Below are 144,179 nucleotides of genomic sequence, written 5' to 3' on the forward strand. Positions count from 1 at the left end.
CAAACCTTGTATAAACCCAAAAGCTTTGATCATCTCATCAAAGCATATATTCCAACTCCGAGATGCTTGCACCAGTCCATAGAAGGATCGCTGGAGCTTGCATACTTGTTAGCTTTCTTAGGATTGACTAAACCTTCTGGTTGTTTCACATACAACCTTTCCTCAAGGAAACCGTCGAGGAAACACTGTTTTGACATCCTATGTGCAATATTTCATAAATAATGCAGCAACTGCTAACATAGTTCCAACAGACTTTTAGCATCGCTACGAGTGACAAAGTCTCATCATAGTAAACTCTTTCAACTTGTTGGAAACTTCTTTGCAACAAGTCGAGCTTTGTAAATAGTGACTTTCACCATCATCATATGTCTTACTTTAAAAGATCCATCTGTACTTAAAAGTCTTACGACCATCAAGTAGTTCTTCCAAAGTCTACACTTTGTTTTCATACATGGATCCTCTCTCGGATTTCATGAACTCCAGCCATTTGTCGGAATCCGGGCCCACCATCGCTTCTCCATAGCTCGTAGGTTCATCGTTGTTTCAACAACATGACCTCCAAGACAGGGTTACTGTACCACTCTATAGCAGTACACGACCTTGTCGACCTACGAGGTTTGTAGTAACTTTATCCGAAGCTTAATGATCACTATCATCAGTTTCCACTTAAATTGGCGTAGGCGCCACAGGAACAACATCATGCGCCCTGCTACACACTGGTTGAAGTGACGGTTCAATAACCTCATCAAGTTCCACCACCCTCCCACTCAATTATTTCGAGAGAAACTTTTCCTCGAGAAAGGACCCGTTTCTAGAAACAAACACTTTGCTTCTGGATCTGAGATAGGAGGTATACCCAACTATTTTGGTTGTCCTATGAAGATGCATTTATCCGCTTTGGGTTCGAGCTTATCATGCTGAAACTTTTCCACATAAGCATCTCAGCCCCAAACTTTTAAGAAACGACAGCTTAGGTTTCTCCAAACCATAGTTCATATGGTGTCATCTCAACGGAACTATGTGGTGCACTATTCAAAGTGAATGTGGTTGTCTCTAATGCATAGCCCATAAACGATAGTGGTAATTCGATAAGAGACATCATAGTATGCACCATATCAAATAGGGCGTGACTATGATGTTCGGACACACCATCACACTATGGTGTTCTGGGTGGCATGAGATGTGAAACAATTTTCACATTTGTCTTAATTGTGTAGCAAACTCGCAACTCAAATATTCATCTCTATGATCACATCGTAGACATGTTACCCTCTTGTCACGGCGATCTTCAACTTCACTCTCAAACTACTTGAACCTTTCAATAATTCAGACGTGTGTTTCATCAAGCAAATACACTAGTATCTAATCAAATCATCTGTGAAGTAAGAATATAATGATATCCACTGCGTGTCTCAGCACTCATTAGACTGCATACATCCAAATGTATTACTTCCAATAAGTTACGTTCTAGTTCCATCTCACTGGAAAACGAGGCCTTCAGACATCTTGCACATGTGGTGTGATTTGCATGTCTCAAGTGAGTCCAAATGATCCATCTGCATGGAGTTTCTTCATGCGTTTATACCAATAGGTATGGTTTGCATGTCTCAAACGTTTCAAAAATGCATGAGTACAAAGATCCATCATCATGGAGCTTCTTCATGCATTTTTTACCAACATGACTCAAGCGGCAGTGCCACAAGTAAGTGGTACTATCATTAATACTTTGTATCTTTTGGCATCAATATTAATGAATGTGTGTAGTACTACGATCGAGATTCAATAAACCATTGAAGGTATTTATTCAAGCAAATAGAATAACCATTTATCTCTTTAAATGAATAATCGTATTGCCATAAACACGATCTAATCATGTTCATGCTCAACGCAAACACCAAATAACAATTATTTAGGTTTAACACTAAACTCGATGGTAGAGGGAGCGTGCGATGTTTGAATCAACCTTAGAATTACTTCCAACACACATCAACACCTCACCCTTGCTAGTATCCATTTAATCTGTAGCTATAATTTCGAGTCACTAACACTTAGCAACTGAACCGGTATCTAATAACCTGGTGCTACTAGGAGTACTAGTAAGGAACACATCAATATCAGGTATATCCAATATACTTTTGTTGACCTTTCCAACCTTCTCATCTACCAAGTATCTAGGGTAGTTCCGCCTGAGTGACCGTTCCCCTCATAACAGAAGCACTTAGTCTCAGGTTTTGGGTTCAACCTTGGGTTTCTTCACTATAGCAGCAACTGGTTTGCCGTTTCATGAAGTATCCCTACTTGCCCTTGCCCTTCTAGAAACTAGTGGTTTTACTAATCATCAACAATTGATGCTCCTATTTGATTTGTACTTTCGCGATGTCAAACATCGTGAATAGCTTAAGGATCATCATATCTATCCTTGATATGTTATAGTTCATCACGAAGCTCTTGTAGCTTGGTGGCAGCGACTTTGGAGAACCATCACTATCTCATCTGGAAGATTAACTCCCGCTCAATTCAAGCGATTGTAGCACTCAGACAATCTGAGCACATGCTCAACAATTGAGCTTTTCTTCCTTACTTTGTAGACAAAGAATCTTGTCGGAGGTCTTATACCTCTCAACAAGGGCACGAGCATGAAATCCCAATTTCATCTCTTGGAACATCTCATATGTTCCGTGACATTCAAAATGTCTTTGGCGCCTCAATTCTAAGCCGTTTACGCACCGAACTATCACATAGTCATCAAAAACGTGTATGTCAGATGTTCGCAACATCCACACATGACGCTCGAGGTTCAGCACACCGAGCGGTGCATTAAGGACATAAGCCTTCTGCGCAGCAATGAGGACAATCCTCAGTTTACGGACCCAGTCTGCATAATTGCTACTATCATCTTTCAACTAAATTTTCTCTAGGAACATATAAAAATTAGTACAGCTACATCGCAAGCTACAACATTATTTTCAAAGACCTTTTGAGTATGTTCATGATAATTGAGTTTAGCTAATCATATTACTAATAACTCCCACTCAACTAGACATCCCTCTAGTCATTCAAGTGGCGCATGATCCAAATCCACTAACTCAAGTTGGATCATCACGTGAGTTGAGTATAGTTTCAGTGGTGAACATCTCCATGTTGATCATATCAACTATATGATTCATGCTCGACCTTTTAGTCTCTTGTGTTCCGAGGCCATGTGTGTACATGCTATGCTCGTCAAGTTTAACCCGAGTGTTCGGCGTGTGCAACTGTTTTGCACCCGTTGTATGTGAACGTTGAGTCTATCACACCCGATCGTCACGTGGTGTCTCGAAACTATGAACTGTTGCAACGGTGCACAGTCGGGGAGAACACAATTTTATCTTGAAATTTTAGGGAGGGATCACCTTATAATGCTACCATTGTTCTAAGAAAAATAAGGTGCATAAAAGGATTAACGTCACATGCAAATCATAAGTGACATGATATGGCCATGATCTTGTGCTTGTTGATCTCCATCACCAAAGCACTGGCATGATCTTCATCGTCACCGGCGCCACACCATGATCTCCATCATCATGATCTCCATCATTGTGCCTCCATCGAGGTTGTCGTGCTATCTATGCTATTACTACTAAAGCTACTACCTAGCAATATAGTATACGCATTTGCAAGCACAAACATTAGTTTAAAGACAACCCTATGGCTCCTGCCGGCTATCGTAGCATCAACGTGCAAGTCGATATTTAACAATTACAACATGATCATCTCATACATCCAATATATCATATCATGTCTTTGCCCATATCACATCACATGCACAGCCTGCAAAAACAAGTTAGACGTCCCCTAATTTGTTGTTGCATGTTTTACGTGGCTGCTATGGGTATCTAGTATGATCCCATCTTACTTACGCAAAGCCACAACGGTGATATGCAAATTGCTATTTAACCTTCTCCAAGGACCGCCTCGGTAAAATCCGATTCAACTAAAGTTGAAGAAACATACACCCGTCAGTCATCTTTATGCAACAAGTTGCATGTTAGTCGATGAAACCGGTATCTCGTAAGCGTACGAGTAAAGTTGGCCCGGGCCCCTTCGATTCAACAATACCGCCGAATCAAGAAAAGACTAAGGAGGGAAGAAAATTGAACATCAATGCCCATAAACTCTTTTGTGTTCTACTCGAGATATCATGTACGCATGAACCTAGCTCATGATGCCACTTTTGGAGAACGTTGCATGGAAAACAAAAAAAAAACCTACGCACACGAGGACCTATCATGGTGATGATCATCTACGAGAGGGAGATCAGATCCACATACCCTTGTAAATCGCTAAGCGGAAGCATTAATAAACGCGGTTGATATAGTGGTACGTCTTCACGATCTGTCCCACGAACCATCTCGCGATCCGTCCCACGTTCCGTCCCAATCAAGTGCCGAACGGACGGCACCTCCGCGTTCCGCACACGTACAACTCGATGACGATCTCTGCCTTCTTGATCCAGCAAGAGAGATGGGGAAGTAGATGAGTTCTCCGGCAGCGTGACGGTGCTCCGGTGGTGGTGGTGATCTATTCCTGCAGGGCTCCGCCTGAGCTCCGCAGATTTTGAGGAAGAACTACGAAGTAGAGGTTTAGGGTTGCACGTGGCAAAGTTGTGTCTCAAAAACCCTAAAACCTATAGTATATATAGGAGGAACCAAGGGGTGGTGGCTTTCCTCCTACTCCAAGTAGGAGGGCTTCGGCCGAGCTAGGAGGGAAGGAAACCTCCTCCAATTCGGTTTGTAAGGAGGAGTCCCTTCCTTCCTTCCCACCTCCTTTTTTTTCCTGTTTCCTTTGTTTTTTTCCTTGGCCGAAATAGACCTATTGGGCTGGCCTCACCAGCCCACTAAGGGCTTGTGTGCCACCCATGGGCCTATTAGGTTCTCTCCTGGGTGGGTGACCCCTCCCGGTAAAACCCCGGAACCCATTCGTCAGTCCCGGTACTTTACCGAAAATGCCCAAAATATTTCCGGAAGCCAAATGCAACAATCCTATATATCAATCTTCGTCTCCGGACTATTCCGGAACTCCTCCTGACATCCGGTATCTCATCCGGGACTCCGATCAAAACTTCGGTCACCGGCATCTATAACTCACCTATACATAAATGTCACCGAACCTTAAGTGTGCAGACCCTGCGGGTTCGAGAACTATGCAGACATGACATGAGACACTCCCCGGTAAATAACCAATAGTGGGACCTGGATGTGCATATTGGCTCCTACATATTCCATGAAGATCTCTATCGGTTGAACCTCAATGTCAAAGATTCACTTAATCCCGTATGATTTTCCCTTTGTCCTTCGGTATGTTACTTGCCCGAGATTTGATCGTCGGTATCTCTATACCTAGTTCAATCTCGTTACCGGCAAGTCTTACTCGTTCCGTAATACAAGATCTCGTGTCTAACTCCTTAGTCACATTGCTTGCAAGGCTTATTGTGATGTTGTATTACCGAGTGGGCCCCGAGATACCTATCCGTCACACGGAGTGACAAATCCCAGTCTTGATCCATGCCAACCCAACAGACACCTTTGGAGATACCTGTAGAGCACCTTTATAGTCACCCAGTTCTGATCCATGCCAACCCAACAGACACCTTTGGAGATACCTGTAGAGCACCTTTGTAACACACAAGGTATTCCTCCGATGTCCGGGAGTTGCATTATCTCATGGTCATAGGAACAAATACAATGTGTGGGGACCCCGACTGGTAAGTCGAGATCGCCGTGCCCAGTGATCCCAAGGATCAATGCTCACTGAACACAGATACTGAATAATAGAGTCTTACATCCATACATACCGTTTGATACAATAAATGACCTCTTCGATCGAGTCTTACATACATAGGGCCTTAAAGGCCAAAGCACCAAACTAGACCAATAGCGGAGTTATTGGTTGAAAGCGTGAACCCATGCCATCAGCCTTAACCTACAGGCATTCTGACTGGGAAGCATCCTAGCTCGCAAGAACGTAACCGAGTTAATATTCACCGTATCCTGTCTTTCACACCTGGTCAATGAAATAACCAGTGGCAAGCCAATGAGTACTTTGAATGTACTCGCAAACAGTCCATGATACGAACAATGAAAGTAAAGGATAACAGTATCATGCATCTTTAGTGTAACTCAACTGGGTGGAATGATCATGTATATGCATCAAGCTAAAGAATTACTTTTGAAGAACAGGTTACAGATATCAACATATCTGCTAAGGGTTGAACCATTCGGGTTCCCCCTATATGCCAAGTCATCGGACTTGTCATAACCTCCATGTATCAACTGAGGGTTAAACCATCCGGGTTTACCCTATATGCCAAGTCATCGGACTTGTCATAATATCAATGTATTAATGAGGGCTAAACCATCCGGGTTTACCCTATATGCCAAGTCATCGGACTAGTCATAATCTCAATGTATTAATGAGGGCTAAACCATCCGGGTTTACCCTATATGCCAAGTCACCGAACTTGGTCATATTATTGTGATTATCATAATTATAACAACACCATTTTAACACCACACACACACACTTGGTTTATGCGGAAACTCAGGACGTAGTTTAAGCAGCACGACCCAACTGTCCTTGACCGTGGACATGGCTATTCGAATAGTTTACACTCTGCAGAGGTAGTACACTGGACCCACGAGAAACGGAATACTTCCGTGTCATCCACGACTCGCGGTATATCACATATACCCGAGGTAAGTATCCGATCATCATCTTTCCCCTGACGATACTAGACAAAGAGATCCACTCGATTGGTACCCAGCCCACATGTTGTACGTCTTACGAGCATCGACTCTGGACTGTAACAACCATGCAGGGACCAACGGTGTGCGTGGAACTCATAATAATGGCATAGTCGTCCTACCTGGCACGACCCCATCACGAGAGTGACACCAATCACTCCCGCCACTAGTAATGTGGATCTTTGCTAGCACCGACCAGAGTAATCAACAAAGCCCCGTCCCATAAAGGGGTATCGTGGTCATACTGGGTAAGGTTGGGACGGTCGACACATCATAAATCTAATCCATTTCCGAAACCATACTCACACCAAAGTCACCGGTGCATCACTTCACCCAAAGTGATCACCAACTCATTATCACCCGCGGGCATTAGTGGCACCCGACGGGGTTTTCATAAACTCTTTATTTAACTCCACATCATGCTCATGATAAAATGCTCTATTATTACTTGTCAACATGATAATATCATGACCCTCACGGGGTCAAGCTCAATGCAGTGATTCTACTCTACTAGTCAACATGAAAGTAGCATGATCCTCATAGATGGTAAGATCAATCTCATCAAGTTTGTGCTCCGAGGAGCTATGTGAATAACACTACTATAAATGCAAGTGCTTCGAAGAAGCCTTCGGTACCATCACATCAATGATGAACCGGCATCGTGATCACATGCAACGGAAAAATACTTGCTAGTATAGCATGCATCATTTTATTTACTTAAGTCATGGCAAAAGGGCATGCTTTCCTTGCTCATGCAAGTACTCGGGGTCTTCGAGGTCTTCCGCTCCGTCCCCGAGTACTCCATCTACCGTCAACTACATCGGAAATAACCATAGTAAGCCACACATCCAGCAGAATAAAAGTGCTCTATAAATAGAAGTTATATTTTTCTTGGACCTCTCTGGTCATAAGAAAAATACCTGAAGCTTGATATAGGATATTTTGGTCATCAATGATTTTTGAATGGATGGAAAGAGCAATAGATGGCCATTGAAAAGGCAACATAAATCTTTCTGTTAAAAATGAGTGGAGGCACCCATTTAACAGAGAATGATTTTAGAAATATTTAGGAAGCGGTTTCACTGGATTTGGAGTTGAAATGATTATCCTAGAGATTTTACAGTGAGGAATAAATATCAAAGAGAGCTATTTATTTATTGCAATATAAAGAAGTCACACAAAAATGTTGACCATGGCTCTAAAAATGGAGAGGGATTTTAGAAGTCTCTGGAAGTTGGAATCACTCCATTTGGAGTTGAAATGAACCCTATAGGATTTTACTAAGGTGGGCTAAATATATTCAAATCTGCATTTGAATAATAATACCACAAAAAGTTTTCTTGTAAAAATGTGCAAGGCACATATTCATATAGAGCTTGATTTTAGGAACCTGCAGAAATTTGAATCATGTAATTTGGAGTTAGTATGAATTTGATATGGGATTTATAAGTTTAAGTGAAAGGGAAAAGGAGATAAAGAGCCCCCTTATCGGGCTAACTAGCGCACAGGGCGCTGGGCAGGCAATGGGCCGGCCCAGTGGCTCGACCACCAGCGAGGGAGGCCACGCAGGAGGCACCTTTCCTGGGGTGCGCCTTCGGCACTTGAAGGCACCCACAGCCAGTGCCATGTCCACTTAGCCGCACGGGCCCGATTGGAGAGAGGCTGACGAGGGGGCCCTATACGTCAGCTTCGTCTCCCTCCTCCAACTCGCGCAGAGGAGAGGCAGGAGATTGAGGGCTCGCCGGCACGTGCTCCTCTGGCCATCCCTGGCGAGGCCCGGCGCACTGGCGGGTTCGGGTGGCCGCGCCACGCCCGACCGGTGCCCACGCGCTAGCAGGGAGGTGCTGCAGCGACGCCGGCAGGGTGGCCACGAGGGGGCCAACGACTTCCCCTGTCCCCGGCAGCAGCAGCGAGGAGGAGGGCTCGGAGGGTCTCGAGGGAGGAGGTGCGGTGTCCTGGGGTACCTCTGGGTAGCTAGATGGGAAGGGGGAGCCGAGGGAGCTCAAGCTCATGCTCGGCCGAAGCTTGCCATGGCGGCCGTGGGAGGAGAGGAGGAAGCCAGGGAGGTCAAAGGGGAGGCTCCAAGGGTGGCTAGGAGGGAGGAAGGACTCGGGGGAAAAGGATTTGAGGCTCTGGTGCACGGGGGGAAGCCATATGGAGAGGGGAAAGAGGGGAGAGCTCAGGAGCTCTCTGGAGCTCTCAGAACACGGAGTAGACAGCGTGCTAGAGGGGTTTTGGAAGCTTGCTGGTGGAGGGGAATGGCTTGAACGGTCAAAAGGGGATGCTCTGGTGTTCCGAGACATGGTGCCAAGGAGGGGACCGAGCTACAGAAGGAGAAGAGGGTGCAGAGCACCATTACTGCATGCTAGAGTGGTGGTCACCACGGTCACCTGTGTCCTGGGGCACCCCTTGGCCAGGCCAAGGTGTCAATCGTGCAAGGCATGCTTTCCACGATGCACTTGAGGAGTTTGGAGCCAAGTGCAGAAGATTTGAATGGAGTTTGACTGCTGTGAACTTTTCAGCAGGAAACTAGGGGCTGCTACAAATGGTTTTCACAGGCAGAGAGGGGAGGTGAAACCATGTCCTGGAGCACCTGGTATGGAAGGACTACACGTGTGCAAAAATTGAGACCAAGAAAAGAAGTGTAGCTAGCACTTGCTGTACAAAGCCACATTTCAGCCAAAAATGAACTTGAAGAGGTGCTGCTCATTTTTCCTACATGAGCATGCCATCAATTGATTTGAAATGATGCATTGAGACACTAGAGAGGCTCTGGAAAGAATTGGGGGTGATAGCTTAAGCAGAAGAATGGGAAAAGAGGTAAAACAGTGCTGCCAAGGGTGAAAATGAGACAAAATTACAAAGGGTCCTTCCCCAATAATTGACCAGTGGCCATCGGAAAGTTACTGGAGGTGAAATGTAACTAGGTGAGGCTGTGGTAGAAAGTTGAGCTCAAGGAATAAAGTAGAAGGGGCAATAGAAGCCAAATTAGTGAGTGCACACAAGGTGTTTGATCTGTGGTTAGGCTAACAGATGGATTCCAATGGCTGTGAAACTTAAGAGGATCAAATAATAGATGAAAATAGGCTTGCACACCAAATTTGGGATTTGCTGGATAAGTTTTCCAATGTAGACTTGGAAAACCCTAGAAAGGGGCAGAAATGGGTTTCTTCTTAGAACCCTATTCAAATAAATTCCCACAAATCCAATATTTGGTGTAGGGGCATTATTTGAGCATTTAGGCATGCACAAAAAGTTTGAGGTCAATTGGACAAACTTTATATAAAGTTTGTCAAAGTCAGAAATCAACAGAGAGGGTTTTGAGGGTTTTAGAACAAGTTCCTCTATTCTCCTTGATGTACCACTTGGTGTGGATGCCTCATTGGAGTACTGGAACATGTCCACCTAATTTGAGCACAATTGGAGACACTTCACAATGTAGAGTTGGTCAAATTTGATTCTGGACAGATAGGGTTTTAGAGGGATTAGGGGAGTCAAATCAACTTGGATGGAAATGAAACTTGGCAAGATCATCAAGAATATCATAGATGACATGCTACAATTTTACTGGAATTTTCTGAGAATATTTCTTATAGAAATATTCCAAACGCTTGAAATAGGGATGAATGGTTTTGAAGGGATTTGCCCAATATTTTGAACATGACCATGTGTTGAAACTCATAAATATGGAATAAATATATCCACTGAGTTTCCCTAAATTTTCTTAAATATTTTGAAAGCAATAAAAATAACTTTCCTTCATAGGAGACCATTTCTCGCCTCACAGAAAGGCTTTTAAATAAAATAAGAAAATAACCTTTAAAATAATAATAAGATGGTTTTTGCAAGTCATTTTGATAATAGGTTTTGAATAAAACAATTGGTGCAAAAGAAACTCCCTAATTTGAGGACTTGTAGTGCAAACCTCATCTCAGGAGTTTGAAAGTTTAATTCAAAGAAAAGCTTTTTGGTGAAAATAATATTTGGTAAAAACAGATATTTGTTCAAAACACATGGCATGATCATTAGGCAGGAGATCATGGAGTAAGGAGGTGATTAGGAGAGTGGCAAGAATTAATGGGGATCAATCACATGCAAAACAATCAGGCAAACAATAGTCACTCCAAGCATCACAAGCATTCACAAAAATTTAATTGGTCCTAAATTTTGAAATAAGTTAGTCACTGAGGAAACCCAAAAATTGGGGTGTGACACATTGACATGCAGAAAACAGTACCAATAAACTGACACCATCATATGCTACGTTCATAGTTTGGGTTTTGTCCATTCATCATTTTCCTAATGATGTGATCCCGTCATCAAGTGACAACACTTGTCTATGGCTAGGAAACCTAGACCATCTTTGATCAACGAGCTAGTCAACTAGAGGCTCACTAGGGACAATGTGTTGTCTATGTATCCACACATGTACTTGAGTTTCCAATCAATACAATTCTAGAATGGATAATAAAAAATTATCATGAACAAGGAAATATAATAATAACCAATTTATTATTGCCTCTAGGGCATATTTCCAATAGTGTTGTGAAGACGATTGTTACCAGTAACGCCGGAGTTAGAGCTGTTGTTACTAGTAACTTTTGTAGTTATTAGAATTAACTCGCCCTTGTAATGGCGCTCAGACAGTCGTGGCACACTCTATATAAGCTGCACCCGAGCTCCTTGACACGGGTTGAGCATTTTGTAATTTCACACCCCCCATTTGCAAACACTAGCATTCGGGCTCGAGACGTAGGGTTGTTACCACTCTCGAGTGGGTCCCAAACTCATACATCCAAGTGTATCCACTATGCCGTAGCTAGACTTTACCCCTCATTCGTACCCGTGGTACTATTGTCAGGATCATTGCCACGACAATGTCAGCGTGGGCTATGTCACCGACTTGGGCCTTCGTCGTCCCCACCCACCTTGCATTGTGGCTCCCCTAAATCCGCGCTCATTGGGCGTCATTCGCCCGCTCTCTTCTCCGCATTCTGGGAGGACGGGCAAGGCCTCCTGTACTTCCACCCACCCTGGCAAGCTTCCTCCCCGACCTAATGTGTCGTCTCCCCTTCGTCGTCTTTTCCTCCTTGCATTGGCAGAGGAGGTGGCAACCGTGTGCGCGCGTTCGCGAATTTGGTGGCATACCACTGTGATCTCCCCCCGGCATGATAGAGAGAGTTGATCAGTCAACTCGACTCAATGTAGATTTATACGGCAAGACAGTGACCTTATAATCACCTCAACACATATACAATGACCGTAATGAGCGTATTCCAAAGTTCAGTGACCGTAGTGTGCTTTCGACTCAAATACAATGACCGCCATTGTATTTATCTCCAAAAGATATAAGTGAAGGTCAATAAGTAGTTAACCAATTAAGTAGCTTCGTGAGGACTCTCTATTAATAAATGTTTTCATATCTGATATTTATTTTGAAAAAATAAAGAAAAAAAAACACACTCCAAGAATAGCACATATCATGTGAACACTTAAAAACTTATGCTCAACATACGCTAACAGATAGTTGTTGACCAAGAGAGGTGGGATGCGTAGCATCCCCAAGGTTACATGCTTGTGACTTCTTGTAATATTGACTTGGTTTGCCTTGGGCATCCCTAAGGTCGAGCTTTCATATCTCATTCAATCCTCTCATATCCCGGTATCACCTAAGTCTCAAAATTTTCATGCACACAAAACTTGAAAAGAACTCGTGAGATAAGTTAGTACACCTAAGAATAAACCAACATTTCATGTACTACCAATACAAGTTACATAATAATTTCCAAACATTAGGTACTTCATACTATCATTTCCACAATTTATATATACCAATATAATCCATAAAACCTCTAGGATAAGCAGATAACAAAAGAATGACACCAATCTGTCCAAACAGAACAGTCTATAGAATTAATTTAAAAATTGTACTTCTCGAACTCCAAATTTTTTTAGAATTTAGTACAAGATAAATATTTTTTATGGAAGTGCAGTGTAAAATTTTCAAAAACTTTCATCGTTTTAGTAAAATCTCATAATTTAAATACTATAGCAAAAGTTTATATTTTTGTACAACACACATCACACATGCAATTCTAGCATTCTAAAGGCAATTCTTTGAATTTTTATTGAAAAACAAGATTATAAATAACATCAAGAAAATACTAATGAAATAAAATGACTCTCCAAGCAAAACACATATGATGTGACGAATAAGAATATACCTCTAAGTAATATATACCAACAGTGTTGATGACGAAAGACGGGGTGCCTTCCGGGGCAACCCCAAGCTTGTAAGCTTGAGACTTCCTTCTATATTATCTTTAGGGTGCCTTGGGAATCCCCAATTTTAGGTTCTTTTTGTTCCTTATTCTCCTCATATAGGTATCTCACCCAAAACTTGAAAACTTCAATCACACAAAACTTACCGGAACTTCGTGGGATGGGTTAGTGTAATAAACATAGATAATTCACTTAGGTACTGCCAAGACAAGATTGATAATGGTTATCGCATAATATCTACTGTATTATGTCATTTCCAAAATTTATATCACCGAATATAAGCTATGAAAACATTAAAATAAGCAAACTACGGATACAAAACAAAATCTGTCAAAAATAGAACAGTCTATAAATATCTAAACTTAAACCGTACTTACCTATATATGAAAATTCTGAAACGATAGGAAAAAACGGAAAATTTGCATGTAAAAACTATGAAAAATTCAGAATTTTGTGACTCTCCACTAAAATCAGAGAAATTCTACACTTGATGTTAAAGTTTTTGTTTTTGCACAAAATCAAACAAACGAGTATCCACACTGTCCCAAAGGCTTTACTTGGCACATTATTGAAACAAAAGACACAAAACATGAATACTAATAGCTTAATCAGGTGAACACGCAAACACAAAAATTATAAGTGTTGGGTTATCTCCCAACAATCCCTTTTCTTTAATGCATTTTAGCTACGCATGATGATTTCAATGATGCTCACATAAAAATAGTAAATGAAACATGCAAGAGAGCATCATGAATCATATGGAAAACACATTTAAGTCTAACACTACTGGAATCAAAGATTTTGCCATCAACCACTTCTTTGCCATCTGCTGGCTGATGGCAAAGAGTCTCTTTGTTGTCAACTTCCAGAAAACTGGCATCAAAGATATGGCTGATGGCAACGGGCCTTTTTACCATTAGTCAAACATTTGTCGTTTGTCAGCGGATGGCAAAGAAGGGCAAGGCAGACAACAAAGGGCCCAGACCCCACCCTCCCACTTTGTCGTCTACCAGCTGATGGAAAAGAGGGAGTAGGAAGACGACAAATATACAGCCTAACGGTCGCCGCACCCCCGCCCCCACCCCCTCTTTGCCGACTGGAGGCCGACGGCAAAGGCCACCTACCCGAACGGCCGCCGTTAGGCCCCTCTCTCCCTCTCCTCTCTCCCTTATCTCCCTAACGGCTAGCTATCCCACCCACCCACCCCACCCCACTCTGTGTCTCCCTCCCTCGCCCTCACTCACAGCCCGTGCTGCTAGCCACCAGAGCTCCCCTGAGCGGGCCACCCCTCGCCTCCTCCATCTCCCAGCGCCAGCCCCACACCGGCCACCCCTCCCCGCGCCGGCCACCCCCGCTCCTGTCGGTGCCGGCCACCCCCTCCTCACAGGTCTCCCTGTGCCAGCCACCCCTACTCCTCCCCGCGTCGAACAACCCTTCCCTCAGCCGACGCCCCTCCCCATAGCCGGCAACCCAACCTGCAGCCGGTGCCCCTCCCCGCAGCCAGCTCCCCTCCCTGCAGCCGACGCCCCTCCCAGCAGTCGACGCCGTTGCCAGCCCCGACGCCCAACCGGCCCGCACCCCCACCACCCCGGCCCCCACCACACCGGTCGCCCGTTGCCCGTGCAAGGTGATTTTTTTCTTTGTTTTGCTAATTAACAGATTTAGTGTTATATATAGTTTAGTTGGTAGGTTAGTTAATTAGTAGATTTAGTGGTAGTTTAGTTGATTGATTTAGTTTATTAGTAGATTTAGTGCTAGGTTTACTTAATTAGTGCGAGGTTATTTGTTTTTTGTTGTTGTTTTTTATTAATTAGTGGTAAATTCCGTTTTGTTAACGAGTGGTAGATTCTTTTTTAGTTAATTAGTGGTAGATTTTGTTTTTGTTATTTTTTTATTGTTTAGTGTTATATAGGTTTAGTGATATGTTTAGTGCTAGGTTTAGTTACTTAGTCATAATTGAAATAAGTAGAAAAACATGAAGAATAAAAGAAGAATAAGTAGATAAGGGAAGAAGAAGAAGAAGAAGAAGAAGAAGAAGAAGAAGACGAAGAAGAAGAAGAAGAAGAAGAAGAAGAAGAAGAAGAAGAAGAAGAATAAAAAGAAGAAGAAGAAGAAGAAGAAGAAGAAGAAGAAGAAGAATAAGAAGAAGAAGAAGAATAAGAAGAAGAAGAAGAAGAAGAAGAAGAAGAAGAAGAGGGGGAGGAGGAGGGGTGAAGAAGAAGAAGAAGAAGAAGAAGAGGAGGAGGAGGAGGAGAGAGGAGAACAAGAAAGAAGAGGAAAAAGGAAAATAAGGAAGAAGGAAGAAGAAGAAGAAGAAGAAGAAGAAGAAGAAGAGGAGGAGGATGAAAAAGGAAAAGAAGGAAGAATAAGAAGAAGAAGAAGAAGAAAAAGAAGAAGAAGAAGAAGAAGAAGACGAAGAACAAGAACAAGAAGAAGAAGAAGAAGAAGAAGAAGAAGAAAAGGAAGAAAAGGAAGAAGAGGAAGAAAAAGAAAAGGAAGAAGTGGAAAAAGAATAGGAGGAAGAGGAAAATGGCACCCTGACACGATGACCCGACACCCCGACACGATGCCCCGACACCTCGACACAACATCCCGATACCCCGGCACAAAACTTCACGCAGTTGTTAATACACCGCCCCCGACGCCACTAACCCGCAACCCCCGATACCTCCTCAGCCTCCTGTTGACCGAAAAGGTGCTCTTTGGCCTTCTAGAGGTCGTCGGTCGCGGACCTCATCAGGAGAATGCTCGGAGAGGAGAGGAGAGGCACAGGGGAGAGGTCTCCGGAACCGGAAGAGATGGCATGCTAACCCTACGACCGTGCGTTGCCATACCTGAGGGCGCCGGGGACGAGCGAGTTAGGGGGTTCCTCGATGTCGATGGAACTCTAGATGACATCTATATAGGTTAGGGTGCCTCAACATTGATGGAACCCTGAATGGCATATATTTTGGGTAGGGGTGCCTCCGCATGGACGAAACGAGTAGTGCGAGTTGTTTTTTTACAACTTGGCGGTGGCATCCTGTTGTAAATATTTAGTTAGGTTGACATAAAAAATGCTACCTTACTCATCGTTGCATTTAAATGTGCAGTTATTTTTGTCGCTGCGAGGGTCTGGTGTTCGACGAGCTCCGCCCCTGCGTTCGACTAGGCAAGATGAGTGATCGTGTGTGGATGTACACCGGTCACCCTTAGTCAGAAAGAGATGACCCAAGAATGGTTTCTAAAAACCAAGGACTTTGCGAAATCCGCATTTGCAAATGGCCTCGAAACAAAATGGTGCCCCTGTCCTGGGTGCGACAACTATTAAAAGAGGACATAGGCTGAAACGATTAATGACCTGCAGAGGAGGGGTTTTAAGCCTAATTATACGGAGTGGACATTTCATGGTGCGTCTATACAATGCACCAGAGCTGAGGTGGTTCGTCGTCGCACCAACGAGAATGGTACCGGGATCGAAGACATGGTGCAATAGTTTGATGATGCTCAGGATTCGGACGATGAAATGAAGGAACCTGCAAAGGCCTTCCATGGAATGTTGGAGTCTTCAAAACGTCCTCTCCATGAGCACACTAAGCTTTGTCAGCTAGATGCCATTGCATATGTAATGGCTCTGAAGGCTCAGTTCAACTTGGGAAGAGAATGCTGCGATGCGATGATGACACTATTTTGATGCTTTCTACCCAAAGGCTATGTCATGCCTGCAAACCTGTACCAGTCGGACAAAATACTTCGTGTACTTAAGATGCCCTATGAGAAGATACATACCTGTGAGAAAGGATGTGCCTTATTTAGGAAGGAGTATGCGGACTTGGACTATTGTCCCATCTGCAAGTCTTCCAGGTATGTTGTGGTAGACAACGGTATGGGTGAGAAGATCAACACCGAAATCCCAGTTAATGTTCTTTAGTATATGCCAATCATACCAAGGCTGCAACGTGTTTTCATGGTCGAAGAGACAGGCAGATAGATGACATGGAACAAATTGGGCAAAAGAACTGAACTAGATGCGGATGGGAATAAGATGACGGTACACACATCGGATGGGGAAGCGTGGAAGATTTTGATGGATTACATGAGGATAAAGCGACAGATCCAAAGCATCCTCGAGTCTGCGTCACCACAGATGGGTTCAATCCCTTCGGTATGACAGCATCCCAATACAGTTTGTCACATCCCTGACACTTTAAGCAAGTTAGCTTTGTGCTCATGTTTTCTTTGCATTGCATCTAGGAAATTTCAACAAGAATAAAGTAAGTGGTGAAGGAAAACTCAAAACCCTAGTCACTTCTTTAAATAAAGGAAATCTCAAACTAGTTAAAATCAATGAACACAAAATGGCCTCAAGAAAAGTTCAAACTTTTTGATAAATCATGAAAGTATATAAGCAATGAAGAAAACTTTTTTCTTGACACTTTAAGCATTTTAAATAAATGCAAAAAGCTACTGGTTTCAAGTTTTAAATTTGAAATCAGAAACTTTAAACTTTCAAAAATGTTGAAAACTTTAGGAATGATTGGAAATATTCCAACAAATATTCTAAGGTGCTCAACATAGTTTTTACAAACTATTTGGGAGCTGAAATAAATAGCAAATCAATTTCAGTATTTAAAACAAAAACAAAACAGAAAGAAAATGAGAAAACCTTACCTCACGCTGACGTGGCCCGACCCATCTTCTTCTGTCGTCTTCCTCCCCCGCCAGAGGACAGCAGGAGGTGGCCGCCGCATACTCCGGCGCGGCCACGCACCTGTGCGCCTGCCTGGCTGCCGCTTCGCTCTGGCAAGCACGGGGATAAGCTCCCCGAGCTCGTAGCTATCCATTCCCCAGCTCATTCCTCCCCCTCTCCTCTCGGTTCCCTCGATCCCCTCTGCCGCCATTGACAGGAGCTCGAGCTCGAGCTCCCCGTGCCCCTAGCCATAGGATCCTCATTCTGAGTGTGCCGTTAGCTCCGCCTCGTCGATCTGGTCCTCCCTGCAGAAGCCGAAGCCTTCCTGAGCCCTGCAACGCCCACTTCACCGTCGTCTTCAACCTTAGGCCGCCGGCGAGCTGTGCTCGATTCGTCGCCCTCGGTGCTTCCCAGGGCCGTCTAAGCCCTTCTCTGCACTCCTCGTGAGCTTGCGCATCTTTTCCCTAAGCTCTCCCCGTCGATCCCCTCCTCTAGGCTTAGTTCCATCGGAGCCCGACGAGGACCGCCGCTGCAGCTCGTCGCCGGTAGCCCTCCGGTGAAGGGTTGGTCCGTCTGAAGCCACCAGCAGCCTCAGGACATCACGTAGATGCTTTAGGTGCCCAGCCCCGCGCGTTTTGACCCTGTATTCGATGGCTTCGACGATGTCCGAACTTGGTCGCCGCCAAGCTCATCGCCGGCGTTGATTCCGGCCACCCCAGCCCCTGGGGCTTGTTCCATCGTGCGCGCCGTCGAGTGGCCGTTCTCCCCGTGGTCTCTGCCGTGAGTTTGGCCGTCGGAGGCGAGTTTCCGACGCCCTCCACCGTACTGGTGGTCGCCGGAAGCTCCCCGCCGGCGAGGACGACCTCGCCGCCGGTGGATCTCAGCTGGCCTGAGCCACTGACGTGTGGGGCCAGCCTTTGGGAGATTAAGAATAATAAAAATAAAATCAAATAAGTTTATAAGACACTGACATGTGGGTCCAGTAAGATTAATCAGCAAATTAAGTTTAATTTTAATCTAAAACTGACCAGAGACACTGACCAGTGGGTCCCACTGGTCAGGTTTGACTTTCAACGGCTAGTTGGACCTGCTGATGTCATGCTGATGCAGTAAAGGGATTTTCCAGTATAAAAATAATTCCAGAAATGTTTAAAACTTCAAAAATTCATAGAAATTAATCTGTAACTCCAATGAAAATAATTTATATATGAAAAAGTATCAGAAAAATTCAAGGAATCTGAATATGTCATTTTCAAACATGTTTGAAAATGTTACAGAACCCAAACATGTAGATTAATGAATAAGTCAATTCTTATAAATACTTTATAAATGGAATATGGAAAATATTTGATATTCACTATGATTGACATGATCAAATACTGTCCTAATTACAAACCAGCAATTTAACATGTCATCCCATGCCTGTTAACATCAAGTTGATCTGAGCATCAGGTTGAATCAATTAAAATGGTATCCGAGAATACCTCGTTTGGAGTGATATTTGAATGTGATTCAAATCAACTTCAAACCTAATACATGTTAGTTATAATAGTATATCACCTTGCATTCTCATGCCATGCTCATGCATCATCTTGATTGCACATGCTTGATATTGATTGTTGTCATTCCTTCCGGTAGGCTCCGCTCCCCCGGATTCCACCGAATATCCGTCTGACGGATATTGTCACTCCTCTGAGCAACAAGGCAAGCAACCATTTTGATCATCCCGATAAATCCCATGTTCTTGCTCCTGCACTTACTTATTGCATTAGGATCAAATGCTTCAACTGCTTTTGCCACGTTAGTTGAACCCACTTCCTTTGCATGACCTATCCTTGTCACAGTAAATAGCCGAACCTTGCAACCTAGCATACCTGGTAGTTTCTTGAGCCATGATGTGCCTTATCCTGCTATCCATGCTATGCTTAGAGTTGTGTATGGTCTGTCATCTGGGAGATGAACAGAATTGTGAGAATGTGTTCGGTAAGCAAAGGTTGTGTGTCGAACCTGATTTGGTAAAGGTACCGGTGAAAGGCTGTGTAGGAGTACATGGTGGGTTGTTTCATTGGAACCGTCCTTAGGAACTGAGTTCCGTGTATGTAATCCAAAACTAGATACTACCACACGTTGGGATACTTAATTGACTCTCTCGACTTATTAATCGCTTAGTGCTCGGTCCAGGAGTTGCAAGTAGTTTCTGGTGTTTATAGTCATGCTGGAGGCCGTGCATAGCGCTGACCTGAGAGGTGGGCTGTGATGCGGTAGGCAGTGGCACGGTGTACCAAGTGGCACCCGAATGGTGGGCTTGGGAACCCTGCGCACATCATTTGGGGCCGTGGCGGAAACCTCGGCCGGACTTCCGTGCGGGTTACCCTCAGATAGGCGACAAACCTGGACTAGGTACCAGTGTGGTTAATGGTCGTGGCCGACTCCCTCGTTGGGCTTCCGCTTGAAGGTTGCCGACGTGCATGACGTGCACATGGCGATAAGTGGCGAGAGAGTGTGTGACGAAGTACCCCCCTGCAGGGTTATGATCTATTCGAATAGTCGCGTCCGCGGGTATGGATTACTTGGAGACATATGTTGTTCATAGATAACTTCAATGGCTACTCATAAAATTGTCAAGATAAGCGTGAGTGTCGTGGACGGCACTTCCGTATGGAGACGGAATGATTCCACGATGGTGTATTGTTGTGGTGTTAGTGGACTCTTGTGCGAGAAATCAAGTTGTCAAAATTATTTAAAAATGCAAGTTGTCTAGCCACGAGTCAAATGATGGCTTTCCGCATGAAACCCCACAATACCTTATTGATACGTTGCATGAGTAGTTAGTTATCCTAAAGTATTGCTGAGTACCTTCGTACTCATGTTTGTTTAATAAATGTTGCAGAGGTTGCTAATGACCCTAATGGAGGGTTCTTCATAGACATCGACCCTTAATGTGTAATATTATGTGTGTGGCTCTTCCGAGCCTCTTAAATAAAGTTTGTATGTTTATGGTTATGTTGTGATGCCATCGATGTATCTATACATATCGGTATGCCATGCGTACGTGTGTCATACTTGATATGTATGGGGTTCGATTACCTAGTCGTGAACTTTAGTAGCACTCCTTACAAGGAAATGCCCCTTTGTGATCCAACGAGCCTTGGTAGTTCGCTACTGCTCCGGACACATTGGTTGACCGGCATGTGTCCTTCTTAGCTGTTGTGTCTGTCCCCTTTGGGGAAATGTCACGCGATGTAATGGAGTCCTTGTAGCTTACTACGACTCGTCTACACTCGCTGATGACCGACACCTGCTTTGTTGGGTCATGTATGCCTGTCCTTGTGCGGTACTGCCTCTTTGGTTTATGACTAGACTTGTCGATCCGGGTTCTTTGACATCGGAATGCTAGCGACACTATTGCATACGTGAGTCAAAAGACGCAAATGGTCCCGGCTAAGGTAATGCTGCAGCCGTGGAGTTAACCGTGCGTGAGACCGCAAAGGGATGCGATGCGTTACAGGCTGGATTCCTATGGCTTAGGATCTGGGTCCCGACTGCGTTGGTATCAGAGCCTGACTGACTGTAGGATTACTAAGCCAAACTGGTCGAAGTTGAGTCTAGAATTGCTTTAGTTATATATAAGGGAATTGTTTGTGGAAGGGAACGTAAGAGTCTTGTTCTCTCCTCAAGTTATTCTATTCTGATCATCCTCGTCTTTTCTGCGGGAATTAAGGACTAGGTTACTCATCTTCTTCTAGGCTCGTGTTTCTGATCGGTAGATTATAGGACTACGAGTCAAGAGTTATTTGGGTCTCTTTCGTTCCTAGGAAAAAGGAAGTAAGTTTGATGATCAGAGAATTGAACTTGATAGTTGAGTGGTTATGCTATTCCATTTCTAGGTTGTCTCAAAATTTGTTTTTGAGCATTTACAGCCGTTATGCTGCCCAATTTTGCATTCGGAGCTCTAATGCTTTTGCATTACTCTCTATTTACAGATGCCTGGCCGTCCTTCTCGTCAGGTGGTACGTCTGACCAGGTGCATTGATGTACCGGGTCATACGGCCATGCTCGTCAGGGTGATGTCGGTGTGCGGTTACCGCTGGTACCCCGAGTACACAGTGGAGGAACAGTACCGAGACTTCAACCAGAGCCAGTATATCTGCACTATTAGGGTATTTCCAGACTACCCTGGAGCCGAGGAGCCAATCCATTGGTCCTATGGATTGGGAGTCACTGTTGACATGGCAGTACAAGATGCTGCCTATTCAATGCTGACCATTATGAGAGCGAGACATGCACTGCTGCAGAATTCAGAGTTCTGCTATGTTCCGGTCTCTCAGCCTGGTGAAGAGGGATACCTCAGTGGAGTCTATTTTGATTCTTCTATGGAGGATCCACTACTGCAGTCCACTATTGAGATGCTAGAGAACAGAGACAGGGATGCTTGTGCTCTCCGCATGGAGCTTTATGCTACCCGTGCCCGTCTGTGGATGGCTTTGACGCAGCTGGCACCGGTAGTCCACACAGGGTACGGAGATATGGAGATGCTGAACCCTGTTAGGACCCATCTTCCGGCCCATGTTGCCTAGCCAGCTATATTAGGAGTCACCCCTCTTCGGGGACCCCTCTTACCACCAGTCAGGGGACCAAGGCCACATCCGTGTCCTTATGGATCTCAGGCTAGAGTGTTTCCTGATCCGCAGGTTGAGCTTCCAGGTCATGGAGGTAATATCTATGAGATGTTCTATGCGGATGCCTGAGCTGTGAGCGGAAGGATAGTATGGTAGTAGCCGTACGTTCACAGTCCTGCGTGACTTGTGAAGTATGCCTGTGATGTGAAATGAATTCCGGAGGCCTAGATAAATAATGTATAGGAAGCTTGTAAGCATGTGATGAGTAGTTTCATAATTTCAGTAGTTTGCTCTTCGGTTAAGGTTGTACTGAACTATGTAAGGGTGTGTATGAACCATGGTGTATATATAGCAGTTGCTTGTTACCATGTTGTTCGGATATTCAATTCCGCATTCCGTGTGTTCAGTACATTCTTAATCCGTAGCTAGTATTGATATGATATTGGTCTAAGCTGTGAGTTTGTTTGTGAGGATGGTGTTCACCAGGTTGAACCGTGCCCCTGGTCATGAGCAAGGCGAGGGTAGTCAAGCGTCGCAGGAAGACCTGCCTCACCTGCCCTCTCTGGCGGAAGTTATGCTTGAGGCAGAGAGAAACAAAAGGGAGACCAACCGACTGTTAGAGCGTATTGAGCAGAATACGGCTCGTCAGCCTAGGAATGCTGCAGTGTCCCTCAACGACTTTGTGAAGCTGAATCCTCCAATGTTTCATCATTCCTTCGGTCCCCTCGACGCTGATGACTGGCAGTGCAGCATCGCACGCAAGATTCGCTCTGCGAATGTTTCTGAGGCCGACAAGGTGACCTTTGCGGCATATTTCCTGGAAGGACCCGCCAATCTGTGGTGGGAGAACTTTGAAGCTATGCGTCCTGCTGAACCAGTAGCCACATGGGCAGACTTCAGTGCAGCCTTTCGTCTGCACCATATTCCAGAGGGCCTGATGGACAGAAAGAGAGAGGAGTTATGTGCCTTCACTCAGGGCAAGTTGACCATGGATGCCTATAGCCGCGAGTTCGGTAACCTCGCCCGCTATGCAACACAGGAGGTGTCTACTGACGCCAAGAAGCAAGCAAGATTCCGTAAGGGTCTGAGCCCTAAGCTTCGTCGTGATCTGCGCCTCCATGAGTGTGCAAGTTTTCAAGCCCTGGTCAACAAGGCAATCAGTGCCGAGACTGGTCATACTGACTTTGAAGCCACAAGGAAGCACTCCCATGACTTTGGCTCGTCTTCTGGTTCCGCGTTTCCCAAACGCAGGCTGTGGGTTCCGAACAGTTCTCTGCCGCCAAGATACACTCCGAGGCCATCCTACATGGCGCCTCAGACGAATCAGACCAACCCTCCAGCAAAAACTTATGGTGGTCCAGCTAGCAATGCTGCACCACGTGCCAACCAAGTGATATGCTACAAGTGTGGAGAACCAGGGCACTATTCTCGTGAGTGTCCTCAAAATGTGGGTGCCAAGCAACCCGGAAAGTCCGTCGGGCAAGGCAAGTCAGGCAAAGCTTACTATGTGAAGCCAACTCCTGCACGTGGCCGTGTGAACTATGTGTCAGCAGAAGAAGCTGCAGAGGATCCCGACGTCATGCTGGGTACGCTTCTTGTTAACCATCACCCAACGTTTGTTCTCTTTGACACTGGGTCTTCTCATTCCTTCATTTCAGAAAGTTATGCACAGTTGCATAACATGTCTTCTTGTGATATGCCAATTCCATTGGTTGTCCAAACTCCTGGTAGTAAATGGCAAACCTCTAGGATAACCTATGACAATGAAATTCTAGTAGACAGGCTAGTTTTTCTAGCCTCATTGATAGCATTGAAATCTTCGGATATTAATATCATCTTGGGCATGGACTGGATGTCAGCTCACTATGCCAAGATTGATACTCATTCTAGAAATGTCCAGCTTACCCATCCCTCGGGTGAGATAGTAAATGTCTCTACTCGAGTTGCCAAATGCCAACTCTATTCCTTAAATGCCAACCCTCTTCCGGAACTTGAAGACATTCTGGTAGTCCGTGACTTCCCGGATGTTTTTCCAAAGGAACTGCCAGGTATTCCACCTGACAGAGATGTAGAGTTTGTGATAGATCTTGTTCCGGGAACTGTCCCTATAGCCAGAAGACCATATAAGATGGCACCCCTAGAGCTAGCCGAACTTAAGAAGCAACTAGATGAGGCCTTGAATAAAGGTTTCATTCGTCCTAGCTCTTCTCCTTGGGCTTGCCCCGTCCTCTTCGTCAAGAAGAAAGACAGAACGGATCGGATGGTTGTAGATACCGACCAGTTAATCTGGTCACCATAAAGAACAAGTATCCGCTCCCCAGGATCAACGACCTGTACAACCAGCTCGCTGGGTCGTCAGGCTTCTCCAAAATGGATTTGAGGTTGGGATACCATCAAATCAAGATCAAGAATGGGGACATTCCAAAAACGCCTTTTGTTACTCGTTATGGCCAATACGAGTACACAATCATGTCCTTCGGGTTAACCAATGCCCCAGCCACCTTCTCTCGTGTGATGAATTCAATCTTCATGGAGTATTTCGATAAATTCGTCGTGGTATACCTCGATGATATTCTCATCTACTCGAAGAACGAACGAGAACATGCCGAGCATCTAAGGCTGGTATTGATGAAACTTCGAGAGCACCGCCTTTATGCCAAGTTTTCAAAATGTGAATTTTGGTTACCAGAAGTGACCTATCTAGGTCACGTAATCTCTAGTAAGGGTATTGCTCTCAATCCCGAGAGAGTTCAAGCTGTCCTTGATTGGACTCAACCTGAATCGGTTAAGGAAGTTAGGAGTTTTCTTGGTCTAGCGAGCTATTGTCACCGCTTTGTCGAGAATTTCTCCAAGGTTGCAAAGCCTCTAACTGAACTCCTCAAGAAGGATAAAAAGTTCGAGTGGACACCACAGTGTGAGCATAGTTTTCAGGAACTGAAAAGACGACTGACTTCCGCACCTATGTTGCTACCACCAGATTTTTCTAAGGACTTTGTTATCTATTACGACGCCTCGCGACAAGGATTAGGTTGCATTCTCATGCAAGATCGTCATGTGATCGCATACGCATCTCGACAGTTGTGTCCACATGAGGATAATTATCCCACACATGACCTTGAGCTTGCAGCTGTGGTGCATGCACTAAAAACCTGGCGACATTACCTTCTGGGTAATCGTTGCGAAATATTCACTGATCACCAAAGTCTGAAATATATCTTCACCCAGCCGGATTTGAATCTCAGGCAAAGATGATGGGTTGAGTTGATCTCAGATTACGACTTAGGGATAACTTACACCCCGGGGAAGGCCAATGTTATGGCCGATGCACTAAGTCGTAAATCTTATTGTAACAATTTGATGCTACAACAAGGTCAACCACATCTCTATGAGGAATTTCGGAAGATGAATCTTCATATTGTTCCTCAAGGATTCCTTTCTACCCTGGTGGCGAAGCCTACTATTAAGGATCAAATCATAGCCGTGCAGGCTTATGATAAGGGTATATCCTGGATCAAGGAGAATGTTGCTAGCGGTAACGCTAGGGATTTCTCCATCAATGAGAAAGGTGTTGTGTTCTTTCAGAACCGTTTAGTGGTTCCTAAGAGCAAACGTCTGCGGCAATTGATCCTTAAGGAGGCTCATGATTCTCCTCTCACCATTCATCCCGGTAGTACTACGATGTATCAGGACCTACGCCAGAGGTTCTGGTGGACTAGGATGAAGAGAGAAATTGCTGAGTTCGTTGCTAACTGCGACGTTTGTCGTCGAGTTAAGGCAGAACATCAAAGGCCTGCTGGCACCCTTCAACCTCTAGCTATTCCAGACTGTAAATGGGATAAAGTTAGTATGGATTTCATTACCGGATTTCCCAAGACCAAGAAAGGAAATAATGCTATCTTTGTGGTCATTGACCGTCTTTCCAAAGTGGCTCATTTTCTTCCCGTTCGTGAGAGTATCATAGCTAGCCAGCTAGCAGAGTTATATGTCTCTCGAATAGTGTCTCTTCATTGTGTTCCCTTGGAGATTAACTCGGACCGTGGGAGTATCTTTACTTCTCGCTTCTGGGAAAGTTCTCAGAATGCCATGGGGACTCACTTATCTTTTAGCACTGCTTTCCATCCCCAATCAAGTGGTCAAGTAGAAAGAGTGAATCAAATCCTAGAAGATATGCTCCGAGCTTGTGTTATATCGTTCGGTATGAATTGGGAGAAGTGCCTTCCATTCGCCGAATTCGGTTATAACAATAGTTATCAATCAAGCTTGGGCAAAGCTCCTTTTGAAGTTCTCTATGGACGAAGATGTCGAACACCTCTTAATTGGTCAGAAACCGGAGAGAGGCAACTCTTTGGCCCGGATATGATCCAGGATGCAGAAGAGCAGGTTCGCATTATTCGTGAAAAGTTGAAAACAGCCCAGTCTCGTCAAAAGAGCCAATATGATCGTCATCATAAGGCTGTGACCTTTGAAGTTGACGAGAAGGCTTACCTTCGGGTTACACCTTTGAAGGGTACCCACCGATTCGGTATCAAGGACAAGTTGGCTCCTCGTTACATTGGTCCTTTTCGCATTCTTGCCAAACGAGGAGAAGTTGCATACCAGTTGGAACTTCCTCCGCATCTTTCCAAGGTTCATGATGTCTTCCACGTCTCGCAACTCAGGCGTTGCTTTTCGGATCCTATCCGTGAAGTGGACCACGAAACGCTTGATCTCCAAGATAACCTTTCATACCGAGAATACCCCGTGCGTATTCTTGATCAAGCTGAGCGTCCCACTCGACGTCGAAACCTCAAGTTTCTCAAAGTTCAATGGTCAAATCATTCTAAAAAGGAGGCAACTTGGGAAAGAGAGGACCATCTCCGACTTGAGTATCCTGCGTTATTCCCGACGACTTCCAAATCTCGGGACGAGATTCTTTTGAGTGGGGGTGATTTGTCACATCCCTGACACTTTAAGCAAGTTAGCTTTGTGCTCATGTTTTCTTTGCATTGCATCTAGGAAATTTCAACAAGAATAAAGTAAGTGGTGAAGGAAAACTCAAAACCCTAGCCACTTCTTTAAATAAAGGAAATCTCAAACTAGTTAAAATCAATGAACCCAAAATGGCCTCAAGAAAAGTTCAAACTTTCTGATAAATCATGAAAGTATATAAGCAATGAAGAAAACCTTTTTCTTAACACTTTAAGCATTTTAAATAAATGCAAAAAGCTACTGGTTTCAAGTTTTAAATTTGAAATCAGAAACTTTAAACTTTCAAAAATGTTGAAAACTTTAGGAATGATCGGAAATATTCCAACAAATATTCTAAGGTGCTCAACATAGTTTTTACAAACTATTTGGGAGCTGAAATAAATAGAAAATCAATTTCAGTATTTAAAACAGAAACAAAACAGAAAGAAAATGAGAAAACCTTACCTGACGCTCACCTGGCCCGGCCCATCTTCTTCTGTCGTCTTCCTCCCCCGCTAGTGGACAACAGGAGGTGGCCGCCGCGTACTCCGGCGCGGCCACGCACCTGTGCGCCTGCCTGGCCGCCGCTTCGCGCTGGCAAGCACGGGGATAAGCTCCCTAAGCTCGTAGCTATCCATTCCCCAGCTCATTCCTCCCCCTCTCCTCTCGGTTCCCTCGATCCCCTCTGCCGCCATTGACAGGAGCTCGAGCTCGAGCTGCCTGTGCCCCTAGCCATAGGATCCTCATTCTGAGTGTGCCGTTAGCTCCGCCTCGTCGATCTGGTCCTCCTTGCAGAAGCCGAAGCCTTCCTGAGCCCTGCAACGCCCTCGGCACCGTCGTCTTCAACCTTCGGCCGCCGGCGAGCTGTGCTCGATTCGTCGCCCTCGGTGCTTCCCCGAGCCGTCTAAGCCCTTCTCTGCACTCCTCGTGAGCTTGCGCATCTTTTCCCTAAGCTCTCCCCGTCGATCCCCTCCTCTAGGCTTAGTTCCATCGGAGCCCGACGAGGACCGCCGCTGCAGCTCGTCGCCGGTAGCCCTCCGGTGAAGGGTTGGTCCGTCTGAAGCCACCAGCAGCCTCAGGACATCACGTAGATGCTTTAGGTGCCCAGCCCCGCGCGTTTTGACCCTGTATTCGATGGCTTCGACGATGTCCGAACTTGGTCGCCGCCAAGCTCATCGCCGGCGTTGATTCCGGCCACCCCAGCCCCTGGGGCTTGTTCCATCGTGCGCGCCGTCGAGTGGCCGTTCTCCCCGTGGTCTCTGCCGTGAGTTTGGCCGTCGGAGGCGAGTTTCCGACGCCCTCCACCGTACTGGTGGTCGCCGGAAGCTCCCCGCCGGCGAGGACGACCTCGCCGCCGGTGGATCTCAGCTGGCCTGAGCCACTGACGTGTGGGGCCAGCCTTTGGGAGATTAAGAATAATAAAAATAAAATCAAATAAGTTTATAAGACACTGACATGTGGGTCCAGTAAGATTAATCAGCAAATTAAGTTTAATTTTAATCTAAAACTGACCAGAGACACTGACCAGTGGGTCCCACTGGTCAGGTTTGACTTTCAACGGCTAGTTGGACCTGCTGATGTCATGCTGATGCAGTAAAGGGATTTTCCAGTATAAAAATAATTCCAAAAATGTTTAAAACTTCAAAAATTCATAGAAATTAATCTGTAACTCCAATGAAAATAATTTATATATGAAAAAGTATCAGAAAAATTCAAGGAATCTGAATATGTCATTTTCAAACATGTTTGAAAATGTTGCAGAACCCAAACATGTAGATTAATGAATAACTCAATTCTTATAAATACTTTATAAATGGAATATGGAAAATATTTGATTTTCACTATGATTGACATGATCAAATACTGTCCTAATTACAAACCAGCAATTTAACATGTCATCCCATGCGTGTTAACATCAAGTTGATCTGAGCACCAGGTCGAATCAATTAAAATGGTATCCGAGAATACCTCGTTTGAAGTGATATTTGAATGTGATTCAAATCAACTTCAAACCTAATACATGTTAGTTATAATAGTATATCACCTTGCATTCTCATGCCATGCTCATGCATCATCTTGATTGCATATGCTTGATATTGATTGTTGTCATTCCTTCCGGTAGGCTCCGCTCCCCCGGATTCCACCGAATATCCGTCTGACGGATATTGTCACTCCTCTGAGCAACAAGGCAAGCAACCATTTTGATCATCCCGATAAATCCCATGTTCTTGCTCCTGCACTTACTTATTGCATTAGGATCAAATGCTTCAACTGCTTTTGCCACGTTAGTTGAACCCACTTCCTTTGCATGACCTATCCTTGTCACAGTAAATAGCCGAACCTTGCAACCTAGCATACCTGGTAGTTTCTTGAGCCATGATGTGCCTTATCCTGCTATCCATGCTATGCTTAGAGTTGTGTATGGTCTGTCATCTGGGAGATGAACAGAATTGTGAGAATGTGTTCGGTAAGCAAAGGTTGTGTGTCGAACCTGATTTGGTAAAGGTACCGGTGAAAGGCTGTGTAGGAGTACATGGTGGGTTGTTTCATTGGAACCGTCCTAAGGAACTGAGTTCCGTGTATGTAATCCAAGACTAGATACTACCACACGTTGGGATACTTAATTGACTCTCTCGACTTATTAATCGCTTAGTGCTCGGTCCAGGAGTTGCAAGTAGTTTCTGGTGTTTATAGTCATGCTGGAGGCCGTGCATAGCGCTGACCTGAGAGGTGGGCTGTGATGCGGTAGGCAGTGGCACGGTGTACCAAGTGGCACCCGAATGGTGGGCTTGGGAACCCTGCACACATCGTTTGGGGCCGTGGCAGAAACCTCGGCCGGACTTCCGTGCGGGTTACCCTCAGATAGGGGACAAACCTGGACTAGGTACCAGTGTGGTTAACGGTCGTGGCCGACTCCCTCGCTGGGCTTCCGCTTGAAGGTTGCCGACGTGCATGACGTGCACATGGCGATAAGTGGCGAGAGAGTGTGTGACGAAGTACCCCCCTGCAGGGTTATGATCTATTCGAATAGTCGCGTCCGCGGGTATGGATTACTTGGAGACATATGTTGTTCATAGATAACTTCAATGGCTACTCATAAAATTGTCAAGATAAGCGTGAGTGTCGTGGACGGCATTTCCGTATGGAGACGGAATGATTCCACGATGGTGTATTGTTGTGGTGTTAGTGGACTCTCGTGCGAGAAATCAAGTTGTCAAAATTATTTAAAAATGCAAGTTGTCTAGCCACGAGTCAAATGCTGGCTTTCCGCATGAAACCCCACAATACCTTATTGATATGTTGCATGAGTAGTTAGTTATCCTAAAGTCTTGCTGAGTACCTTCGTACTCATGTTTGTTTAATAAATGTTGCAGAGGTTCCTAATGACCCTAATGGAGGGTTCTTCGTAGACATCGACGACAACAAGTAGCTGGTGTCCCAGCTAAGATCTGGCCCTACGTTGGGTCTGTAGTATAGTCAGGCCATGTGACTTCTAGTTGCACCTGTCTGTACTCAGACAGTTTTAAACTCTTCCACTGGCTTGTAACTGAATGACTGCTATTATGGATCGTGAGACCCTTAATGTGTAATATTATGTGTGTGGCTCTTCCGAGCCTCTTAAATAAAGTTTGTATGTTTATGGTAGGTTGTGATGCCATCGATGTATCTATACATATCGGTATGCCATGCGTACGTGTGTCGTACTTGATATGTATGGGGTTCGATTACCTAGTCGTGAACTTTAGTAGCACTCCTTACAAGGAAATGCCCCTTTGTGATCCAACGAGCCTTGGTAGTTCGCTACTGCTCCGGACACATTGGTTGACCGGCATGTGTCCTTCTTAGTTGCTGTGTCTGTCCCCTTTGGGGAAATGTCACGCGATGTAATGGAGTCCTTGTAGCTTACTACGACTCATCTACACTCGCTGATGACCGACACCTGCTTTGTTGGGTCATGTATGCCTGTCCTTGTGCGGTACTGCCTCTTTGGTTTATGACTAGACTTGTCGATCCGGGTTCTTTGACATCGGAATGCTAGCGACACTATTGCATACGTGAGTCAAAAGACGCAAACGGTCCCGGCTAAGGTAAGGCTGCAGCCGTGGAGTTAACCATGCGTGAGACCGCAAAGGGATGCATTGAGTGGAATGACAGATACAGGCCAACTATCCGGGGAAGAATATGAATGTGTACATGCATCCGCTTAAGGATGAATTGCAAAAAGCTTGAGATAATGGGGTCAAATCATACGATGCCGCTAGAAAATAAAACTTCGAAATGCATGTGTTGTACATGTACTCGATGCATGACTTGTCGGCGTATGTGCTATTCTATCGATGGTGTGTGCATGGAAGGTTCATGTGCCCCTCATGCAAGGCAGCTCTTTATTTTCATTGGTTGCAAGCGGGTCAGAAGTATTCTTGCTTTGACTTCCATAGACAGTTCCTGGATCCTCACCATCAGTTCAGAAAAGACAAGAAGAAGTTTACCAAAGGTAAAGTTGTCAAAACCTTGGCACCACCTGTGTTGACAGGCCCACATATCCTCGATCAGTTAAACGCCCTTGATGCTGATCCACAGCGTCGACGGTATTTCATAGGGTATAATTCAGAATACGCGTGGACTCACAAGACATGCTTGTGGGATCTGCCTGACTTCAAAGACCTCCTTCTTCCACACAACATCGGCATGATGTTGTTGGAAATATGCCCTAGAGGCAATAATAAATTATTATATTTCCTTGTTCATGATAATTGTCTATTATTCATGCTATAATTGTATTAAGCGGAAACAGTAATGCATGTGTGAATACATAGACCATAACATGTCCCTAGTGAGCCTCTAGTTGGCTAGCTCGTTGATCAATAGACAGACATGGTTTCCTGATCAAGGACATCGGATGTCATTGATAACGGGATCACATCATTATGAGAATGGTGATGGACAAGACCCAATCCTAAGGTGCGCACAAGATCGTGTAGTTCGTCTGCTGGAGCATTTATAATCTCAAGTATCATTTCCTTAGACCATGAGATTGTGCAACTCCTGGATACCGTAGGAGTGCTTTGGGTGTATCAAACTTCACAATGTAACTGGGTGATTATAAAGGTGCACTACAGGTATCTCAGAAAGTGTTTGTTGGGTTGGAATGAATCGAGACTAGGATTTGTCGCTCCATGTGACGGAGAGGTCTCCTTGGGCCCACTCGATAATGCATCATCATAATGATATCAATGTGACTAAGGGGTTAGCCACGGGATGACGTGTTACGGAACGAGTAAAGGGTCATGCCGGTAACAAGTTTGCACAACGTATAGGGATACCGACGATCGAATCTCGGGCAAGTGTCATACCCGTAGACAAAGGGAATTGCATACGGGATTAAGTGAATTCTCGACATCGTGGTTCATCCGATGAGATCATCGTGGGAACATGTGGGAGCCAACATGGATATCCAGATCCCGCTATTGGTTATTGGCCAGAGAGATGTCTCGGTCATGTCTGCATGTTCCCAAACCTGTAGGGTCTACACACTTAAGGTTCGATGACGCTAGAGTTGTTATGGGAATTGTATATGTGGTTAAAAAAGATTGTTAGGAGTCCCGAATGAGATCCCAGACGTCACAAGGAGTTCTGCAATGGTCCAGAGGTAAATATTTAAATATGGGAAATCCGGTTTCGGTCACCCGAAAATTTTCGGGGTTTATCGGTAATGTACCGGGACCACCGAAAGGGTACCGGGGGTCCACCTGTCCCGGAGGGCTGCATGGGCTCAAAGGGGAAGGGAACCAGCCCCTGGTGGGCTGGTGCGAGCAAGGGAGGAGGCCCAAGGAGCAAGGGGCCAAACCCTAGGGCATGGGGGGCTACCTTGGGTGGCAAGCCACCCCAAGGGCGCCACCCCCTCCTCCTCCTCCTCTAGGGCTGCCGCCACACCACATAGGGAAACCCTAGGTTGGCCGGCCCCCTCTCCCTCCCTCCTATAAATAGAGAGGGTTTCAGTAGGGTTGCAAACACCTTGAACATCACCTCTTGGCGCAGCCCTACCTCTCCATATTCTCCTCCTCCGCGGTGCTTGGCGAAACCGTGCCAGATAACCACAAACTCCATCGCCAACATGCCGTTGTGCTGCCGGATTTCTCCCTCAACTTCTCTTACCTCCTTACTGTATCAAGAAGGAGGAGACATCCCCGGGCTGTAGGTGTGTTGAACGCGGAGACACTGAACGTTCGGTGTTTGGATCGGATCGCCGCGAGTACGACTCTATCAACCGGTCTCATAGTAAAGCTTCCGCTTTTCCATCTTCAACAGTATGAAGATGCTCTTCCTCACTCGTTGCTGGTTTCTCCTAGATGATCTTGGTGTGACGTAGGAATTTTTTTGAATTATTACTACGATCCCCAACAGTGGTATCAGTGTCAGGTTCTATGCGTAGATTCTATGCACGAGTAGAACACAAAAGTTGTGGGCGATGATTTTTTCAATTGCTTGCCGTTACTAGTCCAATCTTTTTTCGGCGGTATTGTGGGATGAAGCGGCTCGGACTGACTTTACACGTACGCTTACGTGAGACTAGTTCGACCTCCTGACATGCACTAGTTGCATAAGGTGGCTAGCGGGTGTCTGTATCTCCCACTTTAGTCAAATTGGACTCGATGAAAAGGGTCCTTGTGAAGGGTAAATAGCATTTTCATATCAACGTTGTGGCTCTCAGGTAGGTAAGAAGCATTCTTGCTAGAAACCTAAATCAGCCACGTAAAACTTGCAACAACAATTAGAGGACGTCTAACTTCTTTTTGCAGGGCATGCTATGTGATGTGATATGGACAAAAGGATGTGATGTTATGTATGAGATTGATCATGTTCTTGTAATAGGATTCACGACTTGCATGTTGATGAGTATGAAAACCGGCAGGAGCCATAGGAGTTGTCTTAATTTATTGTATGAGATGCAATGCCATGTGGTTACTTTACTTTATTGCTAACCGTTAGCCATAGTAGTAGAAGTAATAGTTGGCGAGATGACTTCACGAAGACACAATGATGGATATCATGGTGTCATGCCGATGACAATGATGATCATGTCGTGCCCCAAAGATGGAGATCAAAGGAGCAAGATGATATTGGCCATATCATGTCACTATATGATTTGCATGTGATGTTTATCATGTTTTCATATCTTATTTTCTTAGAATGACGGTAGTAAATAAGATGATCCCTCACTGAAAATTTCAAGAAAAGTGTTCCCCCTAAGTGTGCACAGTTGCGAAGGATCGTTGTTTTGAAGCACCATGTGATGATTGGGTGTGATAGATTCTAACGTTCGCATACAACAGGTGTAAGCCAGATTCACACATGTGAAACACTTAGGTTAACTTCACGAGCCTAGCATGTACAGACATGGCCTCGAAACACGAGAGGCCGAAAGGTCGAACATCAGTCGTATAGTAGATACGATCAACATGGAGATGTTAACCATTGATGACTAGTCCATTTCACGTGATGAGAGGGCACGGCCTAGTCGATCTCGATCATGTATCACTTAGATGACTAGAGGGATGTCTATCTGAGTGGGAGTTCATTAAATAATTTGATTAGATGAACTTATATATCATGAACATAGTCAAAAGGTATTTGCAAATTATGTTGTAGCTTGCGGTATGGCTCAACTGTTTCTGATATGCTCCTAGAGAAAACTTAGTTGAAAGGTAATGGTAGCAATTATGCGGACTGGGTCCGTTAACTAAGGATTGTCCTCATTGCTGCGCAGAAGGCTTATGTCCTTAATGCACTGCTCGGTGTGCTGGATCCCAAGTGTCGTCTGTGTATGTTGCGAACATCTGACATACACAGTTTTGAAAACTACATGATAGTTCAGTGCATAATGCTTAAACGGCTTAGAATTGAGGCGCTAAAGACGTTTCGAACGTCACGGAACATATGAGATGTTCGAAGAGATGAAATTGGGATTTCATGCTCGTGCCCTTGTTGGTAGGTATGAGACCTCCGACAAGATTCTTTGTATACAAAGTAAGGGAGAAAAGCTTAATCATTAAGCATGTTCTCAAATTGTGTGAGTGCTACAATCGGTTGAATCGAGTGGGAGTTGATCTTCCAGATGAGATAGTGGTGGTTCTCCAAAGTCATTGCCACCAAGATACTAGAGATTCGTGATGAACTATAACATATCAGGGATGGATGTGATGATCCTTGAGCTATTCGCGAAGTTTGACACCGCGAAAGTAGAAATCAAAAGGGAGCATCATTTGTTGATGGTTAGTAAAACCACTAGTTTCAAGAAGGGCAAGGGCAAGAAGAGATACTTCATGAAACATCAAACCAATTGCTTCTCTAGTGAAGAGACCCAAGGTTGAACCCAAACCCGAGACTAAGTGCTTCTATAATAAGGGGAACAGACATTGAAGAGGAACTACCCTAGATACTTCGTAGATGAGAAGGTTGGCAAAGTCGACAAAAGTAGATTGGATATACATGATATTGATGTGTACTTTACTAAGCACTCCTAGTAGCACCAGGGTATTAGATGCCGGTTCAGTTGCTAAGTGATAGTAACTCGAAATAAAAAACTACAGAATAAACGGAGACTAGCTAAAGGCAAGGTGACGATGTGTGTTGGAAGTGTTTCCAAGGTTGATGCGATCAAACATCGCATGATCCCTCTACCATCGAGATTAACGCTAAACCTAAATAAATGTTATTTGGTGTTTGCGTTGAGTATAGACATGATTGGATTGTGTTTATTACAATATAGTTATTCATTTAAAGAGAACAATGGTTACTATGTTTATTTGAATAATAACTTCAATGGTTTTGCACCTAAAATGAATGGTTTATTGAATCTCGATCGTAGTGATACACATGTTCATAATATTAATGCCAAAAGATATAAAGTAGTAATGATAGTACCACCTACTTGTGGCACTGCCATTTGAGTCATATTGGTATAAAACGCATGAACAAGCTCCATGCTGATGGAGCTTTGGACTCATTCGTTTTTGAAAAGTTTGAGACATGCGAACCATGTCTATTGGTATAAACGCATGAAGAAACTACATGGAGATGGATCGTTTGGACTCACTTTATTTTGAATCACTTGAGACATGAAAATTATACCACATGGGGAACATGACTGAAGGCCTCGTTTTCAAGTGAGATGGAACAAGAAAGTAACTTGTTGGAAGTAATACATTTTGATGTGTGCAGTCCAATGAATGCTGAGGCACGCAGTGGATATCGTTATGTTCTTACTTCACAGATGATTTGAGTAGATACTAGTATATTTACTTGATGAAACACAAGTATGAATTATTGAAAGGTTCAAGTAATTTTAGAGTGAAGTTGAAGATCGTTGTGACAAGAGGATAAAATGTCTATGATATGATCATAGAGATGAACATCTGAGTTGCGTGTTTGGTACACAGTTAAGACATTGTGGAAATTGTTTCACAACTAATGCCACCTGGAACACCATAGTGTGATGATGTGTCCGAACGTCATAGCCGCGCCCTATTGGATGTTGCGCATACTATGATGTCTCTTATCAATTTACCACTATCTCTTTTGGGTTAGGCATTAGAGACAACCACATTCACTTTAAATAGGGCACCACATAATTTTGTTGAGATGACACCGTATGAACTATGCTTTGAAGAAACCTAAGCTGTCATTTCTTAAAAGTTTGGGGCTGCGATGCTTATGTGAAAGAGTTTCAGCGTGATAAGCTCAACCCCAAAGCGGATAAATGCATCTTCATAGGACACCCAAAACAGTTGGTTATACCTCCTATCTCAGATCCCGAAGCAAAGTGTTTGTTTCTAGAAATAGGTCCTTTGTCGAGGAAAAGTTTCTCTCAAAAGAATTGAGTGGGAGGATGGTGGAAACTTGATGAGGTTATTGAACCATCACTTCAACCAGTGTGTAGCAGGGCGCAGGAAGTTGTTCCTGTGGCGCCTACACCAATTTAAGTGGAAGCTAATGATAGTGATCATGAAGCTTCGGATCAAGTCACTACCAAACCTCGTAGGTTGACAAGGACGCATACTACTCTAGAGTGGTACGGTAATCCTGTCCTGGAGGTCATGTTGCTAGATAACAATGAACCTACGAGCTATGGAGAAGCGATGGTTCGCCCGGATTCCAACAAATGGCTTGAGGCCATGAAATCCGGGAGAGGATCCATGTACGAACGCAAAGTGTAGACTTTGGAAGAACTACTTGATGGTCGTAAGACTATAGACTACAGATGGATCTTTAAACGGAAGACAGACAATGATGGTGAAAAGTCACCATTAAAGAAAGCTCGACTTGTCGCAAAGAAGTTTCCCACAAGTTCAAAGAGATGACTACGATGCAACTTTCTCACTCGTAGTGATGCTAGAAGTTTGTTCGATTTATGTTAGCAGTTATCGCATCATTTATGAAATCTTGCAGATAGGATGTCAAAATATTGTTTCCTCGACGGTTTCCATGAGGAAAGGTTGTATGTGATACAACCAGAAGGTTTTGTCGATCCTACATGCTGCTAACAAGTATGAAAAGCTCGAGTGATCCTTCTAAGGACTGGAGCAAGCATCTCGGAGCTGGAATATACTCTTTGATAAGAATATCAAATATTTTGGTTTTTATACAAAGTTTATGAGAAACTTGTATTTCCAAAGAAGTGAGTAGGAGCACTATAGAATTACTGATGAGTTGATCGGATATGATGTAGAATTTATGGAAAACATATAGGGTTGTTTGAAAAGTGTTTTTGAATGGAAAACCTGGGTTGAGCTACATGAACATTGAGCATCAAGATCTATAAAGATAGATCAAAACGCTTGATAGTACTTTCAATGAATACATAACGTGACAAGATTTTGAAGGAGTTCAAAATAGATTGGCAAAGAAAGAGTTCTTGGCTGTGTTATAAGGTGTGAATATTGAGTAAGACTCAAAACCTGACCACGGCAAAAGAGAGAGAAAGGACGAAGGTCATCCCCTATGCATTAGCCGTAGGCTCTATAGTATGCTATGTTTTGTACCGCACATGAAGTGTTCCTTGCCATGAGTCAGTCAAGGGGTACAAGAGTGATCCAGGAATGCATCACTCGACAACGGTCAAAGTTATCCTTAGTAACTAGTGGACAAGGAAAAAAAATTGCTCGATTATGGAGGTGGTAAAAGAGTTCGTTGTAAAGGATAACGACGATGCAAGCTTTGTCACTAATCCGGATGACTCTAAGTAGTAAACCAGATTCGTATATTGTAGCAGTCATTTGGAATGGTTCCAAATGGCGCGTGGTAGCTGCATCTACTGGATGACATAGATATTTGTAAAGCACACACGGATCTGAAAGGTTCAGACTCGTTGACTAAGACCTCTCTCACAAGCAAGACATGATCAAGCCCCAGAACAGTACGGGTGTTGGATTCATTACAATCACATAGTGATGTGAACTAGATTATTGACTCTAGTGCAAGTGGGAGACTGTTGGAAATATGCCCTAGAGACAATAATCAATTGGTTATCATTATATTTCCTTGTTAATGATAATTTTCTATTATTCATGCTATAATTGTATTAACCGAAAACCGTAATAGATGTGTGAATACATAGACCACAACATGTCCCTAGTGAGCCTCTAGTTCGCTAGCTCGTTGATCAATAGATGGTCATGGTTTCCCGATCATGGACATTGGATGTCATTGATAACGCGATCACATCATTAGGAGAATGATGTGATGGACAAGAGCCAATCCTAAGCTTAGCACAAGATCGTGTAGTTCGTGTACTAGAGCTTTTATAGTGTCAAGTATCATTTCCTTAGACCATGAGATTCTGCAACTATCGGATATCGTAGGAGTGCTTTGGGTGTATCAAACGTCACAACGTAACTGGGTGATTATAAAGGTGCACTACAGGTATCTCCGAAAGTGTCTATTGGGTTGGTACGAATCGAGACTGGGATTTATCGCTCCGTGTGACGGAGAGGTTTCTCTGGGCCCACTCGATAATGCATCATAATAATGAGCTCAATGTGACTAAGGGGTTAGCCACAGGATGATGTGTTACGGAACGAGTAAAGAGACTTGCCGGTAATGAGATTGAACAAGGTATAAGGATACCGACGATCGAATCTTGGGCAAGTGTCATACCGGTAGACAAGGGGAATTGCATACGGGATTGAGTGAATCCTCGATATCGTGGTTCATCCGATGAGATCATCATGGAACATATGGGAGACAACATGGATATCCATATCCCACTGTTGGTTATTGGTAGGAGAGATGTCTCGGTCATGTCTGCATGTTTCCGAAACCTGTAGGGTCTACACAGTTAAGGTTCGGTGACGCTAGAGTTTTGATGGGAACTGTATATGTGCTTAACAAAAAAAATTAGGAGTCCTGGATGAGATCACGGACGTCACGAGGAGTTCCGGAATGGTTCAGAGCTAAATATTTATATATGGGAAGTCCATTTTCGGCCACCGGAAAAGTTTCAGAGTTTATCGGTAATGTACCGGGAGCACCGAAAGGGTACCGGGGGTCCACCGGGAGGGTCCACCTGTCCCGGAGTACTGCATGCGATGAAATGGGAAGGGAACCAGCCCCTGGTGGGCTGGTGCGAGCAAGGGAGGAGGCCCAAGGCGTAAGGGGCCAAACCCTAGGGCATGGGGGCTGCCTTTGGTGGCAAGCCACCTCTAAGGCGCCGCCCCCTCCTCCTCCTCCTCTAGGGATGCCGCCACACCACCTAGGGAAACCCTAGGTTGGCCGGCCACCTCTCCCTCCCTCCTATAAATAGAGAGGTTTTTGGGAGGGTTGCACATACCTTGAACGTCACCTCTTGGCGCAGCCCTACCTCTCCCTATTCTCCTTCTCCGTGGTGCTTGGCGAAGTCCTGCCGGAGAACCACAAACTTTATCGCCACCATGCCGTAGTGCTGCTGGAGTTATCCCTCAACTTCTCCTCCCTCCTTGCTGGATCAAGAAGGAGGAGACGTCCCTGGGCTGTAGGTGTGTTGAACGCGGAGACACCAAACGTTCGGTGTTTGGATCAGTTCGCGCAAGTACGACTCCATCAACCGCGTTCATAATAACGCTTCCGCTTTGCGATCTTCAACGGTATGAAGATGATCTACCTCACTCGTTGTTGGTTTCTCCTAGATGATCTTGGTGTGGTGTAGGAAATTTTTTGAATTATTACTACGATCCCCAACAAATGCACACTCAAAAGAATATCGGGGAGGCCATTTTTGGTACATTGTTCATAATAGAGGGGAAGTCAAAGGGTAATACTAAGCCTAGAGTCGATCACAGGACTCTATGTGATAGACCATTACAAAACATGCGACAATCGAAAGGAAAGCAGATTGGCCAGCCCCCTCCGCCGATGCCGGTCTTTTCTGCGATTGGCACGGTGAGTTTCATTTCAATGGTCATTATAAACTAGTATTAACATTTGAGTGTCATCATGCTAACGAGACATTGCAAAACATCGTTTTCTGCAGAATAAATCCCGAGCGAAATCGCACGACCCTTCTCAAGGGCAACCTTCTCCAAGTATACCCGCCCAAAGCAACCCTGGTGCTTCTCGTCCTTGATGACCATGACGGTAAGTTTTCTCTAGTTCATTTATGACAAAATAAGCTTATTTAGTTCATTTATGACATAATTAGCTTATTTAGTTCATTTATGCCATAATTAGCTTAGTTAGGTAAAAACCATCGCAAGAACCCTTCTTAGCTCATAACTTAACGTATCTTCCTACTAAATGTCATAATAAGCTCAAAATAAGAAAAGTATTGTAATCATCCTCTTCCTCTTCCTCTCCTTCTTCTTCTTCTTCTTATTCTCCTCCTCCTCCTCCTTCTTATTCTTCTTCTTCTTCTCCTCCTCCTCCTCCTCCTCCTTCTTCTTCTTCTTCTCCTTCTTCTTCTCCTTCTCCTCCTCCTTCTTCTTCTTTTTCTTCCCCTTCTTCTTCTCCTCTTTCTTCTTCTCCTTAGCTTATTTTCCCAAGAAAGACATACTTAGCTAATTATCCTCCAAAATGACATAATAAGCTTATTTAGTTCATTTATGCCATAATTAGCTTAGTTAGGTAAAAAACATCAGAAGAACCTTGGTTAGCTCACAACTTAGCATATCTTCCTCCTAAATGATATAATAAGTTCAAAATAAGAAAAGTATTGTAAGCATCCTCTTCCTCTCCTCCTTCTTCTTCTTCTCCTCCTCCTTCTTCTCCTGCTTCTTCTTATTCTTCTCCTCCTCCTCCTTCTTCTTCTCCTTCTTCTTCTCCTTCTCCTCCTCCTCCTCCTCGTCCTTCTTCTTCTTCTTCTTTTTCTTCTCCTTATTATTCTCCTATTTCTCCTCCTCTTTCTTCTTCTCCTTAGCTTATTGTCCCCAAGAAAGACATACTTAGCTAATTATACTCCAAAATGACATAATTAGCTATTTAGTTCATTTATGCCATAATTATCTTAGTTAGGCAAAAACATCACAAGAACCTTGGTTAGCTCATAACTTAGCATATCTTCCTCCTAAATGAGATAATAAGCTCAAAATAGGAAAAGTATTGTAATCATCCTCTTCCTCTTCCTCTCCTTCTTATTCTTCTTCTTATCCTCCTCCTCCACCTTATTCTCCTTCTTCTCCTTCTTCTTCTTCTTCTCCTCCTTCTTCTCCTCCTCCTCCTCCTCCTCCTCCTTCTCCTTCTTCTTCTCCTCCTTCTTCTTCTCGTCTTTCTTCTCCTCTTTCTGCTTATCCTTACCTCACTCGTTGCTGGTTTCTCCTAGATGATCTTGGTGTGGTGTAGGAAATTTTTTGAATTATTACTACGATCCCCAACAAATGCACACTCAAAAGAATATCGGGGAGGCCATTTTTGGTATATTGTTCATAATAGAGGGGAAGTCAAAGGATAATACTAAGCCTAGAGTCGATCAGAGGACTCTATGTGATAGACCGTTACAAAACATGCGACCATCGAAAGGAAAGCAGATTGGCCAGCCCCCTCCGCCGATGCCGGTCTTTTCTGCGATTGGCACCGTGAGTTTCATTTCAATGGTCATTATAAACTAGTATTAACATTTGAGTGTCATCATGCTAACGAGACATTGCAAAACATCTTTTTCTGCAGAATAACTCCCGAGCGGCATCGCACGACCCTTCTCAAGGGCAACCTTCTCCAAGTATACCCGCCCCAAGCAACCCTGGTGCTTCTCGTCCTTGATGACCACGACGGTAAGTTTTCTCTAGTTCATTTATGACAAAATAAGCTTATTTAGTTCATTTATGACATAATTAGCTTATTTAGTTCATTTATGCCATAATTAGCTTAGTTAGGTAAAAACCATCACAAGAACCCTTCTTAGCTCATAACTTAACGTATCTTCCTACTAAATGACATAATAAGCTCAAAATAAGAAAAGTATTGTAATCATCCTCTTCCTCTTCCTCTCCTTCTTCTTCTTCTTCTTCTTCTCCTCCTCCTCCTCCTTCTTATTCTTCTTCTTCTCCTCCTCCTCCTCCTCCACCTCCTCCTTCTTCTTCTTCTCCTTCCTCTTCTACTTCTCCTCCTCCTTCTTCTTCTTTTTCTTCCCCTTCTTCTTCTCCTCTTTCTTCTTCTCCTTAGCTTATTTTCCCTAGAAAGACATACTTAGCTAATTATCCTCCAAAATGACATAATAAGCTTATTTAGTTCATTTATGCCATAATTAGCTTAGTTAGGTAAAAAAACATCACAAGAACCTTGGTTAGCTCACAACTTAGCGTATCTTCCTCCTAAATGACATGATAAGTTCAAAATAAGAAAAGTATTGTAAGCATCCTCTTCCTCTCCTCCTTCTTCTTCTTCTCCTCCTCCTTCTTCTCCTTCTTCTTCTTATTCTTCTCCTCCTCCTCCTTCTTCTTCTTCTCCTTCTTCTTCTCCTTCTCCTCCTCCTCCTCCTCGTCCTTCTTCTTCTTCTTTTTCTTCTCCTTATTATTGTCCTATTTCTCCTCCTCTTTCTTCTTCTCCTTAGCTTATTGTCCCCAAGAAAGACATACTTAGCTAATCATACTCCAAAATGACATAATTAGCTATTTAGTTCATTTATGCCATAATTATCTTAGTTAGGCAAAAACATCACAGGAACCTTGGTTAGCTCATAACTTAGCATATCTTCCTCCTAAATGAGATAATAAGCTCAAAATAGGAAAAGTATTGTAATCATCCTCTTCCTCTTCCTCTCCTCCTTATTCTTCTTCTTATCCTCCTCCTCCACCTTATTCTCCTTCTTCTCCTTCGTCTTCTTCTTCTCCTCCTTCTCCTCCTCCTCCTCCTCCTCCTTCTTCTTCTTCTTCTTCTTTTGCTTCTCCTTCTTCTTCTCGTCTTTCTTCTCCTCTTTCTGCTTCTCCTTAGCTTATTTTCCCCAAGAAAGACATACTTATCTAATTATCCTCCAAAATGACATAATTAGCTATTTAGTTCATTTATGTCATAATTAGCTTAGTTAGGTAAAAACTATCGCAAGAACCTTGGTTAGCTCATAACTTAGCGTATATTCCTCCTAAATGACATAATAAGCTCAAAACAAGAATAGTATTGTAATCATCCTCTTCCTCTTCCTCTCCTTCTTCTTCTCCTCCTCCTCCTCCTTCTTCTTTTTCTTCTTCTTCTCCTCCTCCTTCTTATCGTTCTTCTCCTTCTCCTCCTTCTTATTCTTCTTCTTCCTTTTCTTCTCCTTCTTCTCCTCCTCTTTATTCTCCTCTTTCTTCTCGTCCTTAGCTTATTTTCCCAAAGAAATACATACTTAGCTAATTATCCTCCAAAATAACATAATGAGATTATTTCATTCATTTATTCCATAATTAGCTTAGTTAGGTAAAAAAATCACAAGAACCTTGGTTAGCTCACAACTTAGCGTATCTTCCTCCTCCTCCTTCTTCTTATTCTTCTTCTCATCCTTCTCCTTCTCCTCCTCCTCCCCCTCATTATTCTTCTTCTCCTTCTTCTTCTTCTTCTCTTTCTTCTTCTTCTTCTCCTCTTTCTTCTCCTCTTTGTTCTTCTTCTAGTCTTCTTCTTCTTGTTCTTCTTAGCTAATTATCCTCCAAAATGACATAATTAGCTTATGTAGTTTATTTATTACATAATTAGCTTAGTTTGGTCAAAAATGGCATAAGAACCTTGGTTAGCTCATAAATGTTATATACTTAGCTTGTTTTCCTCCAAAATGACATAATTAGCTTAGTTAGGTCAAAAATGGCATAATAACCTTGGTGACCTCATAAATGTCACATACTTAGATTATTTTCGTCCAAAATGACATAATTAACTTAGTTAGGTCAAAATGGTCATATTCTTAGCTTACTTTTGTCCAAAATGACATAATAAGCTCAAAGATGACATATATTGTTGTTGTTCTTCTTCTTCTCACTTTCTTATTCCCGTTTTGTAGATTAGATTTACTACATGGAAGCTGGCATTGATGGAGTGCTTTAGTTTTTGTTCTGATTTGTGTTGATGAACAATGCGGAACTATATGTATCTATATATATATGGATGAACATTGTAAAAATTTGTATGTATTGGTTCTTCCGATCTCTGTGTTGTGATTGATGAACAACTGGCATTGATGAATTTTATATGTATAACATATATGTGTTGTGAACTATATATATGTGTTGTGAACTATATATCATATATGTGTAAAACTTTGCAGGGAACTATCATAAAATAAACAAAACAGTGACAATATGGGAACTTTGCCGTCTGCTAGCCGATGGCAAAGGCCTTCGTCGTCTGCGAGACGACAGCAAAGGTGCCACGTGACGGCCAGTTGTGGAACCTGGGGTAACCGGTGGCTGACCCATATGATCAGTTTGTCGTCCGTTACCCCAGCCAGCCGAGGGCAAAGGTGTTGGGGAACGTCGCATGGGAAACAAAAAATTTCCTACGTGCACGAAGACCTATCATGGTGATGTCCATCTACGAGAGGGGATTTCCGATCTTCGTACCCTTGTAGATCGCACAGCAGAAGCGTTAAGAAACGCGGTTGATGTAGTGGAACGTCCTCACGTCCCTCGATCCGCCCCGCGAACCGTCCCGCGATCCGTCCCACGATCTAGTGCCGAACGGACGGCACCTCCGCATTCAGCACACGTACAGCTCGATGATGATCTCGACCTTCTTGATCCAGCAAGAGAGACGGAGAGGTAGAAGAGTTCTCCGGCAGCGTGATGGCGCTCCGGAGGTTGGTGGTGATCTAATCTCAGCAGGGCTCCGCCCGAGCTCCGCAGAAACGCTATCTAGAGGTAAAACCGTGGAGATATGTGGTCGGGCTGCCGTGGCAAAGTTGTCTCAAATCAGCCCTAAAACCTCCGTATATATAGGGGGAAGAGGGGGAGCCTTGCCTTGGGGCTCAAGAGGCCCCAAGGGGGTCGGCCGAGCCAAGGGGGGAAGGTCTCCCCTTCCAAACCCCTTCCAAACCGAATCCAACTTGGTTTGGAAGGTGGATCATTCCGGAAACCCTCGTGACGTCCGTGATCTCATCCGGGACATGAACAACATTCGGTAACCAACCATATAACTCAAATACGCATATAACAACGTCGAACCTTAAATGTGCAGACCCTGCGGGTTCGAGAACTATGCAGACATGACCCGAGTGACTCCTCGGTCAATATCCAATAGCGGGACCTGGATGCCCATATTGAATCCCACATATTCTACGAAGATCTTATCGTTCGAACCTCAGTGCCAAGGATTCATATAATCCCGTATATCATTCCCTTTGTCCTTCGGTATGTTACTTACCCGAGATTCGATCGTCAGTATCCGCATACCTATTTCAATCTCGTTTACCGGCAAGTCTCTTTACTCGTTCCGTAATACAAGATCCCGCAACTTACACTAAGTCACATTGCTTGCAAGGCTTGTGTGTGATGTTGTATTACCGAGTGGGCCCCGAGATACCTCTCCGTCACACGGAGTGACAAATCCCAGTCTCGATCCATACTAACTCAACGAGCACCTTCGGATATACCTGTAGAGCATCTTTATGGTCACCCAGTTACGTTGCGACGTTTGATACACACAAAGCATTCCTCCGATGTGAGTGAGTTATATGATCTCATGGTCATAGGAACAAATACTTGACACGCAGAAAACAGTAGCAACAAAATGACACGATCAACATGCTACGTTTATTAGTTTGGGTCTAGTCCATCACATGATTCTCCTAATGATGTGATCCCGTTATCAAGTGACAACACTTGCCTATGGTCAGGAAACCTTGACCATCTTTGATCAACGAGCTTGTCAACTAGAGGCTTACTAGGGACAGTGTTTTGTCTATGTATCAACACATGCACTGTGTTTCCAATCAATGCAATTATAGTATGGATAATAAACGATTATCATGAACAAAGAAATATAATAATAACTAATTTATTATTGCCTCTAGGGCATATTTCCAACAGTCTCCCACTTGCACTAGAGTCAATAATCTAGTTCACATCACCATGTGATTCCAACGAATCCAACACCCATATAGTCATGGGGTCTGATCACGTCTTGCTCGTGAGAGCGGTTTTAGTCAACGATTCTGAAACTTTCATACCTGTGTGTTATTTACAAATCTTTATATCATTTTATAGATGCTGCTACTATGTGCTATTCGGATATACTCCAAATATCTACTGTACTATACGAATCCGTTTTACTACTCATAGTTATTCGGATTAGTGTCAAAGCTTGCATCGACGTAACCCTTTACGACGAACTCTTTAACCACCTCCATAATCGAGAAAAATTCCTTAGTCCATCAGTTACTAAGGATAAATTTTGACCGCTGCTAGTGATTCAATCATGGATCACTCTCTGTACCTCTCAACAGACTTTGAGTCAAGGCACACATCAGGTGCAGTACCCAGCATGGCATACTTCAGATTCTACGGCCAAGGCATAGAAGACGACCATCGTCTATTCTCTTTATTCTGCCGGGGTCGGGTTTTGAGTCTTACTCAAATTCACACCTCACAACGCAACCAAGAACTCCTTCTTTGCTGATCTATTTTGAACTCCTTCAAAAACTTGTCAAGGCATGCATCTTGTTGAAACTTCCATTAAGCGCTTTGATCAATCTCCATAGATCTTTGATGCTCAACATTCAAGTAGCGCAATCCAGGTACTCCTTTGAAAACTCCTTTCAAACAACCTTGTATGATTTACAGAAATTCTACATTACTTCTGATCCACAATATGTCAACCACATATACTTATCAGAAATTCTATAGTGCTCCCACTCACTTCTTTGGAAATACAAGTTTCTCATAAACCTTGTACAAACCCAAAACCTTTGATCATCTTATCAAAGTGTATATTCCAACTCCGAGATGCTTGCACCAGTCCATTGAAGGATCGTTGGAGCTTGCATACTTGCTAGTATCTTTAGGATCGACAAAACCTCCTGGTTGTATCACATACAATGTTTGCTCAAGGAAACCGTCGAGGAAACAATGTTTTGACATCCTATGTGCAATATTTCATAAATAATGCAGCAACTACTAACATAATTCTAACAGACTTTCAGCATCGCTACGAGTGAGAAAGTCTCATCATAGTCAACTGTTTGATCTTGTCGGAAACATCTTTGCGACAAGTCGAGCTTTTTCTTAATAGTGACTTATCACCATCATCGTCTGTCTTCCTTTTAAAGATCCATCTTTACTCAATAGTCCTATGACCATCAAGTAGTTCTTCCAAAGTCTACACTTTGTTTTCATACATGGATCCTCTCTCGGATTTCATGGCTTCTAGCCATTTGTCGAAATCCGGGCCCACCATTGCTTTCTCCATATCTCGTAGGTTCACTGTTGCTCAACAACATGACCTCCAAGACAGGGTTACCGTACCACTCTGCAGTAGTACGCGACCTTGTCAACCTACGAGGTTTGTAGTAACTTGATCTGATGCTCGATGATCACCATCATCAGCTTTCACTTCAATTTGTGTAGGCGCCACAGGAACAACTTCTTGCGCCCTGCTACACACTGGTTGAAGTGATGGTTCAATAACCTCATCAAGTTCCAAAACCCTCCCACTCAATTCTTTCAAGAGAAACCTTTCCTCGAGAAAGGATCCGTTTCCAGAAACAAACACTTTGCTTTCGGATCTGAGATAGGAGATGTACCCAACTGTTTTGGATATCCTATGAAGATGCATTTATCCGCTTTGGGTTCGAGCTTATCAGACACTAACTTTTTCACATAAGTGTCGAAGCCCCAAACTTTCAAGAAACGACAGTTTAGATTTCTCTAAACCTCAGTCTATACTATGTCATCTCAACGGAAATATGCGGTGCCCTATTTAAAGTGAATGCGGTTGTCTCTAATGCATAACCCATAAACGATAGTGGTAATTCGATAAGAGACATCATAGCATGCACCATACCAAATAGTGCGTGGCTATGACGTTCAGACACATCATCACACTATGATGTTCCAGGTGGCATGAACTGCGAAACAATCTCCACATTGTCTTAACTGCGTACCAAAACTCGTAACTCAGATATTCATTTCTATGATCATATCGTAGACAGTTTATCCTCTTGTTACGACGAACTTCACTCCTGAAACAGAATTGAACTTTTCAATATTTCAGACTTGTGATTCATTAATTAAATACTCTTGTATCTACTCAAACCGTCATTGAAGTAAGAACATAATGACATCCACTGCGTGCCTCAGCACCCATTGGACTGCATACATCAAAATGTATCACTTCCAACAAGTTACTATCTTATCTCATCTCAATGAAAACAAGGCCTTGCTCATGTGGTATGATTTGCATGTCACTAGTGATTCAAAATCAAGTGAGTATAAAGATCCATTAGCATGGAGCCTCTTCATGCAATTTATACCAACATGACTCAAGAGGCAGTGCCACAAGTAAGTGGTACTATCATCATTACCTCGTATCTTTTGGCACCAATATCATGAACATGTGTAACACTACAATCGAGATTCAGTAAACCATTGAAGGTGATTATTCAAGCAAATAGAGTAACCATTATTCTCTTTAAATGAATAATCGTATTGCAATAAACACGATCCAATCATGTTCATGCTTAACGCAAGCACCAAATAACAATTATTTAGGTTTAACACCAATCCCGATGGTAGAGGGAGCGTGCGACGTTTTGATCATATCAATTTTGGAAACACTTCCAACACGTATCGTCACCTCGCCTTTAGCTAGTCTCCGTTTATGCCGTAGCTATCATTTCGTGTTACTAATCACTTAGCAACCGAACCGGTATCCAATACCCTCATGCTACTAGGAGTACTAATAAAGTACACATCATGTATATCAAATATACTTCTTTCGACTTTTGCCAGCCTACTTATCTACCAAGTATCTAGAGTTTCTCCGCCTCAGTGACTGTTCCCCTCATTACAGAAGCACTTAGTCTCAGGTTTGGGTTTAATCTTGGGTCTCTTCATTAGTGCAGCAACTGTTTTGCCGTTTCACGAAGTATCCCTTCTAGCCCTAGCCTTTCTCGAAACTTACTGGTTTTACTAACCATCAACTATTGACGCTACTTCTTGATTTCTACTTTCGCAGTGTCAAACATCGCGAATCACTCAAAGATCATTGTATCTATCAATGATATGTTATAGTTCATCACGAAGTTCTCACAGCTTGGTCGCAGTGACTTTGGAGAACTATCACTATCTCATCTGGAAGATTAACCCCCACTTGATTCAAGCGATTGTCGTACTCAGACAATCTGAGCACACGCTCAACGATTGAGCTTTTCTCCTTTACTTTTTGGACAAAGAATCTTGTCGGAGGTCTCGTACCTCTTGACAAGGGCACGAGCATGAAATCACAATTTCATCTCTTTAGAACATCACTTATGTTCCATGACGTTTCAAAACGTCTTCGGCGCCTTGCTTCTAAGCCATTAAGTATTTTGCACTGAACTATCGTGTAGTCATCAGAAACGTGTATGTGGGATGTTCACAGCATCCACAGACGACGCTCAAGGTGCAGCACACTGAGTGGTGCATTAAGGACGTAAGCCTTCTGCGCAGCAACGAGGACAATCCTCTTCAAAGTTTGCTACTATCAACTTTCAACTAAATTTTCTCTAGGAACACATAAAAACAGTAGAGCTATAGCGCAAGCTACATCGTAATTCGTAAAGACCATTAGACTATGTTCATGACAATTAGTTAAATTAATCATATTACTTAAGAACTCCCACTCAAAAAGTACATCTCTCTAGTCATTTGAGTGGTACATGATCCAAATCCACTATCTCAAGTCCGATCATCACGTGAGTCGAGAATAGTTTCAGTGGTAAGCATCTCTATGCTAATCATATCAACTATACAATTCATGCTCGACCTTTCGGTCTCATGTGTTCCGAGGCCATGTCTGCACATGCTAGGCTCGTCAAGCTTAACCCGAGTGTTCCGCGTGTGCAACTGTTTTGCACCCGTTGTATGTGAACGTTGAGTCTATCACACCCGATCATCACGTGGTGTCTCGAAACGAAGAACTGTCGCAACGGTGCACAGTCGGGGAGAACACATTTCATCTTGAAATTTTAGTGAGAGATCACCTCATAATGCTACCGTCATTCTAAGCAAGATAAGGTGCATAAAGGATTAACATCACATGCAATTCATAAGTGACATGATATGGCCATCATCATGCGCTTCTTGATCTCCATCACCAAAGCACCGACACGATCTTCTTGTCACCAGCGTCACACCATGATCTCCATCAACGTGTCGCCATCGGGGTTGTCGTGCTACTCATGCTATTACTACTAAAGCTACGTGCTAGCAATATAGTAAACGCATCTGCAAGCACAAACGTTAGTTTAAAGACAACCCTATGGCTCCTGCCGGTTGCTGTACCATCGACGTGCAAGTCGATATTAACTATTACAACATGATCATCTCATACATCCAATATATCACATCACATTGTTGGCCATATCACATCACAAGCATACCCTGCAAAAACAAGTTAGACGTCCTCTAATTTTGTTGTTGCATGTTTTACGTGGTGACCATGGGTATCTAGTAGGATCACATCTTACTTACGCAAATACCACAACGGAGATATATGAATTGCTATTTAACCTCATCCAAGGACCTCCTCGGTCAAATCCGATTAAACTAAAGTTGGAGAAACTGACACTTGCCAGTCATCTTTGAGCAACGGGGTTACTCGTAGCGATGAAACCAGTCTCTCGTAAGCGTACGAGTAATGTTGGTCCAAGCCGCTTCAATCCAACAATACCGCGGAATCAAGAAAAGACTAAGGAGGGAAGCAAAACGCACATCACCGCCCACAAAAACTTTTGTGTTCTACTCGAGAAGACATCTACGCATGAACCTAGCTCATGATGCCACTGTTGGGGAACGTCGCATGGGAAACAAAAAATTTCCTATGCGCACGAAGACCTATCAAGGTGATGTTCATCTACGAGAGGGGATTTCCGATCTACGTACCCTTGTAGATCGCACAGCAGAAGCGTTAAGAAACGCGGTTGATGTAGTGGAACGTCCTCACGTCCCTCGATCCGCCCCGCGAACCGTCCCGCGATCCGTCCCACGATCTAGTGCCGAACGGACGGCACCTCCGCGTTCAGCACACGTACAGCTCGACGATGATCTCGGCCTTCTTGATCCAGCAAGAGAGATGGAGAGGTAGATGAGTTCTCCGACAGCGTGACGGTGCTCCGGAGGTTGGTGGTAATCTAATCTCAGTAGGGCTCCGCCCGAGCTCCGCAGAAACGCGATCTAGAGGTAAAACCGTGGAGATATGTGGTCGGGCTGCCGTGGAAAAGTTGTCTCAAATCAGCCCTAAAACCTCCGTATATATAGGGGGAAGAGGGGGAGCCTTGCCTTGGGGCTCAAGAGGCCCCAAGGGGGTCGGCCGAGCCAAGGGGGGGAAGGTCTCCCCTTCCTAACCGAATCCAACTTGGTTTGGAAGGTGGAGTCCTTCTTCCCTTTCCCACCTCCTCCTTTTTTTTCTCTTTGATTTTCTTCCTATGGCGCATAGGGCCCTCTTAGGCTGTCCCACCAGCCCACTAAGGGCTGGTGCGCCACCCCCAAGGCCTATGGGCTTCCCCGAGGTGGGTTGCCCCCCCCCCCGGTGAACATCCGGAACCCATTCGTCATTCCCGGTACATTCCCGGTAACTCCGAAAACCTTCCGGTAATCAAATGAGGTCATCCTATATATCAATCTTCGTTTCCGGACCATTCCGGAAACCCTCGTGACGTCCATGATCTCATCCGGGACTCCGAACAACATTCGGTAACCAACCATATAACTCAAATACGCATATAACAACGTTGAACCTTAAGTGTGCAGACCCTGCGGGTTCGAGAACTATGCAGACAGGACCCGAGTGACTCCTCGGTCAATATCCAATAGCGGGACCTGGATGCCCATATTGGATCCCACATATTCTACGAAGATCTTATCGTTTGAACCTCAGTGCCAAGGATTCATATAATCCCGTATGTCATTCCCTTTGTCCTTCGGTATGTTACTTGCCCGAGATTCGATCATCAGTATCCGCATACCTATTTCAATCTCGTTTACCGGCAAGTCTCTTTACTCGTTCCGTAATACAAGATCCAGCAACTTACACTAAGTCACATTGCTTGCAAGGCTTGTGTGTGATGTTGTATTACCGAGTGGGCCCCGAGATACCTCTCCGTCACACGGAGTGACAAATCCCAGTCTCGATCCATACTAACTCAACGAACACCTTCGGAGATACCTGTAGAGCATCTTTATAGTCACCCAGTTACGTTGCGACGTTTGATACACACAAAGCATTCCTCCGGTGTCAGTGAGTTATATGATCTCATGGTCATAGGAACAAATACTTGACACGCAGAAAACAGTAGCAACAAAATGACACGATCAACATGCTACGTCTATTAGTTTGGGTCTAGTCCATCACATGATTCTCCTAATGATCTGATCCCGTTATCAAGTGACAACACTTGCCTATGGTCAGGAAACCTTGACCATCTTTGATCAACGAGCTAGTCAACTAGAGGCTTACGAGGGACAGTGTTTTGTCTATGTATCCACACATGCACTGTGTTTCCAATCAATGCAATTATAGCATGGATAATAAGCGATTATCATGAACAAAGAAATATAATAATAACTAATTTATTATTGCCTCTAGGGCATATTTCCAACAAAAGGGCCGACGCGACAGATGGCAAAGGCCTTCACCAGGCAGACGTCAATGGCCTTCACCAGGCACACTGCACAGAGCCGCCACCTAGCGGTAGCAGAAGGTTGCCCATGTTGATAGCCAGCAGACGACAAAGGCCCCCCCAAAGGTAGACGACAAAGGTGCATCATAAAAGTAGACGGCAAATACTCCTTTAGCCACCTAATAGAGTAGTTGCATGTCGGCTGTCGTCTAAGGGCTTTGTTGTCATCTTGGCACAGCAGGCTGATGGCACAGCCCTTTGTTGTCCGCTTGCAAAAGGCAGACGGCAAAGGAGCCCCTTTAGCGACAAAAGTTGTCGTAGGAATTTTCCCAACTGGAGACGGACGACAAAGGTCATTGGCGTCCATGAACAGCCCCTTTGCCGTCTACTATGGTAGACGACAAAGAAGCTTATTCCTGTAGTGTAACCCACTTCCTATGCTTAGGAATTTTGCAACCAAACAATTTACTATAGCAATAATTAACTTGCATAGGAAGGAAAAACAAGCACGTGTTCAAAGAATTGAACACATGCGCAGGAAACTTCATATTATTGCAATACCTACAAGCATATGTTCCTGCCTCATAATAATTTTCAGTGACACCATGAAGGAATCAAACAATATAACTATCATATAAAGCATTATCTACATGATCCACAAGCATAGAAAATTTATGACTAACCCCACAAGCAAACTTCTCATGCATATAGTGGGGGTATAATAGGAGACTCGAATGCTATAAATTGTTTCCACATTAAAATAATAATGTTAAAAAAAGTGTATTCATAATTGTGACAAGTTTTATAATAATAATCATCACTACTTTATAACATAAGTATCATCACAATAATCATCATAAGTAGTAACTTGGTTCTCATCATAATCAATTGAAACCTCTTCCAAGATAGTGGAATCATTATTAAATAAAGTCATGACCTCTCCAAATCCACTTTTATCATTATAATAACATTCAACACCTTCCAAAATAGTGGTATAATAATCATCTAAAGTCGACACTCTTCCAAGCCCACTTTCATAAAAAGTATAATCATCATAAATAGGAGGCATGCAATCACCATAACAAATTTGATCATTGAAAGTAGGGGAACTAAAAATATAACATTCATACAACATTGCATCCGCAAACTTGGGATAAACATTATTTTGAGCAAACAATTTTTCAAACATGTCAGTTTCATCAAACATAGCATCCCCGAGCTTGTGGGTTTGCATATCATTAGTATAATCATCAATAGCATGAATGGCACCAATAGTATAACAATTATTATCATCATAATTTCCCAAGTTAGTGCCAAAAAGATTTTCAATATTATAAGGAGTATCATTATCTTCCCAATCATCATCATCACAACAAGTACTAGTCGTAACAAAGTATTCATCAAGTGTATCATAGTCCATAATACTTTCGGATTCATTTTCAACGGTGATAGGAGCAACATTATTTGAGAGGGATAACTTTTTACACTTACCTTTTCTTCTCTTCTTCTTCTCCTTTAGCATATTTTGTGTGGGTTTAATTATTTTTTTGAGCTTCTTATTGAAGATATTGGTTTGATGGGAAGCTCCTCCTTGTAACCTGATTCATTACTAGAAACAATAGGAGGGTATTGGGATTCCCTTGCCCTTTCATTAGTATTCCTTTTATATTCTATTGGTTTTACTGACATTATATAGTTGGCAATATAAGCATTCTCATTGCAATTCACTATGCAAAACAAATAGATTTCTTGTAGATTAGTTTCATTATCGTTAGTGATAAGGGATATATCACAACAATCATTTTTATGTGACAACTCTTCACACTCCAAAAATAAACAAAGTTAACTATAGAGTTCACCTCAGATCAAATTATTACAATATTTGGAAACGGTTTGATCATGAAAATGCATGCATTCGAAATTCAGATGACCAATCCTATTGCGAAGTTCACAAGTAATTGAATGAAGAAAGCATAATTTTGTGGAAAATTCATCTATCACTTTAAGCCAACAATTGGTTTTATCATGTTTAGGCTTCTTACAAAATCTACAATCCCTATATTGCATGTCTTCACAAATTTTATTAACTTCACAAGAATTGACATGCCTATAGGAAACCTTTTTATCATGACTAGTGCAATGATCGTTAGCATCATGTATATTCAAATAATTCATACCAACAATATTTATATCATGCTCATCATTCAAGTATTCCACATTAAGTAACTTTATAAATTCTTCCTCTAAGAACTAAGCCAATTTTCCTAACCATCATTTTCACGAAGACATTTTAAGGACGAAGCATTTGAGGCCACTTCAATTCCATTTTTTTAAGTTTTCTTTTTATAAACCAAACTAGTGATAAACAAGAAACTAAAAGATTCAATTACAAGATCTAAAGGTATACCTTCACGCACTCACCTCCCCGGCAACGGAGCCAGAACAGAGTTTGATGTCTCTACACGACTTTATTCTTGTAGACGTTGTTAGGCCTCCAAGTGCAGAGTTTTGTAGGACACCAGCATATTTCCCTCAAGTGGATGACCTAAGGATTATCGATCTGTTGGACCTGTTGGATGAAGATGGTCTCTCTCAAACAACCCCGCAATCAAATACAAGAAATCTCTTATGTCCCCAACACACCCAATACATTGGCAAATCTATAGGTGCACTAGTTCGGATAAGAGATGGTGATACAGGTGTAGTATAGATAGTATAAATAGATTTTTATAATATGAATAATAAAAACAGCAAGGTAACAATTAGTAAATAGCGAGCAAAACGGTATATTAATGCTTAGAAACAAGCCCTAGGGTTCATACTTCCACTAGTCCAATCTCTCAACAATGCTAACATAGTGGAATCATATGATCATCCCTCAACATGTGATAAAGAATCACTATAAATTTCCTATTAGCGGGGAGCATAATAAGAAATTTTTGTAGGCAGAGAAGCACCTCAAAGATATTCTTTCTGATCAGTCCATAGAGCTATTCTTGTAAGTGTCACAAACAACCCTAGAGTTCGTACTAGAATTACACCTACGATACACATCAATCAACCGTAACATCACCTAGATACTCCAATGTCACATCAAGTATCCATGGTTTAAGTATCCCACATGCATAAAAAATAGATTCATCATAGTCAATCCAACACAAAGAACTTCAAAGAGTACCCCAAGATTTATATCGGAGAAAGTAGGACAAAAACGTGTATCAACCCGTATGCATAGATTGCCCCAATGTCACCTCGGGAATCGGCGAGTTGAGTACCAAAACATATATCAATTGAATCAATAGAACACCCCATTGTCACCACGGGTATCCACATGCAAGACATACATCAAGTGATCTCCAATCTAATATTCAATCTGACATATCAAACCCTCAAAGGAAAGATTCAATTCATCACATCAAGATAGCAAGGGACAAACACCATATGATCCAACTATTTTAGCAAAGCTCGTGATAGATCAAGATCGTGATATCTCAAGAACACAAGAGAGAAAGACCAAACACATAGCTACCGGTACATACCCTCTAGCCCAAGGGTGAACCATAGTTTAAAAAACCGAACCAGAAATTGATCCGGAATGGTTGTCGGTTCAGGTTTTTATCGTTCGGACCGCTCGTTCACTGGTTCGATTGTCGGTTTTTTAAGAAAAATAATAATAAATTTGAGTAATATGTGTGCTAATATAGTGTGAAATAATGGACAAATAAAATTATTTTCATGTAGTGAACAACAAAGTAGCATAGCCGAGTTGGTTATAGGATCATGGGCAAGCCTCGCGTATTGCTCACATGACCTGGGATAGAATCCCACTTCTTCCAATTTCTATTAATACATTTTCCTGGTTTTTCCCGGTTTAGTGACTCGGTTTTCACTGATTTTCTAGAAAACCATCTAGTTCAACAGGTTTTCTCTGGTCCGATTGTAGAACGGTCTTATTAGCTTAAAACCCCGATGAGGATGTCGGTTTCGGTTTTTCCGGTCCAACAGCTAGCCTGGTCCTGATTTTTTTACCTAGGGTATGAACTACCCCCTCTTCATCATGGACACAATCACGGTGATGAAGACGGCCTCCGGTGAAGATTGCCCCCTCCGGCAAGGTGTCAGAACATGTATTCAGATGAGCTTTTTTGGTAAAGAGGCTTGCGGCGGCGGAGCGGAAGTTATAGGTTTATTTTTGAGCATTTTTGTATATATTAGATTTTTCAGTGTTGGAAGCACGCTAACTAGAGCCATGAGGGGCCCACAAGCTATAAGTTTATGCGAGGGGTGGGTGCACCCTATTGTCTTGTGGCCAACATGTCTCCCCTCCGGTGGTTCTTCTCTCCGGTATTTCTCATATTTTCTAGAAACAAATTGCCAAAAAGTTTTGTGCGATTTCGAGAACTTTTATTTTCTACATAAAAACAACATGATGGTAATTCTATGGAAAATACTATCAGTCTGGGTTAGTTCTAATTAAATCATATAAATGCATCAAAACCATATAAAAGTGTTGTAAACATAGGTAATTATGGCATGAATACTTCATAAAATTATTGATGCATTGGACACGTAACAAGCATCTTCTAGGCATGTGCTGCCCCGCCACTCCTAAAATATTAGTAGTGGCGAAAGGTCAGTGAAGGGCACCCCTGTAACGCCCAAGATGCGATCCTATCCTTAATTTTGGCACGAGGGCCTCGACAGTGATAGAAGCGCATCTCGTCGTTTCGCAAGAATGGATATCGTTACAAGTACATGTACTGAAGAGAAGAGTATATGGAATTGGCTTACACTCGCCACATGCTACATCAGAGTGCCATCAGTACTGTTGGAATTATGCCCTAGAGGCAATAATAAATATAGTTATTATTATAATTCCTGTATCAAGATAATCGTTTATTATCCATGCTATAATTGTATTGAATGAAGACTCATTTACATGTGTGGATACATAGACAAAACACTGTCCCTAGCAAGCCTCTAGTTGGCTAGCCAGTTGATCAAAGATAGTCAGTGTGTTCTGATTATGAACAAGGTGTTGTTGCTTGATAACTAGATCACGTCATTAGGAGAATCACCTGATGGACTAGACCCAAACTAATAGACGTAGCATGTTGATCGTGTCATTTTGTTGCTACTGTTTTCTGCCTGTCAAGTATTTGTTCCTATGACCATGAGATCATATAACTCACTAACACCGGAGGAAAACTTTGTGTGTATCAAACGTCGCAACGTAACTGGGTGACTATAAAGATGCTCTACAGGTATCTCCGAAGGTGTGCGTTGAGTTAGTATGGATCAAGACTGGGATTTGTCACTCCGTGTGACGGAGAGGTATCTCGGGGCCCACTCGGTAATACAACATCACACACAAGCCTTGCAATCAATGTAACTTAGTGTAAGTTGCGGGATCTTGTATTACGGAACGAGTAAAGAGACTTGCCGGTAAACGAGATTGAAATAGGTATGCGGATACTGACGATCGAATCTCGGACAAGTAACATACCGAAGGACAAAGGGAATGACATACGGGATTATATGAATCCTTAGCACTGAGGTTCAAACGATAAGATCTTCGTAGAATATGTAGGATCCAATATGGGCATCCAGGTTCCGCTATTGGATATTGACCGAGGAGTCTCTCGGGTCATGTCTACATAGTTCTCAAACCCGCAGGGTCTGCACACTTAAGGTTCGATGTTGTTTTATGCGTATTTGAGTTATATGGTTGGTTACCGAATGTTGTTCGGAGTCCCGGATGAGATCCCGGAATGGTCCGTAAACGAAGATTGATATATAGGATGACCTCATTTAATTACTGGAAGGTTTTTGGAGTTACCGGGAATGTACTGGGAATGACGAATGGGTTCCGGGAGTTCACCGGGGGGGCAACCCACCCCGGGGAAGCCCATAGGCCTTGAGGGTGGCGCACCAGCCCTTAGTGGGCTGGTGGGACAGCCCAAAAGGGCCCTGTGCGCATTGGAAGAAAAATCAAAGAGAAAGAAAAAAAAGGAGGAGGTGGGAAGCGAAGGAAGGACTCCCACCCACCAAACCAAGTCCAACTCGGTTTGGGGGGGGGGGAGACCTTCCCCCCTTGGCTCCCGCCGACCCCCTTGGGGCTCCTTGAGCCCCAAGGCAAGGCCCCCCCTGTCCCACCTATATATACGAAGGTTTTAGGGCTGATTTGAGACGACTTTTCCACGGCAGCCCGACCACATACCTCCACGGTTTTTCCTCTAGATCGCGTTTCTGCGGAGCTCGGGCGGAGCCCTGCTGAGACGAGATCATCACCAACCTCCGGAGCGCCGTCACGCTGTCGGACAAGTCTTCTACCTCTCCGTCTCTCTTGCTGGATCAAGAAGGCCGAGATCATCGTCGAGCTGTACGTGTGTTGAACGCGGAGGTGCCGTCCGTTCGGTACTAGATCGTGGGACTGATCGCGGGATTGTTCGCGGGGCGGATCGAGGGACGTGAGGACGTTCCACTACATCAATCGCATTTACTAACGCTTCTGCTGTACGGTCTACAAGGGTACGTAGATCACTCATCCCCTCTCGTAGATGGACATTACCATGATAGGTCTTCGTGCCCGTAGGAAATTTTTTTGTTTCCCATGCGACGTACCCCAACAGTGGCATCATGAGCTAGGTTCATGTGTAGATGTCTTCTCGAGTAGAACACAAAAGTTTTTGTGGGTGGTGATGTGCGTTTTGCTGCCCTCCTTAGTCTTTCCTTGATTCCGCGGTATTGTTGGATTGAAGCGGCTTGGACCGACATTACTCGTACGCTTACGAGAGACTGGTTTCATCACTACGAGTAACCCCGTTACTTAAAGATGACTGGCAAGTGTCGGTTTCTCCAACTTTAGTTGAATTCGATTTGACCGAGGAGGTCCTTGGATGAGGTTAAATAGCAACTCATATATCTCCGTTGTGGTGTTTGCGTAAGTAAGATGCGATCCTACTAGATACCCATGGTCACCACGTAAAACATGCAACAACAAAATTAGAGGACGTCTAACTTGTTTTTGTAGGGTATGCTTGTGATGTGATATGGCCAACGATGTGGTGTGATATATTGGATGTATGAGATGATCATGTTGTAATAGATAATATCGACTTGCACGTCGATGGTACGGCAACCGGCAGGAGCCATAGGGTTGTCTTTATACTAATGTTTGTGCTTGCAGATGCGTTTACTATTTTGCATGAGTAGCACGACAACCCCGATGGCCACAAGTTGATGGAGATCATGGTGTGGCGCCGGTGACAAGAAGATCGTGCCGGTGCTTTGGTGATGGAGATCAAGAAGCACGTGATGATGGCCATATCATGTCACTTATGAATTGCATGTGATGTTAATCCTTTTGTGCACCTTATTTTTCTTAGAACGACGGTAGCATTATGAGGTGATCTCTCACTAAAATTTCAAGACGAAATTGTGTTATCCCCGACTGTGCACCGTTGCTACAGTTCGTCGTTTCGAGACACCACGTGATGATCGGGTGTGATAGACTCAACGTTCACATACAACGGGTGCAAAACAGTTGCGCACGCGGAACACTCGGGTTAAGCTTCACGAGCCTAGAATGTTCATACATGGCCTCGGAACACATGAGACCGAAAGGTCGATCATGAATCATATAGATGATATGATTAGCATAGGGATGCTTACCACTGAAACTATACTCAACTCACGTGATGATCGGACTTGAGCTAGTGTAAGTGGATCATGAACCACTCAAATGACTAGAGAGATGTACTTTTTGAGTGGGAGTTTAGCGAATAATTTGATTAAGTTAAACTCTAATTATCTTGAACATAGTCTAAGTCCACTTTGAATATATTTGTGTTGTAGATCATGGCTCACGCGACAGTCACCCTGAATTTTAATACGTTCCTAGAGAAAGCTAAGTTGAAAGATGATGGAAGCAACTTTGTAGACTAGGCTCGTAATCTTAAGCTAATCTTACAAGCTGGGAAGAAGGATTATGTCCTTAATGCTGCGCTAGGAGATGAACCACCCGCTACGGCTGATCAAGATGTTAAGAACGCTTGGTTAGCACGTAAGGAGGACTACTCAGTAGTTCAATGTGCAGTCTTGTATGGCTTAGAACCGGGACTTCGACGTCGCTTTGAGCGTCATGGAGCATTTGAGATGTTCCAGGAGTTGAAGTTTATCTTTCAGAAGAACGCCCGGATCGAGAGGTATGAGACCTCCGATAAATTCTATGCTTGCAGGATGGAGGAGAACTCGTCTGTCAGTGAACATGTGCTCAAAATGTCTGGGTACTCAAACCGTCTAGCTGAGTTGGGGATTGAACTCCCGCAAGAGGCTATCACTGACAGAATCCTTCAATCACTGCCGCCAAGCTATAAAGGCTTTGTGTTGAACTACAACATGCAAGGGATGAACAAGTCACCCGGCGAGTTGCTTGCGATGCTGAAAGTCGTAGAGTCTGAACTCCGTAAAGAGCATCAAGTGTTGATGGCGAATAAGACCACTAGTTTCAAGGGAAAGGGCAAAGGCAAGAAGGGTAATTCAAAGAAGAGCGGCAAGCTTGTTGCCAATCCGACGAAGAAACCCAAAGCTGGACCTAAGCTTGAAACAGAGTGTTACTATTGCAAGGGTATGGGTCATTGGAAGCGCAATTGCCCCAAGTATCTGGCAGATAAGAAGGCGGCCAAAGAAAAATCAGGTATATTTGATATACATATTATTGATGTGTACTTAACCGGCTCTCGTAGTAGTGCCTGGGTATTCGATACCGGTTCTGTTGCTCATATTTGCAACTCGAAACAGGAACTGCGGAATAGACAAAGGCTGGCGAAGATGAAGTGACGATGCGCATAGGAAATGGTTCCAAAGTTGATGCAATCGCCGTCGGCACAGTTTCACTTCATTTACCATCAGGATTAGTTATGAACTTGAATCATTGTTATTTAGTGCCTGCGTTGAGCATGAACATTATATCTGGATCTTTTTTATTGCGAGACGATTACTCTTTTAAGTCAGAGAATAATGGTTGTTCTATTTCTATGAGTAACATCTTTTATGGTCATGCACCCAATGTGAGAGGATTGTTCATATTGAATCTTGATAGAGATACACACATACATAACATTGAGACCAAAAGAGTTAGAGTTAACAATGATAGCGCCATATTTTTGTGGCACTGCCGCTTAGGTCATATTGGTGTAAAGCGCATGAAAAAACTCCATGCCGATGGACTTCTGGAGTCACTTGACTTTGATTCACTTGACACGTGCGAACCATGCCTCATGGGCAAGATGACTAAAACTCCGTTCTCCGGAACAATGGAGCGTGCAAGTGACTTGTTGGAAATCATACATACCGATGTGTGTGGTCCGATGAGCGTAGAGGCACGCGGCGGATATCATTATTTTCTCACCTTCACTGACGATTTGAGTAGATATGGTTATGTCAACTTAATGAAGCACAAGTCTGAAACATTTGAAAAGTTCAAGCAATTTCAGAGTGAAGTTGAAAATCATCGTAACAAGAAGATCAAGTTCCTACGGTCTGATCGTGGGGGTGAATATCTGAGTTTTGAGTTTGGTGCTCACTTAAGACAATGTGGAATTTTTTCACAGTTGACACCGCCTGGAACACCACAGCGGAATGGTGTGTCCGAACGTCGTAATCGTACTTATATTAGAGATGGTGCGATCTATGATGTCTCTTACCGATTTTCCGTTATCATTTTGGGGTTATGCATTAGAAACAGCTGCATTCACTTTAAATAGGGCACCATCAAAATCCGTTGAGACGACACCATACGAACTGTGGTATGGCAAAAGGCCAAAGTTGTCGTTTCTTAAAGTTTGGGGATGTGATGCCTATGTGAAAAAGCTTCAGCCTAAAAAGCTGGAACCCAAAGCGGAAAAGTGCATCTTCTTAGGTTACCCAAAAGAGATAGTTGGGTACACCTTCTATCTCAAATCCGAGGGAAAAGTGTTTGTTGCTAAAAACGGAGCTTTTCTCGAGAAGGATTTCTCTCGAGAGAATTGAGTGGGAGGAAGATAGAACTTGACGAGGTTGTCGAACCTCTCATCCCTCTGGATGGTGGCGCAGGGCAAGGGGAAACCTCTGTCGTTGCGACGCCGATTGAGGAGGAAGTTAATGATGATGATCGTGAAACTCCGGTTCAAGTTTCTATCGAACCACGCAGGTCGACGAGACCACGTGCTGCTCCAGAGTGGTACGGTAATTCCGTCTTATCAATCATGTTGTTGGACAACAATGAACCTGCAAATTATGAAGAAGCAATGGTGGGCCCAGATTCCAACAAATGGTTAGAAGCCATGAAGTCCGTGATAGGATCCATGTATGAGAACAAAGTGTGGAATTTGAAGGTACTGCCTGAGGACCGCAAGGCTATTCAGAACAAATGGATCTTTAAGAGGAAGACGGACGCTGACGGCAATGTGACCGTTTATAAAGCTCGACTTGTGGAAAATGGTTTTTCACAAGTTCAAGGAGTTGACTACGGTGAGACATTCTCACCCGTAGCGATGCTTAAGTCCGTCAGAATCATGTTAGCAATAGCTGCATTTTTCGATTATGAAATCTGGCAGATGGATATCAAAATGGCGTTCCTTAACGGTTTCCTTAAGGAAGAATTGTATATGATGCAACCCAAAGGTTTTGTCGATCCTAAGAATGCTAACAAGGTGTGCAAGCTCCAGCGATCCATTTATGGTCTGGTGCAAGCATCTCGGAGTTGGAACAAACACTTTGATGAGGTGATCAAAGCATTTGGGTTTATACAAGTGGTTGGAGAATCTTGTATTTACAAGAAAGTGAGTGGGAGCTCTGTGGCGTTTCTAATATTATATGTGGATGACATATTGCTGATTGGAAACAACGTAGAGTTTTTGTAGAGGATAAAGGATTACTTGAATAAAAGTTTCTCTATGAAGGACCTAGGAGAAGCTGCTTACATTCTAGGCATTAAGATCTATAGAGATAGATCAAAACGCCTGATAGGACTTTCACAAAGCACATACCTTGATAAAGTTTTGAAGAGGTTCAAAATGGAACAGTCCAAGAAGGGGTTCTTGCCAGTTTTACAAGGTACGAGATTGAGTAAGACTCAGTGCCCAGCAACTGATGAGGATAGAGAGCATATGCGCTCCGTCCCCTATGCTTCAGCCATAGGCTCTATCATGTATGCAATGTTGTGCACTAGACCAGATGTTAGCCTGGCCATAAGTATGGCAGGTAGGTTCCAGAGTAATCCAGGAGTGGATCACTGGACAGCGGTCAAGAATATCCTGAAGTACCTGAAAAGGACTAAGGAGATGTTTCTCGTGTATGGAGGTGACGAAGAGCTCGCCGTAAAAGGTTACGTCGATGCAAGCTTTGACACAGATCCGGACGACTCTAAGTCGCAAACCGGATACGTATTTATTCTTAATGGGGGTGCTGTAAGCTGGTGCAGTTCCAAGCAGAGCGTCGTAGCAGATTCTACATGTGAAGCGGAGTACATGGCTGCCTCGGAGGCGGCTAAGGAGGGTGTCTGGATGAAGCAGTTCATGACGGATCTTGGAGTGGTGCCAAGCGCACTGAATCCAATAACCTTGTTCTGTGACAACACGGGTGTCATTTCCTTAGCAAAGGAACCACGGTTTCACAAGAAGTCCAGACACATCAAACGACGCTTCAACCTCATCCGCGACTACGTCGAAGGAGAGGACGTAAATATATGCAAAGTGCACATGGATCTGAATGTAGCAGACCCACTGACTAAACCTCTTGCACGGCCAAAGCATGATCAACACCGGAACTGTATGGGTGTTAGATTTATTACAATGTAATTCGCATGATGATGTGAGGGCTAGATTATTGACTCTAGTGCAAGTGGGAGACTGTTGGAATTATGCCCTAGAGGCAATAATAAATATAGTTATTATTATAATTCCTGTATCAAGATAATCGTTTATTATCCATGCTATAATTGTGTTGAATGAAGACGCATTTACATGTGTGGATACATAGACAAAACACTGTCCCTAGCAAGCCTCTAGTTGGCTCGCTAGTTGATCAAAGATAGTCAGTGTCTTCCGATTATGAACAAGGTGTTGTTGCTTGATAACTGGATCACGTCATTAGGAGAATCACGTGATGGACTAGACCCAAACTAATAGACGTAGCATGTTGATCGTGTCATTTTGTTGCTACTGTTTTCTGCGTGTCAAGTATTTGTTCCTATGACCATGAGATCATATAACTCACTAACACCGGAGGAATACTTTGTGTCTATCAAACGTCGCAACGTAACTGGGTGACTATAAAGATGCTCTACAGGTATCTCCGAAGGTGTTCGTTGAGTTAGTATGGATCAAGACTGGGATTTGTCACTCCGTGTGACGGAGAGGTATCTCGGGGCCCACTCGGTAATACAACATCACACACAAGCCTTGCAAGCAATGTAACTTAGTGTAAGTTGCGGGATCTTGTATTACGGAACGAGTAAAGAGACTTGCCGGTAAACGAGATTGAAATAGATATGCGGATACTGATGATCGAATCTCGGGCAAGTAACATACCGAAGGACAAAGGGAATGACATACGGGATTATATGAATCCTTGGCACTGAGGTTCAAACTATAAGATCTTCGTAGAATATTTAGGATCCAATATGGGCATCTAGGTCCCGCTATTGGATATTGACCGAGGAGTCTCTCGGCTCATGTCTACATAGTTCTCGAACCCGCAGGGTCTGCATACTTAAGGTTCGACGTTGTTTTATGCGTATTTAAGTTATATGGTTGGTTACCGAATGTTGTTCGGAGTCCCGGATGAGATCACGGACGTCACGAGGGTTTCCGGAATGGTCCGGAAACGAAGATTGATATATAGGATGACCTCATTTGATTACCAGAAGGTTTTCGGAGTTACCGGGAATGTACCGGGAATGACGAATGGGTTCCGGGAGTTCACCGGGGGGCAACCCACCCCGGGGAAGCCCATAGGCCTTGAGGGTGGCGCACCATCCCTTAGTGGGCTGGTGGGATAGCCCAAAAGGGCCCTATGCGCATTGGAAGAAAAATCAAAGAGAAAGAAAAAAAAAGGAGGAGGTGGGAAGGGAAGGAAGGACTCCCACCCACCAAACCAAGTCCAACTCGGTTTGGGGGGGGAGACCTTCCCCCCTTGCCTCGTCCGACCCCCTTGGGGCTCCTTGAACCCCAAGGCAAGGCCCCCCTCTCCCACCTATATATACAGAGGTTTTAGGGCTGATTTGAGACGACTTTTCCACGGCAGCCCGACCACATACCTCCACGGTTTTTCCTCTAGATCACGTTTCTGCGGAGCTCGGGCGGAGCCCTGCTGAGACGAGATCATCACCAACCTCCGGAGCGCCGTCACGCTGCCGGAGAACTCCTCTACCTCTCCGTGTCTCTTGCTGGATCAAGAAGGCCGAGATCATCGTCGAGCTGTACGTGTGCTGAACGCGGAGGTGCCGTCCGTTCGATACTAGATCGTGGGACTGATCACGGGATTGTTCGTGGGGCGGATCGAGGGACGTGAGGACGTTCCACTACATCAACCGCGTTCACTAACGCTTCTGCTGTATGGTCTATAAGGGTACGTAGATCACTCATCCCCTCTCGTAGATGGACATCACCATGATAGGTCTTCGTGCGCGTAGGAAAATTTTTGTTTCCCATGCGACATTCCCCAACAAGTACAACACATAAATATCATGAAGAAGAGCAGGGACCGACTACGGATGAAAACAAACAAGAAAAGAACGACGTCCATCCTTGCTATCCCAGGCTGCCGGCCTGGAACCCATCCTAGATCGATGAAGAAGAAGAAGAAGCAACTCCAAATGAACGATCAATGAGCCCGCATCATAATCACCTTACTTGTACCTGCAACTAGTGTTGTAGTAATCTGTGAGCCACGGGGGAGTCAGAAATCTCATTTCCAAAGGTATCAAGACTAGCAAAGCTTAATAGGTGAGGTAAGGTTAAGTAGTGAGGCTCCAGCAAGCGACTAAGCATTTATTTGGTGGCTAACTTACGAGTACAAGAATAAGAGGGGGATGATCTACGCATAGCGGACTGAACTACTGATGATCAAATGAATGATCCTGAACACCTACTTACGTCAAACATAACCCCACCGTGTCCTCGATCAGAGAAGGAACTCGTGAAAGAGACAGTCATGGTTACGCACTCAGTTGGCACATTTTAATTAAGTTAAATTCAAGTTATCTAGAACCAGTGTTAAACAAAGTTTCCATGTTGCCACATAACCGCAGGCACGGCTTTCCGAAAGATTTAACCCTGCAGGGGTCCTCCAACTAGTCCATCACAAATTACCACAAGCCGCATAGAAATCCTCGATCACGAAGCTCACGATCTCGTCGGACTCCTTAGTGGAAAACCTCAACTCTAAGATTACCCAAAGCATCACCGGAATCCCGATGCACAAGACATTTGTCAAAGGTAAAACTAATCCAGCAAGGCCACTCGACGTGTCGACGATCCCGATAGGAGCCGCGTATCTCGTTCTCGGGACACGACGAATAAGCACGCATACGGTGGCCTGATATAATTCACCCAAGTTGCCCTGGGTTGGTCCCACACAGTGCTCTATTTTGGACCAGCACCATCAGTACTGGCCCTCCCTGTATGATGTAGAATTACTCCTTGGGTTCATGACGCCCTATGCTTTTCAGTATTAACAGAACTATTATGTTGGGAAAATATAGTACCAATGTTGGGCCTTGCCATACCAGTTTTAATCTAAGATGAATTATCAATGGGGTCCCCATAACAACCCCAATCATGTTAGGAGCGCTCAATTATGGAACATAACACCGGTAGCCGAAACTAAGGAGGCAAAGGTGGAACAAAACACCAGGCTAGAAAGGCCAAGCCTTCCACCTTTTACCAAGTTATCACATGGAAGCAACTGCACCTACAACTAGCAACGCTAACACATGGTTAAGCAAGCGGTAACATAGCCAATCAGTGGTTTGCTAGGTTGTGAACAGGTTGAAGGTTTTCATGGCAATGTTGCGAGGCTGATATTTAACAGGTGGTAGGCAACAAGACATAACGATAGAAACGGAAAAGCTAGCATGGCAATGATAGTAATGGTATCTAGGGAAATGGTCATCTTGCCTGAGATCCCTCTTGGAAGAAGAATGACTCCGTGAAGCAGACGAACCGATGTAGTCGAACGGGTCCTCACTTTCCGACACGCTTGCGGAACTCTATCAAGATGAAGCAAACCGGAAACAAGCGTCAACATAGATATTCACCATGGCACATGCACGACAAGATGAAACCCACATATGATGCATGATCAGTTGAATATATGCAAGACAAGGCATGTCAATTCACCACAATCAAATACTACACATTAAGTGAAGTTCAATATGCATCGAGTTGCATATTGCCGAAACTCCACATACGAATTATTTTGTTCCACCCCGATTATGTACACGGCAGTATTAAATGTTGGTTAAACATGGCAAGAGGTGAAGCGTAACTAAGCTACTTATCTAGGCATTTTAAATGAGGTCGGAAATGACTTATAGCATCTCCGAACTGACCTCCTACGTTAATTTATAATTCTGTCCAGATCTAAAATAACATGTTTTAATATTTGTTAAATAGCAAAATAAATAGGTTCTCGTGATTCTACGCGTCGTTCCAATCAATTTACACATAGCGAACATCTCCAATGAAGCTACGGTTCAAAAGATACAAACTGTAGCAACCCGACTCAAAACGAGTCAAGCCTCTGTGTATCTGTGCCATCCCTGGATCAGTATGCTGGCACACACAGTACATCAATGTATATATCAAAGTGCAATCACATGTAAATAGCGTAAAACTGATATATACCTTAAATATCTCAGCGGAAGCAGTCAAGGGAGTGGAGTCCCAATAAACACCAACGGCAAGTTGAGTGTAGACCGTAACCCTGAATCGTACTCTTACTCGTCGAAGAAAAATATCTGCAACATAAGACGTTGCAGCCGTGTAGGTCAGCATATTGAATATGCCGGCAAGTCACATATGAGAGGGGCTAAAATATCATCTATACTATATGCCTATATGGCAGGTGGTGTTGTAAGTTTTTAGCGTAAAGCAAATTTTCTCCTACAACCAGAGAGGGCTAAAAGCAAAATGTTACTACATTGTTGGTTGTTAACGAGATGGTTCCGCCAACCAGTTCTCGTACCCGAGTTGTCAATAATTACCCTCATCAAATATATTTAATGGTGTTGAGAAATCCAGATAACTTCAGTTCCTTTGGCTCAAGTTGTCCATGACCGTGGACACAGCTAATCGATTAGGTTTGAGTACTCTACAGAGTTTTGCACACGTTCCCCACAAGATTTGATCGTCTCCGGGTATGTCCTCGCACTTCAGGGTGTTCGAAGACCGGATGATCAAAACATGGTATTTCAACGGGTCCCTCTGAATCCCTGTCGGTGCCCATCCATTCCTACCGTTCTTCTACATCTGCTAGCACCGCCTGTCCAGAGTCGCCGCGTTGTCTAACCAAGCCAGAGCCCATAATGACTTGTGGCTGTGCAGGTAAGCCTTGGGTCTTGAAAATATTCGTCCGTCTCTTTGAGCCTGGGTGAAGCTTTCCGCAGGATGTCATGGCCGTCCCTTGCATCCCGGGTCATCCACTGGTTTCTCCAGGGAGCCAATCAACCGTCCTTCACCCAGAGTTGCATTGCGTCCGAGGTCTTGAAAAGTCTTGTCTTAACCGGTCTTGATTATTTAATCAACCTCGCATCACTCGTGTTATGCACTCAACCGAAATCCCGTCTACTCAAGCATAGCAATATGAAATTTGTCGTCCCGGGGCCAAGTATCCGGGTTGTTGTGTGCCTACCACATGATACTACAATCTATACTAAAATTTCCAAGTACCTACTCAGCATGCAATTGGGCATAGGATGGTAGAACTATGATGCATAAAACATAGGTGATAGTATGATCAAAGTGACTTGCCTCGTGATGTTGACGAAGAAGAATTTCTCGAGAAATAACTTGATAGACTACTCGTCACTCTTCGGTGAAATCTATATAACAAACATATCATTCACATAAGCACTCATACTAGCAATCATTCTAACAATCAAAACAAAAGAGAGAGCGAAATAGGAATTTGAGGGAAACTTCAAATAAAACTAGGGAGTCTTCTACTACATCAAACACTAAATAGTTTTCATCCAACGGAAAATAATAACAGGGAACTAAGATATAAATTTAACTAATATAGAATAAAGTATTTTTTTTCACAAAACTTTTTCAAAGTATTTCCAAACGGGATTTGAAACAGTGGAGAAACCAATTGCAAGTTACTAAGGAACTAGAATTGATTTCATGGTAACAAATAAAAATAAAATAAAAAATTGTTGCAAAACTACTGTTAACTAACATAAACTAAACATAATCTTTCTGAAATAATAAATAAAATATTTTAAAAGCAATTATAGAAAAGGAATTAGTCATAATCCTAAAAGAGGTGAAACAGAAATTGTTTCACAAGAAACCATAAGCTAAAATACTCAAACGAATCTGAAATTTTTACCACTGATAAATAAGATCACTAGTGATCAGTAGCAAAAGGAATCAAATTAAAAGCTATTTTTAAACTCCTGGAATAGGCAAAACAAGGTTTAAACTAAATCTGATCTAGTTCAAATTTGAAAATGTCACACATATACAAATTATATGTTTTTACAAACTAAAGAAAAATTGTGATCTACTGGAAAAAGAATCAACTCCATTGGAGTTGTGGATGAAAAGTTATGATCAAAAGAAAATTGAATCTGCCTCTGTTTTTGAATTAAACTGAAAATAGAAAAAATCCAACTAGTGAACAGTGGGTTCATGTGGTGCTCTCTGATTGGCTAAGGGGGTGTTTGCTGCGAGACATATAAGCAAACGGCCGAAATCTAATAAAACCATTTCGGCTAAACTAATTTAATAGAAATCTGAGTGGTTTTCTTAACTAAACCGAAAGGGTATCGGGGCTTCTAATCTGCCGCGTTGATTCTAGATATAACGGTAGAAGTAAAACAAAAGAAAAGAACAAGAAAAGAAAAAGTAAAGGAGAGGGGGTTACCTCGTGCTTCAGGGAACTCCCACGATGGCAGGAGGTGCAGCGGCGAGGGCACTCCGGCGATGGGGCAACTCCGTCGGGGTGGGGTGGCGAAGGAGGGGGGCCGGTGGAGGAGGGGTGGGGGCTCCTGGGGGGAGGCGAGGGGGAGATGGAGAGGGGTGCAGAGGGGGTGATGTGAGGAGCAGGGGCTTCCTGGTCGGGGCGATGTGGAGGAGGCCGCAGCTCCGGCGAGGCTGCAGGGCGAGGGGGTGCGGTGGAGCGGTGGTGGGGAGGTGGCGGCGAGGTAGGGAGGGCTCGGCAGGGAGGGGAGGGACCTGCAGGGGGGGCGACGGGGTGTAGCTCCTGCAGAGCTCGGTTATGGCAGGGAAGGTGGAGATGGTGGCGAGATGGCTACGAGCAGGGAGAAGAGGATTTCTCTAGGGGAATGGAAAGAGGAGAGATGGGGCGTTCTTATAGTGGTGACGGGAGGAGCAGGGAGGAAGTATAGCTCGCGAATCCCGGAGGTGAGGATTTCTCTGTCCATGGCTAAGGAAGGTCCTGTGCACGTGAGGAAGGAGATAGAGGAAGAAGAAGATCTGGTTGGGCCAGTTTTTTGGGGAAGGTCTTAATGGACCACCGTTTATTTCCATTTAATCACGATTTCTTTCCTTTTTCAAAACTAGGAAACTAAAACGATAAAAGTAAATCAAATCAATTCAGAATATAGAGTTTCTATATACTAAAATTATCAGAAAAATAAAATCTAAATGATGGGCATTTTTCCACAGCCAAAATAAAAACTTAAAAGAAATCCAAAAAAAATCCCTAAAAGCATTATTTCTTTTTGCAATTATTTTCTCAAATTAAATTTTGTTTCCTTGGCTCAAAATACTTCAACAAATGCCCCTAGCTTTGGAGGGTCATGTTCCTCCTCTCTTTTCTGTTTGACAGAATATTATTCCCCGGCATTTCTTGAGTGGAGGGAAAATAGAATTTGCAAATGAAAATCGAAGGAAATTCAAATGCCAGCTCCATTCAAATTCTTTATAGTTGAAGAAGTCATGTCATCTTCTCTCATTGCTTTTAAAAGATTGAATTTGAATTCATCGGAGATGGGGAAATTCATTTTATTCCCTCTCATTCAAAAGTTTTTGAAAAGTTCCAAATTTCACACAAGTTTCAATCACTCAAGCAAACAAACAAACAATCTAATAATTAGTTTAACATTCCAAAATTTGGGACGTTACAAACCTACCATACTTAAAATGAATCTCGTCCTCGAGATTCGGAGGGGCTAGAAAGAAAGGTTTGGGTTTGGGGGTCTTCTAACAAATCCAACCTCCCGCAAAGTGGGATGCTACCACACTTAAAATGAGAGATACTGGTCCCTTAAGATTTTAACAATCCTCTGGGGTTTTGGCATCTGACTCCTCACAGTCTTCATATCTTCCGTTATATTCATAATGTCTCCATCAAAAACGAGGGCTCTTCCGTTGATATAAGCTTCTTCCGTTACTGGGTCTTCTTTAACTGACAGTCTCGTGATCAATTCTAACTAACCTATCGATGATTCTCACGGTGGTCTACCATTTGTGGCTATCCTGCAGAGAGAGGGGTCTTGGTTTCATTCTCACCATAAAATTTCCTACGTGTGACAACATGTGCCATGTACATGGGGCTTTCACCATGCCATTCTAAGGCTTAAACAAAAGCTTCAAAGAATGTCGTCTCTCTATATGGGTAAGTCTCTCAGATTTACCATTCTGAATAGCAAGATAAATGATAAGAGTAAGTCGTCATGGTGATCAATCCATTCCGCACCCAAATCATTTCTCTATATAAGGTTTAGCGAATCTCGCATACTAACACTTGGGCATCCTCACAAGCGTTGCAGAGTTTCTCTTGTCCACGAACGAAGTTCGGATAAACCATTGGTTCTGCAAGCTGAACAAGACATCTATCTTTTCTTCACCACTCTCAGGTTGTCGTATGTTCCTAAGAAAATGTTTGCTGATCCATCATAGTTTCTTCTATAAATCACATTCATTTCATAATCAATCCTTTATTACATCCTTGCGTTCTTCAAAATTCTAACTCAAAAGTAATTTATTACAAATGCTGCCATCCACATTGTTCGGTATGGTCAAGCATTTCTGCCAACTTTATTCATCTGTCTCTCTCGGAGGTACTTTAGTTCCACTCGAACTTTCCGAGGTGCTCCTTGAAATCATCCATCTTGCTCTTCATCATGGTGGTCATTAGCTTCATCTCCATCATCTCCGCACGTACCTCACTCAGGTATTCCTGGGTATGACGGAGTCTTGCTTCAAGTATTTCTCCAATCTGACGTATGGCTTCCATGGCAGCTTCACGAACAGCATCAAAGAAGGTTGCTCGTGGTACACGCGAAATGAAAAAGTATTGCCCCATAGTCTTTGGACAAACTACTTTCACATGGTGGAGGTGTACTTCGACATACGAAAGTTCCACTCCACTTTCCATGAATGGGTAGCCTTTGTAGACTGCATCCCCTTCAAGATGAATGTGCTTCATCATGTCCTTCAGGATTTTCGGGTAATCATGATAACTGGTCAGGGTCATGATCGTTTCTGGGCCCTTGACGAATGACTCGTAGAGAGTTGCCATCTGCAGGTGTCAGTAAATAGGTACTCAGAGGAATGTATATGTCTCCTTGGTAATCATGGTACAACCCTACTCAATGGATCCTGTGGGTTTACCGATTACTACCACACTTAAAATGAATTATACTCATGCCTGCATAGACCATATTTTCTCATATCCTCATAATGTTCAGAGATCTTTGCTAGTAGAGAAACAACGCATACATTTTCAACATAGGAAATCATGAGACAATAAATTCCATTTATTCATGACGTTATTACAATCTCAGGGACTTCTGTTACACAAATTTCACTCCATGATCTCAATGAAAAACAAGAGTGCTTCGGATCACACTTATTGCCCTGGTCAAAACTTAACTACTCTATTCTAGCTTTCTTCCTTTGCGGACAATCGCTAGCTAAATGTCCTGCTTCCTTGCAATGAAAGCAAATGAGTTCTGACAAGTCTCGAGGCTTCTTAGCTTTTGCTTTTGCTCCTTGGATTTCCGGCTTCCTTCCTAAGCACATGTATTTGTGGTGGCCAAATTCCATACACTTGTAACATCTGACATGACTCAGGTCTATATCTGCAGAGATTTGGCTCTTCCGAGGGTACTTTTTCTTCTTTCTGGACTCCTTCATTTTGGCCAGTTCTTCTATTTCAAATGGATCAAACTCCACTTCTTCCGTCGGGAAGTTTCCCAGATACTCTTGGCTTCCCTTCGTGCAACCTGTGAATAATGTCCTTCTTCTCCACATGAGTAGCATGCATTGGAGAAAAATCTGGTCAGACCTTGTCCATCAGGGTCTTCAATATTTTCGTTCATCACTGATTCTTCTAGAATCTTCTTCTTGAGGGTTTCCTTCACTGCATCTTTCTGCTGCTTGACAACTTGTTGCACCTTGCGGTAAACGTGACACTGAGCTGAGTAGTGGGTGGTTCCTTCACAAAGGAAACAAGTCACCTGACTACTTGGGCACTCCTCAGCTGGGTGATTTTCTTCACAATGAGTGCATCCATCCTTGTGTTCTTCCTGGGTGTGTCCTATTTCTCCACAGATCTTGCATGCACAAGTCTTCTCCTTCGAATTGTCATAGCACTTCTGAATAAGTCGGGATCTTAATAGAGTGTTCTTGAATTCGTCCCAAGTTTCTGCTCCACTAAATCCTTGTATGGCATGATGCATTTTCCACCAGATTGCAGCACTTTGTGTAAAGTACTGGAGAGCGTGTTCCACTTCATACTTCCTTCAGATTAAGTTGCTCCCGAAGTGGTTCTCCATGTTTTTAATCCATATAATAGCCTCCAGCTGGTTCATTGGTCCAGAGACTACAAGTCCAGCTTCATACTCCAGCTGGTAGGGTTGAGGTTTTGGGGATGAGACGGTTACGAGAGGGAGGGAGATACACACAATACAAACAATATTTTTGAGAATAGGTTTTCTTTGTGGCCATTGGAAAACACACACCAATGACGGCTCACAAATCATCGTATCTAACGTGGGTATATAAAAGGGGATTGGACTTCTAATGGTCATATAATTATTCGAACACTTTAGGGTCTTCGAATTCTTCTGGTCTTGAGAGTCTTCAATTGGTGCAGCTTCAATGCTTCAATTGCATGATGAAATCCTATTTACTTTGAAGTAGGACTCCGTTGATTCTTCATGAGGTCGAAGGGGTAAGGGGATTGTATAACTATTTGAGGTGAGAGAGAACATTTGACGTAAGCATAAGAGATGAGAAGTGAAAGGTGTTCTCGAAAATAAGATTTTTTTTGAGAGATCATATCCTAAGAAATTTCTAGTTTCTAGGGTCACGTCCTACAGTCAACATGTGCTCTGATACCATTTCTGTAGCGACCCGACTCAAAACGAGTCAAGGCTCTGTGTATTTGTGCCATCCCTGGATCAGTATGCTGGCACACACAGTACATCAATGTATATATCAAAGTGCAATCACATGTAATAGCATAAACTGATATATACCTTAAATATCTCAGCGGAAGCAGTCAAGGAAGTGGAGTCCCAATAAACACCAACGGCAAGTTGAGTGTAGACCGTAACCCTGAATCGTACTCTTACTCGTCGAAGAAAAATATCTGCAACATACGACGTTGCAGCCGTATAGGTCAGCATATCGAATATGCCGCCATGTCACATATGAGAGGGGGTAAAATATCATCTATACTATATGCCTATATGGTAGGTGGTGTTGTAAGTTTTTAGCGTAAATCAAATTTTCTCCTACAACAAGAGAGGGCTAAAAGCAAAATGTTACTACATTGTTGGTTGTTAACGAGATGGTTCCGCCAACCAGTTCTCGTACCCGAGTTGTCAATAATTACCCTCATCAAATATATTTAATGGTGTTGAGAAATCCAGATAACTTCAGTTCCTTTGGCTCAAGTTGTCCATGACCATGGACACGGCTAATCAATTAGGTTTGAGTACTCTGCAGAGTTTTGCACACGTTCCCCACAAGATTTGATCACCTCCGAGTATGTCCTCGCACTTCAGGGTGTTTGAAGACCGGATGATCAAAACATGGTCTTTCAACGGGTCCATCTGAATCCCTGTCGGTGCCCATCCATTCCTACCGTTCTTCTACATCTGCTAGCACCGTCTGTCCAGAGTCGCCGCGTTGTCCAACCAAGCCAGAGCCCATAATGACTTGTGGCTGTGCAGGTAAGCCTTGGGTCTTGAAATATCCGTCCGTCTCTTTGAGCCTGGGTGAAGCTTTCCGCAGGATGTCATGGCCGTCCCCAGCATCCCGGGTCATCCACTGGTTTCTCCAGGGAGCCGATCAACCGTCCTTCACCCAGAGTTGCATTGCGTCCGAGGTCTTGAAAAGTCTTGTCTTAACCGGTCTTGATTATTTAATCAACCTCGCATCACTCGTGTTATGCACTCAACCGAAATCCCGTCTACTCAAGCATAGCAATATGAAATTTGTCGTCCCGGGGCCAAGTATCGGGGTTGTTGTGTGCCTACCACATGATACTACAATCTATACTAAAATTTCCAAGTACCTACTCAGCATGCAATTGAGCATAGGATGGTAGAACTACGATGCATAAAACATAGGTGATAGTATGATCAAAGTGACTTGCCTGGTGATGTTGACGAAGAAGAATTTCTCGAGAAATAACTTGATAGACTACTTGTCACTCCCCGATGAAATCTATATAACAAACATATCATTCACATAAGCACTCATACTAGCAATCATTCTAACAATCAAAACAAAAGAGAGAGCGAAATAGGAATTTAAAGGAAACTTCAAATAAGACTAGGGTGTCTTCTACTACATCAAACACTAAATAGTTTTCGTCCAACGGAAAATAATAACAGGGAACTAAGATATAAATTTAACTAAGATAGAATAAAGTATATTTTTTCGCAAAACTTTTTCAAAGTATTTCCAAACGGGATTTGAAACAGTGGAGAAACCAATTGCAAGTTACTAAGGAACTAGAATTGATTTCATGATAACAAATAAAAATAAAATAAAAACTTATTGCAAAACTACTGAACTAAACATAATCTTTCTGAAATAATAAAGAAAATATTTTAAAAGCAATTATAGAAAAGGAATTAGTCATAATCCTAAAAGAGGTGAAACATAAATTGTTTCACAAGAAACCATAAGCTAAATTATTCAAACAAATCTGAAATTTTTACCACTGAGAAATAATATCACTAGTGATCAGTAGCAAAAGGAATCAAATTAAACGCTATTTTTAAACTCCTGGAATAGGCAAAACAAGGTTTAAACTAAATCTGATCTAATTCCAATTTGAAAATTTCAAACATAGACAAATTATATGTTTTTAAAAACTACAGAAAAATTGTGATCTACTGGAAAAATAATCAACTCCATTGGAGTTGTGCATCAAAAGTTATGATCAAAAGAAAATTAAATCTGCCTCTGTTTTTGAATTAAACTGAAAATAGAAAAAATCCAACTAGTGAACAGGGGGTTCACGTGGTGCTCTCTGATTGGCTAGGGGGGTGTTTGCTGCGAGACATATAAGCAAACGGCCGAAATCTAATAAAACCGTTTCGGCTAAACTAATGTAATAGAAATCTGAGTGGTTTTCTTAACTAAATCAAAAGAGTATCGGGGCTTCTAATCTGTCGCGTTGATTCTAGATCTAACGGTAGAAGTAAAACAAAAGAGAAGAACAAGAAAAAAAAGTAAAGGAGAGGGGGTTACCTCGTGCTTCAGGGAATTCCACGATGGCAGGAGGTGCAGCGGCGAGGGCACTCCGGCGATGGGTCAACTCCGGCGGGGTGGGGTGCGAAGGAGGGGGGCCGGTGGAGGAGGGGTGGGGGCTCCTGGGGGGAGGCGAGGGGGAGATGGAGAGGGGTGCAGGGGGGCGATGGGAGGAGCAGGGGCTTCCTGGTCGGGGCGATGTGGAGGAGGCCGCAGCTTTGGCGAGGCTGCAGAGCGAGGGGGTGCGGTGGAGCGGTTGTGGGGAGGTGGCGGCGAGGTAGGGAAGGCTCGGCAGGGAGGGGAGGGACCTGCAGGGGGGCGACGGGGTGTAGCTCCTGCAGAGCTCGGTTATGGCAGGGAAGGTGGAGATGGTGGCGAGATGGCTACGGGCAGGGAGAAGAGGATTTCTCTAGGGGAATGCAAAGAGGAGAGATGGGGCGTTCTTATAGTGGTGACGGGAGGAGCAGGGAGGAAGTATAGCTCGCGAATCCCGGAGGTGAGGATTTCTCTGCCCATGCCTAAGGAAGGTCATGTGCACGTGAGGAAGGAGATAGAGGAAGAAGAAGATCTGGTTGGGTCAGTTTTTTTGGAAAGGTCTTAATGGGCCACCGTTTATTTCCATTTAAACACGATTTCTTTCCTTTTTCAAAACTAGGAATCTAAAACGATAAAAGGGAAATCAAATCAATTCGGAATATAGAGTTTCTATATACTAAAATTATCAGAAAAATAAAATTTAAATGATGGGCATTTTTCCACGGCCAAAATAAAAACTTAAAAAAAAAAATTCCCAAAAAAATCCCTAAAAGCATTATTTCTTTTTGCAATTATTTTCTCAAATTAAATTTTGTTTCGTTGGCTCAAAATACTTCAACAAATGCCCCTGGCTTTGGAGGGTCATGTTCCTCCTCTCTTTTCTGTTTGACAGAATATTATTCCCCGGCATTTCTTGAGTGGAGGGAAAATAGAATTTGCAAATTAAAATCGAAGGAAATTCAAATGCCAGCTCCATTCAAATTCTTTATAGTTGAAGAAGTCATGTCATCTTCTCTCATTGCTTTTAAAAGATTGCATTTGAATTCATCGGAGATGGGGCAAGTCATTTTATTCCCTCTCATTCAAAAGTTTTTGAAAAGTTTCAAATTTCACACAAGTTTGAATCACTCAAGCAAACAAACAAACAATCTATTAATTATTTTAACATTCCAAAATTTGGGATGTTACACAAACACCGCAAGATATGATGGCATGAATGCAATGTGTGCAAATGGCATCCACAACATCCCAAACCAAGAAGGCAGCAACATAATAGGAAACTACACAAGATTCTAAGCAACTTCCATATAGGACACGATCAAAACGGAGCAACGGTTCAACAACTACGAGCAAAACAAGAAATCACTACAATCTGCCAAAATCAGCCACATAGCATTTTCTACGCCCTCGAACAACTAGCTACACAAATCGAAAATTCTCAAGCAAGGCATGAGACAGTAGAGGGAAAGATGCACTACAACATACTACTAATACCATTTAGCATGGAAGCATGGATCACTAGGAAAAGAACTCACAAAATGCCATCTCACACACAGTTTCAGAGTTAGTGAAAATATCAGTTTATGACAATGCAGTTTTCAATCTGAAGGCATATTGACAGCAACAAATCTATACGCTACAGGGCACCAAATGACATGAAAATTGACAAAATGCTAGAGAATCTTAAGGACTACAACTAACTCCATCGCACCAACCTCAAAAGAGCTATAGATCACCAGATAAACTCATGACAAGACAGCAACAAAATATAATAGATTTCAGACTTAGAAATATTTCAGCATCTCCAAATCAGCACTATTTTATAGCATGTTGGCAACAAGCAAACAACACCTAAACATGAATTTCTAGTGCAACCAAAATTACCAGAGGCTAGCATACGCATCCAAGGGCGTATCTCCAGTTGACAACTCATTCATATCATGCACGGATTAAATCACACAAAATAGACAAAAGGGCAACATGGCCAAATATCACGTGCACTAACTTGCTCAAAAACTAAAATTAAATGCACAGTTAAATGCTATGGATTTTTTTACCCCAAAAACATATATAACATTAGGGGTTGCAGCAAAAAAATATCGCCACACGTATATGAGAGATTATGTCCTAAACACGATATAATAAAAGAGCGACGAAACCTACATGCAAAAATACAAACAACTACTCTAAAATACATGGCAAAAGGTCCCTAAAAGCATGAGCATTTCATCTACGGGGTTGAGCAATCCGTACACGCACGAAAATAAATACGGGTGATTAACATATTAGGACAGCATGCAAACCTAGGCAAAGAGCGGGTCAAACCACTTCAAACATGCATGCAAGTTGCAAAATAATATTCTATGCAGAAAACTACACAAGTTTCGTATATAATTCATTCTGATCCGATGCACGGATAATAAACTACGGGAGTTTGAAATATTTAATATATTCTGAAATAATAAATCCGAAAATCCTAAAATAAATACTACTGGGCCTTATTTGTTGTTGGGCCAAAACAGGGGTGCGAAGGTTAAGTAAACATCACCCAGGGCGGGGCTTAGACGGGGCTCACCTCGGGCTCGGCTCAACGGCCCAGCTGACCGAAGGCGACGTGGGCCGGGGCTACTGCGGCGCTGGCGCTGGGCCGGCTCGGTCGCTCTGGAGCAGGCCCACATGGGCGGGTTGGGCCTCACGGGGAGGTCGGCCTGGAGGGGGGTCGGTGCTGGGTCGGTCGGAGGCGCCGGCCTGGCCCACGTACGGCGCGGCGGTCGACGGGGCTGCTCCCGACCGAATCTCGCCAGACAGATCGACGGAGCAGCCCCTCGCTACGGGAGCAGAGGGCGACGGGAGGCGGGGCGACGCTACACCTGGCGCGAGGCGGCGGATCGGGCCGCCGGCGACTGGCGGCGCGGCGCAGGTTGGGGGCGGCGATGGCTGCACGGGCTGCTGGTCGAGCAGGGAATGGCACGGGGGCGGCCGGATCTAGCGAGCGGAGCCCCGACGGTAGCGGCTCCAGTGGCTCCGACGACGGCAATCGATGGGGAACCTCCAGCGAGGGACGACGCTCCGGCGCGGGGTGGGCTGGCTGCGCGAGCAGCACGCGCGAGGAGAGGCGGCGCTAGGGGCGCGCGAGATAGGGTGGCGGTGGTTTCGGGCCCGGCGGGCCCCAGATGGGCTCGGGCGGGCCCGCGGCGGCTGGGTGGAGAGAGAGGTGGGAGGTTGGCTACGCTAGGGTTAGGTGGGGGCGCGTATTTCAAGGAAGAGAGAGGGAGGGGCTAGATTAGGAAGGTGGGGGCTGTTTCAATAGGGAAGGGGGCTAAGTTTAGCAGTTTTTCGCCCCGGTTTCAACCGCGCGACCTAAATCGGACGATCTCGACGCGGAGACGGGCCAAGTGGTCATGTAGAGTAGGCTAGCCGGAGATGAGAGGAAAAAAGGCACCCGGCCACGCGATTTAAAATACCGAAAAACGTCCAAATATAGACCAGATACGGTGCCGCTACGGTCGACCGTTCGGGTACTAGACGGACTCCGATTGCGACGAAAATTGATAGGCAACCTACCTGTATCTGAATAAAACCGCACCCCAAGTTCCAGCTAAATCGGAGAATATTTTAAACACACTTTTAAAAACAAGGTTTTAACGATGTCGCAGTCGTGTGCGAGTGTGGTCGGGCTCTACACGGGCAACGACGAACACGGGGAGAACCGCAACTAATAATGGATGCAAGTTTTGAAAACTAGCGGCAACGGGATACCAATGCAATGCGGATGATGTGCATGATGATATGATGATTCATAAATAAAAATAATCACACGACGAAAACAGAATAAAAGGGGGAATCTTCTGGAACGTCGGTCTCGGGCTGTCACCACCCCGGAGAGCATGACCCGCCAGTGATGGATATTTAGTGCGTGCCACTACTGGGCATTCCTGCAATAATGCATATAGAGTTCATAATAAATTCACCAAGTGTATTAAGGAGTCTAGTTATGCGAGTTTAGATGAATCTAATGATTCTCAAGTAGAACAAGTTGATCCAAGTGTTGTAGGTGACAGTGAACCCACCGAAACAATCAAGAAGCTAACCATTGGAGTAATTTCTCCAACTAATAATTATGTGCCAATTTTAAGTGAAGTGTCAAGGCCAAGTTAATACCTACCATCTAAATCAAACACTACTAGGGAAAAGCCTATTAGTAGCACCGTTTTTTGTACTAGCAGTAGCGCGGGTGCCCGCGCTACTGCTACGATGCTATAGCTAAATTTTAGCAGTAGCACGTGTTCTACCAGCGCTACTAGTAATATCCTATAGCAGTAGCGCTCCTCCAGCCATCTCTAGTGCTAACTATCTGCAGCGTGTTTTGTAGTGGAGTGCTACTGTTACAAGCGCGCTGCAGGTAATATTTTTCTAGCGCTACTACTAATATTTTTATGTTTTTTGCATTTTTTTTCTCTGTTTATACAGATATAGCTTCTATACGATAGCGACATGCATATTCATTGAAACAGGTAAGAATAAAAGAAGTTCTTTCATCTCATATCATCATCATAACTAATAGTCGATCACGTTCATCTCTCGAAGCTACAGAGATACAAGTTATTACAAGTCTTGAATACATGCAACTATCCATAAACATACTCATGTTTCATCATCTTTGTAACCTAGCTATGATCTGATCGCATACAAGAGAAGGACGATCACGATGAGCACAAGCGGGATTATGTAGTATTTCTTGAGGCGTCGGTTCTAATTTCTCTCTTGCACTAGCATCCACCTAAGTAACTAGCCTCTGCCTTGTTTCTACTATCAAACCCATTTTGGCTGCCGCCCGAGAAGCGATACACTTGGGCCTGACACTCTGGCCACTCCCCGTACACTCCCGGAACCCTTCCAATGTACACGGCATACCACCTCGGCATGGATGATCTATATACCTGGCAGAGATGCATACATTATCCAGTGAATTCGACATTAATATGCAACATGATATACGACGTCGTCGTGCGGAGAGAAAGAGTTAGCAAATAGAATCAACATAAACATAGATAACTAAATAGAGTGTAGTAGCGTTTACATCTAATAGTTACGTCGTACAGATAAATTCCAAGTGTAGGTTATAGAGAAAGTAACAACTAAACAAGCACAATGACATCATTAATTTAAGCAGTGCACTCGTGCCATTCGTCCATATCCGAGAGGATGCACCCAATCTTGGTGAAAGGCATGGTGTCCTGACGTAGTAGGGCTATGCGGGTGCGGACGTGACGTCACGATATTGGATCGACGTAGGACATCCCATTCTATTCAATGACGTCTTTGATGATGATCGACGCAATTTCTTGCTGGATGCGGTAGAATTTATTTCATAGTAGATGATCTGGTACGGTTTCTAAGGCTTTAGCCCATCTCTAGATATGGGTATCATATGTAGATGTCGTGCGAACTGACTATTGATCCCTTCTGTACTCCCGCGTTAGATGAATGACGTAGAATCCATCCTTATTACTTGTTGTCGGTCGTTGGAAGCAATAGAAGTTAGTCTTGTGGGTGAAACACACCATGCCCCTAAACGTCTTCTTCAATTGGATGTAGCCACCCCGCATGTTGAAGCCCAGGAGAGCTTTGTCCAGAACATATTTGATGTATGTGTAATCTTTCTTCTGTATGGTCATGGACGGGTCCAAATAGAGTGCGCGGGAATAACGCGGTTAAAGAACGATGAGAATGGCGCTCTCGTGGCTGCACAAAACAAATACACGATCAACTTAGTGTTCATGTGTGCAAAAGTAACGATTGAAATGCATGAAAGGATGTTTGTTCTATAGTGGTTATCCGTAGATGACTTACCTAGGATGATAAGGTACGAAAATCGCTTCCTTGTCCTTATTGTTGACCATGAACTCTTCGATGTACCCCGTCTCATATTTGTGGTAGGCTCCATAGACTGACAAGTAGCCCTCGCGCATGTAGTACGAGTTGGCGACTACAAGACCATTGATTTGCTCTTTCCTGACGATGTAGTTCATATGAAGCGCATAAAGATGGACGAACGACAAATCGAGTTGCCTCATTAGGAACATCTCGAATATGTAGTCAAATCAAAGGAAGAACAGGTCCGTAGGGCAGGCGTGTATGTACTCCTTGTCAATACATGGCACATGGACCGTATAAAGCGGGTCCATAGGAAAGCCAATACTATTAAAAGGGGGTGATGTAGTAAAATGAACTGATTGCTCAAAATGCTCAAAGTTAGCCACCAAAACACTCAGTCATTTTTCCCACATATCCACTCTGTCAAGTTCCACATACACAAATTCGGTGTCACCAACTTTGCCACATCGGACCCACCGAGTTTGATCCTAAGACAAAACCCAAGCCATTTCCACCAAATCGGTGCAACCGAAACTGCATCGGTGCTACCGAGTTTGGGTGACCAACATTCTTTTGCCCAGATACACAAAATCAGAATTTTCGAGTTTGAATATCGGTGCCACCGAGTTTGTCCATCTGACCATTAGTCACCTTTTCAGTGCCACCAAGTTCTATACATCCGTCTCACCGAGATTCAAAAGTTCACACCTTTGAGCTAATCGGTACCACCGAGTTGTCCACTTCGGTGTCAGCGAGTTTGCACTTTTGTGTGTAAAGGTTGGATTTTGGCTGCTGCCTATATATACCCCTTCACCCACCTCACATTTGAGGGAGAAGCAATTAGAACACACAGTTCATTTCCAGATCCATTTTCTGAGAGAGAACCACCTAATCATGTGTTGAGACCAAGATATTCCAATCCAATCATTTGAATCTTGATATCTAGCCTCCCCAAACCGCTTTCCACCAAATCAACCTCTCCTACCCATTCACATCCTGTGAGAGAGAGATTTGTGTTGAGGAGACTATCTTTAGAAGCACAAGAGCAAGGAGTTCATTGATCTACCCCATCTATTACCTTTTGGAGGGTGGTGCCTCCTAGATTGGTTAGGTGTCGCTTGGGAGCCTCCTACTTTGTGTTGTGGAGTTGAATCAAGATGTTTGTAAGGGCAAGGAGATCGCCTACTTCATGAAGATCAACCGTGAGTAAGGCTAGTCCTCCGTGGATGCAAAATGTGGTGGGATAGACAAGGCCGCTTCTTTGTGGACCCTCCGTGGGTGGAGCCCTCCGTGGACTCTCGCAGTCGTTACCCTCTGTGGGTTGAAGTCTCCACTAACATGCACGTACAATAGCGCCACCTATCAGAACCATGCCAAAAATCGTTGTGTCAACCACATGCAATTGATCTCCCAACCTTACTCCTCTACTTTACACTTGCATGTTTTACTTTTCGCTCCAATACTATTAGAACTGCATGTGTAGGGTGTACTTGACTTGTGATAACTATCGTAGCTGCCTCTCAAGTAAAATTGGGAAAAGGTAAAAAGAATATCTTTTCAAGAAGTCTAATCACCCCCCCCCCCTCTAGACATACTTTCGATCCTAAAAGTGGTATCAGAGCCTTGGTCTCCATTTCATAGGTTTAGCAACCTAGGAGAGTATGGCATCTAGTGAGGGAAATTATCATCGTAGAGGTCCTTACTTTGATGGCACTAATCTTGCTAGTTGGAAGCATAAAATGAAAATGCATATACTTGGCTTTAATCCTCTTGTTTGGGCTGTCATTCGTGTTGGTGTGCAAGATAACTTCTTTTGAGAAGCACATGAACTAGATCGTGATGTGAGAGCTGATGAACTAAAGATGTTGCAACTTATTGCTCAAGCCTGCGATATCATCTTCAACTGCCTTTGCCCCAAAGGATTCAACAAAGTCAGTCACCAATGAGATTGTCGGCTTAGGAAGTGAAGAGATGACCGACAAATTCATCATCAAGAAGATACTTAGAGCTCTTGATGGCAAGTATGATACACTGTGCACATTGATCCAAATGATGCCAAATTACAAAGATCTCAAGCCAACTGAATTCATTGGTAGGATTGTTGGTCCTAAGATGTCACTCAAAGACAAAGATGAGCTGCACAGCAAATCAAGTGAAGCTTATAAAGCTTCATGCAATGCTCCCGCTACTTCAAAAGACAATCTTGTCACTAATGAAGAGATAAGCCTCATGGTCAGAAAATTCAACAAGTTCTACAAGAATAGAGGCAAAGATAGAAGCTCAAGTTCAAGACATGATGCGAAGCATTCGTCCAGTCGTGACCGAAACTGCTACAATTGTGGGAAGCCCACACAGTACTCAAATGAGTGCTCGGCTCCCTGCAAAAGAAGAGAAGAGTCACCTCAAAGACGAAGCTCAAGAGATGAGTCACCTCGCAGAGAGAGAAGTAGTACAGAAGATTACTATGAACGAAGACACTCACAGAGAGGCAAGGAATCGGAGAAGAAGGACAAATACACCAAGAGCAGTTCAAGAAGAAGACATCAAGCTCATCTTGGTGAATGGGTTTCTAGCTCTGGATCTGATCACCACTCCGAGAGAAGCTATCACTACCACTCCGACCATAGTCAATATGAAGGTGTTACCGGTATTGCACTAGTTTCCACCAACTCCTATGACTTATTTGATTCACCAAATGAGGGAGTCGGAAACTGCTTCATGGCTAAAGGCCCCAAGGTATCACACCCTGAGTATCTTGATTTCAATAGTGATGAGGATGACTTGTTAGGAGAAGATGACTTTCTTCTAGATAAAACTAGTGAATGCACTGAAAATGAACTTGCATTTTATCATGCTAGTCAAGAGAAATCGAATCATGACGATAAGAAAGAGATTGAACGACTAACTCAAGAATTAAAAACTCTTAAGTTAGCACATGTGACTACTCTAGAAGATCATACAGAGCTTGCAAGAACTCATGAGAAGCTACGCTTCGAGAAGCTCAATTTGGAGCAAGCACATGAGTTCTTAAAGGCAATCAATGATGATCTTTGAAAGAAAAGTTATTCTTATCTAGCCAAACAATTACTCTTGTCTAATTTTGTTCCTCAAGTTAAGCCTAAGAACACTAGTAACAAAGGCAAGAAGGTTTCTTTATCTAGTAACAACGATGCTAAAGCAAAATCCAGTAATATTGTTGTTAGTAACTCTATTGATTCCATTAACGATTCTCTTAGCCAAGTTACACTTGAGCAAGAAAATGATTTATTGAAAGGGATTATAGAGAGAGGTGTCTTCAAGAGTCTTGCCGGAAGTAAGCAATTCGAGGAAATTGTGAGCAAGCAAGGAGGACATCAAAAGAAACAAGGTGTTGGCTATTTCAACATCAACAGACATGTTTGGGAAGAAGGTCCATATCCAACTCCCAAGTTTGTTCCCCAAGAGGATAAGTCCACTCCTTCCGAAGGAACGAGCTCACAAGATGGCCTTCTACCACAAGACCACAAAGGCAAGGGAAAGCTTCAAGATGACATTGGCCTATTTGAAGAAGAACCCCAAGCCAAGGTCAAGTGGGTTCCCAAGGATACTACTAGCTCTACCTCAACAAATGCTACAACAACTCCAAGGATTCCCATCAATTTGGTGTGGATTCCCAAGAGGAAGAACTAGAAGTTTTTGAGGGGTGACTCTCCCAATGAAATTCACTCTTATTCATTTTGGCAAGAACTATATGCAATCAACCTCAACCTTATGCATTAATTCAATGAGTCACACATTCCCTCAAAGGTAAGCAAGGAACTAGGTAAACAAAGCATCTTTGGACATCATCCTATTTGTGCTTCACTCCATGTCCATAGATATTCTTGCATGTGTTCCTTTTTGCTTTGGGGCTAACCCATGTAGGTGATAAGAGTATGAAAACAACAAGGATTGTTCCCAACTCAAGATGATCTTCATCAACCTTGAGCATCCATCACTACTTCACCTACTTGAAGTCTTCCACGACTAAACCCAAGGTTAGTTGATCCCTCTTTGTGGGGATATCATATCAAGGGGGAGATTTACTCTAATACTTGAGTATAAGCATCTCCTAAGGATATGAACACATTAATGCTTATGTAAAAGTGGTAACCCCACTTGTGCTTAACGATGAGTATGACCTATGATCAAGTATTCTTGCTTGGCTCCTATGTCAATATACTCATATATAGATGACCTAGTCATCGCCCAAGTGCTTAATAGCTGCTAGAATGTTTGTGCATGTTCACCATGTTTATATCATCATTCTTATTGTGTGAGCATGTTGGTCTGCATGAATTTAACCATTCGAGGACATCCATTTGTTGTTATATGGCTTTTGTTTTATCTTTTGCCAATTGGATGGACAAGAATGCCTAGGACCCTTCTCTAGCTATCTATGCTATCTCATCTCAAGTTCTATTCATGCTTCATCACAAACTTGAACAAGCACTTGTCGATCCCTCTGTGTGAAGATGCACTCGTAGTTCAGAATTGTCAAAGGCTGCCTTCCAAAACCTCTTTCAAAAACTCGGTGTGACCAACTCCACAAACGTGGAGCCACCGATTTTCCAATGTTGATCAGGTTTTCTCATCTCGGTACCACCGGAATCGCCAAATCGGTTCCACCGAGTTTCCCTCTCTGCTCATAGTTGAGGAACTCGGTGACATCGAGTTTGCCATCTCGGTGACACCGACAACGCATGGGTATTTATACCTACAGACCAAACCTTTTGATTTCCCATCTTCAAAATAGTCCGTCCTCAAACCCTCACTGCCCCTAAAGACCCCAGGTCATCACCTTGACTCCCCAAGCGCCGCCGCCGCAGGGATTCGCCATCGTCAATGCAATCTGCCCTATCGTCGTCACCGTAGCCAAACTGCCACCAAGCTAGGGTATGGTTCTATCGCCTCCGCGTTCCCCATCTAACTCACATGCATTGGGAGAGCTTAAATCTTCTTTCCACTCTATACAAACCTTCTATCCACCAGATAGAACCAATAGAATAGGAGAAGTACGAAATTCCGGATCTGATGTGCCATAGAATGCAACTCGGTGAGACCAAGTTTGCATAATCGGTTCCATCTATTTCTGTTTTAGGGTTCCTGAGAAGCAACTCGATGAGACCGAACAGCTATTTACAGTGCCATCGAGAATGACTGCCAATTTTCTGTTAAGCAAGTTTGTTTTCTCGGTGACTCCAAAAATGCCAACTCGGTGCCACCGATTTACATCCTACAGAAGATCATATTCTGAGTTTTAGACTTCAAATTTTCCAAAATTATCTGAATTTTGTGATGCTCATCCAATCTGACTCTCCTACATCCTCTTCACAGGTTCTGTTGTTTGTTGTTTTGCTTGTCAGTCACAATTTCAGGATCACATGATAGTCAGAATGATTTCACAGAACAAAGTGTTGACTTGGAAGCTGGCACTAGTCCAGAAAGGACAGACTCTCACCTTGGATCTTACAGTTCACATGGCTGGCCCAAGGCAGCCACCAGGCAGAGAAGGAAGCTAAATTCTGATGTGGAAGACTCGGACTTTGAGCCATAAGAAACTTCAGCACCTCCTAAGGCTCCCTCCAGGAAAGCTGTCAGGAAGGTACCTACCAGTGCTTCTGAACAGAGAGCACGTGAGTATGTCAGGAAGGGCAAAGCTACTGCCAAGGAAGCACCTGCAAAGAAGGTTGGTGTAAAGAGGCCCATGAAGAGAACTATTCATCTTATTGGCAGAAAGACTTCTATGTTTGAAGACCCTGAAGTAGCTGAGGAAGAAGCTCCTGAGGAGATCACATTTCCTCCCAAGAAGAAGCTGATGGGAGATGTAATGAAGTCTGCTCCAAAGCCTGCTACAAAAGCAAAGAAGTTTGTAGCTTCCAAGAAGACCACCAGAGATGTACATGTAGCTGCTAAGAGCAAAGGCCCTGCATCCAATGCCCATGCTGCAGAAGAGGAAGAAGAAGATGAGAATGTCCCAGTTCTGAGGAAGCTCGGACCATATGTTCCAGTTCATAATGATGCTCATCCTGTAGCTGAAGACATGAAGAAGAGGAAGGATGCTGGATTGAGAAAGTGGAGGAGCATTGCTGATCCATACGCTGTTAGAAGAAGAACTGTTGTTGATCCAAGGTTTCACACCAAGGAACAACAAGACTTTTATGAGACTGTCTTGTATGACAAGAGTCCTAATGTCAGTGATATGAGGTATGTCGAGTGGGCATACATCAAGGAGAATGAAGAATACTTTCCACATGTTCAAGAGAATTTCAAAGCAATTGACATATAAGAATTTGTTGGGAAGGAGATGACCCCATGGAATGACGAGATGTTCATGCAATTCTATGCAACTGTGCACTGATACGTCCCAAACGTATCAATAGTTTCTCCTTTCTCCATGATCTTTTGGGTGACATTGTTATATATTTTGCCATACTTTTATATCTTTTTACACATATTTGGACTAACCTACTGATACGTCCCAAATGTATCTATAATTTATGCTTGTTCCATGATCTTTTGGGTGACATTGTTATATGTTTTGCTACACTTTTATATCATTTTACACATATTTGGACTAACCTACTAACTTAGTGCACCCAGTGCCAGTTTTTGTCTGCTGATGTCTATTTTGCAGGGGATTTTACCCAAATTTCTGAAGCCCGAAAAATTCCAAGAAAAATATATAAAAAATCAGCGAAACACAAGCTTCCGGATCACCGAAGATGGCCCAGAGGGGGCCAGGGGCTGCCCAGGCGACTTGCTGGCGCGGCCAAGCCCTAGGTCGCGCCAGGATGCCGCCTGGGTGGGCCCCCACCGCCTCTGGTGCCCTCCTTTGGCCTCTATTTAGAGTCCCGAGAGGAAACTATTCCACAACTTCCAGAATCGTGAATTTCTCCATCGTTCCGCCGCCACAACGCTTCGGAGATCGGGAGCGTTAGGAGACCTCTTCCCGGCACCCTGCCGGAGGGAGGATTGACCTCCGGGAGCATCTCCACCGCCATGCACGCTTCCTGGACGTGTCGTGAGTAGTCCTCCTTGGACCATGAGTCCATGACCAGTAGCTATGTGATGTCTTCTCTCCAATCTTGTGCTTCAATGGTTAGTCCTTGTGAGTTGCCCTACATGATAAAGGCATCTATGTAATTCTCTTGCTATTTCTATGCTGAGTTTGTTGGGATCCGATGGATTATGAGAATATGTTCAGATTGTAATGAGTTATATATTTGATTATCCTTTTATATTATGTTCCTTAGTGATTCATGCATGTTCTCCGTTGCTATTTATTGCTTTGGCCGAGTAGTAGATTGTAACTCCAAGAGGGAGTGTTATGCATGATTGTGGGTTCATGCCCCTCGATGTCTAGCTTGAGTGACAGAAACATGAGACTAGGGGATGTGTTGTTGCAACCAGGGAGAAAACAACGGTGCTTGTGACCACGGTTGCAAGGATTGTTTACCTTACTTATGGTTTGTTAATGCAGTTGTCCGTTGCTTTGAGTTTACACTTTGGGTGGGGCTCGCAACTTAATACCGGCGAGATGTTATGGATAGATATCTCAATGTGGACGATTAGTAAGTAGATGCTGATGAACAAACGGTCTACTTGTCTTGGCGTTATGCCCATTACTATTGAACCTCTGACTATCAAGTAGCATAATTAGCATTGTGGTGCGTTCATATTTCTGTCAATTGCCCAACCGTGATTTTTTTACCCAAGCAAAGTTGTTTATCGTCTTTTTGGAGAGAGACTTCACTAGTGAACATCATGTGACTCCGGTCGATATCACCATCATTGTTTACACCTCCATCATTTAACGATTCCATTTACTTTTCCGTTGCAATCACTATTACCTTCCCGCTTGTGTTTTGATCCTTTGCAAACTACAAGGCCGGAGAGATTGACAACCTCTCTGTACTCGTTGGGAGCAAAGTTATTTGTTGTGTGTGCAGGTCCACGTCTTCTGCTAGCTCCAGGGTGGAAGACACCTGCTTGTTGATCCTAGGAGTCCTCCTGGTTCGATAAACCTTACAGTTCCCGTGTGAGGGAAAACTTGCTGCTGACTCATCTCAACTTTCCACTTGGGTAACCAACGGGGTGCGAGAAGTATATACATCATCTCGTCATCAAGCAAAGTTTTCTCGCGCCATTTCCAGGGACTCCAATCTTCAAGATAGGGGAGTCACGCGCTATCTTTTACTTTTGGTTTTTAGTCTTTTTAGTTTGCTTTTCATGATTGGCATGACTAGTTAGGCTTATGGAAAACTGCACTCTTAGTTCGCTGCTTGGGGAAGGCCGCTTTACCACATCCGTGGTAGATAATTCTCCTCCACCTACTGATTGTATCCCATTAAAAATACCACTTGGGATAATTGAAATAATTAGAAATGATTGTTATGTAGGAGATGGAACGGTTGATCCTAGTATTCATTTGTTGAAACTTACAAAACTTTGTGAGTTGTTTAAGATTTCAGGTTTGACAGGAGATGGAGTCATGAGGAAATTATTTGCCTTGTCACTAAAAGGAAAAGCATTGGAATGGTATTGGCTACTAGTTGATTCTCACCTACGGGATTGAGAAGAGATTCAGTCTCTCTTTTACTCCAAGTTTTATCCTCTTCATGAAGTCCATGAGAATAGGAATTATGTTTATAATTTCTATCCTCATGACGGAGGGAGCATAGCTCAAGCTTGGAGGAGACTGAAAAGTTTAATGCTAAAATGTCCTAACCATGGGCTCCCCAAATATTATGCTTATGTGGAGAGTAAGAGTACCTTTTTCCATGTGGATCATGGTAACGATGCTTTATGTGATACTAATATTGTTGAGTTTATTCATGATCCCATTAAAAATTATTATGAGAAGGGAACATATGCGTATAGATATTTCAATAATATCAAGTTCCCTCTCTTTATGTTGAATGATTTGAAGATGCACTTGTTTTGCCTTCCTATGCTTATGCTTTGTGCTTCAATGAATTATTCTATTGCAATATTCCTATGCATAGGAAGCATGTTAGACTTATATGTGCTTGTTACTTGCTTCTTCATGCTCTCTTTTGTTCTACAACTCTTATTCCTACGAAAGCATCATTAAAACCTTAAGCCTATCTTTATGGCTACAAAGGAAGAGCTCTAGGGAGACAACCCTTGTTATCTTTACTTTGAGTTTTTCCTTCCTGTTTTAGTGGTCTTGATGCTTGTTACTACTGTAGCAACATCATTGTATCTTTATTTTTAAGCTTTGTGCCAAGTTATAGCCTCTGATTGCAAGAAAGTTTAAAAATTGTGACATGTTGTCCAAAAATAGATTCTGTGTGCCTGACACAACAATTCGCCAAAAATCACCAAATCATCTTTTTAATCTAAATGTTTTTGACAGCATGATCTATATAATTTCCTTTATGGCATCTGTTCTGAGTTTTTTGATTTGAGTGGCAGAAGTTCCTCGAATAAATTATTCACTACCTGATGTTCTGTTTTTCATAGATTCTGCCATGTTTTGCGTTTTCATCATTTTGCAAATCCTAAGCTTACTTTTTATTTGCAAAAACCTTTTGGCAATCATTAAAAGCAGTAGCTTTTCATGAAAATCATTATTTCTAGTAGGTAATGAATTATTTATTTAAGAGTACTAACCACTCTAATCATCTTATGATGAGTTTCGTATGAAGGGAGTTTTCAAGTATGCGATGGAAGATGATGAAAGAAGATCCAGGAGTGTCAAGCGCTCAAGCTTGGGGATGCCCCCATGCACCCCAAGAAATATTCAAGGAGACTCAACCGTCTAAGCTTGGGGATGCCCCCATGCATCCCCTTCTCTATCAACAATCATCAATTCGTCCATCTCCATGCTATATTTTTATCACTCCATATGTTATGTGCTATACTTGGAGCGTCCCGCTGTTTACTTTTTAGTGCTTTTTAGTTTTTCTTTCTGTTCATAACAAGTCAGAACCTAGCCTACCTTGTTTGGGAGAGAAACACGCTCCATTCCACTCTAGAACACAACATAGGTTTTCATGCTTATCTTTTTGTGTGTTCTTCATCTATCCATAGCTACTGCCATGCTTAGCTGTTAGTTTTCATGCTTATATTTTTAAGAGCTTTTATTTAGGTTTCTTATGGAACTCTCTTGAGTTATCATGCTTATCTTGTTTAGAGAGTTGGCTCGTTGCACTGAGTTGTGTGTCTTGCATGAGTAGGTAATTGAGGTTGTTATTTAAGTATAGTAGTAACTTGCAATAGTTTTGAGGTATTGATTTGAGTAATGTTTGGACTATTGGTGCCAAGATTTTTGAGCCTATTAGTGAGAGGTGTCGTATTTTGGGAAATCCGCGTGTTCGAAAATTAAAAATTAGTTGAGAACTCTAGCTACTAAATTGATTGCTAACCTCTGGAGGGGTTGGAATATATAGAGTACCCTCATGTTACCATGAGTCGAGGATGCGCAAGGATAACCAAACCCCCAAACACTCCTCCTCGGGGTATCTGTCTCCTTGTGAACCTCCTAACTATATAGAGAGTTATCGATAATAATTTTATGAGTTCTTCATACTAATATGAGTATTCGATTGTTGGCACATCCACCATCGATATTTTGCTAGCCTCTTCGGTATCATGCATTGCCCTTTCTCACACTGAGAGTTGGTGCATACTCCGCCCGTTCATCCAAACCCATGACATGATACGATATGTCATACATAAGCCTCATTATACCTTTCCTCAGAATAGCCACCATACCTACCTATTAAGTCATTTCCATAGCCTTTCCGAGATACATTGCCATGCAACATCCACCATGTCATAACTTGATCTTCATGTCATACATGTTTTTGCTTGATCGTAGAGCCGCATGATAGTTGGGCCTTGCTCCAATTATTGCTACATGGCGCACTAGTATCATTGCTTATCCTGCTACACTGGCAGAGGCATACATTTGCATACATCATGATAGTTTTCACTTGTCTTTATGTTAAGTACTTCTTATAAAGTGTGATTATCTTTATTTTATTCTTGTAAAACATAGATTGTTGCCCTTACGAGAGGAAAAGATCCCAAAGAGGACAAACAAAAGATCCCAAAGAGGACAAATGAGAGATAAAAAGAAAGATCCAAAGAGGCCACAAAAAAGAGAGAAGGGGGCAACACTGCTATTCCTTTTGAAGACCCACACTCGTACTCCATTGCTATATTGGTACTACATAGAGATTATCATTCATGCATAACTATGTGGGACCCTTACACTATAGAACTTGGTTTGCATATTCCAATGATGAGGCTCCTAAAATGAGCTCTAGGTCTTCATGAGAAAACAAGTTTGATGCACCTCCACTAGTTCCATTGGAGAGCTTACCTTAGCTCATATATGCATCCGCTACATGGCAATCCCTACTCCTCACATCATATCTATCATTTGGCTTTCTCTCGCCTATGGTTGTCCTCATTGATGTGAGCCTTTCACGCCTTTTTGTCTTCCTTCCCCATCATTATTCTATTTGCCATCCTAAGTGCCAACATATCTTGCCTACGCTCATCCATTGCATGAGTACTCAAAATCGAAAGGGAGGGGATCATTTTGGCTTGTGCCTGACTGGTCGTCTAGATATGAGTAAAAATAAGATTCCAAAGGATACCAAGTGTCAAATTTTATTAGATTGAGTTCTCAATTAAAAAATATTTTATGATCTCAACCCATCTCCCACTTCTTGCACGCAAACACCATTTGGAGACATTCGAGTCACGAAAAGCGAGAGCTCTTGCACCTTTATGTTCTTACTTTGCTAATTTCAATACTAGATATAGACTCTTGCTTTTTATTGTATTGACTTGAATTGCATATCTCACTTGCTTTACTTTGAAGTTCTTATATGTGTGTTAGCATGTCACCACATAAATTATTGTGTTATCATTTATCTACTCGAGGACGAGCAGAAATTAAGCTTGGGGATGTTGATACGTCCCAAACGTATCTATAATTTTTGCTTGTTCCATGATCTTTTGGTGACATTTTTATATGTTTTGCTACACTTTTACATCATTTTACACATATTTGGACTAACCTACTAACTCAGTGCGCCCAGTGCCAGTTTCTGTCTGTTGATGTGTATTTTGAAGTGGTTGTTACCCAATTTTTCGAAGCCCGAAAAATTCCAGGAAAATATATAAAAAATAGCGAAACAGAATCTTACGGATCACCGAAGATGGGCTAGAGGGATGCAAGGGCTGCCCAGGCGACCTGCTAGCGCGGCCAGGCCCTAGGCCGCGCCTGGAGGCCGCCTGGGTGGGCCCCACCTCCTCCGGTGCCTTCTTTGGCCTATATTTAGAGTCGTGAGAGGAAACCCTTCCACAACTTCCAGAATCGCGAATTTCTCCATCATTCCGCCGCCGCAGCGCTTCCAAAATCGGGAGCGTCAAGAGACGTCTTCCCGGCACCCTGTCAGAGGGAGGATTGACCTCCGAGAGCTTCTCCACCATCATGGACGCTTCCCGGACGTGCCGTGAGTAGTCCTCCTTGGACCTTGAGTCCATGACCAGTAGCTATGTGATGTCTTCTCTCCAATCTTGGGCTTCAATGGTTAGACCTTGTGAGCTGCCCTACATGATCAAGGCATCTATGTAATTCTCTTGCTATTGCTATGCTCGGTTTGTTGGGATCCAATGGATTATGAGATTATGTTCAGATTGTGATGAGTTATATATTTGATTATACTTTTATATTGTGTTTCTTAGTGATTCATGCATGTTCTCCGTTGCTATTTATTGCTGTGGCCGAGTAGTAGATTGTAACTCCAAGAGGGAGCGTTATGCATGATTGTGGGTTCATGCCCCTCGATGTCTAGCTTGAGTGACAGAAACATGAGACTAGGGGATGTGTTGTTGCCACCAGGGAGAAAACAACGGTGCTTGTGGCCGCAGTTGCAAGGATTGTTTACCTTACGCATGGTTTGTTAATGCAGTTGTCCATTGCTTTGAGTTTACACTTTGGGTGGGGCTCGCAACTTAATACCGGCGAGATGTTCTGGATATATATCTCAAGGTGGATGATTAGTAAGTAGATTTTTTATAGAAAAGGAGGTTTCCCTCCGGCCTTTGCATCGGGGCGATGCATGCAACCACTTTATTTAATCAATCCAAACAAACATTCAGCAGTTCCAAACAAGCTCTAAAATGACAGAGAAATACATAAAGGGGTAATAAAGAAGCCACAACCGGGTGAAAAATAGACATAGATGCCTAACCATCTATCATGTTACTGGACCGCCATCCAAACCGGTTGTAGATATCCTATGCTACCATCTCCCATGGGATAGACCCAGTAACCAAAGGCTCCCTGGTTTCCACAGGTGTGAGTAACGACCATGTACGGATCAGCGTCGATGCCCTGTGAAGTACCTGCAAGAAATTGACATTTGATAATCTGTTAAAGGTCACATCATTTCTGCAATTCCATATAGCCCGGATTCATGCACATACTCCTATACAAATATGTCTTGCAATAGACATGTCTACCCCATTTAGCCGCGTCCCAAACAACATATCAATGCTATCAAGTGGTGTGATGTTGAAAGCTATACAGACTGTTTGCCACAAAATTTTAGCAAGTGGGCAATGAAGAAAAAGGTGTTTGATAGTCTCCTCATGTTCACAGAAGGAACATCGTTTATTCCTCCCCCCAATTTCTCTTAGCCAAATTATCTCTGGTTAGAATCACCCTCTTGTGAACAAACCACATGAAGATTTTTATACGTAAAGGGACTTTAACTTTCTAGATATTATTGGACTTGGGAATAGCTGATGTATTAATGATGCTTAAATACATCGACTTGACAGAGAAGACGGCATTGGGCGTTAGCTTCCAATGAAGCTTATCAGCCTCCTCCGATAAGGAGGCATCCATGAGTCTTGTAACTAAATGCAACCATGCCTCCCATCTATGTCCTATCAATGATCTCCAGAACTGAATATTCAGAGGATTAGACTGTAATATTGTGGCAACGTATGCATCCTTGCGTTGAACAATATTATAGAGAGATGGATATTGTATGGCTAGAGGCAAATCCCCCATCCATGTATCCTCCTAGAATCTCGTTGACTTCCCATCGCCTACAACAAATCTTGCTTTTTGAAACAAGGTTGTTCTCACTGTCATCAAACCTTTCCAAAAAGGTGAATCATTTGGCTTTACTGTAACATGAGCTAGAGTTTTATTTTGTAAGTACTTATTATGCAAAATTTGTACCCACATACCCTCCGTCTCCATAGAAAGTCTGAACAGCCATTTGCTTAGCAGACATCTATTCTTTACCTCTAAATTTTCAATTCCCAAACCTCCCTGATCTTTAGGTCTGCAGATAATATCCCACCTAGTGAGTCGGTGTTTTTTCTTAATTTCGTCACATTACCAGAAGAAACGAGATCTATAAAAGTATAATATTTTCCATACCACAACTGGTACCAGAAAGAAGGAAAGAAGGAACATCGGCATGCTCGTGAGAACCGAGTTAATGAGAATAAGCCTTCCGCCGTATGACAATAGCTTACCCTTCCAGCAGCTAAGTTTTTTCTCAAAACGATCCTCAACACTTTTCCATTCTTTGTTTGAAATCTTACGGTGGTGAATTGGAATTCCTAAATATCTGAACGGTTGGCTTCCTGATTCACAACCAAACAGTTGTTTATATGAATCTTGTTCTTCTTTGGCTCTCCCAAAGCAAAACACTTCACTCCTGTGAAAATTAATTTTCAGCCCCGACAACTGTTCGAATAAGCATAATATTAGTTTCATGTTCCTGGCTTTTGCAATATCATGTTCCATAAACAGAATAGTGTCATCAGCATATTGTAAGATGGAAACACCACCATCGACTAGATGAGGCACTAATCCACCTATCTGGCCCTCATCTTTAGCCGTTCCTATAAGTATTGCCAACATATATGCAACTACATTAAATAGGATTGGTGACATTGTGTCTCCCTGCCGAAGACCTTTGTGTGTTTGGAAGAAATGCCCTACATCGTCATTTACTTTAATTCCAATGCTTCCTTTTTGTACGAATGATTGAACGTGTTTCCTCCACAGCTCATCAAATCCTTTCATACATAAGGCTTGTTGAAGGAATGGACATTTAACCTTATCATATGCTTTCTCAAAATCCACCTTGAAGATCACCCCATCGAGCTTCTTCGAGTGAATCTCATGCAGTGTTTCGTGCAGGACAACCACACCCTCTAGTATGTTTCTGTCCGGCATGAACGCAGTCTGACTAGGCTGCACCACTGCATGCGCAATCTGCGACAATCTGTTCGTCCCGACCTTAGTAAAGATTTTAAAACTCACATCGAGGAGGCAAATGGGTCGAAATTGTTCAATCTGCACCGCCCCTCCTTTTTGGCAACAATGTAATTGTCCCAAAGTTAAGTTGAAAAAGTTGTAGTTGACCATTGAATAGGTCTTCAGACATAGGAAGTAAGTCCCCTTTCACTATATGCCAACACTTCTTATAGAACTCCGCCGGGAATCCATCCGGTCTTGGAGCCTTATTATTTTTCATCCGTAAGATTGCCTCAAACACCTCTTTCTCCGTAAATGGTGCGGTTAATATCTCATTCTCGTCCACCCCGAGCTGAGGAATATCACCCACAATTTGCTCGTTCATCGACACAAAGTTGTCATCTGGCTCCTGATACGTCCATTTTGCATCATGTTTTCATGTTGATATTTATCGCTTCTTGGGCTGTTATTTCACTTCACGGTACAATTCTTATGCCTTTTCTCTCTTATTTTGCAAGGTTTACATGAAGAGGGAGAATGTCGGCAACTGGAATTCTGGCCTGAAAGTGGAGCAAATTTGAGATACCTATTCTGCGCAACTCCAAACACCGTAAAAATCAACGAGGATTTTTTTCCTGATTTATAAAAAATACTGGGTCGAAGAAGCGCCATAGGGGCGCCAGGGGATGGCCACAAGCCTGCACGGCTAGGCCGCCCCCCCCAAGCCGCGCCATGAGGGCTTGTGGGCAGCCTGCTGGCCCACTTGCCCCCCTCTTCTGCTATATGAAGGGTTTCGTCCAGGAAAAAGTTAGAGAGGAGCTTTTTCATGGATTCACCGCCGCCTGGAGGAGGAACTTGAGCAGAACCAATTTAGAGCTCCGGCAGGACGATCCTGCCGGGGAACTTCCCTCCCAGAGGGGGAAATCGTCGCCATTGTCATCACCAACACTCCTCTCATCCGAGGGGACTCTTCACAATCAACACCTTCACCAGCACCATCTCATCTCCAAACCCTAGTTCATCACTTGTAACCAATCTCCGTCTCGCGACTCCGATTGGTACTTGTAAGGTTGCTAGTAGTGTTGATTACTCTTTGTAGTTGATGCTAGTTGGATTGTTTGGTGGAAGAGTTTATGTTCAGATCCTTGATGCTACTCATTACCTCTCTGATCATGATTATGATTATGCTTTGTGAGTAGTTACTTTTGTTGCTGAGGACATGGGACAAGTCATGCTAATAGTAGTCATGTGAATTTGGTATTCGTTCGGTAATTTGATATGTTGTATGTTGTTTTTCCTCTAGTGGTGTTATGTGAACGTCGACTACATAACACTTCACCATTATTTGGGCCTAGAAGAAGGAATTGGTAAGTAGTAAGTAGATGATGGGTTGCTAGAGTGACAAAAGCTTAAACCCTAGTTTATGCGTTGCTTCGTAAGGGGCTGATTTGGATCCACTAGTTTAATGTTATGGTTAGACTTTGTCTTAATTCTTCTTTCGTAGTTGCGGATGCTTGCGAGAGGGGTTAATCATAAGTGGCATGCTTGTCCAAGTAAGGGAAGTACCCAAGCGTCGGTCCACCCACATATCAAACTATCAAAGTAATGAACGTGAATCATATGAACATGATGAAAACTAGCATGACAGAAATTCCCGTGTGTCCTCGGGAGCGCTTTTCCTCCTATAAGACTTTGTCCAGGCTTGTCCCTTGCTACAAAAGGGATTGGGCCACTTTTCTCCACCGTTGCTACTTTTGTTAATTGTTGCTTGCTACGAATCATCTCACCACACAATCACTTGTTACCGACAATTTCAGTGCGTGCAGATTTTACCTTGCTGAAAACCACTTATCAGATCCTTCTGCTCCTCGTTGGGTTCGACACTCTTACTTATCAAAAGGACTACGATTGATCCCCTATACTTGTGGGTCATCAAGACTCTTTTCTGGCGCCGTTTCCGGGGAGTGAAGCGCCTTTGGTAAGTGGAACTTGGTAAGGAAACATTCATATAGTGTGCTGAAATTTTCACTATGGATACTAATCCTTTGAGCGGCTTGTTCGGGGTATCTTCATCTCGAACGGAAGCACAAAGAGTTGCTCCTCAACCTGCTGCACCTACTAAAAATATTTTCTTTGAATTTCCTTCAGGTATGCTTGAAAAACTGCTCGCTAATCCTTTTACAGGAGATGGAACATCACATCTAGACTTGCATCTAATCTATGTAGATGAAGTTTGTGGTTTATTTAAGCTTGCAGGTTTGCCCAAGGATGAGGTCAAGAAGAAGGTCTTTCCTATATCTTTGAAGGATAAGGCGTTGACATGGTATAGGCTATGTGATGATACTAGATCATGGGACTACAATCGGTTCAAATTAGAATTTCATCAAAAGTTTTATCCTATGCATTTAGTACATCGTGATCGGAATTATATTTATAATTTTTGGCCTCGTGACAGAGAAAGCATCGCTCAATCTTGGGGGAGGCTTAAATCAATGTTATATTCATGCCCCAATCATGAGCTCTCGAGAGAAATTATCATTCAGAACTTCTATGCTTGGCTTTCTCATGATGATCGCACCATGCTTGATACTTCTTGTACCGGTTCTTTTATGAAGAGAGATACTGACTTCAAATGGAATTTATTGGAGAGAATTAAACACAAATCTGAAGATTGGGAGCTTGAAGAAGGTAAGGAGTCAGGTATGAATTTCACTTTTGATTGCGTTAAATGCTTTGTTGAGACAAATACTTTTTGTGACTTTAGCACTAAGTATGGACTTGACTCTGAGATAGTAGCTTCATTGTGTGAATCCTTTGCTGCTTATATTGATCTCCCCAAAGAGAAGTGGTTTAAATATCATCCTCCATTAGAAGTCAATGTAGTTAAACCCACTCTAGTTGAAGAGAAAGTCATTGCCTATAATGATACTGTGGTTCCCAGTGCTTACATTGAGAAACCACCTTTCCCTGTGAGGATAAAGGATCATTCTAAAGCTTCAACTGTGATACGTAGAGGCTATATTAGAACACCTACACCCCCTGAGAAAATTAGAGTTTAACCTAGCATTTCTATTATCAAAGATCTTCTTTCTAAAGAAGTTGAGGGACATAATATTCACTTTTGTGAAGATGCTGCTAGAATTGCTAAACCTCACATTAGAGACAAACATAGGCCTGTTGTTGGCATGCCTGTGGTTTCTGTTAAGATAGGAGATCATTGTTAGCATGGTTTATGTGACGTGGGTGCTAGTGTTAGTGCAATACCTCAATCCTTATACGATGAAATCAAAGATGAGATTGCACCTGTTGAGATAGAGCCTATTGATGTCACTATTCAGCTTGCCAATAGAGATACTATCTGCCCTGTGGGAATTGTTAGGGATGTTGAAGTCTTGTGTGGTAAAACGAAGTATCCTGCTGATTTCCTCGTTCTTGCTACCGCACAAGATAGCTTTTTCCCATCATATTTGGCAGACCCTTCCTCAATACCATCAATGCTCATATTGACTATGAGAAGCAAACTGTCACTTTTGCCTTTGAAGGTGTGTCACATGAGTTCAATTTCGCCAAGTTCGGTAGACAACCTCATGAAAAGGAGTTGCCTAGTAAAGATGAAACTATTGCCTTGGTGTCTATTGCCGTGCCTCCTACTGATCCCTTAGAGCAATACTTGCTTGAGCATGAAAATGATAAGCATATGGATGAAAGGGATGAAATAGATAGAGTTGTCTTAGAACAATATCCTATCCTTAAGAATAACTTGCATGTTGAACTGCTTGGGGATGCACCCCCACCAAAGGGTGATCCTATGTTCGAGCTTAAACAGTTGCCTGATACTCTTAAGTATGATTATCTTGATGAGAAAGAGATATATCTTGTTATTATTAGTGCTAGCCTCTCAGAGCATGAAGAAAAGAAATTACTAAAAACTCGGAGGAAGCACCGTGCTGCTATCATATATACTCTTGATGATCTTAAGGGCATTAGTCCTACCCTATGCCAGCACAAGATCAAAACTGATCCTGATTTCAAACCAGTTGCTGATCATCAAAGGAGATTGAATCCTAAGATGAAAGAAGTAGTAAGAAAAGAAATACTGAAGCTCCTGGAAGCGGGTATTATCTATCCTGTTGCTCATAGCGATTGGGTGAGTCCGGTGCATTGCGTCCCTAAGAAGGGAGGCATTACCGTTGTCCCTAATGATAAGGATGAATTAATCCCACAGAGGATTATTACTTGCTATAGGATGGTGATCGATTTTAGGAAATTGAACAAAGCCACTATGAAAGATCATTACCCTTTGCCATTTATCGACCAAATGCTAGAAAGGCTGTCTAAACACACACACTTCTGCTTTCTAGACGGTTATTCTGGTTTCTCCCAAATACCAGTTGCACAATCTGATCAGGAGAAAACCACTTTCACGTGCCCTTTCGGTACCTTTGCTTATATACGTATGCCTTTTGGCTTATGCAATGCACCTGCCACTTTTCAAAGATGTATGATGGCTATATTCTCTGACTTTTGTGAAAAGATTGTCGAGGTTTTCATGGATGACTTCTCCGTTTATGGGTCTTCCTTTGATGATTGCCTCAGCAACCTTGATCGAGTCTTAGAGAGATGTAAAGACACCAATCTTGTCTTGAATTGGGAGAAGTGCCACTTCATGGTTAATGAAGGCATCGTCTTACGACATAAAATTTCCGAAAGAGGTATTGAATTCGATAAGGCTAAGGTTGATGCAATCGAGAAAATGACATACCCCACAGATATCAAAGATATAAGAAGTCTCCTTGGTCATGTTGGTTTCTATAGAAGGTTCATTAAAGACTTCTCTAAGATTTCTAGGCCTCTTACCAAGCTCTTGCAGAAGGATATTCCTTTTGTTTTTGACGATGATTGTGAGAAAGCCTTCGAAATACTTAAGAGGGCTTTGATAACTGCACCTATTGTTCAACCACCTGATTGGAACTTACCTTTTGAAATCATGTGTGATGCTAGTGATTATGTTGTTGGTGTTGTCCTAGGGCAAAGAGTCGATAAGAAGTTGAATGTTATTCACTACGCTAGTAAAACTCTAGACAGTGCCGAGAGAAACTATGCTACTACGGAGAAGGAATTTTTAGCAGTCGTGTTTGCATGTGAAAAGTTCAGGTCTTACATAGTTGATTCCAAAGTCACTATTCACACTGGTCATGCTGCTATTAAGTACATCATGGAGAAGAAAGAAACTAAACCTAGACTTATCAGATGGGTTCTCTTGCTACAAGAATTTGATTTGCACGTTGTTGACAGAAAGGGTGCTGATAACCCAGTAGCAGATAACTTGTCTAGGTTGGAGAACGTTCTTGATGACCCACAACCTATTGATGATAGCTTTCCCGATGAGCAATTGAATGTCATCAATGCTTCACGTAGTGCACCGTGGTATGCTGATTATGCGAACTATATCGTTGCCAAATATATACCACCTAGTTTCACGTACCAGCAAAAGAAGAAATTCTTCTTTGACTTGAGACACTACTTTTGGGATGATCCTCACCTTTATAAGGAAGGAGTAGATGGTGTTATTAGACGTTGTGTACCTGAACATGAACAGGGACAGATCCTACATAAGTGTCACTGTGAGGCCTGTGCAGGACACCATGAAGGAGATAGAACTGCACACAAGGTATTGCAATCAGGTTTCTATTGGCCCACTCTCTTCAAGGATGCCCGTAAGTTTGTCTTGTCTTGTGACGAATGCCAAAGAATAGGCAATATTAGCAAACGTCAGGGAATGCCTATGAACTATTCACTTGTCATTGAACCATTTGATGTCTGGGGCTTTGATTATATGGGACCTTTTCCAAAATCCAATGGGTATACTCATATCCTAGTTGTTGTTGATTACGTCACTAAGTGGGTAGAAGCTATCCCCACTAGTAGTGCTGATCACAACACCTCTATCAGGATGCTGAAAGAAGTTATCTTCCCTAGATTTGGAGTCCCTAGATATCTAATGACCGACGGTGGTTCACACTTCATTCATGGTGCCTTCCGTAAAACTCTTGCTAAGTACGATGTCAACCATAGAATTGCGTCTCCCTATCACCCTCAGTCCAGTGCTAAAGTAGAGCTAAGCAATAGAGAGATTAAACTAATTCTGTAAAAGACTGTCAACAGATCTAGAAAGAATTGGTCTAAGAAGCTCGATGATGCACTGTGGGCTTATAGAACTGCCTATAAGGATCCCATGGGCATGTCTCCGTACAAAATGGTGTACGGTAAAGCATGTCATTTACCTCTTGAGCTAGAGCATAAAGCTTATTGGGCAATCAAAGAGCTCAACTTTGATTTCAAACTTGCCGGTGAGAAGAGGTTATTTGACATTAGCTCGCTTGATGAACGGAGAACTCAGGCATATGAGAATGCCAAGTTGTTCAAAGAGAAGGTTAAGAGGTGGCATGATAAGAGGATACAAAAGCGTGAGTTCAATGTAGGTGATTATGTCTTGCTATATAACTCTCGTTTAAGATTCTTTGCAGGCAAGCTTCTCTCTAAATAGGAAGGTCCCTATGTTCTTGAGGAAGTATATCGTTCCGGTGCTATCAAGATTAACAACACGGAAGGTAATTGTCTGAGAGTTGTAAATGGGCAGAGAATCAAGCATTATATCTCAGGTACTCCCATAAATGTTGAAAGCAATATCATCAATACCATAACTCCGGAATAATACCTAAGGGACATTTATCAGCCTGTTTCAGACTCTGAAAACGAAGACGTATGTGATTCTGTAAGAAAACAGAGTCCAAAACTTTTCCAGTAGGAAATTTTCTCCGTTTTGGAATATTTGAAAAAATACAAAAATTGGAAGTAGTCCGGAAAGTGCGCGAGGAGGCGGCAAGCCTGCATGGCGCGGGCCCACCCCCTGGCCGCGCCGTGAGGGCTTGTGGCCACCACGTGCGCCTCCCTGACTCCGTTTTCATGCAAGGTACTCCTTCTGGTCTGAAAAAAATCATTATATATACTCCCGTTTGGTCTGACCTCTGCATCATGCAGATTTCCTCTGTTTATCGTTTCGAGCCTGTTTTCTGCCACAGATTTAGAGCAAGATGTCGTCTCGGGAATCTGTGGGGGAGAAAAATCTCCCTCGAGCCTATGGAGAAGTAAATGCTGATCTGAAAAGAATGGAGGCCAAGGAGAGGCTACCTAAATAAACCAAGGGCAAAACTAAGGAGAGGAATCAGGCATGGGATGAAGTGCAATCTGTGATCAACAAGGAAGAAGTTGAAGAAGTGGATTTTCTCCAACCCTACATCCACCTACTGTCTCCATCCTTGATTGAACTCTTGAGGTTTTGTGAAACAACTCATGCTCGCAATAATTGTCTCACTCATGAAGTTGTTTTGCTGGAAAAACATATCGCACATCTCCAAGGTATAAATCAAAGATTAATGGCCCTCTTGGAGTCAAAGATTGCAACAACTCCACCACCATCACCACCAAAGAAAGGCAACTAAACATGGGTATGGGCAATCCCCTTGGCTTGTGCCAAGCTTGGGGGAGTTGCCCCGGTATCCTATCACCATCACATCTTTTGCCTTTACCTTTTTTTTAGTTTTCCTTTTTCAGTTTTCTCTTTCTCTAGTAGACTAAAAGTCTTAGTGTTTTAGTCTTGAGTTTTGCTTTGTGTCACCCCCGATGTATTCGAGCTCGTGAGCCATATAATAAAGAGTGTCTTAGTTGAAGGGATTTGCCTCTTGCCATGATCAAAAGAGTGAGAATAGAAAAAAAGCATGAAAGATCATGTAATGATCTTATGGGAAGTGATGGCTTCACATATAAAAAGGATGATGATTGAAACTTGTTGAGGGTAGGCAAACGTAGACATTGGTCATTGTTGCAATTAATAGGAAGTGATAAAGAAGGAGAGGTTCACATATAAATATATCATATCTTACACCATCTATGATTGTGAATACTCACTAATTCATTGCATGCCTAGAAGTAGATGTTGGACAAGGAAGACAACATAATGAATTGTGTTTGCTTGGCTCCGAACAATGTTATATGATTAGAGTTCCCTTAGCATGTGACAATTGCTTCCACCTCACATTATCCAAACCTCCCTTACTAAGTAGAGATACTACTTGTGCATCCATAAACCTTCAACCCAGTTTTGCCATGAGAGTCCACCATACCTACCTATGGATTGAATAAGATCCCTCAAGTAAGTTGTCATCGATGCAAGCAATAAAAATTTCTCTCTAATATGTATGATCTATTAGTGTATGGAAAATAAGCTTTGTACGAACCTATGATGAGGAAGACATAAAAGCGACAGACTGCATAATAAAGTTCTTTATCACAGGAGGCAATATAAAGTGGCGTTCCTCCGCACTAAGAGGACACGCATCCAAACCTCAAAAACGCATGACAACCTCTGCTTCCCTCTGTGAAGGGCCTATCTTGTACCTTTACTTTTTGCCCTTGAAAGAGTCATGGTGATCTTCACCAATTCCCTATCTCGACTTTATCTTGGCTAACGTCATATGCTTGGGAAAGATCTATATTCATATGTCAACTTGGAGGTAAGTATTCATGAATTATTATTGTTGACATTACCCTTGAGGTAAGCAGTTGGGAGGCAAAACTGTAAGCCCCTATCTTTCTGTGTGTCCAGCTGAAACTTTGATCTCATGAGTACCACGTGAGTTGTAGCAATTGTAGAGAACGAAAGAATGATTGAGTATGTGGATTTGCTTGATAAGCTCTTATTTGACTCTTTCTGATGTTGTGATAAATTGCAATTGCTTCCATGACTAAAGGCTATCAGTTGTTACTTCTCGGTAAGGATCATGATCCATGCTTTACTTTGTGAAGGAATTATCACTTTAGCATGAGATATTATATGTTGGTATTGTTGTTCTGAGCTTGATCATGATGCATGCATGTTCGTATCTTGTTTTTTCGACCCCTCTCTCCCTAAACATGTGGACATATTTATTGAGCTAGGCTTTCGCTTGAGGACAAGCGAGTCTAAGCTTGGGGGAGTTGATACTTCCATTTTGCATCATGTTTTCATGTTGATATTTATCGCTTCTTGGGCTGTTATTTCACTTCATGGTACAATTCTTATGCATTTTCTCTCTTATTTTGCAAGGTTTACATGAAGAGGGAGAATGTCGGCAACTGGAATTCTGGCCTGAAAGTGGAGCAAAGTTGAGATACCTATTCTGCGCAACTCCAAACGCCGTAAAATCAACGAGGATTTTTTTCCTTATTTATAAAAAATACTGGGCCGAAGAAGCGCCAGAGGGGCGCCAAGGGATGGCCACAAGACTGCACGGCGCGGCCAACCCCCCCCCCCCCAAGGTCGCGCCATGAGAGCTTGTGGGCAGCCTGCTGGCCCACTTGCCCCCCTCTTCTGCTATATGAAGAGTTCTGTCCAGGAAAAAAATCAGAGAGGAGCTTTTTCGTGGATTCGCCGTCGCCACGAGGCGGAACTTGAGCAGAACCAATCTAGAGCTCCGGCAGGACGATCCTGCCGGGAAAACTTCCCTCTCGAAGGGGAAATCGTTGCCATCGTCATCACCAACACTCCTCTCATCGGAGGGGACTCATCACCATCAACATCTTCATCAGCACCATCTCATCTCCAAACCCTAGTTCATCACTTGTAACCAATCTCCGTCTCGCGACTCCGATTGGTACTTGTAAGGTTGCTACTAGTGTTGATTACTCTTTGTAGTTGATGCTAGTTGGATTGTTTGGTGGAAGAGTTTATGTTCAGATCCTTGATGCTACTCATTACCTCTCTGATCATGATTATGATTATGCTTTGTGAGTAGTTACTTTTGTTCCTAAGGACAAGGGATAAGTCATGCTAATAGTAGTCATGTGAATTTGGTATTCATTCGGTAATTTGATATGTTGTATGTTGTTTTTCCTCTAGTGATGTTATGTGAACGTCGACTAAATAACACTTCACCATTATTTGTGCCTAGAGGAAGGCATTGGGAAGTAGTAAGTAGATGATGGGTTGCTAGAGTGAGAGAACCTTAAACCCTAGTTTATGCGTTGCTCCGTAAGGGGCTGATTTGGATCCACTAGTTTAATGCTATGGTTAGACTTTGTCTTAATTCTTCTTTCGTAGTTGCAGATGCTTGCAAGAGGGGTTAATCATAAGTGGGATGCTTGTCCAAGTAAGGGCAGTACCCAAGCGTCGGTCCACCCACATATCAAACTATCAAAGTAACGAACGCGAATCATATGAACATGACGAAAACTAGCATGACAGAAATTCCCGTGTGTCCTCGGGAGCGCTTTTCCTCCTATAAGACTTTGTCCAGGCTTGTCCCTTGATACAAATGGGATTGGGCCACTTTGCTGCACCGTTGCTACTTTTGTTACTTGTTGCTTGCTACGAATCATCTCACCACACAATCACTTGTTACCGACAATTTCGGTGCGTGCAGATTTTACCTTGCTCAAAACCACTTATCAGATCCTTCTGCTCCTCGTTGGGTTCGACACTCTTACTTATCGAAAGGACTACGATTGATCCCCTATACTTGTGGGTCATCAAGACTCTTTTCTGCTCCCCAAACAGACGTTTGTAAAACTCAGAGATTTACAACTTTAGATTTGCGTGTCCCACTATCTTACCCTCATCTTGTTCTAGCTGGAAAATTATTTTATTTCTGTGTTTATTAGTGGCAATGAGATGGAACTATTGCATATTGTCATCTCCATATATCACGTTACGCACTTTTGCTCTTAAAGCCCATTTCATCTCTTCTTCCCGAAGGAGCTTTTTCAGACTCATATCAGCTTGAGTTCTAGATGACCTCTCATTGTCATCTAACAATACTGATCCAGCTTTTAAGTCTGTCTCATTAATAAGATTGAGTAGTCTCTCTTTCTCAATCTTATACCTCCCGCTCTCATGTTTGGCCCATCCCCTTAAGAACTGTCTTAAGTGCCTAATTTTGTTCTGCCATCGCTCAACATTCGATGAGCCCCAGTAGCCTTAGCCCACTCTGTTGCTATAAGGTCCACAAATCCTTCTTTCTCAAACCATGCTACCTCGAAAGAGAAGGTACTCTTGTTTCCCACATGTGTAGCATCACCAGAGTCAACAAGCAAAGGTGTGTGATCTGAGATCGCTCTTGGTAAAGCTCTGGCGGTTGCAAGATTGTGCTCCCAATCCACACTCGTTAGAATCCGGTCAAATTTTTCAAGAGTTGGATTAGGCAAAGCATTTTCCCACGTAAACTTTATGCCAGAAAGCTCAATTTCTCGCAGGTCTAGGCTTTTGATAATAGTGTTAAACATAAATGACCATCTGCCATCGTAGTTGTCATTATTCTTTTCCTCCCGCCGCCTAATTATGTTGAAGTCTCCCCCAACCAAAATGGGTAGCCGCTCATCCCCACAGATTCGGACTAGGTCGGCTAAGAAATCCATTTTTAACTCTCGCTGGGCGGCCCCATAGACAGCCACAAGTGTCCACTGGAACCCGTCAATTTTCGATCGCACTCGAAATTTCACCGCGATGTCCCCGAACACTACATTCCGAGATCTAAGTTGTGCTCTACCGTTGCTTCTGCTAGAAATCTTCTTTTAGCCAAGTCCGCAAGACCTCTGCTATTCCAAAAGATTCCTCTCACTTATCATCAAAAAAATAGCAGTCTTAAGTCTGGCGCTTCTGCGCACTGCATATTCGGGGTATACCTTTCGCTTCCATGGCCGCTTAGGCCTATCTGGTTCAGCCATCTGGTCCATATAACCGGTCTCAGACTGTTCAGATGCATTAAGTTGCGTAGGGTCCACATAACCCTCCACGCCATAATCATTACCCTCGTCAGTCAGTAGAGATCTTGGCCTAAGATCCTCAGAAAGACTGTCTAAAGCCTCCATCCCCAGTGCATTAATTTCAGTATCATTCATAGGTTTAACTGCTGCAAGATTTCTAAGCATGTCCATAGCTCTCCCAGCCTCTAAAACTAAGATATCATTAACAGACTTTGAGATTTTTGTTTCATTGTTACCCAGAGATACCCCGATTTGGTTTGCCCGTAATATAATGTCATCCTCGGAAAGATGCAAGATGAAAAATTCTTTATTAACTGACATACGTGTAGTGCTCTCATAGTCATGGAGCTGAGCCATCCGCATGGTGCGGCCCATCTGAAGATCGTCGACATCCGGCTGCGCTTGGAGATGGCTACTCGTCCTCGTACCTCCAGTCACCGGGTCTAGAATCCCTGCGAAAGTGATGACCTCCTCAGTGGTATGCTCTCGCAGACGGAGGCCTCCTGCCTCCAGTCCAGCGTGGTTGACATGCCCAGAGCCAGCGTCCACACTATGACCTGTTGTGCGCCCGGAAGAGTTGTCGTTACCATGTGTAGGATGCCCCACCGTCGTCTTAGTAAGTAGATGCTGATGAATAAACGTTCTACTTGTCTTGGTGTACTGCCCATTACTATTGAACCTGTGACTATCAAGTAGCATAATTAGCATTGCGGTGCGTTCATAATTCTGTCAATTTCTCAACTGTGATTTGTTTACCCAAGCATAGTTGTTTATCCTCTTTTGGGAGAGAGACATCACTAGTGAACATCATGTGACTCCAGCCCATATCACCATCATTGTTTACAGCTCCATCATTTACTGATTTCATTTACTTTTCCATTGCAATCACTATTACCTTCCCGCTTGTGTTTTGATCCTTTGCAAACTACAAGGCCGGAGAGATTGACAACCTCTCTGTACTCGTTGGGAGCAAAGTTATTTGTTATGTGTGCAGGTCCACGTCTTCTGCTAGCGCTAGGGTGGAAGACACCTACTTGTTAATCCTAGGAGTCCTCCTGGTTCGATAAACCTTACAGTTCCCGTGTGAGGGAAAACTTGCTGCTGACTACATCTCAACTTTCCACTTGGGGTAACCAACAGGGTGCGAGAAGTATATACATCATATCGTCATCACCTACTAACTCAGTGCACCCAGTGCCAGTTTCGGTCTGCTGGTGTCTTTTTTGCAGGGGCTTTTACCCAAATTCACACAGCCCCAAAATCCCAAGAAAAATATATAAAAATCAGCATGACGGAAGCTTCCAGATCCCCGAATATGGGCCAGAGGGGAGCCAGGGGTTGCCCAGGCGGCCACCGTGCGCGGCCTAGCCCCTAGCCGCGCCCAGAGGCCGCCTGGGTGGGCCCCACCTCCTCTGATGCCCTCCTTTGGCCTATACTTACCCCTCCGATCGGAAACCCTTCCACCATATCCAGAATCGCGAATTTCTCCATCTTTCCGCCGCCGCAGCGCTTCCGAGATCGGGAGTGTGAGGAGACCTCTTCCACGCACCCTGCTGGAGAGAGGATTGACCTCCGGGAGCTTCTCCACCGCCATGGATGCTTCCTGGACGTGTCGTAAGTAGTCCTCCTTGGACCATGAGTCCATGACCAGTAGCTATGTCATGTCTTCTCTCCAATCTTGTGCTTCAATGATTAGCCCTTGTGAGCTGCCCTACATGATCAAGGCATCTATGTAATTTTCCTGCTAGTGCTATGCTCGGTTTGCTGGGATCCGACGAGTTATGAGATTATGTTCAGATTGTGATGACTTATATATTTGATTATCCTTTTATATTATGTTCTTTAGTGATTCATGCATGTTCTCCGTTGCTCTTTATTGCTTTGGTCGAGTAGTAGATTGTAACTCCAAGAGGGAGTATTATGCATGATTGTGGGTTAATTCCCCTGATGTCTAGCTTGAGCGACAGAAACATGAGACTAGGGGATGTGTTGTTCCCACCAGGGAGAAAACAACGGTGCTTGTGACCATGGTTGCAAGGATTGTTTACCTTACGCATAGTTCGTTAATGCAGTTGTCCGTTACTTTGAGTTTACACTTTGGGTGGGGCTCGCAACTTAATACCAGCGAGATGTTCTGGATAGATATCTCAAGGTAGATGATTAGTAAGTTGTAACATCCCAAATTTTGGAATGTTAAAATAATTATTAGATTGTTTGTTTGTTTGATTGAGTGATTGAAACTTGAGTGGAGTTTGAAACTATTCAAAAACTTTTGAATGAGAGGGAATGAAATGACTTTCCCCTTCTCCGGTAAATTCAAATTCATCCAATTAAAAGCAATGAGAGAAGATGACATGACCTCTTCAACTATAAAGAATTTGAACGTAGTTTTGCATTTGAATTCTTTCAAATATTTGCCCTTGCTTCTATATTTTTCTTCCCCGAGAAATACGCCGAAAATAATCCTTGCCAAGCAAGAAAGAGAGGAGGAACATGACCCTCCAAACCGGGGATATTCCTTTGAAATATTTGGACCATAAAACCCAAGGTTTATTTGAAAAATATTTGCAAAAATAAAGTAAACCAATTTAGGGATTTTCAAAAAAAAAAGCATTTTTTTGAAGTATTTATTTTGGTACTGGAAAAATGCCCATCTTTTTGGATTTATTTTTCTGAAAATTTTAATATATATTACCCCTATATTCCGAGGAATATTCCATTTACTTTTAATAGTTTTAATTCCGTTTTAATAAATATGGAAAGAGATCTTTGTTTTAAGAAAGTCCCTGGGCCACTTCAGGAAACAAATCAGGCCCATAACTCACCTTCTTCTTCGTCCCCTCGTTCTTTCTTTCTCTACCATGGCCACGCACCAGGAAGCTTCCTCCCAAAAAAAATTCTCCGGGATTCGCGAAGCTCCTTCCCTCCCAGCACCTCCCTCGCCCCTGTAAAGGATCCCCTCGTCCTCCTCGTTCCATTCCCCTCGAGAAACGCCCTGTTCCCATGCCCGTAGCATCTCTCCACCACCTCCCCTTTTCTCTGTCAAGAACCAACCAGAGAGCTCTCCCGTGTCGCCCCTGCGCCACCTCCAGCCCCCCTGCACCACCTCCCGCGACTTCCCTACCTCGCCGCCACCGTCCTCCATCGCACCCCCCACCCCCGCCAGCGACCTCCCCACCTCGCCGGAGGAGCTACCTCGCCGTAGTTCTTCCTCCGTGTCACCCATGGTGAGATTCACGAAATCCCGTATTGCAGTTTTTTCAGAAAATTGCAATCTTAGAAAATTCATATGTATTAGTCTGTAACTCCAAATTAGATGATTTGTTTTACGTTGGATCACAAATTTTATGTAGTTTCTGCAGATATATAATTTTTCTATGTTTGGATTTACAAAAATTGAATTAGATCAGATTTGATTTAAAGCTTGTTTTTCTTATACCGGGAGTGTAAAAATAGCTTTTAAATTAATTCTTGTTGCTACTATTTCCTATTGATCATATCTTTCAGTAGTTTAAGGTTAAATGTTTTTAAATATTTTTACTTAGGGTTTTAAGCAAAACAGATTCTGTTTTAGCCTTTTTTGTTTTCTTGCTATTTCTTTTGTATTAATTGTTCTTAATTTGTTTTTTTAATTGTGACGAGTTATATTTTGTTTTCTGATATTTTGTTTTGTAAGTAAATTTTCCAAAACAATATTATTTTATAAGTATTTTCAAAATAGGAAATCAAACTAGCAATGCAATCAATTCGCAAGATATTATAGAACTAGAATTGATTCCATGCAAACATATAAGAATAAATAAAATAAAATTTTGTTGTTGTTGAAAAGTTACTCGTAAATATCAGAAAACAAAATATAACTTGTCACAATTACAAAAAAACAAATTAAGAACAATTAATACAAAAGAAATAGCAAGAAAACAAAAAAGGCTAAAACAGAATCTATTTTGCATAAAACCCTAAGTAAAAGATATTTAAAAAAATTGAAACTTAAACTACTGAAAGATATTATCAATGGGAAACAGTAGCAAAAAGAATTAATTTAAAAGCTATTTTTACACTCCTGGTATAAGCAAAACAAACTTTAAATCAAATCTGATCTAATTCGAATTTTATATATCCAAACATAGACAAATTATATACCTACAGAAAGTACATAAACTTTGTGATCCAACGCAGAAAGAATCATCTAATTCGGAGTTATAGACTAATAGATATGAATTTTTTAAGATTGCAATTTTGTGAAAAACTGCAATACGGGATTTCGTGAATCTCACCATGGATGACACAGAGGAAGAACTCCGGCGAGGTGGGGACGTCGCCGGCGGCGGTGGGGGTGCGATGGAGGACGGTGGCGGCGAGGTAGGGAAGTCGCGGGAGGTGGTGCAGGGGGGCTGGAGGTGGCGCAGGGGCGACACGGGAGAGCTCCCTGGTGCGTTCTTGACAGGGAAAAGGGGAGGTGGTGGAGAGATGCTACGGGCATGGGAACGGGGCGTTTCTCGAGGGGAATGGAACGAGGAGGACGAGGGGATCCTTTATAGGGGCGAGGGAGGTGCTGGGAGGGAAGGAGCTTCGCGAATCCCGGAGAAAAAAAATTTGGGAGGAAGCTTCCTGGTGCGTGGCCATGGCAGAGAAAGAAAGAACGAGGGGAGGAAGAAGGTGAGCTATGGGCCTGATTTGTTTCCTAAAGTGGCCCAGGGACTTTCCTAAAACAAAGATCTCTTTCCATATTTATTAAAATGGAATTAAAACTATTAAAATTAAATGGAATACTCCTCGGAATATAGGGGTAATATATATTAAAATTTTTAGAAAAATAAATCCAAAAGATGGGCATTTTTCCACTACCAAAATAAATACTTCAAAAAAAATTGAAAATCACTAAATTGGTTTATTTTCTCTTTGCAAATATTTTTCAAATAAACCTTGGGTTTTATGGTCCAAATATTTCAAAGGAATATCCCCGGTTTGGAGGGTCATGTTCCTCCTCTCTTTCTTGCTTGGCAAGGATTATTTTCGGGGTATTTCTCGGGGAAGAAAAATATAGAAGCAAGGGCAAATATTTGAAAGAATTCAAATGCAAAACTCCGTTCAAATTCTTTATAGTTGAAGAGGTCATGTCATCTTCTCTCATTGCTTTTAATTGGATGAATTTGAATTTACCGGAGAAGGGGAAAGTCATTTCATTCCCTCTCATTCAAAAGTTTTTAAAAGTTTCAAACTCCACTCAAGTTTCAATCACTCAATCAAACAAACAAACAATCTAATAATTATTTTAACATTCCAAAATTTGGGATGTTACATAAGTAGATGCTGATGAATAAACGGTCTACTTGTCTTGGCGTACTGCCAATTACTGTTGAGCCTCTAACTTTCAAGTAGCATAATTAGCATTGCGGTGCGTTTATAATTTTGTCTGTTGCCCAGCTGTAATTTGTATACCCAAGCATAGTTGTTTATCGTCTTTTGGGAGAGAGACATCACTAGTGAACGTCATGTGACTCAGGTCCATATCACCACCATTGCTTACACCTCCACCATTTACTGCTTTCATTTACTTTTCTGTTGCAATCACTATCACTATTCCCTCTTGTGTTTTGATCCTTTGCAAACTACAAGGCCGAAGATATTTACAACCTCTATGTACTTGTTTGGAGCAAAGATATTTGTTGTGTGTGCAGGTCCACGTCTTCTGCTAGCGACAGAGCAGCGGACACCTACTTGTTGATCCTCGGAGTCCTCCTGGTTTGATAAACCTTACAGTCTCCGTGTAAGGGAAACTTGCTTCTGACTACATCTCCACCTTCTACTTGGGGTAACTAACAAGGGGCGAGAAGTATATTCATCAACTCGTCATCAAGCAAGTTTCTGGCGCCGTTGTCGGGGACTCCAGTCTTCAAGACAAGGGATTTGCACGCTATCTTATACCTTTGCTTTTTAGTCTTGTTAGTTTGCTTTCTAGTTTTTTCTTTAGAGTCTTATATCAAAAACCCCAAAAAATAGTTTATTTTATTTTAGTTGTTCTTTCTGCTTAGTCTAACATGTTAGGGTTTGATGCTTTGAGGGAATCTAAGGTCCTAGATTTCCATCAAAGGAATGGAGAAAATATTAAGTAGGCTTGGGATAGAATTTCTGAAGCACATAAAAGAATTATGCCTTGGATAGCTATCAAAATTGTGCTTAGAAATTTTATCATGGTATTTTTATTTGGTGTAGACACTCTCTTGATATCATAGCTAAAGGAGATTTTTTTCGACTGTGGTGAGACTAGAGCTCTTGATATTATACATGGTCTACCTAAACACTTTGATTATGGTTGTGGATTTGACACTATCATAGATAAACTTGCTGCCATGGAAAGAAGGATAGATGCTCTAGACTTAAGAGAAAGAGAGAAACCCATGGTTGATAAGAAAAAGATTTTGAAAATAGATGATGACTAGGAGCCTTTCGTTAGAATTAACATCTCTAACCAAGACTTCCTTGCTTATTGTGATATTGGATCCATGGTTTCCACAATGCCAAAAGTTGTTTATGATTCTCTAAGCTTTTTAAACATAGACAATTTTTCATCTTATCATGAACATGCTAATGGGGATATTTCTGAAATCCAGGGAAGGTAAAAGATGTCCAGGTTACATTCTTCAAAAGGAATGCAACGGTTGATTTCTTCATCATGAAGCCAAACCAAGGAAACATAGTGCTTGGAAGGGACTTCCTCTGAGCCATGAAAGGCTTCATTGATATAGGTAAAGGACACATACGCTTACGTGGGAAAGCGAAAGGTACGTACCCGTTCCCTAGGAAAAATAAGTATGAACTTGTTGAGGATCCATTTGAAGGTTTTGATGACTCCAGTGACTTTGGTGAATTTTGATCCTCCTTTTTGCATCATGCCTAGCTCAAAGGCATAAAAGAAAGAGCTTGTTGGGAGGCAACCCAATTTGTTTTTACTTTCAGTTTTTATGGTCTTGATGCTTGTTAGTACTATAGCAACATCATTGTATCTTTATTTTTAAGCTTTGTGCCAAGTTTTAGCCTCCGATTGCAAGAAGTTCAAAAATTGTGATATGTTGTCCACAAACAGATTTTGTCTGCTTGACGGAGAAATTAGCCACAGATCACCAGATCATATTTTTGATCTGATTTTTTTTACAGCATGCTCTGTATAATTTTATTTATGGCATCTGTTCATAGTTTTTTTGATTTGAGTTGCAGAAGTGCCCTGAAAAAATTATTTACTACATGTTGTTGTGTTTTTCATAGATTCTGCCACGTTTTGCATTTTCATCATTTTGCAAAGATTAAGATTGCTTTTATTTTGCAAAACCCTTTTGGCGATCATGAGAAACGGTATCTTTTCATGAAAATCTTTATTTTCAGTAGGTAACGAATTATTTTATTGTGGGTACTAACCACTCTAATCAGCTTATGATGAGTTTCGTATGAAGGGAGTTTTCAAGTATGTGATGGAAGATGATGAAAGAAGATCCAAGAGTGTCAAGCGCTCAAGCTTGGGGATGCCCACATGCACCCCCAAAAAATATTCAAGGACACTCAAGCATCTAAGCTTGGGGATGCCCCCGTGCATCCCCTTCTCTATCAACAATCATCGGTTCGTCCATCTCCATGCTATATTTTTATCACTTCATATGTTATGTGATATGCTTGGAACGTCCTCTCTTTACTTTTTTACTTTGTTTTAGTTTTGCTTGATGTTCATGACAAGTCGGAACCTAGACTTCTTTGTTTCAGAGAGAAACACGCTCCATTCCACTCTAGAACACAACATAGGTTTCCATGCTTATATTTTTGTGTGTTCTCTATCTTTACATAGCTGATGTCATGATTAGCTCTTAGTTTTCATGCTATATATTTTTAATTGCTATTATTTAGGTTGCTTTTGGAACTCTCTTGAGTTATCATGCTTATCTTGTTTAGAGAGTTGGCTTGTTGCACTGAGTTGTGTGTCTTGCATGAGTAGGTAAATGAGGTTACTATTTAAGTATAGTAGTAACTTGAAATAGTTTTGAGGTATGATTTGAGTAATGTTTGTACTATTGGTGCCAAGAGCTTGAGCCTATTAGTGATAGGTGTCGTATTTTGGGAAATCCGTGTGTTTTTCAAAAACTAAAAATTAGTTGAGAACTCTAGCTACTAGATTGATCGCTAACCTCTGGAGGGGTTGGAATATATAGAGTACCCTCACGTTACCATGGGTCGAAGATGCGCAAGGATAACCAAACCCCCAAACACTCCTCCTCGGGGTACTTGTGTCTTTATGAATTTCCTCACTAGATAGAGAGTTACCGATAATAAGTGTATGAGTTCTTCAGACTAATGCGGGTATTCAATTGTTGGCACTTCCACCATCCATATTGTGCTAGCCTCTTGGATACCGTGCATTGCCCTTTCTCATCTTGAGAGTTGGTGCAAACTTCACCGGTGAATCCAAACCCTTGGCATGATACGCTCTGTCATCAGAAGCCTCATTATATCTTTCCTCAAACAGCCACCATACCTACCTATTAAGGCATTTCCATAGCCTTTCCGAGATACATTGCCATGCAACATATACCATCTCATGACTTGATCTTCATGGCATACATGCTTTTGCTTGATCGAGGAGCCACATGCTAGTTGGTCCTTGCCCTTATTATTGCTACATGATGCGCTAGTTTCATTGCATATCCTGCTACACTGGCAGAGGCATCCATTGGCATACATCATGATAGTTTTCATTTGTATTTATGTGAGTACTTCTTATAAAGTGTGATGATATTCTTTTTATTCTTGTGAAACATAGAGGGTTGCCCTTAAGTGAGGAAAAGATACCAAAGAGGACAAATTAAAAGATCCCAAAGAAGACAAAAGAAAAGATACCAAGAGGACAAATGAGAGATAAATAGAAAGAGCCAAAGAGGCCACACAAAAAATAAAAAAAGGAAAAAGAAAAAAAGAAAAAAAAGAGAGAAGGGGGCAACACTACTATCCCTTTGAAAGATCCACACTCGTACTCCATTGCTATATTTGTACTCCATAGAGATTATCATTCATGCATAACTATGTGGGGACCCTCACACTATAGAACTTGGCTTGTATATTCCAATGATGAGACTCCTCAAATAAGCTCTAGGTCTTCATGAGAAAGCAAGTTGTATGCACCCCCCCTAGTTCCATTGGAGAGCTTACCTTAGCTCATATGTGCATCCGTTGCATGGCAATCCCTACTCCTCACATCATATCTATCATTTGGCTTTCTCTCGCCTATGGTTGTCCTCATTGATGTGAGCCTTTCACACCTTTTTGTTTTCCTTCCCCATCATTATTCTATTTTCCATCCTATGTGCCAACATATATTGCTTGCGCTCATCCATTGCATGAGTGCTGAAAGTCAAAAGGGAGAGGATCATTTTGGCTTGTGCCTGACTAGTGGTCTGGGGATGAGTCAAAATAAGATTCCGAAGGAGACCAAGTGTGAACTTTAGTAGATTGAGTTCTAAATTAAAAAATATTATATACTCTAAACCCATCTCCCACTTCTTGCACGCAAACACCATTTGGAGACATTCGAGTCACGGACAGCGAGAGCACTTGCAGCTTTATGTTCTTACTTTGCTAATTTCAATACTAGATATAGACTCTTGCTTGTTATTGTCTTGACTTGAATTGCATATCTTACTTGCTTTACTTTGAAGTTCTTATATGTGTTATTAGCATGTCACCACAGAAATTATTTGTGTTATCATTTACCTACTCGAGGACGAGCAGGAATTAAGCTTGGGGATGTTGATACGTCCCAAACGTATCTATAATTTCTGCTTGCTCCATGATATTTTTGGTGACATTGTTATATGTTTTGCTATACTTTTATATCTTTTTACACATATTTGGACTAACCTACTAACTCAGTGCACCGAGTGCCAGTTTCTGTGTGCTCATGTCTTTTTTGCATGGGCTTTTACCCAAATTTTCAGAGCCCCAAAAATCCCGAGAAAAATATATAAAAGTCAGTGTGACGGAAGCTTCCAGATCTCTGAAGATGGGCCAAAGGGGAGCCAGGGGCTGCCCAGGCGGCCATCCTGTGCGGCCTGGCCCCTGGTCGCGCCCACAGGCCGCCTAGGTGGGCCCCACCTCCTCTGACGCCCTCCTTTGGCCTATATTTTCCTCTCCGATCGGAAACCCTTCCATCATATCCAGAATCGCGAATTTCTCCATCGTTCCACCGCCACAGCACTTCCAAGATCGGGAGCGTTAGGAGACCTCTTCCCGACACCCTGCCGGAGGGAGGATTGACATCCAGGAGCTTCTCCACCGCCATGGACGCTTCCCGGACGTTCCGTGAGTAGTCCTCCTTTGACCATGAGTCCATGACCAGTAGCTATGTGATGTATTCTCTCCAATCTTGTGCTTCTATGATTAGCCCTTGTGAGCTGCCCTACATGATCAAGGCATCTATGCAATTTTCCTGTTATTGCTATGCTCGGTCTCCTTGGATCCGATGGATTATGAAATTATAATCAGATTGTGATGAGTTGTATATTTGATTATCCTTTTATATTATGTTCTTTAGTGATTCATGGATGTTCTTCGTTGCTCTTTATTGCTTTGGCCAAGTAGTAGATTGTAACTCCAAGAGAGATCGTTATGCATGATTGTGGGTTCGTGCCCCCTGATGTCTAACTAGAGTGAAAGAAACATGAGACTATGGGATGTGATGTTGCCACCACGGAGAAAACAAGGGTTCTTGTGACCACGGTTGCAAGGGTTGTTTACCTTACGCATAGTTCGTTAATGCAGTTGTCCGTTGCTTTGAGTTTACACTTTGGGTGGGGCTCGCAACTTAATACTAGCGAGATGTTCTGGATAGGTATCTCAAGGTGGATGATTAGTAAGTAGATGTTGATGAGTGAACGGTCTACTTGTCTTGCCATACTTCCCATTACTATTGAGCCTCTAACTTTCAAGTAGCATAATTAGAATTGCGGTGCGTTTATAATTTTCTCAATTGCACAGCTGTAATTTGTTTACCCAAGCATAGTTGTCTTCTCGGAGATTCTCCCACCTCATTGACCCATGGAAGAACCTCCTTCATGATCACTTGGGCAAGTTCACACTATATGTGATAAAACTCAGCTCGGATTTGATGATCCGATGTCCTTCCTATGCTTGTGGCCCAGTTGACAATCTCGGCATCACCGGAAGTTGCTATCATGCGAAGGCGTTGTTTATCTTTTCTGTACTCGATCATGTGATGCATGAGGTAGAATCCACCAGCCTTACTACCCTTCGATTGCTGGATGCAGCAGAAGTCGGTCTTTTGGCCGAAAGCCGACGCTAGGTTCCTGTACTTTTTCACCTATATATATCCACCAGTAAGGTTGAAAGTTAAAATGGCACTATCGAGAACACTCTTTATGTGCGTGTAATCCTTTTTCTTGATGTTCTTCACTTAGTCCAAGTACAGAGCATGGGAGTATTGTGGCTACGGACAGATGAGAACGGCACCCCCCCCCCCGACTGCTCAAAATAGGTACACCTCAAATTAGCCTCAATGTTTGCAAAACGAATGATCAAAACTTACGAAAGGATATTCACGGATGACTTACATGGGATGATCAGGCAGGAGAATCGTTTCCTTGTCCTTATTAGCGATCATGAAATCGTGGATGTACTTGCTCGCATAGTCACGGTGCTCTTTGTAGACTGCCAAGAAGCTCTCGTGCATATAGTACGGGTTCGTGATGTAGAGATATTCTATGTTCTCGCGCCTGATGATGTAGTTGAGATACATCGCATACATGCAGATGAACTAAAAATTCAGCTGGGTCATGTCGAACATGTCGTACATGTAGTCAAATTGCAGGATGAACTTATCTGCGGGCCATCTATCGACATATGACATCGCACCTGGAACCTGAGCCGCGTAAAGCGAGTATCCTAGTTTTTTCATGCTAAGAAGTCTTCTCTCTATGGCCAGCACATCATCATGAAGTCTCCTTAGATCATTGTTCAATATGTTCTCTAGCGCTTTCCGAGCTAGGATCGGGTGGCCGGAGACATGGAAACGATCCTCACCTACGACATGTATTCTATCTACCTCTGAGGGCTTCAGAGGCGGCTGGCTGCTCGAAGCAGCTCTGACGCCTTTAGAGCCTTTCTTCTCCGGTCTCATCCTTCGCTTCTTGGCGGGTGGCGGTAGTGATCCCACCATATCTTCCCTAACCACCACCCCCAATGTCATCGGGTTAATTACCAATGGACGATGTCGGCGATGCTAGGTTGACACCTATGGGGATCAACGTGATACCCTTATGATCGTAGGGACGGGAAAAGCAACGTCAAGAGCAGACCTAACAATCACCACCCGACAAGCCTTTTTACCTAGGTTCAGGCCGCTTACGCGTATAACCCTACGTCCTGCTCGTCTGATCGTGTTAAGCGTTCTTTTGTTGTTTGTTAGAGTGATGATAACCGTCTTCTTGGCCAATCTCCAAAAAGTCTAACCCCTTGTGAATGAGATAAGGGCCTCCTTTTATAGGCAAAGGGGTCACCTACAGTGCTTGATGGTAGAGTCACGAGATGTTACAGTGAACCTACAACGGCGCTTATCCATCTACCGTTGTGAGGTGCATTAAATGCACGTCTTGTCCTTGTCAGCTAAGTGTTGGTGAAGACATGTGTCTAGGTGTTTCGACACATGGACGCCCCGCTGGCGCATGCGGAATGCGCTGGAACTCGGGGGTCCGTGGCACTGTCACCAGGGCGGTCGCCCTTTAGTGCTTAGCCACATCATCCCGGCAAGGGTGCTTGTCGGGGCCTTGGTGCTTCGTCCCGGCAAGGAAGCTTGCTGGGGGCTTCGGCTGTCTTCCCGGCGAGGGATGCTCGTCGGGGCCTTGTGATAGGTGTGTTCATCGCGTCCATTAGACGGACGTGGCCTTGGGTGTCTTCCCGGCAACGCAGTCTACTCGGGGCCTTGGATATCTTGGGGATGCTTCTTGTCTGGATTCTGCCGCGCCCTACCGTCAGGGGCTCTTCGGACCTGTGCACAGGTCTGGGGAACTAGAGACCCAAGTCTTTAGTGCACCGACAGGAGCCCCCGGGCCTGGGCCACACACGTCCACGGAGCTATGTTGGGCTAGGCCCAAAGAGGTGTACGGACCCTTGCGGCTGGATCTGCTGACGGTTGCCTTTCCCCATGCCGCGCATTGATTGTGCGGAGTGGGGAGTTGTGCACAGTGATCGAGGCGGACGTGAGCGTGGGGAACCGTTAGTGGAGCAGGCAAAGGGTTGGCCCACGTCCCCATGAGAAGGGGAAATACGAGCTCTCCTAGCCCACTATTCCCGATCCTTTTCCAATCTCAAACGTCGCCGCAATCGCCACCTTCTGCTACAACTTCCTCATGCCTTCCTTTCCTCCCTGCGGTTCCACCTTGGGCGACAGCGTCCATCTCTGGCTATCGTCATGGTGCCGAAGACCTCCGGTGGAAAAGGTGCTACTCCGGAGAAGGAGTTGACGAGGTTGCGGAAGAAGCACGCCATCTTCCCCAAAGTCCTAGTCATGGCCACATTGAAGAGACGCTACCATATCATGTAGGCGGACGAGACAAAAGCGCATCCGGCCACCGAGGTGCTCCCCGGGACGGGAAGCGGGAGGCGGGACCAGTTCCCCTTCTTTGTCGACTATTTCTTCTGCGGGCTCTGCCCGCCATTCTCGGAGTTCTTCCTCGACCTTGTGCATACTTATGGCTTCCGCCTCCTCGACTTTACGCCAAATGCAGTGACATGCATGTTTATCTTTGCGCACCTCTGCGAGAACTTTTTTGGGATCACCCCAACACAGCCCTCTTCCGCCACTACTTCGCTCCTCGCATCCAGGGCGGGGAGCCCCTTTCGGGCTCCATCGCCTGGGTCCCGAGGACTGGGACCAAGGAGGAGTACCTCGGAGGTACCCTTTGCGAGAAGTGGGATGAGTGGCGGGGGAAGTGGTGCTGGATTCGCCAGGTGGGATATCCGCCCTGCTGCGAGCCGAGGACCTCTAGAATCGGGTCTCGGGGAGAGGGCTGGAGCGATTTGTCTCCTAACGATGATATGTTTTCCATCGCCACCACCAGGATCTTGCGCCTCAGGGCCGCGGCGTTAACGATGGAGATGGTGGTTGTTGACTTCCTCCACAGGCGCATCGGCCCCTCTAGTACAGGGGAGGGAGGCCGGCTTCGGCCTTCACGAATGCGGCGGATGTCATGCGGTTGCGTCTGGGGGTGGACAACAATTTGACGGTCATGGAGCTTGCGTACTTCTGCCAGAAGTTGTTCAGTTCTCAGCTGAAGATCCGGCTGCCGCATGGGGTCCTCCCGTTGTGCAACAGCTCGGCCCTGAGCAGCCTCACGGCGATGATGCCAGATTGCGATGCCCATGGCGTGTTCGTGACCTGGCTGGAGGCCGCGGCAGAGGTGGTCTTGACCTTCTTTGACGGGTTGTCGGAGGCCCCCGTCCGGGAAGAAAAAGGCCTCGTCCGCAACACCACCACCGTAGAGGAGGCGCACATTGCCCGCCGGATGGAGGAGCATACCCTCGCCATTGGGGCTAGGCACGCGGGCTCCTGTGGCAGGGAAGCGACTGGCGGAGAGGTGCCACCACAAGTGGGGCTTGCCGGGGGTCTGGTGGTTCGGCTGTCAGGGCCTGTCCAGAAGAACGTGCGTCTGCCGCCGAGACACAAGAGAGGGAGGAGGGGACGGGGGAGTGCTTGGCGCATCGAAAACCCAAGCGAGTGCTCCGTCGCGTCGGCTCCAACCTCCTGGTCCGGCAAAGTCCTCCTGTCGCGCCCGTCAAACGTTCGAGGGTGGTGTACCCTTCGACGGATACCGGAGCGGAGGTGGATTATGATATCTCGATCTTGAGCTCGGAGGAGGAGGATGATGAGTAAGAGTTTGATCCTCCAAACCCCCCCCCCTCACTCTTGCTTGCTTGGTGTTTGCTTCTCCCTTTTTTGTTGACTTGGTGTCGCTGCTCATTTGCAGGGACACTCAGACGCTGGCCCAAAGGTCGGCGAAGAGGGAAAGGGCGTCAGCCGCCGATGAGCCATCGGCGGGGGCGCACGCACCGGCTGGCGGGGTGCCTCCGGCAAGCCCCAAGCGCACGGCCGAGGGCGATACTTTGGAGGATGTCGATGCATCAGCTGGCAAGGGGCCCCCGATGGACGCCATGGAACCAAGCAGCGAAAGTGCCATGGCGGACGCTCCGGAAGCTCCATCGGCGCCTGCGGCCACTCTTGTGCCCAGCCCCGGCAAAGCCCCCAGCGTGCATTGCCTGAGCTTGTGGTGCTTGAGGACGAGCCCCTGGCAACGGTCGTTGTCGGGGAGGAGGCAGCTACCATCCACCGGCAGGAGGACGGTGAGAACATGTCCGGAAGCATCCATAAGTTGAATCTTGAATTTTCTTCTTGATTATTTTGTCTGATTTCGACCGTTCCTATTCTTTTCCTACCCCTCAGATTCCTCTCCCATGGAGGAGATGGACGTCTATGATATGGTTACAAAGATCGCCCTCGAAGCGGTGGCTGAGGCCTCCGAAGCCATGACGCGCGAGGCCGCCCACGAGGAGTGGGAGCAGGAGCAAGATATCCAGGAGCCTGCACAGGGGCCTGTTGAGGGCCCGGGGGCGCGTGGCAATGATTCTCCGCCAGCCGGGGGCGGGGAGACCACCAAGGGTGAAGAACCCCACTCCACCGGCGGTGAGGTAGGCGGCGATCAGCCCCCCAGTCCCGAGGACATCCCGGGCAGCGCGTACCTACGCGCCGGCGAGGGGATGTTCGTCGTCCCACCGGGGACGGAGCGATCGAGGGCCTTGGTGGAAGGGGAGAACGTTGATGCAGAGGTCTCTGCCGGCATTGGCCCCGACGCCCCGGTGGGGCTGGAGACCATCGGCGAAAAACTCGGCGAGGAGCAGCTCTTCCTCTCCATGAGAGACCAAGTCGGCTAGCTTCAAGCCTTGTACCACGTCAGGAGGGAGAAGTTGGACTCCTGGGAGGCGGTCATCAGGGCGGCGGAGGAGGCGTTTGAGAAGCGTTTTGAAGAAACACGGGCTCATTTCCACGAGACCTACAAGGCCTTGCAGGCCGAGCGCGAGAAACTGAAAGCCGAGGATCAAGCGCTCAGCCTTCGGTCAGATGACGTCTGGAAGGAGGGGGAAGAGTCTCGGCGCTGAACCACAACCGAGGAGGCCCGCCTCACCAACATCCGGATCGGCCTGGAAGATCACGAGAAGTTGCTCGCTGCCCGTGAGCAGGCGCTCAACGAGGGGCTCCATGCCAAGGGTGAGGATGTCGAGAAACTGATGGCGCGGCGCACTCAGGAGCTGACGGGTCAGTTCAAGAGCGACCTCGGCGCCCAGGCTTCGTAGTATGTCGGCAAACTCCAGGAGATCACCGACCGAGCGTCTGCTGCCCAAGTCGCCAAGGATGGGCTCACCAAGATGGTGAAAGAGCTCGAGGAAGAGCTCGATGGCCTCCGCGACAAGGTATTAGTGCTTTCTTTTGCGAGGGACAAGGCCCTTGCCAGCTTGGAGGAGGTTGGGACCGCTGTGGCTGACAAGGACGCTCAGCTCCGCAGTACCAATGCCTCCCTGGACGCCCTGCGGGCCAAGTTGACCTCCGTGGAGGAGGCACTCAAGGAGGGAGTGGCCCGGGAGGAGGATCTGGCTCGGAAGCTCCAGGTCTTAGTGGAACAGCTTGACGCCGCCTCCGTCGACCATGGCAAGTACATGAAGGTCGTCAAGTTGTAGATGGGGCGCCTTGTTGATGCCGCGTCTGCCATCACCGACCAGCTGGCCACCATGGATCTTGAAGGCCCTGGCTATGCTCCTTCTCCTGAGGCTCCTCCGAGCGTCAACTTGGCCTTGTTCTTCGAGAGCCTGACCGACGCCCTGAAGCGTCTCTAGGACGAAGAGACGACGCGGTTGGCGGACGAGGCCCGACGGCTGTGCCGGAACGTCATCCTCAAAGTGCTTACCAAGCTGGCGTACAGGAACCCCGATTTGAATCGCTCCATCGTACGCCTGCCGAAGGAAGTGGACCCCAAGCTCTTCGAACAGAAGGTCATGCCTATCATCGACAAGATAGACAAGGTTAAAAGTGTGCAAGGTCCACGTCGGGACTAGCCTCTGTGCCTTTTGTTATTGTAATCTATGCTTTGAACATAATCTTTGATATTTGTAATATACTCAGTACTTCCTTTGGGAGAGTAACGTTGCCTTTCCTCTATCGCCTTTTTCCCTCTTTCCTGCGATACTTTTCCGGGGGGCGTCACCGCCGATAGGATATTTAACTCCCTTCCGGCCCTCATCGTGGGCCGCCGAGCACACTTTTTACAAAAGAGGTGTGCTGGAAAAGCCACCTTGATTGTCGAGCGTGCTTCGAGGTGACCTTTGGGAGACTAGTGACAGCGATCCCCAGCAGACAGGTTGTTCGGTTTGAGAGAAAGTGAGGGCGTTTTGGAGAGGAGAGGAGTGTACTCACCCAATCGGCTTACCCAACAACTTACTCAAAGTGTTCGTAACTTTCTTGTCGGTTGCGTTTACTTCTTTTGGCTTTGAGTGGATTATCTTGGCTCTTGTCGCTGATGTGGGTGTCCCCACTATCCTCTGTGGGCATCCCCACTATCCCCCCCGGCAAACTTGTGCGCAGAGGTTATACTATCTTCCAAAAGAAAGAATAGAGGAAAAATATATGTCGGGGCTTTGGTCCCCTTGTTAGCTCATGCGTTTCACAAAGTTATAGATGCATGCATGTTTTCTATCATGAGGATCTATATGATGATGCGGAACGCTATGCTTTATTTGACTGCGCTCAGGGTCTTTGCCTGGCTTTGTACAAAGGATTACATGCAGCTTCGGCAAGACTTGTACAAAAGGTGGTCGCTGGTTGGCCCGGCAACCTCTCCCTACGGGTAGAACTTTCGAAGATGCTCTATGTTCCAGGAGTTGCTCACCGGTAAGCCATCTTCGGTCTCCAGGTGGACAGCGTCGGGCCTGGTGACTCGTACTACCCGATATGGGCCTTCCCACTTCGGCGTCAACTTGTTGGTATTCTTGGCCGACTGAATGTGCCTAAGAACAAGGTCGCCTTCCTCGAAACTTTTGGCTCGTACCTTGCGGCTATGATAACGGCGCAAGGCTTGTTGGTAGTGAGAGGCTCACATAGCCGCCTCAATCCGGGTCTCCTCGAGGAGCACATTGTCATCTGTACGCGGTTGCTCTTGATCCAGCTCATCATAAGCGAGCACCCAAGGAGACCCATAAGTGAGTTCCGTGGGAAGAACTGCTTCTGTCCCGTAGACCAGGGAGACGGGTGTCTGGCCAGTGGCTCGATTTGGCGTCATTCTGATCGACCAAAGAACCGCCGGTAGTTCATCAATCCAGTGCCTTCCATGTTCAGGCAGCTTGTCGAAAGTTCTAGTCTTGAGCCCGTGCAGTACCTCGGCATTTTCCCTTTCGGCTTGACCGTTGCTCCTTGGGTGAGCGACGGAATCGAAGCATATTTTGCTGCCGAGGTCCTGGGCGTATTGCATGAAGATGCGGCTCGTGAACTGGGTGCCATTGTCGGTAATAACCCTGTTGGGGACCGAAAGCGACAGACTATCCCCTTGAAGAACTTGACAGCTGACTGCGCTGTTATCCTTCTTGTCGGCTCCAGTTCTGGCCACTTTGTGAACTTGTCGATTGTGACATACAAGTACTCAAAGCCCCTGGCGGCGCAGGGGAAGGGTCCAAGGATATCGAGCCCCCAGACTGAGAATGTCCATGAGGGATTGTTTGGAGAGCTTGCGCTGGCTGATGAAGCTTTCTTGAATGGAACTGGCACGCTTCACACTAGGTTACTAGTGCAGTTGCATCCTGGAGGGTTGTGGGCCAAAAGAAACCTTACCGGAACGCCTTGCCGGCAAGGGCCCTTGACCCTATGTGCGATCCACATATTCCTCCATGAATTCTAGCCAACAGCTCCAGTCCTTCCTCATGAGGGATGCACTTTAGCTTCACGTCGTTCAGTCGCCTCTTGTAGAGGGCATCGTCCATGAATTGGTACATGCTTGACTGGAGAGCTACCTTCTCTGCTTCTTCGGATTTCTCAGTCAATTCCCTAGTTTGGAGGTGTCAGACTATGTGATGCGCCCATGCCGGAGCACGTGGCTTGACGGTGAGGAGCAACGGCATGTCTTCTGCCGGGGTGGGATCCCCCCCCCCCCGGCAGGCTCTGCTTCTGGTCCGGCAACTTCTTCTGCGGCAAGGTCCTTACCAGGGTTCCTTGGTAGGTCTGTCGGGAGGTACTTGCCGGAGTTGAGCTTCTTCCTTTTGTCTGGCTTGGTTGATGGTGCCACGGAGGGTTGAGTCAGCCGTAGCACGAAAGTCACTGGCTCCACAGGGAGTTTAAGTGTTGCACGCTTTGACAGGTCATCTGTGATGTTGTTTTCGACACAGGGTACGTGCTCCATTTGTAGACCGTTAAAGCATTCCTCCAACTTCCTCACTTCCTCCACGTAGGCTTCCATCAATGGGCTTTGATAATCCTTGTTGACTTGCTGGATGACTACCTGGGAGTCACCTCTAATGATGAGCTTGCGAATCCCAAGATTTGTCGCGATTCTGAGCCCGGCAAGCATCCCTTCATATTCTGCGGTGTTGTTGGTTGACTTCTCTCGGGGGAAATACATTTGGATCAGTACTTGAGATGCTCCCCGGTGGGCGCGACCAGCAACACGCTAGCCCCAGCGCCGTGAAGGGAGAACGCTCCATCAAAGTACATGACCCACTCTTGAGTTGATTCCTACCCAGGGAGGGTTGATTCTGGTAATTCTTCGTTTGGCGTTGGGGTCCATTGTGCAATGAACTCCGCTAGGGCCCTGCTTTGTATGGTCGAAGTGCTCTCGAACATGAGGTCGAAGCTGGACAATTCCAACACCCACTCTACTATCCTGTCGGTTGCGTCGGGGTTTCGCAGAACCCTCTACAGCGGGAAGCGAGTGACGACGGTGATCTCATGTGCTTGGAAGTAGTGGCGCAGCTTCCTTGAGACCATGAGGAGGCCAAAAAGCAATTTCTGAGCCCCGGAATATCTCGTTCTAGCCCCTTGTAGAAGGGAGCTGACGAAATAGACCGGGCGTTACACCAACTTCTTCTTTTGCACAGGTCCGCTGGTTGGTGAGGACTTCTCTTGGTCGTCTTCTGCCACAGCGGGGAGCTCTTGCTCCCCATCACTCGCATCCTCGTTGGGTGGTGTTGCCTTTGCTGGGGCTTCGTCGCCTTCCTCCCTCTGCGCCACCAAGGCAGCACTGACCACCTGGTTGGTTGTCGCTAGATACAAGAGCAGTGGCTCTTGGGGTCTAGGGGCCACCAGCACTGGTGCGGAGAAGAGGTATTTCTTCAAGTCTTGTAGTGCCACTTCCGCCTCAGGAGTCTACTTCATCGGTCCCGCCTTCTTCACGATTTTGAAGAAAGGCAAGACGTGTTCAGCGGACTTCGAGATGAATCGGCTCAGGGCAGCTACACATCCGGCTAGGCGATGCATGTCCTTGACGCGCTTCGGCGCCTCAATCTGTTCGATGGCCTTGATCTTGTCAGGATTGGCTTCGATCCCACATTGGGACACGAAGAACCCGAGAAGCTTGCCAGACGGGAGGCCAAAGACGCATTTCTTGGGGTTCAGCTTGAGGTTGATTTTGCGCAGATTGGCAAATGTTTCTTCCAGGTCTGACACAAGGGTGGATCTGTCTTTGGTTTTGACCAGTATGTCATCCATATAGGCTTCCAGATTTCTATGGAGTTGGGGTTCAAAACCGACTTGGGTCACCCTTGCGAAAGTCGAGCCGGCGTTCTTCAACCCGAAGGGCATCCGTAAAAAGCAGTATGTGCCACACGGGTGATGAACGCGGTCTTGTCCTCATCTTCCTCGGCCATATAGATATGGTGATAACCGGAGTAGGCGTCGAGGAAGGATATAAGGTCACAGCCGGCGGTGGAGTCGACAATCTAGGTGATGCGCGGAAAGGGGAAAGGATCTTTGGGACAGGCTTTATTAACGTCACTGAAGTCAATAAAAAGCCGCCATTTCCCGCTTGCCTTGCGCACAACGACTGGACTGGCCAACCACGTGGGATGGATGACCCCCCTGACCAGGTCGGCTGCTTCCAGCTTCTTGATTTCTTCGGCAATAAACTCTTGCCGCTCCAGGGCCTGTTTGCTCACTTTCTGCTTGACCAGCCTCCCGGGTGGGCAGACGGCAAAGTGGTGCTCAATCACCTCCCTGGGAACGCTGGGAATATTTGACGGTTGCCAGGCAAACATGTCAAGATTTCCCTGCAGGAAGGCGATGAGCGCGCCTTCCTATTTGTTGTTGAGGGTGGAACTGATGGTGAAAGTTCCACCCGAGCCGTCTTCCCTAGTTGGCACCTTCTTGGTCTTAGGCGGAGCGGCCCTGGACTTTTTGCTTTGCATGGTGGAGCTTTCAAGCACGTCCTTGCCGGTAGCACATCACTCCAACGAGGCGCGCTTGCCGGGATCGGCACGGGAAGCTCCCACGTCGCCCTTCTTCCCTCCTGGGGCCCTCGCCAGGGGCGACGCGGAAGGTACCTTAGCGACGGGCGCCGCCACAGCCTCCCGGTAGAGGCAGTCTGTGCAACGGAGCGCGTCCTTCTTGTCGGCACAGACGAGGATGACGCCGACCGGGCCAGGCATCATTAGGTTGTCGTAGGCGTAGTGCGAGGCCGCCATGAATTTGGCCAACGCTGGACGCCCCAGGATCTCATTGTATGCGAATGGGTTGTCGGAGACGTCGAAGACGGCATTCTCCGTCCAGTAGTTCCGGTTGCTGCCGAAAGTTACCGTGACGTGATCTTTCCCTTGGGCTGGATCTTCCCGGGATTGATCCCTTGGAACGCGCCTGTGTCCTCAAGGTCTTCATCGGGGATCTGCAGCTTCTGGATTACATCGGGGGAAATGAGATTCAGGCCGGCCCCTCCTTCTACCAACATTTTCGTTACTCTGGGGTTGCGGATTGTCGGCGACACCAACAACGGCAAGCACCCGACCGCGGTAACGCGGTCTGGGTGGTCCTCAGAGTCGAAAATGATTGGTGTATGCGACCATCTCAGGGGCATGCGGGAGCCGATGGAGGGCTCTGCCGCAATCACTTCATACCCCCACTTCTTGAGCTGGCAGTGGAAAGAATGCAGCGAGGCGCCTCCTTTAAGGCACATCATGTCTGTTGCCCTTTGGAATTTGTGGTCGCTGGAGTCGTCGTCGGGGTTGTCTTCATCATCATCCTCCTCTATCTTCTCTCGTGGTTATGCAGGCCTTGCTTTCTTGCCCTTGAACTTGCCGGGGCGGCTCCCTTCGCGCCCTTCTTCCCGCCTGACCCTTCTCCACCTTGCTGAGCCTTTTCTTTGTCGCTCCTTTGGTATTCGGCTCGCTGCCTCTCACCAAGCTGTTCGACTTGCCGACAGTGCTGGAGGTCGTGGACTTTGGTGCGGTGGATCTTGCAGTACTGGGCACCGAAGCCATCCGGTTTATCGGCGGCCGCCAAGGCTTGGCAGCAGCCACACCCGGTGGTGTCCTTGCTGTAGGCCTTGGCTTTCGCTTTCTTGGCGGAGTCGGTGTTACCGGTCACCTTGACGGCAAACATGGTTTTGTCGTTCCGCTTCTTGTTACGCCGCTTTCCCCTCTTGGCGGGGACGTCAGCGTCTTTGTCTTCGGAGTCGGCTTCAACGCTGACATTCTCGTTGGGGAGCCTCCTTCCTTCTTCCGCACGTGCGCACCTATCCGCCAGAGCGTAGAGCTCGGCGACATCGCGGACTTTGTTCATCGCCAACTCTTCGCACATCTTCCGATTGTGCACGTTCTAGTGGAACGCGCTGATGACGGCAGCTGGGTGGACATCTAGGATGTTGTGTTGGATGCGGCTAAACCTCTGGATGTACTTGCGCAGGGGTTCACCCTCCTTCTGGGGGATGATGCGCAAGTCGCTTTCCTGACCAGGAGCTCGGTGGCTGCCAGTAAAGGCGCCAACAAAGTCCTGGCATAATTCCTTCCAGGAGGAAATGGAGTTCTTTGGAAGGTGCATCAACCACGGCGTGACGTTGGGCTTGAGCACCAACGGGAAGTAGTTGGCCAGTATCTTCTCGTCTCGTCCCCCAACAGCCTGCACCGTGATGGTGTAGATGCTGAGGAACTCCGACGGATGGGTCTTGCCACTGTACTTTTTCGGGATCTCCGGTTTGAAAGTACGGGAGTTGGGCCACTGGATGCGTCATAATTCACGGGTAAACGATGGGCAGCCTATCTCGTAAGGTAGGTCGCCAGGGTACCCCGAAACCGGTGCACCACCGACGATCCCAGCGCGCATATCTGATTGACAGCACGTCTTGCGCCGCCGCTCGATGAGGGTGCGGGCATCTTCCTTGTGCCTCTCGCGGAGAATTTCCTGCTGATCGCGGCGGTGGCGGGGGTCTGAAGACCCGGTCGAGTCATCAGAGACGATGACCCGTTCCCGTCATCATGGAGGAGAGTGCACGGTGGCGGTGGGAGCCCCCGTCTTCTCGGCACGGTCCCGAGCGTGTTTGCTGGAGGTTCGTTTTGACGTCCCCGCCTGTCGCGGCTGGTCTCCATCGCGACTGCGAGGAGGCTCTGAATGGTGGCCCTCCACTCCCTTTGCTTGTCCGCAGGTGGAGGGAAATTGGGGAGCAGCTGAGCCCGCTTCAATGCTTTCGCCGGTGCAGGCGGCGGCAAGATGTGCGAGGACCTCGGGGGGCTCTCACTTCTAACCGTGTTAGAAGGAGCTCCTTGTTGGTCACGCGGTGGCTCGCGAGCCCGCACCATAGTAGAGCAAGTACGCCTGCTCGGGGTACTTCGAGAACGGGGTCCAGGGGTCCGCTTAGGGCGGGGCGGATCGCCACCCTCCTGGGGCGATCCGTCCTGCGTGGCCTGAGAAGACCGCGATGTGTGGGCACGCGCGGGCATCTTGAGAGGCGCCGGCGCATCCTTGGACGTGGTCGCGCCGTCCGCTGGTCGCTCGACCGCGTCCCTCGACGTACCATGGGGAGGATGATCACCGCGGCCATGGGTGACTCCACTCGCCTGGGTTTGCTCTCTTAAATGCTGCGAAAGCTCGGGGCCTCCGCCTTCTTGTCCTGCGCCCGCACCCTCTCCTGCCCCCGCCGGGGCCGGAGGACTGGGTACAGGAGTGTTGGTCACCGGAGCACCCCTTCTCTTGGGGGGCACGGAGATGAAGAAGAGGTGGTGCGCTGAAGGCTAGGTAATCTTCCCCCCTACCTGGCGTGCCAAAGATTTCGGTGATGCTAGGTCGACACCTATGGGGATCAACGTGATACCCTTATGATCGTAGGGAAGGGGAAATCAACGTCAAGAGCACACCTAACGATCAACACCCGGCAAGCCTTTTTACCCAGGTTCGGGCCGCTTACGCGTAAAACCCTATGTCCTGCTCGTGTGATCATGTTAAGCGTTCTTTCGTTGTTCGTTAGAGTGATGATAACCGTCTTCTTGGCCAATCTCCAAAAAGTATAACCCCTTGTGAATGAGCTAAGAGCCTCCTTTTATAGGCAAAGGGGTCACCTACAGTTCTCGATGGTAGGTTCACGAGATGTTACAGTGAACCTACAGCGGCGCTTATCCATCTACCGCTGCCAGGTGCATTAAATGCACATCTTGTCCTTGTCAGCTAAAAGCTGGTGAAGACATGTGTCCAGGTGTTTCAACACCTGGATGCCCCGCTGGCGCATGCGGAATGCACTGGAACTCGGGGGCGGTGGCACCGTGGCCAGGGCGGTCACCCTTTAGTGCTTAGCCACGTCATCCCGGCAAGGGTGCTTGTCGGGGCCTTGGTGCTTCGTCCCGGCAAGGAAGCTTGCCGGGGGCTTCGGCTGTCTCCCCGGCGAGGGAGGCTCGCCGGGGCCTTGTTCTAGGTGCATTCATCACTTCCATTAGACGGACGTGGCCTTGGGTGTCTTCCCGGCAAGGCAGGCTTGTCGGGGCCTAGGATATCTTGGGGGTGGTTCTTGTCTGGATTCTGCCGCGCCCTACCGCCAGGGGCTCTTCGGGCCCGTGCACAAGTCTGGGGCACTAGAGACCCTAGTCTTTAGTGCACCGATAGACGGCCCCCGTGTTGTGCTTGCTGGGTAGAGGCGGCATGGGGAGGCATCTCCTGCGAGGATCGCATGAAGAGAGACTCTTTGCAATCATTCGTAGGACCTTGCTGCTCCGGCAATTCAGACATCGTCAAGTCATCTCCATGCTCATAGTGTGAGTCATACTCCCGAGCATCGTCATAGCTGGTATTGATATACTGGTTAGGGTCATCAGCATCCTCCTCCATGACATCATCAGCATTTGCTTCTTCGACAGGGGGGGGGCATTAGCTGGCACTAATGGAGGCTCTCCCAGCCTCCCTCGCCGCGTCGACCGCTATCAACCACCACGACAGGTGCAGGTAATTGGGTAGGTGGGGTGGTCTTCATACCTTGTTGAGGAATTGTCGTTGGTGTGCTACCGAGCGCCTAGACACGAAGGTAACTCTTTGGCCAAGGCAAGATCCACCTCTTTCATGCGCCAATCTATTTATGGGTCTCGTTGTCATCGACCGGTGTCAGAAGAGGCAAATCCTCGAAGCCCACTCTCACACTGGCCACGTAAGCTTTGAAGATGCCATGGGCCATCTGTCGGTTGTGGAGCATGTGGTCCTTCGGCTTCATGATCGTTGCCTTTGCCACGTCCACCTTCCGGACATTGATATCGTACAGTAGAGTGCATGGGGTTTCGTCGGCATGTGAAGACATGACTACAATGTCAGACATCCGAAAGGCAACTGAAATGGAAGATTGCTACTTCTCAAACAACAGCGCCATAAATTGACACGTTGATGGAGACTTGCTTGCGTTGGTTTTTTCCTTGAAGAGGAAAGGGTGATGCAACAAAGGAGCAGTAAGTATTTCCCTCAGTTTGAGAACCAAGGTATCGATCTAGTAGGAGAGTCTCGTCAAGTCTAGAGTACCTGCGCAAACACAAACGAGCTTGCACCCAACGATATAAAGGGGTTGTCAATCCCTTCAAGATTGTTTGCAAAGTGAGATCTCAAGGTGGAAAGTGCAACGAAGTAAAAAGTGTAAGGCTGAAAATATGGTGTGGAGTAGACCCGGGGGCCATAGTGTTCACTAGAGGCTTCTCTCAAAATAGCAAATATCACGGTGGGTGAACAAATTATTGTCGAGAACTTGATAGAACCGCACAAAGTCATGACGATATCTAAGGCAATGATCATACATATAGGCATCACGTCCGAGACAAGTAGACCGATACTTTCTGCATCTACTACTATTACTCCACACATCGACCGCTATCCAGCATGCATCTAGTGTATTGAGTTCATGAAGAACAGAGTAACGCCTTAAGCAAGATGGTATGATGTAGAGGGATAAACTCAAACCAATGATAAAAAACCCATCTTTTTACCCTTGATGGCAACAACATGATGCGTGCCTCGCTACCCCTTCTGTCACTGGGTGAGGTCACCGCACGGTATGAACCCAAAACCAAGCACTTCTCCCATTGCAAGAATCATAGATCTAGTTGGTCAAACAAAACCCACAACTCGAAGAGAATTACAAGGATATGAAATCATGCATAAGAGAGATCAGAAGAAACTCAAATAAGATTCATAGATAATCTGATCATAAATCCATGATTCATCGGATCTCGACAAACACACTCCAAAAGAAGATTACATCGGATAGATCTCCATGAAGATCATGGAGAACTTTGTATTGAAGATCCAAGAGAGAGAAGAAGCCATCTAGTTACTAGCTATGGACCCGTAGGTCTATGGTGAACTACTCACGCATCATCGGAGAGGTCATGGTGTTGATGAAGAAGCCCTCCATATCCGAATCCTCCCTCCGACAGGCACCAGAACGTGCCCGAGATGGGATCTTACAGAGACAGAAGCTTGCGGCGGCGGAAAAGTACTTTTGATGATCTCCTAATTTTTTGTGGAATTTTTGGAGATATATAGGCGCAAAACCTAAGTCAAAGGGGCCTCAGGGAGCCCACAAGCCTGGTGGCCGTGGGCCCCCCTGGCCACGCCGTGAGGGCTTGTGGGTCCCTGGTGGCCCCCTGTCCTGATTCTCCGGCTCTTTGATCTTTTCTGTTCCAGAAAAAATCTTTTTGGCAGTTTCATTCCGTTTGGACTCCGTTCAAAATCCTCCTCTGAAAGGGGTCAAAAATATGGAAAAACAGGAACTGGCACTTGGCACTGAGTTAATAAGTTAGTCCCAAAAAATATATAAAATGCATGCAAAACATCCAAAGTTTGACAAGATAATAGCATCAAACCATCAAAAATTCTAGATACGATGGAGACGTATCAAGCATCCCCAAGCTTAACTCATGCTCGTCCTCGAGTAGGGAAGTGATAAAGAATGAATTTTTGATGTGGAATGCTACCTAGCATAGTTATCCTTTGCAACTTCTTTCATGTGACATGAATGTTCAGATCCGTAAGATTCAATACAATAGTTTGCTATTGAAATGAAAACTATAATACTTCAAGCAAACTAGCAAAGTAATCATGAACTTTCAAAATAACAAGGCCAAAGAAAGTTATCCCTACAAAATCATATAGTCTTGCTAAGCTCCATCATCCTCACACAACTAATGTAAATCATGCAGAACCCCGGTATTGGCCAAGTAATTGTTTTCGCACTCTTACTTTCTCAAACTTTTTATAACTATCATGCAATACATGAGCGTGAGCCGTGGATATAGCACTATAGGTGGAATAGAGTGTGGTGGTGGTTGTGAGACAAAAAGGAGGAGATGGTCACATTGACTCGGCGTATCAAAGGGCGATGGAGATGCCCATTAATAGATATCAATGTGAATGAGTAGGGATTGCCATACAAAAGGATGCACTAGAGCTATAAGTATGTGAAAGCTCAAAAGCAAAACTAGTGGGTGTGCATCCAACTTGCTTGCTCACGAAGACCTAGGGCAATTTGAGGAAGCCCATCATTGGAATATACAAGCCAAGTTATATAATAAAGATTCCCACTAGCATATAGTAGTGACAAAGCAAGAAGCTCTCAATCATGAAGAACATGGTGCTATTATAAAGCACAAGTGTGGAAAAAGATAGTAGCATCGTCCCTTCTCTCTTTTTCTCTCTTTTTTTATTTGGGCTCTTGGGCCTCTCTTTTTTCTTTTCTCTTTTTTTATATGGGCTCTTTGGCCTCTCTTTTTTTCTCACACGAGACAATGCTCTAATAATGATGATCATCACACTTTTATTTACTCAGAGCTCAAAGCTCAAAATGATGATGACTCTATATGAAATGCCTCCGGCGGTGTACCGGGATGTGGAACGATCTAGCTTGGCGTATGACATTGAAACATCTCGCTGGCTATCTTACGATCATGCAATGGCAATATGAGAGTGACAGCACAAGTCATGAGACGAAACGGTGGGAGTTGCATGGCAATATATCTCGAAATGGCTATGAAAATGCCATAGTAGGTAGGTATGGTGCCTGGTTTGAGGAAGGCATGTGGTGGGTTTGTCCACCGGCGAAAGTTGCGCGGCACTAAAGAGGCTAGCAATGGTGAAAGGTGAAAGTTCATCTATACCATGGACTCACATTAGTCATGAAGTACTCACATACTTGTTGCGAAAGTTTTTATTAGTAATCGAAACAAAGTGCTAAACGCATACTCCTAGGGGAAGGGTTGGTAGGTGTTAACCATCGCGCAATCCCGACCTCAACACAAAGGATGACAATCAATAGATCAATTATGCTCTGACTTCCTAACATAGCAGTTCACCATACGTGCATGCTACGGGAATCACTAACTTCAACACAAGTATTTCTAGATTCACAACACCCTACTAACATAGCTCTTAATATTACCAAATCCACGTCTCAAAACTAATTGAGAGGAATCAAGACTTCTCTTTCTACTCAATGCACATGAAGATGGAGGTTTTTGTATCCTCTTTGGGTACCTATCACCTCTGGGACTACTTTCATAGCATAAGCCAACTACGAAGTCACACACTACCGTGCTCTAAAAGATATAAGTGAAGCACATAGAGCAAAAGTATCTAGCTCAAAAGATATAAGTGAAGCACTATGAGCATTCTAGCAAAATCACGATGAGTGCATGTCTCTCTCTCTCTCAAAAAGGTGTGCAGCAAGGATGATTGTGACACAACAAAAAGAAAAGACTCCTACAATACAAGACGCTCCAAGAAAAACACATATCATGTGGTGAATAAAAATATAGCTCCAAGTAATGTTACCGATGGATTGAAGACGAAAGAGGGGATGCCTTCCCGGGGCATCCCCAAGCTTAGGCTTTTTGGTGTCCTTGAATTTGGCTTGGGATGCCTTGGGCATCCCCAAGCTTTAGCTATTTCAACTCCTTATCTCTTTGTCCATGAGAACATCACCCAAAACTTGAAAACTTCACAACACAAAACTTAAACAAAAACTCATGATAACATTAGCACAAGAAAACAAACTACCACCTCTTTTGGTACTGTAGCAAACTTGAATTCTATCTATATTGGTGTTGGGATACTGTATTCTCACTTCTGCATGGCTAGTACCGCCCGATAGTAACCATAGTTTCATCAAAACAAGCAACCAACTCAACAAAAACAGAATCTGTCAAAAATACACCAGTCTGTAGCAATCTGTATACTTCGTATACTTCTGGTACCTCAAAAAACTGAAACATTACGACTGCATGGGCAAAAGGTATATCAACCAGCAGCAAAACGAATCAACTCAAAATCTCATTCTGAATAAAAATGAAAAATCATCTCGTGAGCGAAAAGTTTCTGTCTTTTTCCAGCAGGATCAAACAACCATCCCCAAGACTAGTCATAAAGATTTTGCTTGGCTAAAACACAAAAAACACAATCACAACAGAATTATGATGGTGTGGACGCAACAAAACAGAAAGAAAAAGATAAATTCATTGGGTTGCCTCCCAACAAGTGCTATTGTTTAACGCCCTTAGCTAGGCATAAAAGCGATAGAATCACGTATCGTCGTCTTTGGTGCTCAAACCATAAGTGGCCCTCATCATGGATTCATAAGGCAATCTTATTTTCTTTGTAGGAAAGTGTTCCATGCCCTTCCTTAAAGGAAATGTAAATCTAATATTCCCTTCCTTCATATCGATGATAGCACTGATAGTCCTTAGGAAAGGTCTACCAAGAATAATAGGGCATGTAGGATTGCAATCAATGTCAAGCACAATGAAATCCACGGGTACATCGTTCATATTTTCTATAATAAGAACATCATTGATCCTTCCCATGTGTTTCTTGATAGTAGAATCAGCAAGATGCAAATTAAGAGAACACTCTTCAATCTCATTAAAACCCAGAACATCACATAAAGACTTTGGAATCGCCGAAACACTAGCAACCAAATCACACAAAGCATTGCATTCATAGTTTTTGATTTTGATTTTGATGGTAGGTTCCCACTCATCATGAAGCTTTCTAGGGATAGAGACTTCCAATTCAAGTTTCCCTTCAAGAGACTTTATTATAGCTTCGACGATATGATCAGTAAAGGCCTTGTTTTGGCTACAAGCGTGTGGAGAGTTTAACATGGATTGCATCAAGGAATGCATTCAATCAAGGAGCAACTATCATAATTGAATTCCTTGAAATCCATGGTAGTAATTTCATTACTACTCAAAGCTTTAATTTCTACTCCACTTTCAATGCTTTTAGCATCAAGATAGATGGACTCCGAATCATTCGGGCACTTTTCAACCAAAGTAGATTCATATCCAGCCCCATAATCATTAGGTTTTACACAAGAAACAAAGATTCAATGGGAGTCACACCAAGCACTTTAAGATCTTCGTGATTCTTATCACGAGAACACGCCTTTTAAGCCATTCATGTCTAGCACGAATTTGGGCGGTTCTTTCTTGGCTCTCAATCATGGAAACACGCATAGCTTTCAAAGTTTCATCCATGTTGATCTTGGGAGGAGCACATCTAACTTTCAAAGCATCAACATCACTAGACATTCTATCAACGCTCTTAGCCAAATCGTCAATTTTGAGTAGTTTTTCCTCTATGGACGCATTGAAAATCTTTTGAGAGTTGATGAAATCTTTGATATTACTCTCTAGATCAGAGGGTAATCTATTGTAATATCCATGAGTATTGTTGTAGGAGTTGACAAAGTTATTAGAGGACTTACTAGGAAAAGGCCTAGGAACATAGTTTCCTCTAAAAGCATTGTTGTTGCCAAAATTATTCCTACCAACAAAATTAACGTCCAAGCTAGCGTTGCTACTCTCAATCAAAGAAGACAAGGGCATATCATTAGTATCTAAAGGAGCGCTTCTACTAGCAACCAAATTCATTAACTCGTCCATCTTAGCACTCAACGAGTTAATTTCTTCTATAGCGTGTACCTTCTTACTAGTAGGTGACCTTTCAGTGTGCCACCGAGAGTAATTCGTCATGATATTGTCTAGGAGCTTTGTGGCTTCCCCTAACATGATTTCCATGAACGTTCCACCTGAGGCGGATTCCAAGATATTTCTAAAAGCAAAATTCAAGCCAGCGTAAAAGATTTGAATAATCATCCAAAGACTCAAGCCATGAGCGGGACAATTTCTAATCATCAATTTCATTCTCTCCCAAGATTGTGCAACATGTTCATGATCAAGTTGCTTGAAATTCATGATATCATTACGGAGAGAAATGATCTTACCCGCGGAAAATACTTGGATATATAAGCATCTTTGCACTTATCCCAAGAATCGATACTATTTTTGGGCAAAGAAGAAAACCAAGTTTTTGCGTGATCTCGCAACGAGAAAGGAAAAAAGCTTCAATTTAATCACGTCATTATCCACATCTTTCTTCTTTTGCATATCGCAAAGCTCAATGAAGGTATTGAGATCGGATGCGGCATCTTCACTAGGAAGGTCGGAGAATTTCTCTTTCATAACAAGATTCAGCAAAGCGGCATTGATTTCATATGACTCCGCACTAGTGGCGGGAGCAATCGGAGTACTAATAAAATCATTATTATTAGTATTCAAGAAGTCACAAATCTTGGAGTTTTCATTCATGGTGACTTCGGCAAGCAAGCAAGCACACAAGCGAACAAAGAACAAGCGATAAAAAGGGCGAACGAAAAGGCGAACGAAAAAGGCAAACAAAAAAGGCAAACTGTGAAGTGGGGGAGAGGAAAACGAGAGGCAACTGGCAAACAAAGTAAATGCAAGAGATGAGTTTGCGACACCTACTTGGATGAATTCTTGACTTGATCTTCCTCCCCGGCAACGGCGCCAGAAATTCTTCTTGCTACTTCTCAAACAACAGCGCCAGAAATTGACACGTTGATGGAGACTTGCTTGTGTTGGTTTTTCCCTTGAAGAGGAAAGGGTGATGCAGCAAAGGAGCAGTAAGTATTTCCCTCAGTTTGAGAACCAAGGTATCGATCCAGTAGGAGAGTCTCGTCAAATCCAGAGTACCTGCGCAAACACAAACGAGCTTGCACCCAATGCTATAAAGGGGTTGTCAATCCCTTCAAGATTGTTTCCAAAGTGAGATTTGAAGGCGGAAAGTGCAATGAAGT

General features: G+C 44.2%; 1 pseudogene; it reads right to left on the bottom strand.

Annotated features, from left to right (window-relative positions):
- Positions 1-14,300: 14,300 nt before the first annotated feature.
- Positions 14,301-114,724, bottom strand: LOC123450347 (annotated as a pseudogene).
- Between the last annotated feature and the right edge of the window lie 29,455 nt (positions 114,725-144,179).

This window comes from Hordeum vulgare, chromosome 4H (genome assembly GCF_904849725.1).
Source record: "Hordeum vulgare subsp. vulgare chromosome 4H, MorexV3_pseudomolecules_assembly, whole genome shotgun sequence".
NCBI lineage: Eukaryota > Viridiplantae > Streptophyta > Magnoliopsida > Poales > Poaceae > Hordeum > Hordeum vulgare.